This window comes from Cyclopterus lumpus, chromosome 19 (assembly GCF_009769545.1).
Source record: "Cyclopterus lumpus isolate fCycLum1 chromosome 19, fCycLum1.pri, whole genome shotgun sequence".
Lineage (NCBI taxonomy): Eukaryota > Metazoa > Chordata > Actinopteri > Perciformes > Cyclopteridae > Cyclopterus > Cyclopterus lumpus.
In genome coordinates, this window is record NC_046984.1 from 11,552,424 (window position 1) to 11,696,602 (window position 144,179).

The 144,179-nt window shown below is 43.5% G+C and overlaps 2 protein-coding genes and 1 long non-coding RNA gene across 5 annotated transcripts in view; 1 reads left to right on the forward strand and 2 right to left on the reverse strand.

Annotated features, from left to right (window-relative positions):
• Positions 1-19,426: 19,426 nt before the first annotated feature.
• On the reverse strand, positions 19,427-105,391 carry tcf7l2 (transcription factor 7 like 2). Its single transcript, XM_034558303.1, is given in 16 exon segments — positions 19,427-21,695; positions 24,949-25,021; positions 26,174-26,224; positions 26,967-27,015; positions 27,681-27,788; positions 27,985-28,147; positions 28,231-28,353; positions 32,478-32,564; positions 33,568-33,670; positions 36,133-36,265; positions 68,436-68,495; positions 75,690-75,791; positions 104,611-104,735; positions 104,971-104,989; positions 104,991-105,038; positions 105,203-105,391. Coding segments are annotated over 16 exon segments (1,890 nt in total). The 3' UTR covers positions 19,427-21,238.
• LOC117748492 lies at positions 104,553-108,202 on the forward strand. Its single transcript, XR_004611605.1, has 3 exons — positions 104,553-104,646; positions 107,354-107,508; positions 107,620-108,202. It is a non-coding gene; the product is annotated as an uncharacterized LOC117748492 (long non-coding RNA).
• Positions 108,203-131,326: 23,124 nt separating this feature from the next.
• vti1a (vesicle transport through interaction with t-SNAREs 1A) overlaps positions 131,327-144,179 on the reverse strand; it is a 109,567-nt gene continuing 96,714 nt past the window's right edge. Inside the window, exon 8 of one of the 3 annotated variants that reach the window (XM_034558254.1) lies at positions 131,327-135,438. In XM_034558254.1, coding sequence (XP_034414145.1) covers positions 135,345-135,438 — 94 coding nt within the window. In that variant the 3' untranslated portion in view covers positions 131,327-135,344. The remainder of the gene's footprint in view (positions 135,439-144,179) is intronic. The other 2 variants (XM_034558255.1, XM_034558256.1) reach the window with 2 other exon arrangements.

Consider the following 144,179-nt stretch of genomic DNA (forward strand, 5'->3'; position numbering starts at 1 on the left):
TTTTTTTTTTTTAATGTAGGACTAAATGTATTAGGGAGCTCGTTTTTGAATGTAACAGGATAACGTCTAGTGGTCAGTTAGAAGATCTTATATGAGATACAGTATATACAAGAGCCAAAGGCACATTCAGTTGACAGCTGGATGCTCTGAAGTTACTGAGAGCCGGGCAGCAGGAGAGAGAGCAGGCACCTTAAAGGCAATTTGGGGGGAAAAAAGATACAACCCAAAAGTCTTCTGTCTACTCTAGCAAGGTTTAAATTACATCATGAACGGACTAGTATATTTGACAATGGCACAACAATGTATTTAAACAAAAATGTGGACATTTGCAGTAAATGCAATAACTCATTTATCGTATCTATAGTGTTTAATTCAAATGAAACAGATTATAAATCTTAGTTATGGATAAAAGAGCGGTGACGCGGATTGCTGCCCTCTGTTGATGCCACTTAATGCCCTTCAGGTAAGGTCTGGAGATTGCCAATGCTCTCTGTCACTAGACGCCAGACATAAATGTGCTCACACACACACACACACACACACACACACATCCCACCCCCTTGTAAGAGCGCTCAAGTTTGATTGATGAGGAAATAGAGGGCAAATTGCAGTGTCCGTCCTGATGGATGACATCATTTGGCCCAATGTGCTGATCACGTATGCCAAACCAGCGCTGGTCGCCCTCCCTTCCTCCGCTCCCTTTTGCTTACAATTGATCAGTGGGAGTTTTGTACACCAGACTCCTTTGAATTTAATGCATGAGGAGGGAGAGCAGTTGACACGGCTCTTTACTGCCTGTCCCGGTCCCTCGGCCCCCTCCCTCCTTACCACTCCCCCATCCATCTTTATCTAGAGGGGTCCAAGCCATGACAGATCCAGTAGCACTCTGTTTGTTTACCCTCATACATAGACAATCACTCTGTGTTAAATGGCCCTTCTGCTTCTAGATGGATTATTGTTTACACAAGTTCAATTATAGGGCGTGTTAAATGGAGACTTATTGAAGGGGCAACTAAGAAAGATGGGCAGTGACTGTCAGTCCTTGATATTTTCTGTCAGTGTTTGCTCTCATCATCAATCTGGAGCAAACATTGTCGAGCCTTTCATTTCTAGCCACCTTGTTTGCCAGGGAATTTTGTAAAAGCCTGTTCAAACAATCAGTGTCAACATTAGACACAAATATCCCAATTGATTTGTATTTTCCACAAGATGATGAGACACACCTTATAATGTGGAGATAATGTAAAAAAAAAGACCTGTGACTGAGGTGAGAGGGGTTGTCACATCCATTGGCACAGGAGAGCTACGCATGTTCCTCAATCAAAATACCTACACGTGTAAAACATCTTTGCCAGGCCTTGTTCTCCCAGAGGCTTATTTTGTGGAAGCCATCCAAGCGCCACCTCATATTCAAATGGGCTGACAGGTGAAGAAGTGGGGGATGAGGAGGAGGAGGAGGAGGAGGAGGAGGAGGAGGAGGTGGGTTTCTGAGTGGAGATGTCTTGATTGATGGGCCGATGGCATCCGGTGGCGGCTGAGTTTATGAGCCAGAGCAAATCTGAATATTGAGAATTCGGCCATCGTGTCACACTCGCCATATTAAGAATTATTTGACAATGCATTATGTTGGAGTTCTGTCACGCAAAAAAGATGAGCATGCCCTCCCCTGTGGCTGAAATTACAACCTGCGGTGCAGTGAGGAGTGGCTCCCCGCCCCACTTTGGGAATTCTCTGTGGACAGCCTTGACACGGGGGCCCATTGACAGGGGCCCTCCTCACTTACTCAGAGTTAGCGACTGCCAAAACAAATGATAAAGCACATCAGTATGCATGGGTTCCACTGTCGTCACATTTGTACTGTATTGTTTGCATGCATTTCTTTCCTTCATAAAAATGACATTTAAAGGCAACAGAAATAAAATGTGCATCCTGAGATGCCTCAAATGAAACCCCATGTGACAGCAAAAAAAAAAACTGTTGTAATCTCAATCCAAGAAAATAAATATGACGTCTTGATGGCAAGTCAATTTAAGCTGATGCTTCCACAGCTCTCTCCTGTCCAGCGCTTTAATGTTCCATGGAAACTATTTGGCTTAAACATGCCACCCCATCCCCAGGTTAATTTACACTGCAAACAACATGGAGCTAACCAATGGCTTCCACCTGGGCTTACTGGATCAGAGTCGTCCTTCTTGGCTCTCCACTGCTGCTAATAGGAGCTCTCTGAGCAGCACACGACCATAAAGGATGCTTCATCTGGTAACAAGAGGCCTGGCTAAACCGCTGTAATGTGACTGAAGTACAAGTGATCTTTGACTTCTGTGTTTGTGTGTGCAAAGCATGTGTGAATATCTCATTACAAGGTGTCAACCTGTTTCATATTTGGACATTTTAATGAGAGAAATGAACCCCAAGGCTGTTTTCCTGTGTTCTTTGTTCACTAGATGCAAAGATGAAAAAGAAAAATGTTGAGCTTCATAACACTTCAGCTTGTTTTTTTTTCTTTTGTGTTTATCTTGTTGTGCTTGTGCACGGACTGAACATGACAATCAAGAGTGCGCCGTACTGACTTGAAGGCATTAATCTGACATTCATTTAGATGTGGGCCGTGGTCCTCCAAATGGTGGAGGAAACAAATCATTGGCCCTTTAATAATAATCAATGCCTGATCCCCACCCCCTCCTTTCCCCCCATGCATCATCTGGTGTGCTGTTTGTGTGTGTGCGTGTATATGGTATGGTGTGTGGTGTTTCTAGGTGTACTCTGTGAGCCATGTTTTTTCCTCTGGGGGTCTCTTTGGCTGACCCCCCGACCCCTCTTTCTCTAAGGACAGCCAGCTAAGAACCAAGCAACATATCAAAGAGTGTGGGGGTGGGGGGGGGGCAGAGCCAGGCCACTGGGTTTCTGGCAAAATCATCTCAATAAATAAATATCACAAGACACCGCTGGAGGGAAACGCTTTGATGTGGGGGGGTTGAGCCCCATTCTCTCTTTTCTCTCTCACTCTTTCTCAACTTTAATACAGGCGCTTCTACTCTAGTGTCTTCACTCAGAGCCAAACCCTCACCACTTGCTCTGACAAAATGGCTCATGTGTGCTCCTGTATACACATCTCAGCAGCTCCAAACGTTCAGGGGCTTGTACTTCTCCTCTCAGAGGAGGTGAGAGTTGGAGAAGCACAGTTTTGTTATCAATAGATCCAGGGCGCTGGATTGGTTACGAGTAGCTGGAGTTGGAGAAAAGCCTTTATTTTCTTGCACAATGTCGAGATGCTCCGGAGAAAAACAAGTCTTCACACTTTGTAAAGACACTTACCAATGGCTGTTGCAGTTCACTTTTATTTATTTTTTCCAACAAGGTTAAAAATGAGAAGGGATTAATGTGTAAAAGTTACCTGTCAACCATTCTTCTATTCGTTAAGAATACTACATGTCAGGGCTCAACCGTGGGTAAATGAGAAGTGATGGAAATTAACAGCCATGACTTGAAATCCACAAATCTTAACAGAATGGTCTTTTTCCTATCAAATTTTTTTCACCACGGTTTTATTAGCATCCAGTCTAATTGTGTCATCCTCCATATAAATGTACTGTAACAAGAAAATCATCTGGGAACGTTTTCAGTCCTGGAAAAGCTTATAGTTGAAGAAATGTCCTGATGTGAGCGTCCCAAATGTGTTCAAGGGAATTGCAACACTTCTGCCGGCTGTTGCCTCAGTCTGTAACTAGACAGATTCTTTTTTTATAGGGTGACCCTTAGGGATGAATCACAATTTCTACTTTATGATCGAATAAATACACACATTTGACAGTGTAAGCTATTATGTGTTTCCCTTGCAGAATTGCCTCATGCCCGTGTCTGCAAACACTGAACTTAAGAGCATTGAAAACAGCTGACTACCCTTAAACATGTTTGGTGCATTTTCCAACAAAAGATGTGAAACACTCTGTAACGTCAAATGTCAAACACAAAGCGGACAGCAGCATTGTCGGGTATTCAGTGTGATCCGAAATGAAAATACAACAGTAAAACGTGATGCTGTACCGGTCAGTACCCTTTTTTGAATTTCTGTAAGGAACATTTGTTCCCAGCTAAACATACCACATACTCTAAAAACAAACATTAAATGATGTAGATCACAGTGACAATTCAAAATGGTATGTTTTTTTGTCAGCTTTTCTATTGTATAATCAAAATAAATTACTTTAAATAAATGTTTAAATGATCTATCCATCCATCCATATATTAGTAGGCAGGGCAATAAGTCAATATAGTTATTTATCCAGTTTAAGTTAAATTGTATGAACGATAGTGTGATCATATTTTGTCAGCATTTTACAAAATCCCTGTCGAAATGAATGTTTTCAAAATTTAAACACACTAAATTAAGTATTGTTTGGCCGTGTAATGGGGATGTGTCTGATCTTATTGCTGCAGCACACAATTCATTGCATTTAAAATGATTATTTTTGTGATTTTGCATACATTTCTCATTATTAATATACAAATATTCTTCATATGATTATCATAATAACGATTTTAAACACATATTTTGTTGTTCATGTTTTGATCATACCAATAATGTACACTAACAAAATGTAGTCTTCAATCAAACCACATTTGGATTGAAGGACTAAAAGACACATCTTAAAAATAGTTTGTTTTGAGGTCTTCACGATGATAACTATCAAAGCACAACCCTCAAATCTGTGTCCTTCCACTGGAAAACCTTATTCTAACAGTGCAACATGAATAAAAGACAACATGATAACATGACAACCCGATGAGAGCAGATGGAGGAGGTGAGAGCGGATTGCCTGGAGGGTGAAATGCAGGTACATTAAGCTCAGAAATTGGTCAATAATGCTTTCCTCTCACTATTGAGAGGCATCTGAGTGGAATGTGGATCTGAGTGTGTGCTCTAATACGCTGAGCAGTGGGGGGTTAAACTGCGTGTCTCTGGGGAGCATGTTATTGACTGTTGACCAGCCCAAATTAATTTTCAACAAGCCTCTTCAGGGGAACAATGGAGATGGATTATTGTTGCAAAGGGAGGGCCTCATGTGCTTTGCTCTAAGGTACACTAAGTGGATGACCGGCCTCTTAATAAGCCTCCACCTCACCGCTTTTGTTATCAATTGTTGTCTGTTACACTTTTGTGTTGCCGTGCACATTCGCTTTACATTTGCGGAGGTGTGTTGACAGAAAATAGCTTTTTGTTATCTTCTTTCCTCTCAAATTCTTTTTTTTCCCGATGACGCTGAGTGCAGTCATTATTTCCAAAGTCCCGTCCTCATATGGATTTAAATGTGCCTGTGTAGTTGGATGTGCCTCAGCTGAGGAAGTCAAGCAGCCGAGTTAAACAAGAGGCCTCATTGTTAATTTGAGCATCCTGGCTTATTAGTTTGGTTTTGATCTATCGGAGGCGGCTGGGTGTCATCCCATCGCTTGTTTTCCCTCTCCCACTTTGAATGGTACAAGTGACAAAAGGCCTCCCACACACAGTAGCAGGCGCAGTGTGATCACTGCACGCTGAGACACAGGGAGGTGTCAGCACTAATCTCCTCTAAAATGGCTCTCTTGTCTTACATGCGATGCTCGCAGCATATCCTCAACACTGTAATTGTGTCTACTCGATGAGACTTGCCGTCCCACTTTTGCACCACTTTTTTGTTTCATACAGTGAGTGCGCGCCACTGAAGTTTTGATACATTGTACTTGACTGAGGAGTTGAAAATCTGTGAAATGTTTTTACCTGCTATTCTCAGCCACATCAGTGTGTCTTGTGCTTTCTAATCTCCCATCACTAAAAGAGGTATAAGAAGTAATATGCGCTATGAAAATACGATCTGCTCCCATGTCAGCCTTGGGATGAAACCCTCTTGTTCATATAGTCAGGCAAAGTGATAGTTTAATTTTACAAGGGTTTAGGAATATTAATTGTTTTTAAGGTTTTTCTTAGGCAGCTACTTTAAATTGATTACATGGAAGTTTTACATCCAGGTCTGCACCCATGTGCATTAACACTTAACTCTCCTTATGTCACTGTTAAATTGTCACATACTGATTTATCTTCTGCAATCTTTTTTTTTCTTCTCTCAAATGCAATAGCAAGGAAATCTCTGTAAGGCCACTCTGTTGAAGGACAAACTACAGTGCGTTTTGGATTTTTTGTGCTTATATATTAGAATCTAATTTGAGTTTAATGTACTGCACATTGTTAAACCACGGTGCAGCTTTCTTTGCCAATGTTCCGTCTCAATGGAGCTACTTGGTTCCATGTAAAAACATTTTAATAACAAGACCCCTTGCATGTCCCCTTGGCCTCTCAGCGTCAGCCGAGTAGACAAAGAAGAACAGATCTTCCACATGGACCGTGTCCTCTGTGCTATGACACATGTAGACCGGGGTCAGCCTCTCATGCAGAAAGATAACCGTTGGTTGGTGATTCTCTGCAGTATTCTGTAAATATGAGAGCTCACAGCTGAGGTAGTTTCCCCCAAGGTCACAGCCTGTGATGATGAGGAGCAGCGCTGACTTGATGCATCTGGACTTCATTATAGGAGGCTGGAACATGCACTGCTATCATTCCTGCTATCTGCTGAGGGATATGGAAGACAGCTGCAGAATCCAACTTAGCACGGGTTGTCTTCCATCTTCCCTCATGTTTCGGGGTTCGCCTTCCTCTCATTTTCCCTTTTGTTATTCGACTAACTTCCTCTTTATCTCTACGTCTGTCTCTGAAGTGCTGTGTGTTTATGCAAAATCCATGTTTGGCATACTTGTTGAGACTGAAGTGAAGATTGAAGTGCTCGTCAGTGCTTTAACTTCAAGTCTGCTTTACTTGGATGATCCCCACTCTCTCTCATACAGACACACACACACACACACACACGCAGGTTTCCCCCTTTCACTTTGCTGAGAAAGTTTTAGCTTCCTCTCCCGTGCCTCGTTGATGCCCCGGAAAAGTCAGAGCTAAGTCAGAGCTCTCCCCGTCTCGCCCCCAGGACAGAGAGCACCTAGCCACATGCCTTGTAGGCTCGCCAGGAGCTCATCGCCTCTGAACTGACTGATTGCCACTCAGAAAAGAAGAGGAAAAAACTCCCACACTGTTGCCATTCTGCCATTTGCTGCCTCGTGCGCAAACATGGAGCACATCAATAGAGCATATTCACTTTCCCCCTCTCTCCATACCTTCATCAAGCCCTACACCCCATTTCCCGAATGCCCCCCCATGCGCTGCTATCCCTCCTCCTCCTCCCTTTCTACCAAGCCTGCCTCTCTCTTTGCCCGTTGTAAATTTCGCAGATGAAATCAAACAGACTCATGTTCGTTGGCGTGTCAGAAGCGGTGCACTGGACTGTGTAACTAAGAGGAAAAATCAATGCAGTCCTAAGTGGGGGATCAAACTCAATATGTAGGTTTGGATTGAGCCACAGTGTCTTCATTCATATCTATCATTCATATCAAGAAACAACAGGGATCCATTATTGATATCTGGCAGCTAAAGTTGCATCACCTTGAGAGTTCCGAAGGTGAAAAACAACATAGCACAACTGGGTGTTTTTTTTATTTCTTTATTTCTTTCTGTTTCACTCTAGTGAGATGTCACTTCAAACACAACCCGACCAAGGAATGTTATTATGCTGAGAGAATGTCATCCAGTTACAATAGGCTGCTTAATGAGGTAGTGTGGCAAACTTTCAGGCATGCCATAATATGAATTATTTGTCATTGGCTCTCTCTGTATGTATGTGTGTGTGTGTGTGTGTGTGTGTGTGTGTGTGTGTGTGTGTGTGTGTGTGTGTGTGTGTGTGTGTGTGTCTTTGGAAAGGGCCCAGTGTAAAGCGGGATGAAGGCAGGCCTTGATGGAGAGATGTGGCACTAGCCTGGGGGCTCGCTCCACTGTGAGGGTAGTTAGCTCGCTGCACACCGCGATCATTAGGGACTAGGGCACTTGTGCTGGGAAGGTGACACACACGCCGACATCCAGACAGCAGCACACACACACTTAACACCTGTATATAAGCAGCACCTTTACTTACTCACTCTCTTAGTCTTGGCTTCTCAAGTTATTTTTGTTCTGTAATCGCTACCGAGTCCCCATATGAAGCACTTTTTAGTTAAGATGCAGATGAGGCTGTTCACATCTTGACAATCAATACATTTGAATATGATCAGACTGTAAGTAAACTTAACAGTATGTTTCTGTAGATCATTGATAGGGGGACCTAATGATCAGTGATCTAATTGTGACTTGGCTGGTTTCTGGCTTTCCAAATGCATTCCAGTCCCATTTTCTCTGCATGGCTGGTGTTTTGGCATTTTAATGAGATTCTCTTATGTCATAATGTACAATGACATTTCTTTATGATATTTGTTTGACTAACTTTACTTTGACATTTTCTGTGACACTTTTACAGAATACTATACTATTATATTTTCTATGGTAATTTTATGACACGTTATATCTTGACCTTTTCTATGACCTTTATGATATACTAAAGGCTGACATGTGTTATTACTTTTATGTGTCATACATGAAATACTATGAAAATGTTTTGTTTTTTATGACGTATGGAATTTCATGGCATACTATGACACTATTTTATTGCAATTTGTTATGAAATACTATTCAATCACATATTCTATAGATTTTTTATGACAATGGCAAACTATAAACTATGATATTCTGTATAGGATACTATCCCATGGCAAGTTTATGATATACTCTAATGTGATATTTTCACTTTTTTAACGAATCAGATATTTCTATGACATAATATACGTCTTTCTCATGACATAAAATACTATGAAAATAGTTATTTTAATATGTGTGGCATACTATTCTATGACAGACTCTGTGATACTTTTTTATGGCATTCTATACTCTAACATGTTAATGATCTCTGATGATAATACATATTTTGGCGATCGACTCATGGCTGTTGACTGGGAGGCAGGGCTTTGAACAAAACACAGTCTACTCTAATCTTTCTTAAGATGCCTGCCCCTCCACCCTGGTACCCCAATCACCCTGGCAACCAGAGACAGACATGCATGTACACAAGCATGCACGCACGCAGTGTGTGTACATCTATATGGGGTCATATAGGCCCTTTTCACAGATGGAATGCCATATGGATAAGATTCTTTTATGGCATATTGAATGGGATTTTTATATCATACCATAGAATTTTTATTGACATTGTCATCGTAAACTATTGTATGTATATATATATATATATATATATATATATATATATACATATATATATATATATATATATACAATTATATATTTAGGGCATACTACACTATGACATTTGTATAACCTTTTATACTTTGATTTATTTATGACATTTACTATGACAAACATATATTGACTCTAGATTATTATTCTTTGGATCACACTAACTCAGTTTCTCAGGCCAGCAATATTTCTTTAAACTGTTTTCTACATGAAGGCTTTAATGTTTCATAGATCCTGATTTGAATGAAATTATTTTCACTCTTCTATACCGTTTTGTTTTAATTTCTCATTTCCCATTATAATTTAGCTTTGTCTGTCTAATCATTTTCATTCAAGTTTGTTTTTGTTGCAAAACACTCTGATTTGGCAATAAGAAAACTTTCCCAAAGTCCACTTACTAGACATGTTCAGTAGCTTTTAGTCACACCTCATATATTAATTAATTATAATAATCAGACTTTGTGCACATTCTTTTCTGTTTGTGATCTGTTTTTTTCTAATCAAATCATTTTTCCAAAGGTCACTTGTTGTCTCTTGTGAAGTTATGTGAAAGTGCAACTTGTGCCTCACATGTGCTCTTATGCAGGAATATACTGTTACACTGTAATTACTATTATTATGCAATGCTAACATTAACATTGAGTCAACTGTGAAAATTGAAAATATTTGTATAGTGTGGCCATATGGGTTTTTTCAGAATCACAGTCTGGCCTTGATTAGTCACCGATCTGTTCATGGCACAATGGAATTTCCCTGGATTGCTCAACAAGTCCACATAAAAAGGAAGCTAGCAGCCTGGCAGCACACATCGGAGCTATCAATACTCCAGCAGGACGACTAACAAGGTGAGATATCTTTAAGTGTTTTCATATGTGCATGATTGCTCCCAGCTAAATATGTCATTTGATTTCTAACACTTTTCCATCTTGTTTTATTCATGCAGAGATCGGTGTACACTGTACAGACAGGTTCAAACATGAAGACTGTGATTCTTGCTCTTCTGGTATTGGTGGTTGTGAGCCAGGGTAAGTTCATGTACGAGAAACACAACAAACCTGCAATGTACTTCAAAACCAGCCACAATAATCTGCAGCTGATTACAGTAAATTAATATTATGTGTGTCTGGTTTTAAAGCTTTAGAATAATGGGGTTTGGCAAATGTAGCAGGAGTTTGTATACAATGGCTGAACATTATTTTTCTCTTCTATTTCCAGGTGAAGCCTTGAGGTGTAATTGTGGAGGCACCTCAAGGAGATGTTCAGGCCCTGTTGAGACCTGTTCTGGATTTAATCCAGTTTGTGCCAGAATCTCTCTTCATGCTGGATCTCGTAAGTTCAGGCTTCTGTTTAGCTAAAAAACTAAGAGGGGAACCAATCCGTTTAGAGCCATTCATTAACCCTCCTGTTATGTTCGTTTCTTAGGTACAAAAATGATGTTCCCGGGTCAATGTGACCCGGTGAATGTTGAATCATCCAAAAGTTGTCAGAAACCAAAAAATCCTAAGGAATATAGTTTGTACCTCATCAACAACACCTTTACTAACAATTCAATCAGTTTTTAGAGGAATGGAGTTATTCACCCCTCCTTAGATCAGAGTTCAATTAGGATAATTGATTCGTTTTAATGAAAAATACATGTTCAAACAATTGTTTAGATACTTTGGAAAGATCTAGATATAAATTGCATTAGTCTACCATAACATGTATTTTCTCCTAAATTTTATTTGCATTTTGAAACTTTTTTTATTTCATGGGGTGATGTAGATAAATAGAGATAAGACACCTGTGCTGTTCAGGTATCATATTGACCCACTCACTCAAAATCAAGCCAAATGAGTCATAAGGATTTGTATTGAAAGTAAACTTTAGTTATGTTTATTTATAGTGTTAAGATACATCAATTATATTATAAAAGATGACCAAAGGCCAGCGAGCAGTTGTTCTCTTAGTGCAGTCGTATGTATCGGCAGTGTGTACTGTTGGGAGGACTTCTCAGCAACCCTTTGGGATGTTTCACCCCTCCTCTGCTAAGTGTGGGCGGAGTTTTCCCGCGGGGAAAAATAAAGGTTCCCGTCAAAATAGTATCTGTATTTCTCGCAAAGGTGGGGTCGTTAGAAAGAGAGTGTGTGTGCGTCTGAGATTGGGATGAAGTAGGGTGTGTGTCACTCTGTCAGTCAGTCAGACAGTCTATTAGAAATCATATAGCACCATATTTATTAGGAGAGACATGAAAGAAACCCTTACATTAGTGTTCCATGTCCAATAAAGGTTTATTTAGGGGGAAAGTGACAAGATAAGAAACATTGTTTAGTCTGGAAAGTGTGGTTCACGTGGGCTGATGGGCACATAGCAGGATAGAGATGGGTTCCCATAACAACCACCTGATTTCTTTGTTTGAAGTTTGAAATGTGTACAACTTTATATATGGGGCTGTGAATTGGTGTGTGTGTGTGTGTGTGTGTGTGTGTGTGTGTGTGTGTGTGTGTGTGTGTGTGAGTGTGAGTGTGTGAGAGAGAGAAATGTGGTGAAACATGGTGGGAGGGAAATGGTCTAAACTTGACACTTCTGACCTCTTTTAGCCTCCACTTTCACTGCCGGGTCAAATTGACCCGAACACCATCACTGTAATATAAACCAGCAGGGGGGGTTGCAAATACATGATATTTTTTTATTTATTTTTTTTATGTTGATTACACTAAATAAGTTAAGCGGAAGAAGTTTTATACAGAAAAAGTACTTACAAATATTTTTCCTAGATCTTCAAACTTTGAAACGGGTCAATTTGACCCGCAACATAACAGGAGGGTTAAATACTTGCAGTAGTCTTCTCATAATACTCCCCGTCTTTTTTCCTGTTTTCACAGATTTCAGCTATTTCAAGAGTTGCATGAAGGAACTTGACTGCAGGATGCTGATTAATAGTAGTGTAGGATCTGGATCCTGCTGCAGCACTGATCTTTGCAACTGATGAATGTACATGCAAGAAATACAATGAATCAAGCAACATATCTTCCAGTAATAGTAATAATGTACTTTTATGTATTGTGTACTTTTACATTGCCATAATAAAGATCAATCAGTTGTAATTTTTAAAAACATTTTCTAATGGTCATTTTATGGTGGGCAAAATAATACGTAAATATAATCAGTGGTGGAAGAAGTACTCAGTTATTTAACATAAAAGTGACAATACCACAGACATACTCTGTTAAATCAAAATATAAGTTTCTCGGTGTTGGTAAGAACGCTGCCTTGTTGTTTGTTTCCTTTTAATATGTAGTTCTCGTTAGCCGAGGTTAGCACTTGTTTTTTGTTTTTACCTGGTTATTCGGTCAAAGTTTAGACCAGCAGGTGAATTGGTTTGTTTGATTATTGTCGTGTTTTGAATTAAATGAAATATATATTATCTAGAATTTGCTTATTAGAATAAAACAATGTTTTTATTTGATATGACAGTCAGTTGTTGACTACATACAGATGTTGAAAGAACTGCTAGGCTACTTCAAGACATCACTGTGATTTTCCAGACCTTTGCATGAGGACATTTCCTCAAACTGGACCTGTTGAACATTAGTTAAACACCCCTGCTGTAGATGAAGCATCGTGTTAGTTTTCTACAGGACTTCAAACGTCCCCAGCTGTAACAAGCTAACAGCCAGCTGATTGAATCATTGTTTCTAATTGGTCACACACCAATCACAGCCCACACTCACCTCAAGGCGGTCCATTCAAATATGACTCCCTCCTCACTGATCCCAGCCTCCACTTTTCATTCAGAAAGGGTAGAGGCGTGAGTTCATCTTCCCAGTGCTCCCTGTTTTGGCTTGGGAGCTGCTGGGTTAATCTAGGAGCATTTTAAGAGCGGAGACACCAACGCCAAGTATACCATGTGTTGCAAAGAATTGATAAATATCTATGACGACAGTGTTCCTGACTGAATTATATTTATAGTTAGCAGCGACTCCGGAAAGTGAATTACAGATTAATAAAGGACCAAATCCTGTTCTACATACTCTGGTATGTTAGTTGGCTGTATGGATCTAAAAGTTCACATTGCAATATGCCAATTGTGTTGTTAATTAATCATTTTACAATCAATCTTGTATGAAAGTGTTTTTCAAATTACAAATTTCTTTGACATTGGGATTCGCCATCTGCCTACAAAAACAACTATATTTTTTTTAAATAACAGATATGCTGGCATTAGTTGTAGCCAGCAGAAAAAAAGAAGAAAAAAGTCACTCACACACCACTTGTTTCCAGGGAGAAACCAGCGAGCCAAAGTGCCAAAAACTGCCATTCCTCAAGTGGCTACTTGAGGCTGGTTCAACCCAGCGAGTCAATCCCCATAGGCCACGATGTTAAAAAGCCTTTTAGAAATAACCATGTTTTCAGCATGGTCCAAAAAACAGTGTTGGTCTCCATAGCTAGAGTATCCTGTCAACTTTACGGGGGGATGAGGTTGACTTTTATATAACTCTATATAACGTGGCCGTTTTGAGTGAGAGGTGGTTGCCATCTCCCCTCTGCGGTGTCAGTGGGAGGGGGTGTCGCCACTGCCAGGATGGCGACGACCCCCTCTGAGCTTCATAACGGCTCTTCAGAAACCTATGGGTGACGTAACAGAGACTTATGGAGCCGATGAGTATTTCCAGATTTGCTCCTGCCAGATGCAGTGGTGGAACAATTCAATCAATCAGTCAATTCAATCTATAAATAATCAATACCCAGCCTATATACCCACAAATTATTAAATCCCTGAGTAAATATATCAATTTCCACCTCCTGACACAGATTATTACCTGAACAAACCAATATTTAAGCAGGATAATATAAATCGATGCAGTGAGCTCTATATACATTTGTTTTGTCTACAATATTACACTATTTGTTAGTGTTGTGTTTATTACCAGCTGTTGACCTCCTGCCCATCCGCCACAATGTTTTTCTTTCTTCGTGACGTTGCTCATCAGCCTGTGTCACTTTTACTTGAGTGTTCATCCACAGGTGGCATTGATTTCCCCTGACAATAACATTTGGAAAAGTATAACAAAGGGGATATAAAACACAATGTTCCTTCTCACAATAATCTTTCATTTTCTCATTGCATCATACAGGTGAATTAGACTAGCTAGGTAGCAACAGACACAGGAACCATGTGTTTGTGTTTCTTGTGTGGCGGTTCAACTCCGGTTCTTTCTGTTGTTTTCCTGCAGCCTCTCTCCTTTCACATAGTGTCCCCCATACGTCTTAATGAAGCTGCTCCATAAAGGACAGGTGGCGTGTCAAAAAGTGATTGTCTGCTAAAATTGATTCTTAAAGCTTATAGTCGACACCTACTTTTATCTGGAACAAACAGTCATGACGTGCAAATACACATAACTGTATGTCCGTGGCCATAAAAGCTAAAGAATGTCTCCGTTAAACTTTTATGTTTTTCTTGAAACCAAATAAAGCAACAAAAAAAATGTTTCAATAATATATCTTTGGTTTGTCAAATATTCTTGTTTATATTTGTAAACGACACTGACTTTATAATTAATAATGCATAATTATTTATAATATAATAAATGATCTCATTTACATTGAGACTGCATTATTTTACCTGCTCGGTGACCAGATAACAGTTACATTGTTCTCCAGTCAGTCATAGCTATAAACCGATCATACGTAGGATACTTTTATAGCAATTGGTTGTCCTGTCCGTTCATGCAGCATAATATAAGCAACACAATAGATTTTCAAAGATCTTTCGTCTTTCTGTGCTGTTGCCCAACTGTTGCCACTGCTTGACTTTTGGTTTCATACATTAGATATTGTGCATTTGATCTTAAAAAAGAACAGCACGATTATGAGAGAGACTGAAGCTGAAAAAGGAAAAAGGCTCTCCATGTTGTGGTCTGAATTGCAGAAATTCTCTCTGATGGAAGATCCCTTCACTCTCTGTTGCTTATTCCTCTCCTCTGTGTACTCAAACACTGCTTTCATTGTCCCTCTTTTCAGAATCTATTGTTGTGCAATACACACAATATGGCATTAATGGGTCCAAAATAGTTCTGATTAAAGATGGCCTTGTTACTGGCACGCCACAGGATAGTCCTTAAGGGAAAGTATTGTGCACAAAATTGTACCAACATTTCCCTTGTGTGGTAGCCCTTAGTTACTTCTTAGATAAAAGAGACTCTTTCATATTGGAGGAAAGGAAAAATCTCTCAAAATACCCACCTTTCATGTTCATCATTTTGTTCTTCAAGGTTAGAGGACAATTGTTACTGAATAAAGAGTGGGCTTATTCTTCAAAAAAATAGAAAAGAGTCACTCATTAGTATGTATTCAAATAGCCAAAAATGTATAGACAAGTATTTTTCAGCATCAAAACGAATGAAATATGAGAATAAGTAACCACTAACAATTCTAAAGGCTAAATGCTTTTCCTTTACAGGCTGCTGCCATCCAATATTTATTTTGTGTTCACTCGAGAGCTAATTAAGAGCAAGATTTGTATCTTTCCTTTTCAACCCTGCAAACAGATCATATAGAACCATATCGCAAACAGATAATCCTAAATGTAATTCTGTTTACAAAAGAACAAATTGGCCAGATTCTGCACTGCGTCAGCTGTTAGCTGAGTCTGCTAATGTAGACTGTACTCTATTTCCTAAATGTAGTTTTACAGAACTTAGTTCGGGAACAATGACCACGCCCCGAACGCAGCTCACTTCCGGTGCACTTAAGTACTTAAGTCCAGCACACCTGTTCATCCCACCTTGACTCTGTCTCCACATCCCTCCCCCCAACCCCTTTGTTTCTAACATATTGTTCTCTCCCTCTCACAGGAACAACGGGGGACTCCGATCTCCGAAGCTTCAGACAAGACTACCCCCATCCACGAGTCTCCATTCCCCCGTTCCCACCAGTCACGGGGACCCCGCCGACCTTCCCTCTCTTTCTTCCCTCTGCCCCCTCTTCTTCCCTTACCTCTTACCCCTCGACCTCCATCCCTTCCCCCTCGACCCCATCCCTACATCCCTTCATCCCTTCATCCCATCATCCCTCACCCCTCGATCCCTTTTCCGTTTCATAACTTTCGCAATAAACCATTCAAACTCATATTGCTACTAGCGTGATCATTGTTAGTGAAAAGAAGTTTCTAAAATAATCCCCAAGGCCTTTTACCTGCAGAGTGGCTGTCTAATTTAACTTCTTTTTTTTTTTTTTTACACACCACTGTTTGAGCAAACAGCACATCGTTGGAAACACTCAGACCTTTCTGTATGTTTTTTACCGTCACCCCTTTGTGGATCTCCTCTTTCTCACCCTCTTCTCCAAAGTGCAAACCCATAATAAGTATTCACATGACCTAAGAATCCTTTATCTCTGTTTTTTTCTCCTACAATCCTGCATAAAAATAGATTGACCCCATCATCCTTGGACACACAAGTTACATTTTGAGATCATGAGATAGGGTCAAGAGCAGATTAGTGTTCCAATTCCCAAACAATTTCTTAAGTGTGTTTTGAACCAATGAATGTTGTTGGCTGAGCAACGGTCCTCTTTAGGGAGCAGCGTATCAAAGTGCATGAGGAGTGACTAAGGATGTTCTCCTCTCTGATGAAGGTCACAGCAGAGTCTCAATGAATAAGGATGTTCTCCTTTCTGATGAAGGTCACAGCAGAGTCTCAATGCATTGGAGTTGTTTGTAATATGTTCTTTTGAGCTATCCATGCAATTCAGGCACTTTTTTTTTTTTTTGCTTCAAGAGCGCCTTCGAGAACTCCGTTCACCGAACATAAAGAGCGCCTTCGAGAACTCGCCTGCACAAAGAAACCGAACAGTAGCCCTCTTTCCTCTTTTCTTTTAACTTCATTATGAACTTATTTGGGGTGACGAGAGGAATGTCCTTTTAGAGGACAACGTACATCTGTGAACATGGTGTTGTTCTGAAAATATGTGGCATTTTCATCTTCAGCCAAGGAGATTGTAGATGTTGACGCTATACGCTGCGGCCATTCCTTCAACCTTTCAATTTGTTCTACTACAGTGATCAGGGTCAGGGGTATACATCTCTTTCTTTTTGTAACCTAGAGGACATATTTAATGTTTTGCAATGTTTTCTGATTTATATGCTTGCCTGCAGCCATGACCTTAAACATTGTTCCTCCATGCCACACTGACATCAAAAAATAAAATTTCTTTACTCAGGTGTACAATGCCTTTCCTGCTTCTTGAAATAAATTAGAACCGCCACGGACGCTCCCGTGTAATACGTTGCTTATCTGATGGTTTATTGTTCAAGGGTATAGCCCACACAAATGCATTAAATGTGCATATTGCACACTCTCAAAGGGAACACAAAAGAAGTCCCGCGTTTGCCTGATGACAACTGAACCCGTGCCCCTGGTTTCAGTCCTTCTTCGCTTTGCGTTCACGAGAGGACGGTCTATACATTATGGCCCTGTTCCAGTCAAACACGCGCGCTGTATTTCAGCTGCTCTTTATTGCTTTTCTTCGTCGTTTGCTTGGTTACTTCGTAGACTTAAGCCAAACTTAATAGTATGTTAATGAAAATAAATCCTTCGTGTACAATCAGAGACTGTTTTCTTGATCCATTGAGAACATCGTGGAAGAGGAGACCAACCCAAACAAACCTGCTTTGTCTGCAATGTTCCGCCTGTGTGCTGCAGCTAACACAGAACATGTGTCCACAACATTCCTGACATAGCTACTGACAGAACTCTCATAGCAAAATTAAATCATAACTGATAACACCTCCAACGGCTTATGTATCGGCAGCGGTTTCGAATGTGTTGATGTCAAAACACAAATGGACAAGGGACATCCATAATATACAAGCCCCTTTGTCAGCAGCCTGCTCCGAGCTAATATTCAACTGAAATGAGTTACAGTGTGAACATAAATCGATCCCAAACCACTTTAAAATATGTACTGTGCATTTAATTTGCCTGCGCTTCATACCCTCCATCCATACCTGACAAAGAGTATCACATATTGATCATGCTCCGTATGGATGGCCTTGTTCAGGTGTGTAGTCCTTCCTGTTATCAGTCGCTGGTGATTCCTCTGAGATGGAATCCAAACTGAGCTACTATTGAGATGCATTTAGAAGCACGTTGTGATCTGAAGTCTGTCTGTTTGTTTAAATTGAAATAAAAAAATTGGGACACTTACCTCACCGATACATATGTTAAACAGGGGGAAGAGTGTAAATTATCCCAGGAGCACTAACGAGAGAAAACTGATAAAACATGAGTTTGCTGTCATCTTGGAGGACGTTGTAATGTAATGTGGGGAGTAGAATTAGATTTTCTGATACAGAAAATATACACAGTATAGAAACTTAATTGCTTTTCTTGAGGCAATATTTACCCGATAAGACATATATTCCAGTTTGTTTTGTTTTCTAAATTCTTGATTTGCCAGCAGACTGTGAACATAGATAATTAGATTGAGGGGAATTCGCTTTTATTAGATGACAGGAGACAGTATTCTCTTTGAACTGATACAGTCAATGTTCACTTAAACAATTCCAGTGAGTCAACATTACCACCATTAAAAAGGTTTATATTTAAAATAACCAATAAAATGGAAATTGCTGAGGATCTGAGGTCTTCTCTTTCAGAACAAGTCAAGAAAACACTCGATCCAAACTCTTTATTCTAAAGGGAAATACTGATTGTTCAATTGGTCGAAAGCTGCACACAGAATAGCTCATATGAAGCGTGGTGTTCACTTTTCACGTGTGCAAACACAAAGTATTGAAAACAGTGGAGTTACTTGAGCTGAACTGTTCTAAAAGATCCTTTTTTAAAAACTTTTTGCAATACATTTTTGACAATTAGAAGTGCGACTACGACGACCTTCTCATTGATCATGTCTCGCTCTCCGTTGGTGTTTACATTAGTAACACTGGGTGCACTTTGAATATCATTGCATTACATTTCATGAAACCTGATAAAGTATTTATAATGTTTCATTATAATGGCATGAATCTCTATTAGACTATTAATGACTGTGGTATTATTGGATGACTGTTATGAACCGAGGACGGTTGAAGCTGAATAAGAGCTGCTTGCCGAGATGCTGTTGCATCAGCTTCTCAGGTCGGGGGGGAAACTTGCCGGTACATTTCCAAATAAAAGGAGGACACAAATGTGCACATACTAAGTTGCTTTTATTAATACAGAACTGCATGCTACAGAGACTGTACAGCATAAACATTTATTCATTACAAAAAAACATGGTTTTGGAACCATTTAAAATAACAGGAAAAACAAACAAACAAAAAGATAAGAGCATAAAATAGAACAGGAACATCACAGCCGTTAAGGAAACATTCAAACTATTTATCATTAGCATCTTAATAAACCAGAGAAGAAATCGACAGATTACAGTCGCGTCATGTCAACTACAATGGCACCGAGTGGATGATTCTCTTGTAGCTTTTTTTACAGCCTCTTGCAACATCAACATGCCTATTTTTTCTATCTACCTATATGTAGTAGTGTACTTAAAAGTGGCAGTTTGTGTATTTTTTTGTATTTAATAGTTTTTTTATGAACTTCCTAATATACATAATTTGGCCCTTGTGGGTTTATACAGTATGATGTCCGCCTTTTTATTAAGTTTAAATTTTTATATTTGACAATTTGCTACCAAACACATTTGTTATAGCAACATTTATACTACATACATAGCGATCTATGTAACGTCACAGCAAAGAATGGTATCGAAATAAAAAAAAATAAACGACAAAAAAAGAGGATCCCTACAGCATGGTAAGAGGGGCAGAGAAAATTATCACAAAATTTGGCACGGAAAATCTGTACACGAATCTACAGTCTGAGAGATGTGACTGTGCAATAAAAAAGAAGGGCTTTAGACACTTTTCCAACTACTGAAGACACGGCACCCACTGTCTTGTTTCAAGTTTTCTTTTCTTCTTTTTGTAAAATGGCTTATAGACGCATTTCTTGAAATGAAGTTGTGCATACTTCTGTTCATGAGATCTACACAATACACTGAGTGGAATCCAGGTTTTCAGCGAGGAAAGAAATCAATAACAAAAGATTTGCCTTTTAAAACCTCCTTGTAAAAATGGATCATTCATATATAAGTCGCTTACCTTAAGAAAAAATATTTGTACAATGTATTAAGAAAAAAAAAGTCAAAAAGAGACACGTACAAGATACAACAAGCAATCTCTAAAGCAATAAATACTACTGGTCCTAGCGTTGTGACATTTTGAATTTAATAACCCTCAACCCTCCCACCCCGACCTCCCCTCAAGCCCACCCAACTTGCCTGACTCCACCCCAAAGGTAAACAACAAAGAAAAAAGACAACGCAGTGGAAGAATGCATATTTAACACAGTAATCCCCCCCATCCCAATATTCTGTACATTTAAACAAGAACAAGTAACATCACAATTAAAGTTGTTCCTCGAAGAGGTGTCGCCGCCAGCCTCATGCCCTCCTAGAGTTTGAACAGATGTCAAATGATTGGTTCGCAAGCTCGTATTTAATACAAATAAAGAAGGAGAACCAACTCTTTCAAGAAAAGGGCTTGTTGAATAACCTAGCCTACCTTTTTATATCCGTCTTTTAAACATTTTGAAGTTGAACTAGATAATTTTTCTGTTTGCACTGTTTATCACTACAAAAAAAAAAAAGACAAAACAAAATTCATAACAATTTTGGCAGATTCACAAAGCTATACTACAGCTCATTGTATCATATCTTTATAATAATTCGATTTCTTTTTTTTTTTTATAATGATGGGTCAAATATTGACCAATGAACTTTAACAAAACAAAAAACTAAATTTCAAAGCCTCATGGCACAGAAACATAAAGAGAAATGAACTGACAGCAAGTGAAGAGAGGGCCTAGAAGTGTGTGTGTGTGTGTCTGTGTGTGTGTGTCTGTTTGTGTGCAGAGATAGAAAAGAGGAGAAGAATAGGGTAGACTATTCTATAGACTTGGTCACTAGCGACAGAGGCTGAGGGGCCGTGGAGGAGAGGAGCGAGTGGGAATGACACAGCGATGCTGAGGGCCGGGCCATTGAGGACGCCACAGAAGAGCCCGGCTGCCGCGAGGATGAGACGTCACCACGCTCCAGGGCTCTGTTGTGGGAGGAGGTGCCGGGCGTTTTCCTAGCTGCAGCAGAGTTTTCCAGCTGAACCAAAGATGGCGGTGGAGGCCCAGCCAGGAGGTGCGGGTGGTGGAGTGGCTGGTGGGCCGGTTTCATAGTCAGTGAGAGAGGTTGCATTTGTTCAGTCTGAGGTTGGGACTCTTTTGAGGAGGGGGAGGGAACCACTGAGGAGGGGGAGGAGGGGGGGGAGTCTAGTAAGCTTCCGTCCGTAGAGGGAGGACTGGCACAGCTGCCTTCACCTTGGATGTAGCGAATGCACTTTTTTTTTCTCCTGAGGGACAAGACGAGAGAAAGAGAGCGTCGTTTAGTATTGCATCTTCAAACCGCAATGCCTCTTAGAACCGTCGCCGGCTTAAATGCACCGTTGCCGTTTTTTGAAATTTAGAAAAAAAAATTTGAAACTGCTTTTACATAACAGCGAATATCTTTGCAGGTGCATTTAAGTAGCTCGTGCTAAGACCAAAAGTGGTAGAAATGACAGTCATTTCCCAAATACTAAACCATCAGACAGGACAGACATGAAGGAGAGATCACAGGTGAGGGAGATGAAAAGCACAGACAGAGCTGATGATGACGATGAGAAGAGAAGATTAGATGAAGCAGCGGTTGCTCTCTGGATGTAAACGCAGCCTTTCTTAGAGGCAGAGCTACAGCTGGGGATCAGCCGGTCCTCTCCAGCAACACAAGGTTACTGGACCTGTCTCACTCGTCTACCTCTATCTGGCCCTACTCTCTCTTCTCCTGAGGGGACGGAGTTTGGATACGAGGCAAAAAGTCAACAAGATCCACACTATTCCTTATCTGCCCCACAGACACAAGTGTGTGTGTGTGCGCGAGGGGTCAAGGCATCATGTTTGCAATCCTGCCTGAGGTCGGGACCCTCCCCCTGCCTGCAGAGTCCTCAGGCCAGACCCGTTGCGCTCAGTGGAACCCGATGAATGAGCATGGGAGGGGAGGGGCGGGAGGGGGAGATGGGAGGGAAGGGGATTGTTGCATTTGTCTGCGGTGACTCTGCTGCGAAGGCTGTGTTCAGATTTGGTTAAGGGGGAATCTCTGCCCACCTCATCTTTACCCTGACCCTGGCAGTGACCCCTCTCTCAGCTCTCCATTCTATCACAAGGATGCCTGAAGGCCATGAAGTATTAGTATTTAAGACTCACGGGGACAGGGAGTAGGTAAAAAGAAGACTACGGTGTTTTAAAAAAAGAAAGAAAGAGCCTTTGGAACATATGAGGCTGGTCTACTGTTTAATTAAGGTTGTCAAATCAAACCCTTTTCTCTAATTCTGAAGTCTACAAACAAAGAGAGCCGACTACTGAGAATGAGAAGGAAGAGGGACATCGACAAATCACATAAAAAAGGGCTCACGGAACCTTGATCTCATGCTAGAATGAAAGACAAGCATGCATTTCCGATTAACTCGACAGTACAGGCAAACAACACCGTATAGAAGACTACAAGAGTCTAGAAGAGTGGGGATACGGCTTTTAGTGCATCTACACTGATACTGTAGCGCTGGGTGCTGCGGAGTATCGACCGGCCGTAAAAAGGTATCATTTACCACTACATAGACATCGTGCTCTGGATAACTGTCTGTCAAACTGCAACAAATGAGCTAATATCCATTTTTTAACAGACATATCGATTCATAGTATGTGCCTGTGTATGTTATTGATTTGTTCCGTCTCGGGGGAAATTACACCAGATGCATCTTTTAGGAAATGGAGCCCAGAGAGAACTTTTAACCTCTCGGCTCCTAAAAGGAAGACTGAATTATTGCGCTTTCCAGCCTCCTGATCTCCTGATCTGCTATTATTGTTGCAGGAAATAATGTAGTATTTTTGATAATGTGTGTTTCAGCTGGGAGGGGAAGAAGAGAGCCGAGTGGAATCCCCAACAATGGCGGACTGTGTGGAGGTGATGCCCTTCTTATTTGAAAGAGCATTTTAATAGTCTAGGTGATGTGTTAAATTATTTTGGGACAGACCGGCACATTTGTAGTTGCGACACAAACTAAGAGCTGTCCTTTGAAATAGGCGTATGAACTGCTGAGAGCGACCTCTGGCAAAGTGCAGCAACATTTAAAAATATTCAGACTACATTTTTATCTAAAGCCGACCCATTAAAACAATTAAAAACAACAACAAATGAAACGTGTAGCAGCGGAAACAAAACAACGTGTTGCAATGGTGGGTGTTAAAGAGTGGAGTCAAGAAAGAGGTGGGGCAGGGTGTGGTGCAAGCCAGACACAGAGAAGGGTATTACTGAGCAGAAACAAATACCTACCATGAAAATATTCCCAATTCAAAGACTGCTTGTGTCAGAACAGAAAGACAACAGGTAGGGACTAAGTAAGGGTTATTGAAGAGGAGTTTGGAGGAAGAAGAGGTGGAGAAGGAGGAGGAAGAGGGCACAGAAAAGAGTGTCACTGAGCAGGGCCTCAGAGAAAGCAGGGCTAAATTTGTAAGCATTACATTGTTATTCAAAGGACGCCAATTAGGACATACATGACACGGAGAGAAAATGGATTTCAACGGGAACAAGTCGGATTTGAGAGACGTGTTATTCCAAATTACACTCGGAGACCATGATATCGCGGAGAGATTTTTTTTTTTTTGTTGAGATTAAGTATTCAGTAATCTTATTTAGAAATCCATTTTCTGCCACTGGGCTTGAACCGAGTTCAATGAGGAAGAATCGCTGTGAGGGAATTTATAGCAGGAAGCTCCTCGTTAAGGAAAAGGAGCAGAGGAGTTTGCCATCTGTTACCACAATGATGGAAACACGTTTGAGAGGGATATCTGAGCAAATAATCAAGGAGAAGAAGCCGCTCATTGTGGATGTCTTCCTCCCATTGGTACTACAGCAGTTATACCTGCATGGTTTGCACCATAAACTCAGCTGGTCAAGCCCGAACAAGGCACGACACTTCTTTGGGGTATTTGCATCTGTTAGCCAAAGAGGTAGACACAAACATACACACAAAGACAAATAACAAAAGAAAAAGAAAGAAAAAACAAAATGGACACGTCATTACACAGACACAAACATGTAGCCAGGGCTTAGGTTTAGGCTGGCAACACTGGGATGTCCTCCATATTGAACAAGCCATCAGGCTCCAGATCCTCCAAGCCCCGACCTGCCAGTTTAGGATTTCTGACCAATGTCAGTGAGGCTTATTACTGTACATCCTGCAATGAAACCCCTGTAACCCCCTTTTTTCCCCATCAAAACTCACACACAGACACCATTCATACAGACATTCTAGCATATGCTGTTAACACCCTTCAACCCTGTACGGTAGGGTAACAACAACAAAAAAAAATAGTGGGAACCTAGAGATAGACCGGCAGGGCGTGGCTGGAGGAAGCTGAGAGGTCACGATAGCCTGGCAGGACAGACAGAGGGAGGGGAGAGAAGAGGAAGAAAAGGCGGCAGCAGCAAAGAGCGGAGGAGGAAGTCCCAGTGTAAAGTTACGCAGCCTTCACCTGGCCCTGGCCAGTGCAAGCACACACCATACACACCTGCACGGGCCACACCAGTTATTCTGTTGATCGAGCCCAAAGCGCGCTCGACACTTCTTAGGAGCGCTCAGGTCTGATGCCGCAACAGTGAGGGGGAAGCCAGCAGAGAGGAGTAAAAGAACCAAAACCAAAAACAATAAGGAACAGAAATCAAAAGGAGGAGAGAAATAAGGAGAAAAAAAACAAGTAACAGTGAATCTATGAAGCTTGGCTCATTGTGCAAGAAATCCCGCCCCTCAAAAACACCCCTAAAGCCATTCTCAAATGTGCCTTTAAAGACAGGACTGAACACCATTAGTGTGTTTCAGACATTAGTAAAAATCAAAATGCATGCAAATTATGAAATCAAAACATTAATATAGAAACAATTGCTTTTAGTAACCTAAACTCTGGAGTTAAAGCTGAAGATAAAATGCTTAATTGGTTTGAGAGGGTATAATAAATGGAGCAAATGCAGGTTGGATTATTTACTGCTGGGTGTTATCAGTGCACTACGCTTTCAAAAAGACAAGGTTAAAGGTGCTACAACTAGGCAGCAGGAGCAGACTGATCCAAAAAAAAGTACAGTCATGAACCCGATAGCTAGGGGAAGGTTTAAAGAGGCTGGAACGTGAAGAGGGAATCTACTTCTTAGACCTGGCACCAAAAAGCATCAACGTTGTCTGTCTGTTGCAGAACAACTGCCACCAGAGCCAGCTCAGACCAGTGACTGTGAGATTATCAGAATTAGAGCCGAGTGACAGCAGAATATTGTGCTGGAGGGATTGAGACCAGGTCTTGGCTGAGTAGACACATCTAAAGGGGGAGTAAGCCAAGCTCATGCCGGCCTTCAGGAAGCTGCAGCTACTGAAGCGTACAGATTAAGGAGGTTCACCCTGACATCACATCATACTCCACAATGATAACTTAACTTCATATCGTCACTTCCTCAGGCCTACTGCATAGTGATTGTGCCAAAATACGGAAAATGCTCTAGACTAAAGAGCGACATGGGTAAATTGAAGAGAACTAAATTAAATATAATCTAGCTTGAAGTTAAATAAACAATAGCAACATTTTAAGAAAGGGAAATAGCAAACAAGCAGCAAGAGCATATTTAAATGTTTTTCTTTCTTTAAACCGGCCTAATATTGCACATCAATTTATAAAATAAATATACATTAAGAAAAAAAGAAAGAAAAAAATAAACAAGTTAGTAATTTAAGACTCAAAATGACATTAGCACCTGTAATCGGAGGGAGTGAAAGGCAAGGGTTTGGAAAATATTCTCTGTGTTCTGAAAAAAAAGAACAGATAGAGAGGCCTTCAAGAAGAAATCCGTCACCAAACGAGCGCAAAATACATAATAACAAGTCGCCATTGCTCCTCACAATATGATCAGAAGAGTATGAATCATAAGAATAAAAATGGATGAATCATAGAATAAGCAAACCTCCTTAATTTTAAGGTGTAAGTGATTTTTTTTAATGTTGATATAAAAGCATGCATAGAAGCAAGCAAAGGGCAGTCCAACAAGCACGCACACACACACACACATACACACACACACACACAGTACTGTAGTGCAGTCTATCTGCAGGGCACAGGCATTATCCAACAGGGCCACGCACACAACACTAGCAAAGTTAATGGCTCTCACAATGCTTCAACTTCACATTCTCAAAACATACATATCACAATACCAGAACGCTAAGGGGCAAAGTGTGTGGGGGGGTGTCAAGAGGGGAGGTGAGAAGGAGTGGGGGGGGGGGTCATGCATATTCAGTTGTTATTAGCTGGGGAAGGCGAGGGGAAAATGGGAAAAGGGAGGTATTACAGGCAACTCTACCATTTAAATATTGCATTGGGAAGCATAACTATACAAAAAAAAAAGAAAGAAAAAAGCCAGGCACAATAACACACATTCAAAAAAACATAACACAAAAAGAACTAGCTTGACTTTTATCTTGCAAGATGTCACATCTGCCTGACACGTGATGGGGCTCTTCTAATATGAGAGATAATTGCAGCTCACTTACCATTGCTCTCTGCTTGCTGCTTTTCCCTTTTTCTCTTCTTCCTTTTCCCCTGTTGGTTAGCCGCCAAAAAAATAGAAAGAAAAAATAGACACAGACAGGAACCTTAGTTATTATATTGCAGAATGCCCAAAACATGAAACAGAGAATAGGACTTTTTCTTTGTGTTTACTTATTTATTCATTCTTTCTCTGCCTTTTGTTTCTGTCTCTGCCCTCCGGTTTGTAACAGCCACTGCAGGCCAGTTCAGAATTATCCCCCCTCTTTCTGTTTTCTGCTCTTTTATTCTTTCTCTGTAATCTTTTGTCTTATTTTCCTCTGCCTCTGTGAACATCTAGACATCGTGACGAGCCTCTGTTTTGGAAGACAGATTTCTCAAAGGCTGCTTGTGGAAGACTCTTGTCAGCTTGATACCAAAACTGGACAAAAAACAATGGGAATGTGAGCACTAAAATGTCAGAACAAAGTGTCTAAGGCGCAACACCATGCATGGAGGATTCATATAAACAACATCATGGTCACGCTTTGTTCCAACTATTTTCCTTCATGTCATAAAAAGGTGGGCAGTCTCAGATAAAAGTATCAAAACAAAATGACGGGAAGAAAGCAATCCCCTCAGGCTAGATAAAAGCAAAAGAAAGAACTCATCCTGGCCGTGTCACCTAGTGAAAGGGGAAAAATAACGGCCCGTTACGACTTGTAAACTTAAAAACTTACATAGTTGTCTCGTGCTGACCAGCCTGGGTACAGCTGCATGTGGAGCTGTCGCTCTTTCCTGGCTAGCTCATAGTACTTGGCCTGCTCCTCCCGCGATAGGGCGTGCCACTGTGAAATGAGAAGACATATGAAGTCAATGAAATGAGCTTAACTCACCTTGAATTTGCAGGTGTAAATAAACCAATGTTTAGAATATAAGCAGCAGGAAAGATAAACCCTTCAGTTGGACCATTACAGTGTGTGTGTGTGTGTGTGTGTGTGTGTGTGTGTGTGTGTGTGTGTTGAGTGGTCTGTTAAGTCTTACCCTCCGCCCCAGGATCTGGTTGATGGCAGCACTTTCCTTCAGTGTACACTCAGCCACCACCTTGGCCCGCATCTCCTTCATATAGAGCATGAAGGCATTCAGAGGCTTCTTTATGTGGACCTGCTTCTTCTTCTCCTCTTCCTTTTTAGCATCTGACTGTTTCCTGTAGAGCAGCAGAGAGGTGAGCGGAATAAACTTAAGTTGTGTGGGGCCGAGCCGTGTTCAGGGCAGCAGAAGTCTACTCACGAGCTGTTGAGAGAGATGTCACTGTGGGAGGACTCCTGCTTGACGTTGGAAGAGACGATGGCCGGGTGTGGGATGCCCGTGGCGTGCAAACTGTGGTGGGGGGGCACCATGTGTGGGGGGAACCTAGAGGACAGAAGACTGTGTAAATGGTCAGAATGGAACAGGTGAAATGGAGGATGTGAAACATATACACAGGACTAAATAACGGGCCTATATTCCATTTCCCTCTTTCAATGACGTGTCAAAGCACAAAGGGATTTATTCAATTTATTTCATCGACATGGAATTGGCCTTTAGCTACAAGAAAAGACATGCATGCACATACAAACATCCACGGCTATACATCTGTTACATTCAGTTCTGATAGATTATTAAAAAATGGGTGTGAGATCTAATGTCACACAATGTATTACACTTTACACAAAAGAGCAAGTTATGACAAACCACGACCAAACCATCGGTACAAAAAAAGGAAGCATGAGCGCTATATTGTGTGGCAATAATTAAGTGCAATTGCACAAGGATAAATCTCTTGAATGCCAATTTTTAACAACCCCCCCTCCCCCCCACACCCCAAAAAAAACCATACAGGGAACACTTGAGGCAAGTGGCTTTCTTCACCTTTATTTAATCACAACCTCATTGAGATTGGAAAATTCTATCACGAGTATCCCAACCAATACAGGCAATAATTCATGTAATAGATTCAATGAAGCATGTTGGCTTAAGGGCTCTGAGCACCTTGAACTTCTCTATTCTTAGTTAAGCAGAGACTGTGACGGCTGAATCTATCAGTGCCACGCATAACTGTTATTGGAGCCGGAGGCGCAGAAGAGGTTTATATTTGCCTTAACAATTGGAACCTATAATTGCTGCAAAATGAGATTTTAATTGTATCCGTAGATGACGAATGCTAACTGCACAGCTTGAACCATCCTGTGTTATCAAGGAATATTGCAAACTAGATTAAAATGTTCTATCAAAGTCTAGTATCACTTCAGGAATTGGGGCTTTTATTTGCTTCTCCATGTTCTTTTCTGCCAGTTCAGCATTGTCAGCAGCACAGACGTTTTTTTTTTTTTTAAATCTTCATCCCTCGACGCTCCTATCATCATTTCATCGTCTCCAACCGCTCCGCACATCGAGGCCAGAAACCCTTATTTATGAAATTGTTGGCCAGAACAGCCATGAGACACTTTTGCGCTGTGCGTGCCAGTGTATGTATGACACTAATTATTTGTGTCAGATTATTTGAATGTGTGCGCGTCTTATCTGCATGTGTATGTTTACGGCGCGGTTCCACGTGACCACACGAGTAGAGAGGAGGATGAAGGAGGAGGGAAAGCAGCTCATTATCTGGCTGTGTCTGGCTGCATGGCTCCGAGCCAGAATATAATGATGAGGATAAACTCGCCAGGAACAACTACTTTCTGTTGGAGGCCATCTCAGGGGAGTGCCAGTGCGCTCCCCCCTCAAACTCTTTCCCTTTTTTTCTCCTTTCCCCTCTTCTCCCTTCATCACTGACACATTGGTGTTTGTGCCATGTCATCCGTTGATGGGGAGCTCGGCAGCAGTGGCTGCATATCGCCCATCATTAGGGCTGGTGCATTTTCCTCACTCACTCCGTTTCCTCTCTCCCTGTTCACCCTCACTCCTCTCTCTGTGCACTTGTTAAAATTTCCTCTGTTCCAAGTTCTATTTCTTCCTTCTCTTCTTCTCTCCTCCTCCCTGTCCCCTCACCACCTCCACGATCCTTTCGCTTGCTCTCTTCCCCTCCATCCCCTCCTCCTGCTGCTGCCACTGCATGGCCCAGGTTATGGTTTAAACATGACGGCCATCCCTTTGAAGCATGGGGGCAACATCATCATCATCATCATCATTCGGGCTCATCAGCAGCAAGCAGAAGCCTTGGACCAATTTAACCAACACAGAGAAGGAGACGCAGCAGAGACCCCCACCCACCCATCCACCCACCCCAACCCTGGGGCTTCTACGTCTCAATCTAAAAGGTAAGAATGGCTCGCGGGGCGGGGGTGAGGGGGGGTCACTGGCGCAGCAAGCCCAGTGTCAGCCAGTGCCATTTAATTGCCAATGCGAAGCAGTAGCCCCCGTGCCTGTTTAATGTATAATGATCCGGACGGTGCGCTTCTCCCGTTCCCAAGGAAAAGAACATATCAAAGGGCAAGCTTAAGCATAGGGGGCAAAGGGGCCTTCACTTCCTCCTACCTGTCACACACACATCCCCCCCCCCCCACACACACACACACACATATCCTGGGACCCGCACTGACTCCAACCCCATTATCCAAATAATGTCTTTCATTTGCTCCGCTGACTGTCTCTACTCTCCTTGGCTTTTTTCCCTCATGTCCTAAAAGAATGCATTTTTTAACAGGACCTAGGTGTAAGGTGCTCATTGCAGGACTACGAGGTACCAGATTCCTTCCCTGCATCCTAAAGCAGTTCGGGGTACGGCACAGGGGACTGATACTGAAGCAGCGCACTCCTGCAAAGAACTGGCTCCCGACAAGAGTACAAGGCCAGGATGTCTTTTCTCTCCCATTTCATCCCGTCAGCCTGCTCCTTACAAATCGTTTGAGCTATCACAACAGTCTAGTCCATTCTTTGAACAAAACCAACTGGCTGAAGGCTATGTATGAAAGGATTCTGCCATTTTGCTGACACAATTAGACAGATTTTTCACTAGATATTGTCAACAAATTGATTTATTTCCTCTCTCCTGTCCAAGACAGACTTTAGGTTTTTCAATGGAGATGTGTTAAACCCTCCCATTCTCCAGAGAGCTCCCAGAGCCCTCCCTCTATTCGGTTATACTAATTCAATTAGGGGCCTCATCACAGGGCATTAGCTCTTCCCCATGGCCAGTCCCCCCCCACACCCCAGCTAGTATATTCAATTAGCTCCACTGGAAATGAGATGATCACAATGTAGAGGCTGTCATTAAGGGACCGCATTAGCAGTCACTTAAAGCCCAGGTTGGCTGGGCACCGCTGCCAGATGCCAATGTCTGGACGAACCCATTGTCTGACCCTGTGCACCTGAGACTTTCTCTGGAAGGACTGGGAGGGGCGAATCAGACTCTAATCCTTCACCAATCCCCAGAATGAGTTTAAATTTAACATTTGATGCAATTAGGTATTTATATTTGAAGGACTAATGGGACAGTTTAACAGCAAAAAAAAAAAAAACAGCTGAAAAACTAAACTGTCTCGGTGAGCTTACCAGTTCAACTCAGGGATGGGCGTTCAAAAATGTCCCCCTTGCGTCTCCTCCTTCCCTGCATCTACATGATCCATCAATGTCACAGAGGTCTAAACACACCACCCTCAGGTGCTGTTTTTAATTAATTAAACTGAAGCTTGGCCTCATCCCTACACTCTACACCAGCCCGGCTCACAGTCCCCTGCTGCAAGGGTGTGTAGAGGAGAGGGGAGGGGAGGGGGGGGAGGAGGAGGAGGAGGAGGAGGAGGAGGAGGAGGAGGAGGAGGAGGAGGAGGAGGAGGAGGAGGAGGAGGAGGAGGAGGAGGAGGAGGGGGGAGGGGGGAGTGGAGTGGCAAGCTGTTTGTTTTTGTGTTGATGCTTTTTAGGGCTTTTAGTCATCTAAAATTAATTATTTTCACTTTCCACACAATATAGAGGACACGCATTCCCTCAAGGGAACAGTAAGTATTTTAACACCAACTGACAAACACACACACACACACACATGTATGTATACAAGATGGCAACAAATACACATACCCCCATGGGTGCACGAATGTCCACAGCAGCACTTGAGCTGGACCCTAATGGGCTGGACCAAAGCGCGAGGCCACGGCTTATATCATCTAGTCCCCATCAAAGTGTTGCTGTGTTTGTTTATCTGTCTGGCTGCTCAAACTCACAGCATGGACATGCCCCAGCTCATTTCAGATCTGCCTGACATGCAGTGGGGGTAAATGTTCTTCAGGGGCCTCATTAGAAAATGATAAGTATAATTAATATTTGAGCACGCTAGCTGGAGCTCCACACTAGAGAATTGGCCTTTTGAACACAGAGATGTGGAGTGTGAGCTCTCCTTGAGGGAAAAGTTGCTGCTCACCGTCTCTGCATGCGAGTGTGCATGTGTGTTGCTTGTGCATTGTCCTCACAGCCAACACAAACACACACAGACGCACAACTAAAGGTATGAGTAAGTGAGAAAGTGTGTGCGTGTGAGTGTGTGTAGCTCCTAGGTCTCAACTCACCTTGACATGGATGCGTTGACAGTGAGCGCAGTTGGGTAGGGGTGTCTGAAACCCCCTGTTGTGATTGGATAAACAGGTTGACCTTGCCTGGGAAGGGAAGGGGGAAGAAAAGAAGAAAGGCAAAAAGGTAAAGGAACAGGGTTGATGGAAGAGGAGAAGTTAAAGCCCTCGGTCTCTCTGCTCTCTCCACCGTGGGCCTCTTTATTCTCATTTGATCAGGACAAAAATCTAGGGGATTGCAGAGCGCAGATCAAAGGGAGGAAAACTCTGAACAATTTGAATGCCACAAATCTTGATAGCGATGGCTAATTAAATTTCATAACCCTTCGCTCTGTGTCGACAGAGAGGGGCCCCTGTTCCTCCCCAAGCTGGAACTAGGTGTTTTGTTGTGATAATTAAAGACGAAGCGCGGGTCTCTTTAATGGAGCCATCACGCTAATTGAGGTCTACACATCCAAAGACAAACAATAATGAATGTAAATTTATACCAAAATAAAGTGCAGCAAATCAAAGGGCGCCATGGCTGTGCTCGGGGCCTCTCTCGGTATTTAGATCGCGGTGAGAAAACATTAAATTAACAGAGCTTAATTTGTAGCCTTTTGTCATATTAACAAGTGTTGACAAGAGTTACCAGGGGAGAGCCCCCGTGTGGAATTGTGGGTAAAATACGGGCAATCACGGTTCATTACTCTAATTGGACCATACAGAGACATGCAAAATAGTATTTGCCTCAAAGTGGCAAGTTGAGGTTGGTGAGGGCCTGAGGAAGCTGCAATGGGCCGCTGTGGTCCAGGAGTGAGTGTGTCAGAAAGTTAAGCGATCAATTTAGAGTTTTAGAGGCCTTAAGCCGAGAGGAGACCCCCCCTCGGGGCCGAGAGGAGACAGAGACAGCGTCTATAATTTACTTTGTGTACATAAAGAGCAACATCCTGCTACTATTGTTTTGCTCTATTGCTATTTTCTCTCGTTAATGATCTGGCTTGATATACAGCTTATTAATCATGACAATAGGTGGGTGTTGCTTGCCTTTATTTACACAATTCATGAGAGAAAGCAGTAGAGAGAGGAATACAAAAAAGGATTTGCTTACTGTGGTACTAGCCATCCTAACGGATGGGGGATCTGGCCGACAGCGCCAGGTGACAGCGGGTAATAAGGAGATATATCTGGAGGATGTGGAGGCCTTGGGATGCCTGTGGAAGAAAGAGGATAACAGGAGTAGGTAGGAGGTGGACAGACAGGATGATGACAGACGGAGAACCAAATCTTTGTCAGCGCTGAATTCGTTCTTTGTTGAGAGTTTCACATCTGAACGGGGCACACATCACAGGGGTGCAGATGGGAGGATGAGGAGGAGGAAGAGGGCTTGTTGCTTGCATGTACACAGTGCTAAATCACACTTCCTGATCAAAGGCCTTTTGAGGCGCCGGCGCCACAATGTGTTGGAAGAGGCAGAGGCGAGAGAGGTGATGAGAGAATACCAACACGATTCTTCTTGTCACATTTGTCTACTGATTCAGAAGATTAATTATATAAAATGTCTGAGGTTTAGAAGTTAACAAAACAGAACAATATAATTAAAGCCTTGTCTGTAATCAGAGAGGGGCTAATCCAGGTTGAGTCGGGCTGGTTTACACTGACTCACTGGCTGGATGGATATGGGGTTTACCCGATATTATACATGAAAAAGCAAATATTAGAGGGATGCAACTGTTATAGATTATGAGCTGAAAATCAGCATCAATTTAACTACCGTTGCTTTTGACTCATTAATTGAGGATGTGAATGGATGCATTGGCTCGTTGGTCCCCATTCGTCCCAACTGATCCTCATATTTAACATAAAACTAGTACAGACGTGTGTTTGTTATCCCCCACAGACAAACGGTGACAAAGATGTCCGATTTAAGAACAGATCGCGCTGACGCTATCGCCGAGCCATCCCAGTGTTGCTTCGGCTTTCTGTGGCAGCTGACAGGCCAAGAAACGGCATCGACAAGCTGCCCTGAATGAAATGCCTTGAAAAGGTCTCGTACACAGGCGGTTGTAAAAATAACTTTCTCTCTCATCGCAATCTTAAAACAGGGAACACTAGACGTGTGTAAAAGCACAGCAGGGAGGTGTGTGCGCTCAGGAAGATGGGGACTTTCATTTTGGCTGGCTCGCCCGTGCAGCTGTTGTTGCAGATATTTGGACCGGTGCTGATCTGTGATGATCGATCCTCACAGATCAGAACTTGGCCCGTGTTGGTGGTTACACCCAAACTCTGCAGCTGACCCAGGTCATCCAGGAACTGACGTTTGAGGGGGATGGATTCTGTGTGCTGCGCAGCAGTTTGTGTCTCAGCTGTAAACTTTTTTCTTGGGAGTGCCGCTCTGACAAAAGCAAAATTCTATTAAAAAGGAAAAGCCTTTCAAACATTATCCCATCACCACCCAGTGCTGAAGACCTAATATAGCTCATTAATTAATTAAACACTGAGCCCAATTAAGCTGCCCTATTAAGCACTACATTAAACAGCAGCTGGCACATTATTTCCCCTTTGTAAGGACCATCATAATAAGGGAACATTATTACCTAAAACATTGACTGAATCCACCAGAGACCACTGAAAATAAATAAATTATGCCTCGCACTGAAAATGCATTAACCTGAAAGGACAAAAAGGAAGTGCTGCATAGAATTGCCTACAACTGTGTGCTGAATGGTTGTGGGAGAGATGTGTGGGCAGAATCTGACTTCTAAACGTGGACAGTTGATCATGAAAAAAACGGTATGAATCCCAGCGCTTGGGTCACGTCTTTCATGTCGAGGATTCTTTTGCACACTAAGTTGAAGACATTACTCCGAGCAGACGGTCGTGAGAACTCTGGTATTTATATGTGAGGACCTCCGACTACAGTGGCTGTCTTGTTTTGAGTCTTGGCAAATGGAGCGGCCATAAGAAGTCCTGGTGGTTCGGTTTCCATGTTTTTACGAGGTGGTTTATGAGCCACTGTTCAGGTTCTTGTTCTCCAATGTAAGACCACTTTCCACTGAAGCCGTTAATGAGCGTCATAGCCAAATCCCTCAGTCACAGATGAGAACAACAACAAGTTGTACTTTAGCGGACTGGGACTTTGCCTCACTTTAACAACCACAGTCTTGTTAACGGTCCTTATTATGTTTCTGGGGTCAATAAATAAGCACTCCATGGACACATTTAACATTTCTAATACTTCCTTTCATAATACTTCCTCACTAAACATATGGGTGGTATCAATATTGAATAGGATAGTCGTTTAAACTACTAAAGACAGCCTACGTCAAAGAATACCTTTATTGTAAATATGCCAATTGAATTATCTTTTAATCTTGAATTGTTTTTACAAGACAGACAGACGGACGCCATCAAGACAAACCCAGTCCTGTATATGAGCGTGGTGGCGGGGCATAATAAAACATGGACACACCCATCGGTGCAAACACTATTTCAGAGCGCCCTTTTATATGCGGAGAGCTGCTTCTGTGGTTTTCTCAACTTATCGGGGTGTTCAGAAGATTCATCCTGACACCTTTAAAACACACTTCTGTTTTCTAAAAGGTGAGGAGGAATCAAAAGGCATGTTGCTGACTTTAAATAAAAAAGCATACATTCATGCAGCGGAAAAAAATACCTGTTTTGGGATCCACGTCTGTCTGTAGGTGAGGTGGGGGGTTCCCCGGTGTGAAGTGCTCATTGCTGTAGGTGATCAGAGGTGTGAGAGGGTGCACATGGTGAGGGTGCTGTACCACTGGAACCTTATTAGACTGCGAGAAAGACAGAAAGGGGAAAGAAAAAGAGGCCGTGGTGTTAATATTTGGGTTCGAGGGTTAGAGATTGCAGGCGCCAGCCACAGAATTACAACTTGGTCGGAAAGGCTCCCGAAAGAAGAGCAATCAAACACACGGTACTCTCGAGGCGCCAAACCGCCGAGCCACAGTGAAAATAGTGTGGTTTGTAATCCAAAACACTTCTGTGGTGTCACCCTGGAATTCTGTAACATAATCTAAGAGGCTTGGGGGGGGGGTTTGCCAGTTCAGATTTGGGTCTTGTATGTGATGAGGCACTTTTAACCACGGTTGCAGTCGAGTAATCGATCATCTGTAAACTACAAAATCAAGGCAGCGCGTGTAAATCCACAGTCATTAGCAGCTCCAGTCAGCGCTCTGCTCGCCTCTCCTCCTCCCTGAGCCTCCTCTTGGTCTCCCCTCTTCCTCGCTCCCCTACCCTCATCTATTCCCCCAGGGCCCGGTTCACGGAGGGTATGGGGTGCATTGTAATAAAAGGGTTCGGAGAGAGGAGGTGGGGCTGAAAATCCATTTCTGCATTTTTGCCAAATTAGTTTTAGCTATGTAATCTTCTCTTTGTGCTCCTAAGTGGTGCAGGCCCCCTTTTTTCAATTACCCAAAGATTACAGTGGAGCTTTGGGGTGTGCTGCCGTGGGCCCCTGCGTTAACCGGAGCTCAGCCCCTCTCATCAGACCAGGCTGAGACGGACACTAATACACACACAGTCCCCCGACCACAAGATAACCAGATTAGAGCTCTGCTGTAGATTAGGCTGGTGGAGGAGGCTGCTCTCGCCTCCTTACCCACACATCCTTATCCTGCCCTCAGCAGTCAAAGAAGCAGCACTAATCAGGCTTATCATAACATGGATGATATGTTCAGGGGGAGCGGAGAGGAGACCAGGAGAGCTGCTTGTGTGTGTGTGCTCAATCTGCTCTGATAGGCCACACGCCCTCATTAGTGACTTTAACCCATGCAAGAAAAGAAAAAAAAAGAAGAAAAAAGAACGCTCCACTGTGGCACATTTCCAAAAGACTTTGAAAAACATTAATGGGACTAGATGTTGGCAGGGGGGCATACATACAAATGACGCTCCGTTGCCTGACGCTCATTGACAATACAAATGCAAAGCTGTGGACCCACGGCGAGACAAATGAGAGCAGAACTTAATGCTGCAAACGACTCATCTGCCCGGGCTGCAGGAGGCCAAAGTTAATATTGGGCCCGTTCAAGAGCTTAATACACAAACAGTACATGCTCGTACTAAATTTTCTCTGGGTAGTTAAAGCTGTCCATCTGTATGGTCCGTAAAAGCCTGGCCATCTAGACTTCTATTCTGTAGTGGCAGTGGTGGGGGAGTGGAGAATGGGAGGAGGAGGAGTATGAGGGGGGGTGGTGTGGGGCATTCCCTATTGCCATGGTCCCAATGAAAGATTAATGAACCCCAGCAGAACTCCAGGGAGGCAGAGAGACTCCTGGGACTCATTCACAGCCCTGAGCTGAAAAGGCTATGGAGAAGAGAAGCAGAGAGGGGGGGGGGGCATATGTGTTTGTGTGTCGGGGGCTGGAAGGGGCGGTGGGTGGAGTGGGATTCGTTAAAAAAGAAACACAACCTCGTTGCGTAGGGGCTCCTGATCTGATCTGCACATCTAGAATAGTGGGATGAAAAAGAATAAACTGGTAGGAAAACAATCAGGATGGTTATGACAGCTGCCAAATGCAGCTGATGAGTCTTCAGCTGAATGCTAGAAGATGGCCCCGGCCTCCGTCCCTCTTGCCCCCCCCTTCCTATATCTCACCTCCTAACCTCCTCCTTCACGACTCCCTGCTCCTCCCTCGGGTAATGATGTGAAAGAATGTTGTCAATTCTTCATCTCTTGGTGCTGAAAAGCTTTAGTGGCCATTTAAATGGGTTCTTTTGTCCAGGGGGCCCGGCCATTGAGGAGACGGTTCAAAATGCCCATCCACTGAGTCCACATTTAGACAGAGGGTGTAAGAGAGGGTGTGTATGGGACTGAGAGACACAGGGAGAGCTAGAAGCCAGCCGATTTACATCATAGTCACTCGTGGTATAAGAGTGTGCTCCCCCCCCCCCCCCCCCCCTTGAAAAGCCTAGACCAAGGCAAAGAACAACGGGCTGGAATGACCGCTGCCTCCAGTCGGCTCACTCCACTACAGACGGGGGCTGGATGTGAAGGTCGAGAAAGTGCTTTGGTGGCTTTCGCTGCTTTCCTTACTTTCCTTTAGGTGTCTTTCCTTCTGCCAACATGGGTGAAAACCGTCAGTGCCACCAGTCAAACTAAACCCACAGTGTTCATCGCCCAGCACACACACATGGCCAGTCAGCCGATGTGGACTTCACGCGGTCCAATGTCTTCCCTAAGCTCACCTGCTCACTCTACATATTATGCGATCATCGCACACGCGGTAAGCAACCACTTTGTCTGCCGCTGACGTCAAGGCAGCACCCGGTGGTCCCTTGCTGAAAGCTAGGCCCAGCACCTGCCCTGTGGCCACTGCGGGACAATGCAAGCGCAGGACTCGTCTGGCAGGCTGCTTGGTGCTTCAGCCGCACGGAGCCCAAAGAGGGCAGAGAAACAAAAGCAGGCAACGTGGGAGGCTTCACTCTCCCTGCGCAACAAAAGCCAGGGGAAAAGAAAGAACACTTCCTGCCCCTACACCCCCGCTGACTTGCATCCTTCCCACCACCTCCGTCATTACAATAAACAAATATAGCAGAAGACAAACAAACGCCCTGCTCGGCAGTCGTAAAGACCGGGTTCTCGAGCCTTAAAAAAGAGATTTGGCATTCAAAAGACCCCGCAGTAAAATTTAAAAGCACACTCGTGTGAGAACATCAATGAGCACATTGACTCTTTCCTCATCCAGGACACATACAGCGCCCGCTGCTGAGAAAGGCCAATGCTGTGAAGTGCAGGCAGCACACCAGTACAGCAGACACAAACAGAAGCAGTAGTTTGCTGCCTCTGGTTATGTTATTGATATTGCCATGGCTCTATTTATTCTATTCTTCTATTTCCAGCTGCAAGGCTCACATGCTCCAAATGCTTGTATGCCTGAATATGTTTTTGTTCAGTGTCGTTAATCTACTAATCATTAAAAGTGAAAAACACCACTATATTTTGGGGGTTGGGGGGAAGTTTAAAACTTTGAACAAAGTAACTCTGCAACTGTTAAACTCATTTCAAAAGCTGCAGCGCTGGTACGACCTCAACAATATCTTAAGTGGGGAATATTTCCTATGCTCGCTGGTGACTAATGCTGTTGCGCCATCGTGTGAAAAGAGCCCTTTTGGAAGTAGACAAATGAATGAGCTGCTTCAAGTCGGACCTCTGGGGAAAGTGAGGGGGGTACAGGAGAAGGCAGAGGGGGTGAGAAAGTGACAGCAGGACGGAGTGAGACAAAGGGAGGGAGACACCGAGGTGGAGGTCGGACAGGAAAAGCTGTTGGCCTTGCATTTCCTCTTGGTGGCACCTCGCAGGGGCAATTTGAGCCCTAAATGTGAAGGTGGTGACCTTGAGGGCCCAGAAGGGTGGCCGGGCGGGGGGGCTTGAGCCTCTGTCTCTCTGCTTCATGTCATGATATGATTAGTTGTCACAACAGCTTGCAGGGCGCTAATGAGCTGTAGTGAGGCCGGGGCAGGGATGGGAGGCCGGGGAGAGAGAGGAGATGTGGGGATGACAGTGCCGTGATGGATTGGGGTCCTCTCAGGCCTCCAAATTCCAAAGCAAGCAGAAAAAGCTGCCAAGAGCGCCTTAAGCCTTTCCCAGAGCGGTGCAAGTGGCCCACGTCCAAGGCACATGGAGTGACACCATGCAGAAACACACACACACACACACACACACACACACACATAGCAAAACTGGGGAGCTGGGGAATGTGTCAAAGAAGAGTAATTTCTATGTGTGTGCGAGTATGTGCACAAACTTGCTTTGAGTAAAAGTAAAAACTGTGCTGCCACCAATCTAATGAATCATCTGGTATGAGTCAATGCCCTCCTGTTTACACATATGACTGTTGTTTTCCTTTGGGAGGTATAGAGTGCACCCTCCAGGCTAAAGATCTTGATCCCCTAGCAAACCACATATCAAACTACCCCCCCCCCCCCCCCACACACACACACACACACACACACACACACACACACTGGTAGCACACAGTAGTCAAATCCCTCCTCAGACAATCTAAAAGGAATATTTGGAGATTAACGGCAATGGAATATGAAATGTTCCGACATAAAAAAAACAAAAAAAACTGCTACATTTCAGAAATAATATTTCTTGGTTGATCACTGGAGAAAAGAAAAGAACTCTCCACAATATTAAGAACCTGGGAATTGAAGAGGGGGAGCAAAAGGATTTAAAAAGCAGATATGGAGGTGTTGATCAGTTTTCTCTTGCAGAGAAGATGCGTCTCTGAGGGCAAGGGGCTCCCGAGACCACAGTATATTTAAAAGTTAATCTATTCACTTTGCTGCAGTGACATGCCGACTGCTTGATCAGAGCGCTGAACAAAAATATTATGTGGGCCAGAGCCTTTGCTCCCCTTCCTCCTGCTCGCTTCGCTAGCACTCAAGTCATTCGTCACCATTTATTTTTGCTTCCCATCTTTGATAGTCGGCACATCAAATAGAATCACAGAAAAGGACTTGTTCTGATATGTCGCAGACAAATAAAACTGCGCACAAATAGCTTAACTATGAAGTGGTATTTGGTAGAACTGTTGTATTCTGTGAAGACAAATCGCCTCTTAGACACACGTGTGTTAAAGCTTTTCCTTTTCTATGTAAACAGCCTCTTGAGCTCTCATACCTGAGTTAAAGGGGCTTCTCTGAGAGGTGATATTGTATCACAGTGTTAAGAGCCAGACTGAATTCTGCCTTTTGAAATGCAATCAGCCCCTCACAATTTCAGTTGAAAGCCAGGCAATTAGGAGTTTGAATTGGATGGCAACATTGACAAAGAATATGTTAATCTGTGAGGTTATTGAAATCTTATTTTACATTTCATGGTTAAGACATGAGCTTGATCAAATAATGTTTTGTCCAATAAATAATATTCCTCCTGCGAGAACCATGTTTCTGAAAATGTAGACACTGATTACAACATTCATTATTTAGGCCTCAATCTAAGGTTATTGATAACATTTGAGGTATTTTTTTCAATTACTAAAGTCTGTGGAGCATCAATCCATGGTTTGAGCTATTTGCATATTTTATATAATTATCACAAAGCAAAAGCAAAGTACAAAAGTTTGCTACATGGCAGCACATTTTAAACACCATTAAAAATCAGATGGCCACGACTCTCCACTCAAATACAACCCCTCCTTCCCCTCCATTCCCCTTTACCAACCTACTACGAACCTGCACCCCCACCACAACAACGACAACAACAACAACAACAACAACAACAACCTGTCAGAATGATGCTAAAAGCCTTGAGTGGTGAGAAAAAGCAGAGACGGTGAAGAAGCAGGGGAGCAGGACTGCGTTACTCACCCAGCTGCTCAGATTGAGGTGCCAGCAGCCCACCTGCTGGAGGAGAGAGAGCCCGGGGCCCAAGACTCCTGCCTTGGCTCCCGTCTCCTCCGGCCCGGCTGAAGCTCCATCCCGCGGGTGCATGACCCTCTCGGTCCCACCCCCGCCCCCGTCTCCTCCTCCTTCCACCTGGCCCCCCCAGCTCCTCCTTCCCTCTTTCTAGCCCTCTTGCTTCTCTTGGACGCTTCTCTCCTCCACTTCTCCTTCTTTGTCTGTTTCTGCTTCGGCTCCTTCTTGCACTGTGTGCGAGTGTTTTTCGCTAGGCGTGTGTGCATGTGTGTTTATCGTGCCCCCTCTCTTTGCACTTGGTGCCGTGGCCGACTGAACATTGTCCCTTCAGGTTCTGACATAAGAGAGTGTGTCTCTTGAGACGTCTAAAGCAGGTTCAGGGTCTGAGGCCTAGTTCCCCCATGAACACACAGTCACCACAATCCTCCCCACCCACCCACATCCATCCTTAAAAAAAAAGAGATCCCTCACTCTAACAACAGAAGCTTTGCAGTCTCCTCTTCTTCTCAGTGAAAAGTTTGATGCCGGTAACAAGAAGCACAAGAAGCCAGAATGTGGACAGAGAGAAGGTAAAATTACTGTGAGCAGATTCTAAGCACTGCAGCAGTCTTCCCACTAGCAATACTCCAGAAGAAAAAAAATACTCACAAACACACACACACACAAAAATCAGTTATTACCCAAATCCCTGCTGTACGTTGGGCCTGTGTATGTGTTTCTTAGAGTATGTGTGTGTATGCGTGTGGGCTCTGCTGTGCCTCCAGGATGCCCAGAGACGAACTGGCAGCTTGAAAAGCTTTGGCTACAAGGTAAAGTGAGCAAGGCGAGAGATGGAGACAAAGAGGAGAGAGCAGGAGAGGGAGAGCGATAGAAGGGGAAAAAAGGAACAAGACACAACAACATCCACAAAGGGAGGGCAGGCTCAGCAAAGTGTGGCCAACAGTCACTTTATCTGTGTGATGCTGACAGTCCCCTCTTCGTACTCACTTTCCAGGGGGGGTGGGGGAAGAGAGAGAGAGAGAGGGAGAAATTCTTCACTCTGACACGGACGTGGCACCTTTCTCCGCAATCCTTTTTACCCCCCTCACCCTTTCCCTAAACAATACCTTAGAGTGGAGAACAATCTTTAACTCAACTCCCCCTCGACTCTATTCAGGGTTCATGTGAACAAGGCCCTCCTCACTGCCCTCTTCTCCCTATTCTCTTCCTTCCTGCAACTATTTCACCTTCAGATCCATTATTCTTCTCGATACATAAGTCAAATGATAAGCTTCGCATGGTCAAGACTTTCTTTCAACAAGCGCAAAGATACTCAGATCTGTTTGACATCAGAGCACACACAGACATGGTGCACTAAAGGAGATTCCATCAAACACATGAGTTTTGATTTGAAAACTTAACATGTTCCTTAAATCTACCATGTTGTCTTTAAGAAATGTGGGTCAGTAAAAAATGGCTGAGAGAAACGATTTGTTACCACAATTCAATGGTAATATTAGGGAAATATTCTCTAGATGAGACATAAAGGAAGAGTTAAACCCCCTCGGATAAAGACATTTTACTTTTCACAGCAACTTAAAATTGTCACATTAAAATTCTGCCTACAGAATAAACCGTTTCTAAATGTAAGGGTCATTTTTATTTTTGCATTCTATGATTAACAAGATGTGTCAACCGTTTATTATCTTTTGTAACCTCTAACAACCCAAATCGGACTAATTACCATGACAAATTAAATATTTATAGAAAGAAATATTACCGTGTAAACACAGTAACATTTGATATATTTTTAATATAACCTGATGAAGGTTATTGAAGGAAAATACTAAAGAAAAAATTACTTAACTAAGGGAATTAAGACATTTTGGGGAAAAGAGTGAGGCAAATAAAACACAAATATTAATGTTTTCCAGCTGAATTAATGCATTTGCATTTGCAAAGTTGGCAATAGAAACAACACTTTTCTCTTAATACGCTGTTCCTTTCTTCTGCTCCTGCACTGGTTCAGCCTCTCTGTCACTGTTAGGACCCTGGTCTTCTCCTGGCCTGCAGCAGGCAGTCCCGAGGCCCTTAAAGCCAAAACAAAGCCCTGGGAATGTCCTTTACACAGCTTGGACAATAGCGTCGCGGCTCCAGCTTGACAAGTAAAAGAGCTCCGACAAGGCGGTGGCTAATTGCCTGCCCTCCCTCTATTCAGCCGGCCTGCCACACTCCTGCCATCTCCTTTTGTCCCACGTGTACTTTCTTAAGTAAACTGCCAGTTCACCAGCAAGTGATGGACAGCTCCCAATCACCCGGCGACAATGGCATCAACGCCAGAACACAAGCGAGCACAGGGGGGAGAAGAAAATACTCTATCCCACTCCACTGTCTGGGATGTTCGCACGAGACCAAAAAGTGTGCAATACAAAACAAAAAGAAGAAAGAACAAAAACTTTTACAAAACAAGGAAACGGAACGGCCTGTGACCTTAATAAATGAATTATTTTCACAGATAAATTTGAACAATGCAGAATAAAGCCGAAGTGAGAAAATACCTTTAACTAACTCGTCTACCTGGTGCTCTTCTTTTAGCACACACTTTAATAATTATGGTATAATTATGTTATTTACAAAAATCTGATTCGATACAAAATTACAGATACTAAAAGATTTTAGACATGAACTACAAAAAATTGTTAACCCTGATTTATTAATGTTAACTAAAGCACAGTGATAGCAGATACAATCAAAACCCCTTGAATTTAGATGTCAATACAACATATCATATTTGAAACTGCTTCAATATAATAATGGTATTTGTCAATTAGATTTAATATAATTGTGTTTTACCATACAATAAACAATAATACTATTTAGTTTGAAGTCTTAGAATAATACACCCCTGTCAGGCTGTCAAGACAAAGCAATCAAACACTGCCTTTCATTATCCAAATTGTCAATCTGTCACTTAGCAACATAAGTGTTATAAATTGCCAAACGAAGCCCAAAAAACTATCCATGAACACATCTAATCAAAACATTATATATAAAGCCAAATAAGCACCATAAAATAAAGCACCGCTGTAATTAAAATGTTGAAAAGTCTTACCATTTAAAAGAGCTGTATTTGGGATGCTGCTCGGTTCCTGGTTAAAACAAGCATGCTGGCACTCGTGGTAGTGCACAGACTCCAAGCAGACTCCCACCACCATGTCAGCCACTAATCCACTGGGGGGCAGCACCTCATCTACGGCAGCCCCTCGCTAACACCCGATGGGTTAAGCCGATAAGAGAGCGGCCGGAGGACCGGGCGAGGGCAGTGACTTAGGACGGCAGCCCTTCAGGTCCCAGAGCGAGGAGGACCACGGTGGCCAGAGCGGGCTGTTCACTCTCGGCCCCCTCATGCATTCAAACGCACACTTAGGCTGCGCTGCGCTGCTCTTCTCTTCTCCGAGTCTGACCAAGACCCCCTCTTTCCCCCTCGCCCATCTTCATATCCCCCCTAATAAGCTCTTTTGTGTCCATCTCTCTTTCTTTGATAAGTTGAAAGAACAACAAAAAGAGGGAGCGAAAGGGAGAGGCTTTCATTCAGCGGCTTGGCAGAAATAAAAGGTAGTGGAGTGCCGTCTATAGGAGTTGCCTTAACTTGGCTAAACTCAAGCAGCGGGGTGTCTCTCGTCATGTCATTAATCCCTAAAACTAGCCACGCTCCATTCACCGCAAGTCACACTAAATTAAATACAAAATCAAAAACACAAACGCCGGGCAGAAAAAGTGTCAGAAAAAGAAAATAGGCAAGAGAAAGCATTCCGATCCGGGGCAAAGGGTTTGTGGTGTCGCAGCCACGCTGCCCTCTCGGTCCTGCCACATTTTTGATGTAAGAAGTCACGGAAAAACCGCCACGGAAAAGAGAAAAAAAAAACAAGATATTTATCACCAAAAGAACCCGTCATTGTAGTGCAGCTTTTGCGCCTCCAACTTATCCTGCTTGAAACTCTCTTAAGACAACCGAGAGGCGAAAAAGGAGCCCCAACTCCAAAGTCAAAAACTGCCCCACAACAAGCCACGAAACCGCCGTTAAAAACAATACCAAAAATACCAATAAACGGTTACAAGCCCCGTATGGTTTTAGGGAGAGCTGGCAATAGAAAATTCAACCCGGCCAACTGGTGGCTTTAAGAGAGGAAGCCCACTCTTAAAGCCGTGATCCGACCATCCACTATACCACCGCTGTGAGCCTTTTAACCACAGCAGAAAAAAAAATGACTATTGATCTTCAAATAGCGATAATTGAAAAGATCACAAAGATTAAACAAAAAAATCAAGAATGTGCTGACTTACCATGTTGTGCTGCCCGTTTGTTGTAAGTTTTTGTTTAAATCAAAAAAATATTTGCTCAAAGATGCAGCATTGGAGGTGTCAAATTGTTGTAGCCGTCTCTTGATCGTATTACTTCCACAGTCCTGGTTTCCAATGCGTCTGAACTTTTTCCCTTTCTCTTTTATTTTGTTTGTGGTACCTAGCCTTTTTTTCCCCTGCTTAAGACTTTAAAGCCTTCAGCTCAGTAAAGCAGCACAAATTATCTTGCCACCTTGCTCAGCTCTGATGCTTTGGCCGCTAACTTTGGAAGGCCCTTTACTACTGCATCAAAATTAGCATTGTCAAAGCAGTTAATGAATATTAATATTGTATTTGTCATTGGAGCTGGCCCATTGCTGAACTCCAAGTCATCCATCAGGGACAAGATTAAGCACACAATTATTTCTGACTGACAGGGACCAAATCTGGAAGATTTTTTTTCCCTCCAACAATTTAAAGAAAAAGACACAACATCATCTTAAGGTACCTCCCATGAGACGAGACAAGATTAATACACTTTTAATGAAGCAAGATTTCATGGTGCATGGACAGCAGGAAGAAAGAAAGGAGAGGAATATAGAAATATTTTTGACTGATATTTGATATTTAAAAAAAAAAATTGAAGGATTGAAATCATAAATTACAAATAATTTTGATGACGGAAGACAAAATTAAAATTCAAAGGAGATCCTTTTTCTTTCTTTCTTTTGATACAATTACAACGGATTTATTCTCCTTGATTTTTTTTTTTTTTTTACCTTTGTTGGAACATTAATAGAAATAAGATGTGCCAGTGTGAACATCGCTGGCGCTAAATTTATCATGAAACATTCATTAAAGCCCCGGACCTCCAGCACACGGCGCACCGACCGCTGAGGACCACACAGGCAGCCTCCATCAGCACCACCCGCTACCCTGCGCTCTCCCTGCTCCGCCACCCGCTTCCCGCAAACAGCTTCACACCGGGAACCACGGCTGTCAAACACGGCACATTTTCAAACCTTCATCAAATATGTCACAATGCACAAATTTAAATACCTTCTACATAATGATGTCATTCCAATTTACCTTGTAAAAATTACGCCAGGAACGGTTTAATAAATATAAAGCTCTCGCATATCTGGAATATTTGAAGCAAAAGCATTCCTACCGGTAACTGTCTTGAAGAATTAAGCAGATGACGTGCCATCTTCTTCACTCCTCTCTACCCGAAGCGGCACTGTGTCTCGTGCATGATTTTAAAAAGCAAACCCTTTTCTCTTTTCTCACATTTTGCACCATCTGAGCAACACGGAGTCGAGCTTCGAATCAGGATCCGTCCTTTTTCTACAATTATCTGACTCGTTTTCTCCGTTCATTGATTTCCGTCGGAGGAGCGGCCACATGAAAAATCATATTTGGGTCAAATTAAAACGTATTTTCTACTTGCGCCTTTCTGAAGATTGCTACCAATAAATAAAGGGAAAAAGCACTGAGGGGGGTGGGTCGCACGAAAGAAAAAATGGCAGATGTGGGGCACTAATGCCAGCAGCCCAGTGAATTGGTGTGAGTGTGGGGGTCAAGCTGCGGGCTCACCTTGGAGCGCCGGGCCCCTGCCGACCACCGTGCCGGCTCCCTAATACCATTAGCAACCCTTAGATGAACATACTAAATTGGCCTTTTGTTCTCCAGGTGCCGATCCAGCCTCACCGAGTCACTAGTGTCACGGAACCAAATACAGATGGTGCTGCCTTTTTCTGAAATGAATAGCGCATAAGAAAGCGCTCCGTTTTTACGGATTCTTCCCATCTCCAAAAGCCGGCGGCATTGCCATATTTTTTTTTTTTTCCAGCGCTCCATTCACATAGAAAACTTTAGATATCACTTTGTTATATTTTGTCTCAATTTTATTAATGTTAAAATGTCCCTTAAATGTGTATTATTATATTCACACACTTTGCCATCACAATTTAGAAGGTATAATTTGCAAGATCTCGCAATGAGACGTCTCATGAATTGAAGAATGATACATGTAATACAATTAGGGAGCCAAACCAGAATTTAATCAGAAATAAATTCTAATTTTATAAACATTAATTTGAGTCTTAATAATTATTATTATTATTTTGAGCCTGACAAATTAATTAATTTGCTGTCCAAAATGTCCGAGAAATAAAAACATCTGCATTATCAACTCAAGACAGTATTAATCCACATTAATAAATAACACATTTATAATTTTAAAAAGCAGATCTCACATTTCAAATGGCAATTATTAAATTGTAATTATACAAATGATCGTTTAATTATTGTGACACGAGCACAGACACTGAGTAAGTGTTCACAGGAGGTTGTCTATGGAAACCGGCACCGAACACAGAATCCCACCGCGGCTTAATTCAAGTTGAGAGCCTAAAACAGGTCCAATCTAGGTGAGGAGGAGAGGAGGGAAGAGAGAGACAAGAGGGAGCAGGGCAGGCAGCTCTGTGGCCCAGCGTGATCACATCAGCGCTAGTATCAAATTAACTCTCTGACTTTGAAAGTTATTGATCTGCTATTAAGACACTAGTGAACTTGATGAAGTGAGTGCTGTAGGTGACTCTGAGACTTCAAAGTCTCACACCAGCCACATAAAACAAGCCACTTTGATCCCCTCCCCGCTCCTCGGATCTAGAGAGGGGGCTTCAGAGGAACCCCCCAATTCTACTCTCCTCTCTTCTCGCACTCACCCCGGGCCCGAGCTCCAGCTCTCTCCCTTTCCCTTTCCACGTCTGCTGATGCCCCGAGAGCCGGCGAAGCTCCGGCGCCACACAATGTTTTAATCGCGCGCGCATTTTACTGAACAGGCAGCGAGTTGAGAGCAGAGTAGTGAGCGGTGGCAGGGAGACAGATCTCCTTTCTGATTCACCAAGAAATAATAAAACCAACACAGAAAATGCAATATGATGTCAAAACAACTGCGAGAATAAGACGGCCCGTGTAAGCGCACTCGCATTCAAAATCAGTGTCGATAAGAAGAGGATTCTTCACGCCAAATACGGCATGTAATAAGGTCGGCGATGAGAGAGACAATGCAGAGTGGGAGATAGCAGCACCATTGTGTGGTGAATGCATCCCCCTCTTTGCTTAAGGCAAGTCTTCCCACTACATTAAATACTGTGTTCTGCCAATCACACCTGCCTTTTCTTTTTTCATTTTGTGCCACTGGGTGGAGGTAGTAGTTAATGTTTTCAACATGCAGCTATCACTTGAATATACTGAAGCAGACACAAATCACAACCGGCCCACAGAATTATTCCTCTCTACCAGCTTTAAACCACTATGGGACAAATTTAACAAAAAAAAAAAAAAAAAAAAAAAAAAGGAAACAAATGTTGCAGACTGTTGACGACTGAGAAACTACATCTCAGGTTTGACCTCCACTGAGCCGCTATCTTAGCAGTGAAATAAATATTAACGGCGAAATTAATCATCGGCAAGACAGTGTTTGCGCTCCGGCTCCAGTGCTCTCAGGCAGCGCGCTCGGGTGTGTGCGTCTGCACGCAAGTGTGTCTGCGCTTGGAGTGCCGGTACTAAGCTGCGTCTGTTTAATTAAGAGGGGTAAAACAGATGACAAATGCGAGACAGTTAAACATTTAATGTGTGCTTATCTCCCCCCCTCATTTATTTAGTTGGGAGAGATTCAGAGTGGGTGGCGTTTAAGAGTGATGCGCCGGCAAAACGCTGGTGGAATTAGAACGCAGCCCAGCGCACCGTGACAAGTCTGCAAGCAACACACAGCCATTCCCTGACAATTGTTTTGACATTTCCAACCTAATTCTGTTTGATGAGAAAGAAAGGGATTACGTGATAAATCAAATAAACACAACTACGGATTCTGCTGTACAGCTGCTCGTGAACAGCAACACAATGTAATAAATAAATTAGTTTCACTTAATTATGGATAGAGTATTAATAGCGTCCTCGCCTAAATTATCAAAATAAAACCCATGCAATTAAAAATATCAAAAGGTCTAGCTTCTCCTTCAGTTCACCTGAGAAAGATTAAAAAACATTTTCTGGATGATCCCTATTGTGTACGTGGTGCTGATGCACATTGCCTAGAGTCAATGTCAAATCCCAGCTCCAGTAGTCCCGCAAAAATTTACAGAACGAACAGTGCCCGCGGCACACACATCCCTTTACTCAACCCACTTGCAATATCTCATCCAAAGTTATCACTTCCAATGTGACAATGTTAAAATAAAAATAAAAAAATAGATATTTTATATTATTTATATACAGTATATAGATTTATATGGAAAGAGAGAAAGAGATAAACATGGAGCAGTGGGGTATGGCTTGGGAAAGAGAAGCAAAAAGAGGGAGAGGGAGAAAAAGAAGAAGAGGAGGAGGAGGTGGAGGAGGAGAAAGAAAAAAAAGAAGCCCTGTGCCACGAGCATATATAAGAGAAACCTTCACCAATTAGTGGGGAGAAACGGGAGAGGGAGCTGCCGCGGCGTCGGCACTCAAAGAGCCAGGCCTCGCGGCGAAGCTGTCATGTCGGCAGGATTGATCAACAGGCCTGCTATTTCTAATGGCATGTTGTCATGAAGCTGCAGCCATGGGGAGCCACCTGCCTCAGTCCTCGCACAGCACACTGTATGTGTGTGTGTGTGTGTGTACACTGTATATGTGCAAGTGTGTTTGTGTGCATGAAAGATGGGGTTGGGGGTACTGCAGCAGCCATACCTGTTCTGTGCCCGTATATCTTTTACTAACAATTTAAAAACAGCCTGGAATCCTCCTCCCACTCTCTGGCAGTCTACCTTGCCTTTCCCTGAAGGTGGAAGAAATGTGCCAACCTGGATTGTTCTTTATTCTCACAGAGTAGAGCCAAGCTATTGTAAAATCCAACACAATGGATACAAAATGTATACTGTGTTGTGTAGAGGGGACAATGTAAATGAAAGCAAACGGTTTGGGTTGTTTCAGAATGATAAAACGAATAATTCAGTGCAAATACAAATTTGAATTTTTTAATACATTTCACACCGTTCAACAAATTAATTCCTCAGTCGTATTGAAACGGTACATAACATGCATTAAACTATTGTGAGTTTATCATCTGAAAGGCACTGCTTTTGATTACAACCCGTTTCCTTTTTTTACGAAGAAAAAAAAAAAAAAAGCCGTCAAATAATCAACGGACAATAGGAACTCGTCTGCAAAAAGCCATCGCAGGAAAAGCACAATCAAATGCAAGGAAATTGCTTTATAAGAAAGAAACTGTCACGTTGTCCTCGTTTTTTTTCCAGTAATACGCCAACAAAACACTGCTTCCTTTTCAGCCTCGGCGGCCAAACAAGCCCGGCCTCGCAAACAATAAAAAGTCAAATAAAAGTTACAGAACTTGAGAGTTCAAGGTACAGCGGGCTACTTGGAGTGCGTGTCACGTACAGTTAACCTTTTTATCGGGCGCGCCTGTGGTCTCATCAGTCGATGAAATTCTTTGCCCGCGGCGGTGGCTTAGCCGAGGGACACGGACCAATAGAAAAATATTTCATTGTGTTAGCATTTCAAATGGCGAGTGGAGGGTGGAGAGGAGGGCATTTGGAGGGGCGGTGGGGGAAGAAGCTCTAACCGATCGTTGCCAGCGGAATTAATTGCCTATTCTGAGAATAATGTCCCTTATCCACGATCCTCGGAGGGCCGAACGCTAGCAGAGGCCTTTTTTTTATGTTTGGTGTCTTCAAAAAGAAGAGCGCTTAGGGGTACTGGCCGTATTAGGGCTTTAGCTCAGCCCCCTTTAGGCCAGAAAAAATAATCAGAAGCACTGAACCAAACTCCACTAATCCGTTCTCCAATTAAAAACGTAGAACTATTACACTTTACGTGAAATCGCCAAATAAATACTTTAAAATGAATGATACGTTTATTAAAAGAATTGCCAAATTCTGACTAATAATTACATTTCTGGATGAAATTCACTTCAAGAAAGAGAACACGAGAAGTAAAGCGGCGATGTTTGGCTTTCAGCCAGCTCCCGATAAATGGCTCAAGATGGAGCGACCCCGGTGGTGCTTCTATCCTTTTATTTAAGGGGATTTAAGTTCAGGCTCTGTTACACATTGGCCAAGCATATGCAATGACCCTAACTGATATTGGTGCATCTTATAGCCACATCTTAATCTAACCTTTGTTAAGCTCCGTGGCTTTTCAGACTCAAAACAGCATTAAGAACGAGTATTGTTTGGAGCGAGGAAGGAGGCGGCCCTGGGAGACGACTCCACCAGAAAGCTGGGCTCGGTTTAGGGCAGGAGCCCTCTGGAAAAACAGCTGCTTATGCACTCCAATCAGTGGGAAAACAAAATCAAAATCCGGATTTATTTAGTTTTTCCTTTTGTGAGGTGGAGGGGGCATCCCGAATACTCCATCCCTCCATATCGACCTCTACGGGCCCATTCGTGCTAGGTGTCGATTTCATCCCTCGGCAGATGGACGGGCAAATTCGCAGCAGTCCCCATTACACGCCTCTCTTTCGCTCATTGTGAATTCAGTCAACGAAGTCAATCTTATTAACTTCCGCGCCGGTTCACACATGACATTTTCTTCAATTTTCTCCCCGACATCAAAAACATCAATTAGCAGCTCGAAAATGGAAAGGAGCGAATGACAGAGTCCGATAACGGCGACTTATTTGAAGCTGAGGGTAAATCTATTCTCCAGTTTTGAATGTGTTCATTACAATTGCATGTTCAAAGAAGACCTCCAAATAGCAAAGAAATTTAATTTATCTCCTAGAAATGTCCAGAAATTGTTTTTTCCACTCTTTCTTTTTTTTCTTCTTTTTTTTAATCCCGTGTCTATCTCTCAGCCTCAGTGGGTGACACAAAGCATTGTGGTGCTGCATTTTCTTTTTCTCATTAGAACAGATCACAACTCCCACAGAAGTTGAAACCCTATACGACAACCTCTAGAGTAACCCCTAAGAAACGTTTTTAACAGAGTCCACCATTTCTTTAGGAATAAAGGAAGGCGACAAAGTAGCCGGCCAGTCACCTAGTTTTAACAAAAATATTACGATGATGATGATAAATGCCGTATATACTTACCCAATGAGGCGAGCTATTATCAGATCAAATGAAATAAAATGCAGTACAGGAAAGATGTTGGTCTTTATTTTGGTTGGTATTTATCAATCGTCAAAATGAATCTTCACATAGGTATTTATCATTAATTTATAGATGTACTGTATTTTTATTAAGTATTATATATATAAGTATTATTGCATTGCGTTTGCCTTGCATAAATGTCAGAAGGTTTTGTGCTAATTAAATGATATTCATCTTTGTAAATAATAATTTTGTAAATAATTATATTCAGTAAATTAAACAATTTAAAGACTTATTTAAAATGTTCTATATATATATATATATATGTGTGTATTAGTTATTAATAACTGATGTGTTCTCTTTATATCAACAACATTAAGAGTGTATCCTCTCAAGAAAATAAAATTATTATTATATATTTCTAATATAGTGTAATTTAAGATTTCTTTCCTACCTATTTTAAAATAGGTCTGTATGTAATTTGCTTGATCGATTAAATTTTCCCTGTTTTGTTAGAAAATGTAATAAATAAACACATGCTCAAATCCAACTTCCATCTTAACGACCATTTTATCTACGGCCTCATTGATCATTTCCTGCTACTCGACGTCACGGTTACATCAAAATGTGAAATAGAAACCTAGACATTAAAGACGCTCTCTCATGGCTCAACTCTTCTGCCTCCCATCACTGACGAACATGTAACTCAATAAACCTCGGCCGTAACCTTTAAGTAAAAGGCTATTTTTTGCCGATATTCAAACATGGTCAGACGGCTTCCTCGTGCTTGAGTTACATCTTCGAGAGGGTGAACAAAAGCAACTTTAGCGGCTGTGGAAAAACACTCGTAATGCGAGGGGGTCCGGGGGTGGGGGTCGTTCGCACAGCCGTGCGGATCAAGTTCCTCCGGCCCATTGATTTCTGATCTTTTGACATTGTTTAGTTGCTTTTTATTTTCTTGCCCGTCTTTTATTCCATGTCACAAAAGACAGAAATGTCCAAACAAGTGATGTTGGGAATATCTACTTTCTGTCAAAAGAGCAGGCCTTTCCCGGCATTAAAGCGACCGAACGCTCTGACGCAGTGCCGAGAATCGGCGGGATGAAAATATCACTCTTTATAATGGAGGCTAATCAGATTTCGGGTGCCGTTTGCCTTCTAGCTAAAGGGAGATGGAAACACGCGCAGCAATGGGTCTGTAACCGATACACTCCCGGTTCATCGCCACCCTGACCTCAAGACAAAAGGCATTCTTTTCCCCCCCACATCTAATCTAGATGGTATATAAAGCCCCAAAAAAAATTGGTTCACATCGTCACAATCTGAATTAATCCGAAATGTAATTTTAACCCTAAATTCTGTTGTTAATAGGCAAGGCTGAAGGGACAAAGCGGGCACGTTAAATGCAGAGAAAGGCGGCGAGATGCATCTGAAACGCGGCTATCGGCTGAATGTTGACCACACAGTGCCGATCAGTTCCATTAAAACGGGATTTGATCATCTCCCCCGTGCGCTTTCACAGCCCGGCTTCAGATTAGATCGCTGTGAAAATGGTCAAATGGTGTGTTTATCTCACTGTAATTATGTTTGATGCGGATGACAGAGATTGCTTGTTTGCATGTGGCTTGATGAGTGTGCACAATGCGAGCCCAGACATGCACTCACAAATGCACACGCAGACACACGCGCTGGGGTGGAGAGCGCTGAATGGTTTCCTCTCAATGCCATTAACCCATTAGATAGTTTCAATAAAGGCCTGAAAATAATGTTTTATGTGCCAAAAAAAAAAGAAAGAAAGGAGAAAAGTCAGAGCATGCAATTACTGCGCCGTAATCCTTAAGTTATGACTAATATTAATGTTCTTTGTGGGTGACACAAATGGACTTTCAATGAGATTGAAAGAGAAAACCCCATGCAACAATGGGGCGTTTTGAGCTAAGCTTACAAATGCAACCAAAGCAGGAAAACACCACCGCACACATTTTACGCATATACGTAGACACATACGTTGGTGGTAAATATATATATATATATATAAATATATATTTTTAGCTCTCCCTCTTTGTCAAATTCAAAGGGCAGAGTATGTGCTTCCAATGGAATTTATTTTACAGAAAAACAATAGCAATAAAGTTGGTATGTTGTAGTTGCTGCTTGGTGAAATAATTTGCAGAACAACTCCCCTGGCATTCATTGAGCCACTAAGTGAACTGACCTCTATCATGTGAGGGAGATGTTTCGGTCTCCCAGCTGCTGTTGCACTCAGGATGCCCCTCAACCATGTGGTGACCTTGAGTGAAATTGTCTTAATCCCGCAGGGCAACTTTAAGAACTCCTGCACACTTTTGCCCTTCCAAAGCTGATAATGTATTCAGAGTGATATGAGATCATCAGTGTGATGGATCCGTCCCCGTTCTCAATAATCACCTCTATTTTCACTTCACTCGAGTTAGGCTGTGTTACTAGATTACTGGCCCTTCGTATCTACCTTTCCAATTACTTTTAAGAGTTTTGGACGGACAAATTTGTGCTTTCATGTCCCGTGTTAGCGGATGAGTCGCTGCTTCTGACCATGAAAAGAGAGTTTTTAATGAGCTGAGGTGAGGTTAATTGGTTCGCTAAGATCCTCCGAGTCATGTGCCTCTATATGAAATTAAGTCCATTTCCTTGAGTTTCTCCGGACGTATTTAATAACAAACACTTCAGCCTAATTTTCATTTCCCACAGAGAGGGAGGGGGGATAGAGGGAAAGGGTGGTGGGGAGGGGGGGGGGGAGGAGAGAGATGGGTGTTGTGCTTGTCTGCGTGAAGCTGGACACAGTTATTGTGGTTGCACAACTTGCATTTGCAGCATAATTACATGCAAGCGTTCACAATTGATCGGAAACAATAAATGATTTACTTTGTAAAAGTTAAAAACACTTATACTTACACTTAATTTCAAACATTGTGTCAGTGTATTAGCTTCCCTGCATATCGACCGCTGAGCACTGCTGTTCACAAAAGTAGTAACATGGAATAACAAACTGCTTGTTTTTATATAAATGCTTATTTTCAAACATCATTGTGCTTATTTGTTAATGATATGCCAGCCTGAAACCTTTGCTGTTGTTTTAATGTGTCTAACAATAGAAGGTAGGTTTTCAGCACTCGGGTCAATCACTGCTGTTGAGTGAATGAAGGGAACCGCTGTGTCTACACTGCAAAACAGTAATCCTCCGCAAATCACTGGGCCTTTCACTTGCTATTAGGAACTACATGATCTGAATCGGCCCAGACTAAGAGACCTTGTAATCAACACTGGTGCAAATGTGTTAAGTTCAGCTTCTCGTTGAGGGGGTTCAATGGTCCTGACAGTGTAATTACAGGTTGCCGCCACAATACAGCGGCCAGCGCACTCAACACTAATTCAATCCATCTTCATTTCCAAGCGCAACGCCCCTACCGTTGATGGATAGTTATCATTAGAGACTGACAAAGCTCTGGAACAACTGAGGCGTGAGCAGCAAAGCGTGTGTGTGTGTGTGTGTGTGTGTGTGTGTGTGTGTGTGTGTGTGTGTGTGTGTGTGTGTCCGTGTCCGCTGGATGTAAAGTCAAGGAGCAGGAGGATGCGTCCTCTCAGATACACACTATTGCCCCAGACAGCAGGATTATATATTACTACAAGGATGAATACAGAGAAACCGAATGGGGAAGGAACTTTGGGTCAGAGAGCGGGGGTTTGCATCCTTCACACACACACACACACACACACACACAAAGAAATAGAATACCCACATAGAGTATGTGTACGTGTGCACAACAGTTTGGCTCGCTGTGACCCCGACACACTGAGAGGCTACGGCTCGACTCACCAGCCTTTTATAGCCTGCTGCTCAGACACAAACACACACACACGCACACACACACACACTGATACACACTCTCGCACCGTCTGCAGCCAAACACTAAACCACAGGCTGTGATTGAGGCCGACTGGTCTGCTCCTCTATATTTTCAGTCTATATATTCAGTCCACCCTGTGCTGTATATCTTAATTATGTGCTCTGCCTCTTTTCCTAAAGGAAGGGGCGACAGAGTCGGCTAGTCAGGCACTGAAGCAGCAGCAGGCCACTGAAATGAGGCCCTTGCACTATTTATGGGGCCTCCAGCTCAGCCACTGCATCATTACATGACTTTTAAGCTTTGGACAAAAACACAGTCGCTGCCTCGTTCCCCGCATCTTTCCTGGCGCAACGTGCTCGCACAGCGCACACAAACAAAATCCTGTTTGTGGCATTTTCCGTATCAAGCTGCATGGCTCCATAACAAGTCCAAAAACTTTTTCCGCGAGAAGACTACAGGCTGTGAAAGGCTGTAATGAGTAAATAGCTCAGAGGCTAGAAGAGGGAACAAATGGCCAGATGAATTTTAGCGCAGCGCTGCGATCAATGTGATTATCTCCTTTTTCCTTGCGGGTCGCAGCTTTAGGGGTCACCACCGCCTTATACTCTCCGTCTCTCTCTCTCTCTCTCTGACACTCACACACTCTCTCACACACACACACACACACACAGGTTAGGCTTTGCCATTTCAATGACTCAATCGCATCTGGAGCTCTCCATCGATTGTGCTCAGTGACCCAGCAAAGGCCCATGTGGCGAGCGCCTGCCCCACCTCTCTGAATTAGAGCACGTTCGAATGGAAGCCGGCATCATGGTTCGCACGTGTCCGTTAACCAGGAGGTGGTGCTACTGGGATGTGGAGCACCACTTCATCTTTTTGCTCATACTGCTGAAAAGCAGCCGGGGGGATTTGTTTGGTTGGAGTTTTTCATAATAGCGGGGATTTAAAAGGCTTTTTCCGACACCTAGAGATGTAGACACGTCCTCAAAGACACAGACGTTCTCTGTTTTACCATCGGTGTCGATTTAGCGGCAGAGAGCGCGTGGAAGTTCACAGTCAGGTGACGCTGCCTACTCGAATGCATAAGATTCTCAGACTTGTGAGCGCTTGTTCGTTTGGCTCGGTGTGAGGAATGAATGCTTTGCAACATCCCTCCAACGTCAGTGCACGTACACCCACGCAATTAAATGTGATGCTTAGTCATGCGCATTCCTAATGTGCTGCCATACACTTACACATATTGTACATTTGTTCAACAGCTTTGGCGATTGTACACATAAATGCAGGCTTGAGCTCAGCGGCCAATGTGCTGCCGTAGACGGGCTGGCCTGCTTGCAGACCCTGCAGTTTGTTTAGCAACACTCCTTTTGACGACGCCCGAAGGGTGCAATTAAGCCCAATTAGAGCCTGTCAGTTTTATTAAGAGGCACAGACTGGCCAGGCTCGGGGGCAGTGAGGGGTAGAAGAGGGAGGAGGAAGAGGAGAGGGAGGAGTAGAGTCTGCAGCACCAAGCTACTGGTACTCTCAAGACACTGAGCGAGCACCACGGAGAGGAAAGTGGTGTAAATACACCGAATGCCAACTAAGCAGACACTAAACCCAAATGACAGACGAAATGACTAACTGGTGTTAACGGTAGAATATTTGCCAAGGGCCTGATCAAGTCTTTATAACCATGTCAGGTTCTGCAGGTAACCTCGGGTGCTCTCAGTTCAAATACATAGAGATTACCTTTATGATGCCACATAAAAGCTACTTTAAAGTACAGTTTTGTGATCAGAGAACCCGAAGGGATCAATGGATGACAAAACCAACTCATCTATAAATACTCACTGGCTACAGTGAATGCAGACATGTGTGGATGCAGATGTCACAAAGCATTTTCGGAAGGGGGATAGGGGGGTGGTGGCTGTGTAGTTATGTGAGCCTGCCCTGATACATTAGTGTGGTAGTGAATAGAGCAATACAGCTGGCGTGGAACAAAAACTGCAGCATCTCTTTCATCAGCAAATCGAGCAAAAAAAAAAGAAAAAAAAAAGGCAAATGAATATATCATTCCCTCACAATTCCTTTTCCGTCGACCTCTCAACAGAGATGTTTACAGATAGCTATCATTCTCCCTCTTTTTCACATTTGCGCTTGGACATGTTTCAAAAGACCGGGCCTTTTCATCTCCCCTCTCGCTGTGAGGAAATTTGCTCCTTAATGGCTTTCAAAACAGGAAGCGCAGACAATAAAAGAAGGGAGAAGTGAGAAAATCGCTTCGCTCCCTAGGCCCCCGCCACCCCCCTTCAGTCGACGCATCCTTTGCGGAGCTGAGTGCTGCAGCACGCTGCTGCTGTGCCAAGGTGCCAACTGTGCCAGTCACACTGACCTCCATCTGCAGGCAACTTGATACTATCTCTCCAACCGCCGCGTACTCCCACTGAATGGGTTCACTCAGTCACAGTGAAGTCTGAATGCCATTCAAGGCTCAGGCTCGGAATTGTGTTTCGAGTTTGCGCACTATTGTATTCTTTGTTCACAGCTGCTGTGTAAAAAAATCCTTTATCACTAAACTGAATACTAAACTGGTTGTATTGGAGGAATGCACACAGGAATACATTACTGCCAATGTGCAAATAATTGCACTATCAGGCAAATTCTCGCTGATTTTTCACAAGTCTTTATCAATGACCCCTCAGAGAAGCTTGAGCTGCCATGGACCGGCTCAAATTACTACTCAAAAGGCTCTCTTGCAAAGTACCAGGCTTACTATTTTAATAGTATATGTAGGTGTCTGTTTACTCATGTTGTATTCATAATTCCGCCTCCTGCAGGGCATCCGTGTCCACTGAGTGCCCTTGAACATGCCATGAGTAGTCTTTCTGCGCCTCAACTAAAAAGAGACCTGAAAGACAGCTACACACGCTTCCGCACAGTTGGATAAAACAAACCGTAACCACACAACTCAACCTCACCAAAGAACTTGCTTTTTCTTTTTTCAAAAGATGTTTTTTTTCTCTCTCTCTCTCTCTCTCTCTTCTCATCTTTGCTTTTTCTCTCCCTGGGTAAAACAAATACATCATTTTTCAGTAAAAAAAAAAAAAAAGAAGAAATATATATATATAGTAATATTTATCTTTACTCCCTCCTCTCCCTCCCATTGTGCCATTTCCGCGTATAGGAAGCGTTCCCTTCCATTGATTTTCTCCCTGTCAGGGCCTTACCCAACGCGAGGCGCTTCCTCGCCGGTGTCATCTCCTTGTGCCGTTCTCCTTTTAACTGTGTTTTACTCTTGTGGTATAATGCTCAACTGCCAAACTGGCGTTGGGGGGGGTGCAATGGGAGGAAAATCTGATACATGCGCTCAAAAGTTTCAGCTATTGATCTCTTTTTGATGCAGATGGGGGGGGGGGGGGGGGGGGGGAAGAGAACTGTTCAAAGCTGCGGAGAGTCTTTTTGATCACCCTTCCAGTGCAGCCAGTTGGTGATGTTATTGGTAGTCAGGCACAAGGATTGTCCGTGTTATCAATACATTGCTTTGTTATGCATTGTGTTAGGGTTCAAGCCTCTGATTTGGTGTGGTTAGAGGGCTTATTAAATGCAATAACCAACAAGCACTTGGGCATGCTTGCATCAATAATGAGCACAATCGTCTGGAGAAAGTGTCAATCCCGATTGAGATTGTAGAAGGTAGCAGATCAGGCCTACAGCTCCATCTCAGAACTGAAAAAACTGCAGGCTCGTGAGAAAACCATAAACTCAGGGGAGTTGCCAGGTTTACGGAGCTAAGAAAGCAAAAATTGAAATGTGCAGCGCAATAAATGAGGGAATAGTTGAGAAAAAAAAAAGTGATATATGAGGGGAATATTTCTGAAATCAATATGCTCGAGACAGAATGCTGAAATCAAAGGTATCAGAGAGCCATGTGCAGAAATCTAAGAGATGGAGGCGAAAGCTAGCAGGAGTATTTTCCAGCCACTGCAGCTCCTCATCCACAGCTTCAGCTCCCTGCTCTGTCGGCCCTCTGTGATGTGTGCCTGTGTCCACTGGGGGCTACAATTAGCCCATCAAACTCATTCCAGCCGGGAATCCACACCGCCTCTCCAATCCCCTTTTCTGGCTCTCGATGCCTGGGCTCCTCCAAAGAGACAGGCAACTTGTAAGACCAGGGGAGGTAGCCTTTGATGTGCCAGGTTCTGCCGAGGCCTCCCTTTTTGCTCATATCAAGGCTGAGGAGATACAACAATTAAAATGGTGGGAGAGGCAGGCTGACACCGCAGCGTGCAGCTCGTGTGCCATGTGCTTGCCTGTGCACCTTGGACCTGGCCCTCACTGGTGGGGGTGGGGGAGGGTGCACCTCAGTAATAGAGCAGATGCCAGTGCCCCAGTGACTGGTGAAGCAACGAGAAGTAAAATACCAGTTGAGAGTTCTCTATGCCAATGAAAATGTCATGTGGCTTCTTGTGGCTTCTGATTGGCCGGCCCTGTTTCCGTCTGTTTCAGAGCTCTCTGCCCTGTGGCAGTGGTGCAGCGTTTCACAACATTCTCTGGCCTGTGTACCTGTATTTACTTTAGTTACTTCACAAACTAATTAATGAAACAACATTTACATTTTTTTTTCACATTTCAAATATAAAAATAGTCTATTTGACATTTTATACTTTGGACACAGGTCATTTGAGGACTTCTCCTTGAGCTATGGACACTTGTAATGCCTAATATTTCCAAATGTTATTCTGACCCATTATATGCAAATATAAGTGTGGTATATTTCTGTTTCAGGTTTTTTATTCCAGCAACATGAAGGTAGCTCCAAATGTATTATATGGCAGTGAGGATATATGTATTTTTTCTAACTGATATTTTGAAATATATATATTGTGTCTCTTTAAACCTTGAAATCTGTCCTGACCTTATCTCAAGAGATGCCATGTCGTGCCCAGACCCTAAGCTAAACAATCTGCTTTATGTAAGACACAGCTCCACGTCTGTCTCTGCTCTAGTGGGGTCGGTGGCAGACAGCCAGGTAATTACAGACTAAGGCCCACTGCCACACACACATACACAAAAATACTTATTTGTATGTAAGTATGCAGATCACACAACCCCACCTGCACACACACATGACATCTTTCTCCCATTTCCCTCATCTCTCTCTCTCTCACACACACACACACACACACACAGGCCCCAGCCAAACACAGGGACTACATTATGTCAAGGAGGATTACAATGACTCCAACCTGACCCGGCTCTCCGCAGCTGCTCTGCCTCTGGCGTGAGTGTGCCAACATGTACTGCTTGAGGTAAAAGACTGACCGCAGTTTAAACAGGTGTGTACTCATGCAGATACGTGGCTCGTGCATGTGGTTCGCGTTAAGTTTCTACAGTGGAGCCCGAGTGAAGCAGGAGTCAGGCCCAATATGTAATTTAGGCTCGGTGATCTATTCACTTTCAATTGCCTGAATTCAGGAAGTGGTTATTTCCTCTTTTTTTTTTTATCCCTAAAAGATACATGAATGGATAAACTACTCAGTGGCACCGTATGCATATGCAATCTCTACTAACATTTGGAATGCGAGAAAACTGCTTTAATCTCTTTTAATTATTGTTGATGACGGCTGGCACAGAAATACTAGGTGTAGCTTTTTGTCTCTTCACTCATTTGCTTTAGTCTTCATGCATACACAAATATCCTAGTATGACATCACTATGTCTTAAAGCCCTTGCAACAGCTTAAGGCATCCAAACACAATGGTGCATAACAGAGTCATGACATCGTCTGCAGTGTCACTCAAAAAAGGCGATATTATAAATTATCTTCAGGGCTGATTCTATCCGTTTTTGTTATTCCTCACTAATCCCAAAAGGCTTACCACTTGCTTTGAGGAAGTAGTACATTAAAATAAAAAAACATCCAGATCGAAATGATAATTCATTATGGTAACATCATTATTCCCATTGTCATGAGTGCATTACCATTTCAAAACCCTTCATATGAAGTGAATGGATCTATGGGTGAAATTCAACGACAACAAGGGTTATCTGCTTGATTCTGTCATTACAAAAGCACCAAAAGGTCAGTTGGCATAAACTAGTAAACTGCACCACCAAAACAAAAAGAAGTCATGCTTCAAGGAAGCAGGAGGTATTCTCTCTCCCTTGTTGGTTATTCCAGACTTTATCCCCCCCGCCCCCCAAAAAAATGCAATGGATTCCAGTGAGAATCAAGCGAGCTATTCATGCTGCCAGTTGATTTAGGCACGCCTCGCTACACACCAATCAGCCCGGCCCCGGCCTCACCAGCCACTCACTTGTCTGCCATTCCAACACAAGATGGAGACAGTGCCAAAAGTTCCAATTAAAATATCCATTTGTGATGTCTGTGCAGAAAAAAAAGAACACACAAAAAAAGAACACAAAAAAAAACTAGTACCAGGCTTTTTCGATAGCGTAGGAGAAAATACAACAAAAGCTGCCAAAATTCTGTGGACAAGCCACATACTTAAGAGTTTTCTGTCTACACAAACTAAATAAGTATGAAGAGTGTGTGTAGGCAGAATGTGTGCGCACGGGAGTGGGAGCGTCTTGTTATGGAGGAACAGAGCATGTTGCAGATAAGAGGGCGACGCTGTTCAAAGAGAAAGGCAGGCCGGTAAAGTGCGCGCCGATTCGACATCATCGCCTTACTGTCCCTTAATGAGCCTGGAGAGGAAGTCTGGTGTCCATAGAATCCGCTCCTGTCTCGCTCCAATCACGCTGCTCGGCTTTTTATTCAAATCTCACACACAACTGTCACACAGCCAGTCTGGCCGCGCTGTTTATCTTATTCCGGGAGGATGTTAACAAGACAAATGAATGAATAAATACACAAATAATGCGTTTAGGTAATGTTAATAATGTATGAAATGGAAGCTGCTTTTCTGACAGTAGTGCTGCACTAAGGATTCTTCCCAACTTTGGTGACAGGCTCGTTTATTCTTTTCCCAGCATGCAATTCTCTGCATCTTTCGCAGACAACGTCTGGCCAATGGTATAGCACATCTCGCTGATGAGGGAAAAGTGGTCTGACACATTATTTGAGGACTTCTCTCCCATGAAAAACAAAACATATACTGTCAGGATTGAGCCGTCTCTCCCTTCATCCAAAACGTCTAGTATGATGATCCTCCTTAATCTCATGGATTCTAGCTCTCCTTTTCCCCCCCATGACACTTCCCTCCTGCCTGATTTCACTGACGTTTTAACGGGCCATTCAATTACGAGTACATTTTTTGGAAAGGCTGCATGAGTAAATACAAAAGCATGTGCACACCTGCACAGGTATGCAAGAACAGTCAAATATCAGGGTCACATGCCATAGAGAAGTGTCCCAAACTTTCAGGACTATTAGAAAAGGGAAACAACACAGGAGCCGGGGGGATGCTCATAGAAACTGACCGGGTAGGAAAATAAGTCTCTCATCAAATGGTCTCGTTCAGGCTGGCCCGACAAACCGGAAAACATTGTTTAGAATATACGAGGAAGGTGACAGAGGACGATGCTAAATGACTCAGAAAGCAGATACCCAGTGTTTACCCTTGCAAACTCCAAAGCAAAGCCCCTCTCCTGTTATAACGCGGGTGGGAACACAAAACTGAATTCAAGGCGGCTTAAGTGCTCTCTGGATTCACTCAGCATTCCTCCGTCTTCAACACACACACACACACACACACACACACACACACACACACACACACACACACACACACACACACACACACACACACACACACACACACACACACACACACACACACACACACACACACACACACACACACACACACACACACACACACACACACACACACACACAGATAGTTGGAATTTGACTGTGACAGTGTATTCATCCATAACTGTGATTTGTTCTTTGGGGAATTTGGCGGGGCTTCATATCCCCCCCCCTCTTTCCCCACTCCACTCCCCATCCTCTCTCCCAGTCCAAAAGGCTGTCTCCATCACTCTCAATCCCAAACTGATTTTACATATGTACACAACAGACAGTCGCCATAGCAATTGTGGGATCGCTCAACGCTAAGTCATTAGGAGACCAGAGGGATTCACGAGGCGGCGTAGTGATCCGATTAGAATTGAAGCCGCAGCAATAAGTTCTTTGGTGCGTTCTTTGAAATACCTTTTGTAGTTTGATTAACAATTGTTTTTGTCTGATTATTGATTGCTTTTGGGTAATGTTTGAAATCTTGAATACTAATTTATCTTGGCCTGGGTTTCAGCACTGGTAAAGAGTATATACATCTTTAGGCTACACTTCCCGGTAATACTGAATTCAGGAAGTGTTTTAGACCATGTACACAGATTGAGTGAAGCTTTCTCACATCCATGCTGAATATTCTTAAAGGCCTTGTTGTGGTTTTACAATGCACAAAAGTTTTCCGAGAGAACGCTAAAACGTGACTTTGACTCGTGACTTTATTAGAGAAACTGCCACGAGCATTAATTATGTCCCTGCTAAATATCAGACAAACAGCCCCTCCCTCCCCAAACATCTCCTCTGCTATCACAGTTTTAGTCTGGTTGTTGTAGTGAACTGACAGCTACCTACAAACAGAGAAGGCCGGACTTTTCTTTGTTGTGATTGGTCGGCTCGAAAATACGCACACACGAAAAGAAGCATGCTCCTCTAAAGAATGAGACTTTTCTCAACTTCAGAAAGGCCGTTTGAACAAAGCAAAAGAGCAAATAGCAAACACAACCTCACTTTTCGCATCTACAGCACATGCATGCATACAATGCACGTGTATCAAGTGTCATATTACTCAAAAGCCAAAAACTACTCTAGATTCTGCAGGCCACCCCCTGGGATATTCACCAAATCACTTCACCCAGTTTTTCAAAAGTTCACTTCCAAACTTCCTGGAAGAAAAGGGGCAGACATTTCTGAGGAATAACAAAGAGGGTTAGTGGGAGTAATAACATTGTGTTTAATCCCACACAATTCTGCCTCGTACAAGAGTGAGAGCAGCAAGCCAAGGGGGACTTGCAGCGAAAACAAACCAACGCTCCTGCAGGCTGATGTGTGAGCAACGTGTACAACATAATCAAGTGTCAGGAGTTTATCTATAACCAATTACTAAAAATATATTCCGTTGAGTGCGTTCCCAAATTGAGAACGATTGCAGCTAAGATAAGGTGTATGTTGAGACAAAACTTTTCACGTATAAACAGTGTCCCCTTTTCCTCGGCTGCCCTCCTGCCCCCTTCTTCTTTTCCTACAAAGTTCCCCCTCCGCTTTGTGGCCCAGCTCAAACCACACTGCTGCTGAGAGGAAGAGGAAGAAAAAGCACACACAAAAAAAAACGAGGTCACCAATCGCCTTCCTCCAGCCTGCCTCCGTATGGTCACAAATCCCCTCCCCTCCCCTCCCTCCGCACCTTCCCCTCGCAGCACCTCTCACTCAAAACCTCATTCCATCACCGCGGCCAAATCCGCCTCATCCATTCTCCCTCCTCCTCCCCCGTTTCATTTCTTCCCTCCCCTCTTCTCCACTCCCACCCTTCCTGCGCCCTCAGCCCAGTGCTAATTGGTAAATCTGTTGAACCATGCCAGCCCCAACAATGAGACACCTGGAGTTCTGTCAAAACAAGTTCCCCTGTGAAACGGCCTCCAGTGTTAATACAGTAGCGTAGGGAGCTGCCGAGTCTGTTGTCGCTCACGAGGCCGCCCCGCAGAACGGAGCCGGAGATCGTACAATCCGGGGGAATCTGTTGAAGATGAGTGCACCGGCCCTTGTCGGTCTGTTAGGAGTGGTTCATCATAAATTAGATTATTTATCAACACTTCTGAACCTTGATTCTTTGTGCAAATGAACTATGACCAAATCAACCAATAGATTACTCCGTCTCTCTGAAAGCCTTCTGAGTTCCGTTGTTTTTGTGTTTTTTAATCTTCTTGCACAGTATCCGGCCTGCGAGTCTTATAATGGGTCGAATGAGTTCACGTTGTTGTACGCAAACACGTGAAAGCTATAACCTGACCTAGCTCTGACTACCTATCATCTAAAACTCAAGTCACACCTTAGAAGCAACGATACTACATATACGCTGGTGTAGACAAAGGTGTGTTTGTCAGACACACATGCAGAAAGACAGGCACACCCAACAGTGATCCTGCCAGACCTTGTCAAACAAGTTCTAGCAAAGGTGCTTGTATAAGAGAAGGAGAGGAGGCAGGCAGCAAGAGGATTGTTTTTGTGTTGTCACTTTTTTTTTTTCTTTAAATCCTCCTCGGCAACACCGTCATATTAACAGCTATTTGCACCATAAAGCATGTTTTACATCGTTTCTCTCTTTCTCTTTTTTTTGACTCATGCAAAAAATGCCCTGCAGAGTGTGCAAAATCCACAAGCAATTGATTAGTCAAACAATTCAAGCAGGCAATCCACAGAGCCATGGTCGCCACAGAGGAGATTAATGAATTGCCCTTTGGGTATCATAATGCCAACATCTATGCAGCTTCACACAGTAAACTGAACAAACCAAAACAAGGCTCGCTGAAGTCCTCAGCATGTCAGCTCGCAGAGAAATCAGTTACCTTTATGGTCCACTTTCTTTAAATTACAGTTTCTATTCAAGTGGTTTTCTAAAGGTTGCAGGACAATGACAGGAGAATCTGGACTATCTTGCATTAGATAACGTGAAGTGTTACTTCACTTTAAGGTTAGGTCCAAATCTTCAACACGGTGTCATCACATGACATTTCTCTGGCATACATTCAGGCCCAGATGCAGTTTATAAAGACAGCGCAGCCGCTTCTCAATGGAGTACAAACACAACTGAAAGACTGCCTTCTCCTGCTGGTGGATTGTAGGCCGATTCCACCTTACTGAGACCGGTTAGTCATAAGACAAATAAAGTCAAAGAGCCAAACAAAGATAAACAATAAAACACCTTGACTACCCCGGTGAGGCTCTCTTTTAGTGTTTCACATTTTAAGGAAGCACTTGAAATGTATGTAGGCATGTACCATCCAAAATACCCCCCCTCCCCCCTCCACACAAACATCCCATCACCTGATTGACATTTCAGACATTAAAAAGCACACCAGCAACAAAGCAGCAGCACTTAATTATAGCACAAAGCACAACACAGCAGGATTATTATTATCATCATCATCATCATCATCATTATTATTGAGGTTATTTTTGTTTAAAATCATCAATTATCAGTTGTTAATTTGCGTGTGGAATCAGCCAAAAAAATCCAACAAGATATTTTTGGAATTCAAAGGTCTCTCACCAAATGAAATTGGTGAAGGCTCAGATCTGACTGTCCGGGGAATTCCCAGCAGAAGGGCCCCTGAAAGGCAAAGATGGATGTTCCCAAGTCACACAATTATTTCAGCTCTCCATCTCTCAATCCCCCTCTCTCTCTCTCTCTCTCTCTCACACACACACACACACAAACACGCACACACGCACACACACACACACACACACACACACACACACACACACACACACACACACACACACACACACACACACACACACACACACACACACACACACACACACACACACACACACACACACACACACACACACACACACACACACACACACACACACACACACACACACACACACACACACACACATTTGCACACAATCCTAGCCGGCCAGGTTTTATGCAAAAGCAACATGTTCTCCCTGGAAATAATGCATCCCCTGGCTTTTTAGTAATTTAAACTACTACCTCGTCTCTGCTGGCTCAGCATTCTCCTGGGTGCATGTTCGGCCACATTATTATTAATCTTACACAGCTAGAATGGGAGAACACTGGCTCTGCACTGGTTAAATGGCTGTTGGTACTGGCTGGCTGGTTGTTAAAACATTTCTTTCACTTTGCTAGAACATTGTATCTCCTCCTCATTCACACCGTCAGAGATGTTCACGAGCCGTCAGCTGATCTGGGGATCCACCGTCACCACAAAGTTTTGGCACAGTTTTTGACTAGCTATAATGATCTGACACAGAGGAGTAAATAATACCATCTGAATGTCGGAGTCATGTGTGTCTTGATGTTAAATTATGAAGTAAATGGAAGGAAGTAAGTGTGCTGACTACGGGTCCCCAGAGCAGTCATGTCTGCTATTTTCATCGCTTCACTGTGAGCACTAAAATATAAGCTGTGAACTGCCTAGTCTTACTAGCTGCCTTGTCTTACTAGCTGCCTTGTCTTACTAGCTGCCTTGTCTTACTAGCTGCCTAGTCTTACTAGCTGCCTAGTCTTACTAGCTGCCTAGTCTTACTAGCTGCCTTGTCTTACTAGCTGCCTAGACTTACTAGCTGCCTAGACTTACTAGCTGCCTAGTCTTACTAGCTGCCTAGTCTTACTAGCTGCCTTGTCTTACTAGCTGCCTAGACTTACTAGCTGCCTAGTCTTTCTAGTCTTACCAGCTGCCTAGTCTTACCAGCTGCCTAGTCTTTCTAGCTGCCTAGTCTTTCTAGTCTTACCAGCTGCCTAGTCTTACTAGCTGTTTAAATCTAAGTTTCTAAGGAGGAGAGATTCAGAGATTTGTACCTACTGCTCGGAAGAGCAGAAATTCAGATCTCACATTGTTGTTAGAAATGTCAGGAGATGATAGAGGACAGGGAAGGAAGAAAGAGGAAGAAAATAAGGGAAGGGAGTTATTGATTTTCTAAGGAAGAAAGGACATGCTAGTGGAAGTCTCAGAACATGCTGAGAGACGCAACAGGGCATTTAGTTTTCTGAAGGGCTCCGGGACCTAAAAGCTACTGCGCAAGTGGCTGTCTCTGCAGCAAGATCACTGGGTTCTATTTGTACTTGTGCTTGACCCCGGGGCCAGCGAGATAACTTTTTATAACAGCTATGCAGTGAACACTGTGGTTATTGGTGAAACACATACACACACACACGCTTACAGATACAGATACGTATTATCCTTTTAAATGTGCATGTCCAACACAGAGTCACACATCCCTGGGGTAGTTTAAGTTCACAGAGGTTATTCAACGGTCAAATAACACAGCAAAGAAAAATAGACGACAATACCCCAGAGCTATTAACACACATAAAAACGAACACAGTCAATACAAAGAACCGCTGTTCACGTTTCCTACAGTAAAATGTTGTAATGGAGAGGCTCTATTACGCTGTTCTTCGCACATTCGATATATCAATTCATTTTAAAAACGTTATTTAACCCAAAGGGCAATTATCAGGTTGCTTTACTTTCAAATGTTTCGGTGTTCTGTTAAGTCCATGAAGTAGCGAGAAGACTCTTGAGTCATTCTGCGGTTTTGTGACTAAGCCAAACACTGAGTAGATTGTCTGTGGGAACAAGCGGCCGTCCAGGCTGCCGGACGCACACAATGACTGAGGTGCTCTCATCTTCATTGTCACTGTTCCCAGGCCTGACGCCACGTCTCGATGGCCTCAGATTTTGGCCCAAGCCGATGATGCAAGCGTGACCCCCTTGAACAGACGTCTTGTCTGGAGAAGACAGCGAGCTACAGCTGACAGGCACAATGGTCTCTGTCTGAGGTCTGGATCGCGTGCTCGAAAGAACTGCAATCTTCAAATCGGGATGGAATTTGTAAATTAAGTTTTCCAAATCAATAACGATGCGGTAAATTCGATTGAGAAATATCAATCCTATATGCCAAAAAGTGAGCACAGCAATGAATAAATACATTAGTGCTTATATGTGCTTCCTCTTGCAGCAAAGGTTAAGGGTGGATGGATGCATACGCAGAAAGAAGACAAAAGCGGGGGAGAGGTTATTTGGAAATAGCAGCGCAGTTTAAGGTCGGCATAAACCGGGTGAGAGAAAGCCTTCTAGGTAAAGCCTATGGACAGTGTGTGGGTGGTGCCTGCTGACCATGGGGTCGCTCATTAACAGCTGAGGAGGCCAGGCATCCCAGAGTTCTGGGCAATTGTTTGGCTAGCCCAGGTGCATGGCCCATTCAGACCACAGGAAGCCCCCTTTATCCCCATTACTCTGAAATGGACAGAGACGCGGTCAAGGAAGGTGAATGTGATCCTGGATCTGTCTTTTCTAACCCAAATGGAGAGTAGCGGACGCATTCCCATCCTGTCCTCTGGCCTATTGTCGTGTTCCACAGAGTTTCTTTTCTGAATGCCTAGCTAAGACGCGATTTTTTATTTTCTTTTTATAATATCAAAAAACGCATCAGCTCTTTCAACAAAAGCCTCTCTCCAGTACACATTCTTCACAGAAACAAGACTGAATGGGAATAAAATAAGTATGTTCAGGAGTTGTAAAGGCTAAGGTGGGAGGTCTTGCAGGCCATAAAAATGGCCAGATTCCATAACTTCCTCCACACTAATTACCATACACTTGGAGCAAGTGCCCTCCCTCTCTTCATCCCTGTGCCCATGCTTCACTACCTCTGACACACACGCACACACAATAACGCACAGTGAGGCGCAGTTGGGAAATGGTTAACACTCCAGCCGTCCCCTGCTGCCAGTGAAAGCCCACAAAACAATGGAGACATTGTTCAACCAGGACAAGGCTGTAGACTCTAAGGCTGTGTGAGCGTGCGTATGCACGTGAATGTCAGGAAAGTAGTTTGTGTGCGTGTGTGTGTGTATGTGTGTGTTTGTGTGTGTGTGTGTATATGCTCTTGACATTTGCATGTTTCTGCCCCAATTCCCAGAACGGTAAATTCGTGATTCAATAAGAATGACTTCCATTTTAAATACTCTAAATACTTTAACACATTTCATTCTGTAAAGTCGATGTGCTTTAGTTCCAAAAAAAAATATGAAGCTTGATCAAATGACTGTGAGATGAGATGGCTTAATACCTTTCAGTCAAGCGATGTCATGATGATATTAGCAACATGAGCCTGGACTCCTGCTGAGTCCCTTACTGCACTATTGTTGATGCTATCAACACACACACATGTTAAGTACTGGATTTACAAAACAATCTGGTATGGTATGTTGTATTACTGGGGCAGTAATCAGTCTGCATAATAGAAGTGGAAAAGAACAAACAACGTACACACTCGCACCACTTCCTAAATTTGGCCACCTGCTTGAAGCCGATTCTTGCTCGAATTAAAACATCACAATAAAAGGCAAGTTGACAAAAGCCAGGACTGTTTATGATCTTTCCCTCAGGAGCCGTGTGCGGCATACAATTTTTTTACTTGGACTCTCTGCCTCAAAAAATACACATCAATAGGTGGATAAATATTGAATAACTTTCAGCCAATGGCATAAAAGTTCAGCGGCGGCAGGTTTTGAGGCTGCCTGCGGGGTGGTCAGGCACTTCAAAGGGTCCTGCCTGGCCCCCTTTGAGGGCATGGTAAACAGGGGCATACAGCGCGCCCTCAGAAAGACCAGACTGCGTGAGGTCACTTCCCCTTTTCTCGGCTGATCCTCTCGCATTTCACCTCGCCTGAGCCTTCCAGCCAGAAATGAGACCGTCTGCCTGCATATCCGTCCCTGTCCGTCTCTCCTCCAACTCCCATCAACTTTCTAAGAAGCCTTATCCACAGCCATCTATGTCTTTCCCTCTATCTCTCACTGTCACTCTATTGTTGTTTCAACTGTCTCAGGGTCACTTTGGCTTCAGATTGCTGTTATCGAGCAGGCCGATCCACGGCTTCTTATCACTGCCGATGCAGCGCTGCAGACAGGGAGCGATCAAGGCGCCTGAGTGATTTGTAAACAAAGCGAAACTACCCTTTATGGCCGGATTTATTGATAAGGGGATCACGTACGGGAACATGCAGGCCTACAACTTCTGGTATATAAAAAAGATGGAGAAAAAAAGGCTTGACTGATTGAATGACACCAGCGGGAGTCCGTGTGAGGTTATCATTGGCATTCACGATGCTGTCCACAGTAATCTGTCTTTTCTATATGTACAACAGCCGGTATGATGCAAACCAGGGAAACATTCAATCACACTTCCCTCTCAGTCAGAGGTGGATGCCGGAGCAGGATGGCAGGAGCGGCAACGATACAAGCTGAATTTCACATTCAATTTGATCACTCGGAGCTAACAGCGAGATGTGTGCCTATGCAGCGATGCTGCAAGTCCTCTGATCTTACCAGCCTGTGTGTATTCTATCAAACAGATCACACCAGGGCCGGGCAATACGACCACAAATATTACAATATATTCTCTCATATTGATCAGTGTCAGTACTAATCACCATGTCAGTTTAATAGGGCTCCCTCTGCGTTTGCCTTCTGCTTAGAACTAAAGCTTGAAGAAAGAAAGAAACCAGAAGGTTCATTAAAATGTCAGACACTGAGTTATTTATCATCAAATCCAACTGTCTTTTTAAATCATTTAAAAAAAAATTTACCCTGAGTCTCTAGACTTTATTTTTGGTTGTGGCTAAAATTGCCATCCGAGGGCAGAAACCTGAGATCCCAATCATGACCAAGTCCAACACTTTAGCCCTTGACCCAAGTCCTATCTGTGCTGAAAACCTGTTTGTTTTTACATCATGCTAATCTATCAGTTATCACCCATTTTTGCATAATATTTTCATATATTCACACATTGTGTGGTTGTGAATGGATCTGCACTCCAGCAATGTGCCAGCTTATTGTTTCCATCTGACTGGTTGTCCATCTTTGTTGTTTCAAGTTTGTTTTTTCGCCCCACAGCCACTTTGTGTTTTGGTGTTGCCTCTTTGTTCCAAGCCTGTTAGTGTTGCATGCCTGACTGTTTGTATTAGGCTACAACTGTCTGTGTACGTGGTGAAAAATAGATGCTTGAATTCATTTTGCCAAAAATGAAAAACCCAACTCAAAATAGAGCAATGTCATTTAAAAATATACATTATAACAGAAATGTCTATAAAATGATGTCATTAGCGCGTTCTGAGAAGTTGGAGCTGCAACCATTACACTTTACTGTTATTCTCAAACTTCCTTTAAAAGGGAACCGTACAGCAGGAGTTTAGATGTGGTAAGTATTTACAGCCATATGACTCATAGCAGGATAAAACCGCAACTATTTACCTGCAGCTTTTGCTGCCCACGACCAGTTTAATGACTTCATAGGAGTTGGGACTCTTTTCTCAGCGTCTCCTAAAATAACAGAGTAAGAAGAGGCCCCTGAACTCTGGTATAAAAATAACACTAGCATCGCAGGGAAAGATAAGGAGGGCCTAAGCTGGGCTTGTTTTGTTTTTTTCAGAATGACGCTGTCATCGCTAGCTCTTTGTCTTAAATGCAACTTTTGACATGGTTTCTGTTTCAAATAAACAGCCTTGTCGACTCCTGCTATTTTAGGACGTGCTTAACTTAAATGGGCAAAATAGCAACGAGGCCTCCGCTTGCCAACTTTTGAGTCTCTGTTGGCGATGGTATTTATTACAGACCATAAAATTAACTGAACTGATCAAATGTCAAAAGTGACTCAGAGGGACACTCTGTCTTGTCAGTGTAATTTGTGCGATAAAAAACCCATTGCTTCCCTCTGTGTGAGCTCCATGACGACTGCTAACAGTGTTGTTGCACCGAGTGCATAAACAAAAAAGGGTCAGCCGGGTATTATTAGCCCCAGCGCTGAGCGGCTACCACATGAGTTATTATATTCATGAGCACACCAACTTGGAGGGCTTCTCTAAAATCGCGAAATCGTTCATTTCCATAACATTATGTAGATGATGTCGATGCCCGACTCCAAAACAAAAGTAACAACTGTGTCCAATAATTGCCCCGGGCCTTCATGATCACCTCACTAATTCTGCTCGATCCCCACACTCATTGATTTTCCTGGCTCGCTCACCCCGTGACCACATACCTCCCTATGTGACCACATACCTAACCTTTCCACTGACCTCCTGAAAACTTTATGCCTCTAGTTAACTACTAAGTTCACGTTAATTTGTTCACTCTACAGCTGCTTGCCTCTTAGATATTGACATGCCTGGGGTGGATGCTCTGTTGTGTGGTGTGTGTACTGCGTATGCCCCTATGGCTGACCAACTCCTCCAACTCCATGGATAGGGTACTCAATGTTGAAGGAACGCCCACACTTCCCTCAAAGACGAGATGTTAGCAGCCCAGCACTAACTCATTCTCGGGGAAAAGTTGTCAACATAAGGCCCGTTTTCCATAATCTTCCAGCTCAGTACAAGACTTTTCTCCGGGATCACTGTCCAAAGAACAACTGCTGCACCTGCCACCGTGGCGTTCGCCTCCTGATCACTCACTAACAGACAAAAAGCGCTACTCTCGGAGATCCACACAACTTTCATTGTCAGAATTTGCGAGTATAACAAGATTACCAGATTACATCAAACTGACTGGGCGTGTTAGTGACTGATTTAAGGGTAAATGCAAACAAATGTGCATTTTTTTCCAACCAAAACATCTATTAAATGGGAAAAATGGGAGGGCTTTAATGCTGAAGACGTTTTCAGGATGGACGAGAGAGGAAAAGCAGGGCGTGTTTGTCTTTCTGTCATGAATAAGGGAAGAAGAAGCTGGGGAAAGAAGAAAAGTACCGGGCGGAGTGTTACTTACAACGATGTGTGCCGGTGACGGGGACCTGGCATCTTTAAGTGCTTGTCTACTTTGAAGACCTCCTTGTTGAACATCTAGCAGGGGCCATTTCATCTGTAGGTACTGAATGGTAGAAAGGAAACAGAATGGAAAGAAACAAACAAAACATGTTAACAATGCAGAAAGCAAAAAACAAAAAAAAGAACAAATTAAAAATAAGACAAAAATGTTGTGTTGTATTGTGTGAAAACTCAAAAAACATGGAAAAGCAAATAAAGATGTTAAGGCGGATGGTAGATGGGCCGAGGATGCACGTATCTGAGCGTCCAGCAGGAGTGCACACAGTAGCTGTGTTAACCAAATTATGACACTTTTTAAGAAATGTACGGCACAAAACTCTTTTTGAGGATAGCCGGGCAGCTTCACAGTGAGCAGGAATTCTAAAATAATAAAAAGATATTTCCTTTTAAAAAGTAGCCGACGGATGACTTTGGATTACATAAAGTCACTCATTTGGAGTTGGGGGAGGGCAGAGGTTAAAGGTACTGTACACGGCTCATGGCCTTAAGATGACCTAATGCCATAAATGTGACTGTTGTCAGACTTTTATTGGAACCCATAAAGAGGTTAAAGCGTGGCGTCTCACCACGCTCCTCTGGGGCTAAACCTCCTGACTGCTCCCATAAATGATTCTCTCTCTCTCTCTCTCTCTCTCTCTCTCTCTCTCTCTCTCTCTCTCTCTCTCTCTCTCTCTCTCTCTCTCTCTCTCTCTCTCTCTCTCTCTCTCTCTCTCTCTCTCTCTCGCACACGCACACGCACACGCACACGCACACGCACACGCACACACACACACACACACACACACACACACACACACACACACACACACACACACACACACACACACACACACACACACACACACACACACACACACACACACACACACACACACACACACACACACACACACACACACACACACACAGAGAGAACGACAGATAAGCAGAAACAAGGGTCATGAGGAACATCTGTCTATGTTATAAACTGGGTGGAGTCCTTTTAATTTGATCACATGTGCCGTGTTAACTGTTCTACCTAAAATGGTTTACTACCTAAAAACAGCAAAAAAAGTACAAATCTGTCGTCTTCAGAAAAAAAACGTTGCACAGATCACGCACAGATTCATATGACAATGAATGGATGGCGCAAATTCTCTGTGGATTTGTCAGCCATTGACTGCCTGGTGTTGACCTTGCTCTAGTATGTGGCCCAGACTCTGCTTGTCAATGTCACTGCCACCTAGTTTGAGGGAAATAGGTCACAGCAGCTGTTTCGGCTCTGAGGCCTTTGGAATGGGTAAAGTACTAGAAGGTGAAGAGCCTGAAAGCACACGAAGAGGTGAAGCTACCGAGTTACATTACATTAAAATCTTGCCCTCCGTGACCACCTAGGTGATGTCCTTGGTGTGACCTTGGTGCCACAGATACTTCAATTGGTACCACAAAGGCAGTCATGTAAAATGAGCCTTCATATGAGCTGCTCTGTTACACACCAGATATTCCCTTAAAAAAAAAAAGTCTGACAGGTGAACTTGAACTTGTGCCTATGATGACACATGGACATTCACCTTCAACATGATCAAGAAATCTGAATTCTCATTTCCACATGTTCAGAGTGTGTGGCTCCACTTCAATATGCTTTCTGAACCCTATTCAGTCATATTTCATGAGTGATTGACACCGTCTCGTTCTTTGCAATAATACCCTTAAAAAAAGTTTAGGCATTGCGGTTTTATGAATTATAACTTAATTGCAATCATCATCCAATCCTCTAAAACCATCGCACAGAGAACTCGGTCTGACTCAGATACATGATCCAATGTATTTTGTGTTTCCAGTAAGGGTGGTGGCTGGTTTGTACGCATATCTGAGGCTGTGTGTGTGTGTGTGTGTGTGTGTGTGTGTGTGTGTGTGTGTGTGTGTGTGTGTGTGTGTGTGTGTGTGTGTGTGTGTGTGTGTGTGTGTGTGTGTGTGTGTGTGTGTGTGTGTGTGTGTGTGTGTGTGTGTGTGTGTGTCAGAGATGGTCAGAGAGTGAGTGTGTCGCGACCCTTCCTGAGACTGTGTCTAAATCAGTGGTAATTAGCGAAGAGTTCACTGCGGGGTGCCTGCCAGTGGTAGACGCTGGAGGGAGTTATTGACTCCATGTCCTCGGTTACAGAAAAAAGACACACTTTGCTTCCTGGTCTTTTTCCACCACTACCACGCATTTATGACCCCAAGACGTTTTTATTGCTAAAAAAACTGGATTTGTTTACGCTTGTTTGTAGGTCCTGAGAGTGGAAAAAGAAAAGGTTGTAAAAAAAACCAGAGATGAGGTCTTGTGGGTTTTTTATGGACCCCCCACACTGGGTATTAATTGCCATGAAGGGGGGAGAGACGAGAAGAAGCAGAGGGGGGGGGGGGGGTTGTAGCCGTTAAAGAGGAGGAAGAGAGTGATGGGGCTGCTGTCATGTATGAGGTAATTCAAGACAGCGTCCATTGGTGCCAGGGGGGCTAGAAGACGAGGCAATGCACGGTAGAAGGGGTGGGGGTGGGGGGGATTGTGAATCCAGTCATGGGAAAGTCCTGCCATTGCGTGTGCACACATGCTCACACATGCAAATATTCAAACACAGCTGCTGCCGGGGAAGGGGTCGCGCGAGAGGACATTGTGAGTAGGTGGGTACGGAGCGTGAAGGTGACACCCCTGAGTGTGGTGGAGAGACATTGAAAGACTACAGAGAGAGGGAGGGTGGCGCAGCGCATGCCCTTACAAGTGGCTCCACTTCAGACCTGCTATTGCAAATGTTCTCACAGACTAATCTCTCCTGCAGGTTTTACAAGCATGCCAAGGAAAACGGAGCCCTGGCAAGCCCTACGCTTTCCGACCACCCCCTCATTGGCCTCCTTCCTCTTCCTCCACGCACCCCGCCTGCCCTTCTAACCGACGCACTGCCTGGGCTTGAGTAGGCCATGACCCCTGACCCCTCTCTGCTGCTCCAAGCCCCTCCCCTGTTCCCCACTCTGCGACCTGAAAACTCTCCCGCTATGAGGGGGCCCCCCGGGTAACTCAAGAGCCATTCCAATGTGACAAATTGCTCCGGAGTTCCAGGATAACTCTCTCCTCTCCTCTGTCTCTCTTCCTGCCCCACACAAACACACACACACACACACACACAAACACGCCCCCCTTGACAGACCCCCAACCTGTAAGAGCCACCAAGCGACTGCTCCAGCAGACGGCTTCTCCTTCTCCCCTGTCCCCTCTCCCTTTCAGCCTCCCCTTTTTCTCTACCGCTACCCTGCGCCCCTCCTCGCCGGGCCAGCCCCACAATGGGAGCTGAATGACTCAATTGTCTCTGATGAAGTGAAAGACAAGGGAGTCCTCTAAATCTTTACAGAGGGATGAACTCCCTCTCACTGTTCCGTTTTCCCTGTCCTCCACTGCTTTCCCAAGCACAAGAAGGGAGTTGTTGGCGGAGGTGGTGGTTTACAAGGGCTATGACTAATGATTATTTTCATTATTGATAATTTTGTCTGTTCTTTTGTTCATCAATTAACCATTTTGTCTTTAACATCCGTCAGAAAGCCTCTTCCTCGAGCCCAAATTGCTTTACTTGTCTGACCAACAGTCCGAAAGCAAAATTCGGTATGGCATTTTTCCCGAACCGTATTGACAAAACACTCTGTTGATCAATTAATCCGCTACTTGTTTCAGCACTTTTATTTCTACTATATGTTCGAGCAGGTGCTTGCTATTTGCATGCTGGACCACTCACCCATGTGAGGTACCGCTGCTGCACCGAGGTCTGGCACGTCCTGAGTTACAAAGTGTTAACCCAGATCCACACTGACTTTCATCGCACTGAAAACAAGCTGAGGCCCTGGTCCCTGTGTCACAGCTCGTGGCCGTGGAGAAGCTCTTATGTGCAGCTGCAGGTAACACTGGACCCAAACGCCGTCAACGTGGGAAAAGCAACTTTATTGCTCAACAGGATACAAAAACAGGATACAAAACAGTCTCACACACAAGATCTTCCACGATCTAGACAAGACGAACCAACTAAGGGGAATGACATGAACAGGACTTAAATACAGAGGTCTGGTGCAGGTGATTGGACACAGGAGGAAACAATCAGGGACAGGGCAGACAATCACAGGGACAGGAAGTGCAGAGAAACAGAGGACACAAGAGACAAGGACTTCAAAATAAAACAGGAAACACGACACAACACTACAGATCCTGACAGAAGCAGGCTGGAGACTGGAGATTAGCGCTCACACATCATCCTCACACGTCTGCACACTGTTGTTAGGAATTCAACAAGCTGGCACAAAAGCAATTTGGCCTAAAACCTGGCACCTGGGCTAGACTCTGATCCGCCCAAATATAAACCATTTTTTCCACATCCTATCAAACATTAACCAAACGTCAATACGAGCTATTGACAAAGAACGGGGGTGGGAGGTCTACTCATACATTTTTGAGTGAGAATGACGGACACGTAGAGTACAGGATTGTTCTGGCAGCATCTGGTCAGCAACCAGCTCCTTTTCCATCTGATGTGTTTATCACATGCGGCCTGGCGGCTGGAGCCGCAGCCACCGCACGGCTTGTTCGTTTTGTTTTGGATTAAGAGCAGAAGGCTTCAGACCAATCAAACAAACAGAGCTCCTCGTGTGCCAATGGCTCCAAAACACTGGTCCACTTTCCAGCAGGGGACCGTGGGACAGATGATGAGGGCCACTGGGGATCCATCAAGCATCCCAGCCGTGTGAGCAATGCGAGAAAGGAGGGGAGACAGGCCGAGGCAGGCACAGACAGACCGACAGACAGATCGACAGACAGATCGACAGACAGACAGAGAGCAGCTTGGGTTTATAATTCAGCATATGGATACTGGATCTTCGACCCATCTGTGGCTGCCTCGTATAACAGACATGACATAGCTCTCCAAAGTCGTCATTGACGGCATAAACATGTACATTCTCAGCGACCCCCCCCCACAGCATACTGTACATGCTTACTCAACCATTCACACCTGAACAACAACAACGCTCGCCCACATTTGAGCGCACTCTGGTCGACAGACCCGGCAGCTCCTCTGGGAGAGCACTCAGAGATGGGATTGACAGCTTGCAGATTACACCAATCAGACCGCTATACTAAAGAGCTTTATTTAAGTCTGAAATGATCAAGGCTAGTAAGAGGAGCCCATTCAAAGCCCTGCAAGTAAACTGCACCAAGCTTAAGAGATTAGTCATCCAGTTTGACTACAATTTTATCCCTTTAAAAACGAGAGCTGAGCATATTGTCTTGATCTGTTGCGGATAGTGCCGGCACTCACAGGTGCAAAAAAAAAGGAGCAAACACAAAACACATCATTTGTTATGTCATTTGTCATTTTTCTGTATATGCGGCAGGGAGATGCTTAATACAACGCAGACCCTTTGAAATGCCCCTGGTTGAAAGAGAGACCACCAGCCCGGAGGAACGACTTCACTGTTGAGCGAATGCAGTATCGCAAGAACATATTGACCAAAATTGGGAGAAAGTTAGCAGACACAAGGGCGCCCATCACGACTGCTTTGGTTCTACTAATGCACATTTTATGAGTTAATATTAAAGAAGAAAAAGAAAAAAACACACCCCACCTGCTCTAATAGCCGGAGGCATTTTGCAACCAGGAAAATAAAGGTGGAATGTGGGAAGGCCTGGGGTTTGTGTGCCCTGGGGCGGGAAGGGGTCCGCTGGGCCCATATTTACTCCAAAGCCAGAACCGCTTGGGGGTTCCACTGGCCCCCGACAGCACTGGGGCCGCCGACCTGATCCAAAGCCTCTCCTCCTCACCTCCTCTACCCCTACTCCCTTTGCCAACTCTCTCCACCTCAATCGCCCCCGTCATTTTTCTTGCAAAAAAATAAAAAAAGACACTTTCGCATACGCTTTTGTTGCAGAATGTGCACATGACCTCTCCCTCCTCTCCACCCAACTCAGACTTTACTCAGCCCTTAATATGAGGCTATATGAACGGGCTTGTGAGGTTACTATTCTTTATTATATCTTGGACAAAAAAGTTTGTTTTTAACTGATCTGTTTGGCGACCTTTCTTAACACTTAATTCCATGAACACTTGACTTTTATCAAGCCTGTTCTGGAAGTTAGTTTCGCTCCCTTAACCACTGGTTCATTAGATAAGTATGGCTTTGCTCTGACACTGTTTACTTAGCAAGTGTGGACAAATGTGCTGTTCAAACACCAGCTGATTGACCGGAAAGTTTCAAAGGATTGCGCAAACACGTAGCTGACAAAATGTGTCTGGACCAATCCCAAGGAGAAGACCGTTTACACTTTAGCAAAAATCTACCTTTAATAAAATAATTAAAATGATGACAGACTATGGGAGAAGACTACACGCACACCTCGATGCCCATGTGTTCTCAAAGGAAGTGTGAGGGTGACATGATTGCAGTCCAAAACACACCAACTTCTCAACAAGCCTCAGAAAGTAAACAGCGTTCCATTTCTGACTTGTGCAACCCCTCTCTCCTTCCCCACTGTCCCTCTCCCCGGGGCATTAACAGTGTCTCTTGGCTGCTCTATAAATATTGTGGCATGGAGGGTGAAGGCCAGCAGGAGCTGGCTGGTCTTCCGTCAGCCCCGCTAATGAACAGGCGCTCTGGCACCTTTAGCATCAGGCTTTCAGGTGCTTCTCCTGCTTCACAGAGCTGCTTTTCTATGTGAGTGACCATCCCCCTTTCAGTCTTTTCCTTTACACAGGCAGCAACCTCGCTCTGACTATGACCACTACGGTGACAAACTGAGTGTGTTATATGTTATGAAACATATATTATATGTTCTTATAATTGCAGTCTCATAAATTATGATCATAGTTCATTTGTTGAATTAAGTGGGATTACTCGTCAATACGCCCTACTCGGATTAGTAAAGGCTCAAATAAAAAGTGCTCAGTTAGAAAGTAGCATCGAAGAAGCTAATTTTGATAAACATAATTTATGTTACTGTTTAAAAACGACTTTTTGTATTAAGGTGCTCTATCAAATGTTCAACATAACAAAGTTCTACTTTGCTTCCCATGAAGATCGTCATTCATCCATGTAACACGATATCTAAATGTACTTATTCATGAGGAAACTGGATTTACTGGTTCAGCCCTCAGGACATGTTGTCATTTATCAATTATGAGAAGTAATAAACATTGTGAAAGAGTGTTGAAACGTCTGCGCAATTAAAATTGAAAATCCAGTTGCTTTTGACGTGGTGTTTTAGATTTAGTTGGGTTTTTTTACTGTATTTTTATTCTCTTTCCTTTTTAAATCGTAGGCTACATTTTGTATAATTACATGACGATGGTTAATAATGGGAGTCAGTAGAGGACCCACAGCTCAGTGAAAGTAGGCTGATGGATTGGCAGGCCGAAGTTCAGGTCCTGGACCTTTCTGGTTGGAGTCTCGTACACAATGACCTACTTACAGGCTACATGGCGGTAAACAGGCACGTCTGCAGGAATGGGTGTGTCTGAGCCCCTTACGCAAGGCCAGGCCAGGGGGTAGGAGGAGAAGGAGGTTGGGCAACTCATGCACACACTGCATGCTTACCTTTGTTTGCAGGAAGCCGGGTTTGGGGCGTGGAGGGGAGAGTTAAAAAGGTGAACAGCAGCTGAGCTCTGCTGAGGGAGGAAAAAGTAAGCTGATTGCAGCGCCCACGTTCTGCTGGAGAGCGCTGTATTTGGTATTGTGCTGGAGGAGAGCTGAACGCTGCCCTTGATGTTGGGTGTCTGGTTTTGTTCTGCGAGAGTTCACTATGAATTAGTTAAACGGTAGACTGGATATAAGGAAGCTATGAAACATGCCTCAGAGGGAGAGAATGTGTACACTCTCAGGCTTCACAAAGACTTCCGATATTGTGAAAACACTATACGCTATCACACAATTCCACCTACGCATAGTTATCAATCAGAAAGCATTACGTTGAAGGCGTCACACACACACACACACATACCAACCGGCAATTAATCTTCACAAAAGCAACATACAAAACCAACAAACAGTCTGTTCTGTGTCTCTTTCACACTTGCACATACACCTTGAAGCAGTTCAGCCTCCATATTCATGAGGCCTACTCCCTCAGCATACCTAAAGCCCAGGATTTTAAGGGTTTCAGCTCAAATATGAGTTCAGCTTATGGATTCAATAACCCAACCATCCAGGCTAATTCATCAGCTTTAGGCCATCCATCGTAGGTTCAATTAGTTTTAAATTAAAGCATCATTGTGGTTACGCAACATGATATTTACTATGATACCGTGCATTAAAGAAGGAAAAGAAAAATCCCACACAAGCAATTACATGCACACTCACACAGTGGGGTACTGCCGCTTTGCCACGGTAGCTTAATGAATAAATAAGTAATAAGGGCTTGGTTATTGGTGCTCATTAAAATGGGAGATGCTTCCGTGACAATAAGACCCGAGGAGGGTCAGGCGAAGCGGCTGTGTCGCTCCCCCACCCCTCCATAACCTGACCACATGGCCTCAGCGTTCACCTCCAAATCAACTCTGGCAGCGATGCAGCCCCCATCTTACGCGATGCAGCCCCACTTTTTTTACACACACCAGCATCTTAATACACACACACACACACACACACATACACACGCACGGGCTCATAAGGACACACGCACACCTCTCTCATGGTTAATTACCACTTAGCTCAATCACGTGGTGATCCGTCCATAAGAGCCCCCACCCCCACCCCCCACCCTCCTCCCCCACAACACAAACAGCAGCACACATGCCAATTATTGATGAATCTTTAATATGGCGTTTTACAAAGTCTCCATCTCATTTCCTACCACTGAGCAGAGGATTACTCTTCCAATAGGCCAAGTAATATAAATAGAAAACGGCTTTAGCGTATAACATATTAGATGCGTAAGATTGAGTGAAAATAAATTAATTTAATGTAATATCACTGCAGGGTTGAAACAAAGACAGCTAACTTTCTTTTTTTTCTTCTTCTTTCCTTGCATCTCTAGCAAGCCCTGCATAAAACCCCCGCACAAAAATCCCACGCCGCGATAACATGTCAATAATGAGCTGAGGCCATCTATTGATCAGCTTAATTTTGCATCTATTAGCTAGGGAACGGCTTGCTCCGGGGGCGAGGGAAGCCAGGCGCTAACACGCACCGACAGGCTGGATGGAGATCATTACAACTGATGTTCACACACACGCTGTGATTGACATGGAGATAAGGCAGGGGAGAGCCCGAGCTCGCATGCCTCCCCGCACACTAAGCTAATGATACACCAAACGTGTGCTTGGTGTGTGTACAGCGGTGTGTGTGTGTGTGAGTGTGTGCGTGCGTGTGTGTGCGGTAGAATGATAGAGAGCATCTATCTAGAAAGAGAGTTGGAGCAGGAAAAAGAGGAGAAGAAAAGCAGGCCACACGCCTTTGCTAATTGGCACAGTCAGACAGGGAAGCTCATGAAATACGAAAAAGCATTTAGTGGAGCACCTCAGCTTTCTGGAACGCCTTATCAAGTCTGTGTCATTTAAATACAGTTGACGACGCCACAGAAAAGCCCGGCATTGGCCGAGAAGCCATCGCTTCATCTGATAATGCCGTATTTTGGAGAGTTTGCATATGAAACTCGAGGCGTTCATCATTATTGTTTTCCTGTGAACGAATGATTGCAAGCTTTCTGTGCCCCATGTCAACACAGCAAGCTGCTCCGGTTGCTTTCTCCTCGCAGCATTTTCTGACCCGTTGTTTTTCTCACATTCAGAAGAAGTGACGTAGACAGTGAGGACGGATCCATACACAGAGGGGGGGGTGGGGGGGGCGTGCAGAAAACAATATGGCGTGATGCCCTTTTTCTCCAGCTAACCTATCCACCACCGCTACTACAGTGGGCCTGGCTTGGCATTGATGCAACCAGCTGCAATGTACAATGCTACATGTTATCCACACAGAGAGGGGAAGAAAAAGAGAGACAGGGAAGGGCCGGGCGCTGGAACTGCACCTTTTCCTCATCAGCATTAAAAAAAAACGGCTGATTCTTTGTGTACCCCATCTGTATATCTGAGTTTTTACGGGGAGGAGGTCTTGTTTTGTGCCAGATAGGTTCTATGGAGGTGAGGTCAGAGGCACACACAAAAAAAAAAAAAAAAAGAAAACCTTGGCTACAACTGTGTGTTTTTGTCAGCTGAGGGATGCAGCGGAGGGATCGAGGGAGCGGCGGGAGGAGGGAGGGAGGTGAGGGAGGGGGGAGAGGAGGAGAGAGGGAAAAAAGCCCTCAGCCAAGCCATCAAGTTGAACATTGAACTTCACAGTAGTAGCTGCCTTTCTATGCCTCTCCTTTTGATGTTACCTCCAAAGCAAAGGATCAAAGGCTTGGAGTGTGGCGTGGGGAAGTCCCAAGCTCTTAGCCTGCCAGCCTGTGATATATGCAAAAGTCTACGCCAAAAGAGAGAGAGAGTGGGGCAGAGAGAGAGAGGGGTGGGGGGGGGGGGCTTGGGAGCAGGGAAAAAAAGAGAGGAAGCTTGCATGGAATGTGGCTAAATAGTATGTTTTGTGTCTAATGAATGACAAGGGGATGACGCAATCAGCCAGCTAGTTACAGTGTGACGTAGAGCCGAATAAAGTGCACACACACGAGTTTTAGAGAGGAGGCGTTTTGATGCTCGCAGAGGGCTGGGCATGAAGGCAGGGGATGGGATGGAGCGGAGCGGGGGGGGGGCTGGCAGTGTTTGTTGCCCTCACAACTACCCCCCTCCAAACCCCCTTCCTCCCCCACCCTCAACAAGCAACGCGGGACAGCCTCTCCCCCACTCCCACCTCGCACCAACCCCCAGCGCCTCTCCAACATCAAGGGGGTGAGAGGCTGTGTCGTCTCGACATAAATATACAGTGTGCCGTTAAAAGCGAGGACTACAGTAAACACAGTGCACATGAAATCCTGGTTGTCTCTCACTGGAGCACAACAACCTCACACAACACAACACACACACACTGTGGGCTCAGCTGGGTCAAAGAGGGGAGCAGAAGTGTGCTAAACTTGACAAATCTCTGCGAGACAAACAGACAAACACACACACACACACACATACACACACAAACACACACACACACCCTTTCCCCAAGGCTGTAGGATTAAGAGGTCCAGCTGGCTGACAGCAAGCCCTTCCTTCCCACGTATCCCGTGGATCCCCCACCCCTCACACAAAACCAACCTCCACTCCTCAACAGCCACTCCCACACCTCCAACCCCAAGCCTGGCAGCCATCCTGCTCACCGAGCATGCCAGGAGGACACACCTGAATTTGACATTGATCGACCCGGAGACCTTTTCACCTCCCTCCGCGCCGTGCACACAATCACAACATAGGAAAAAGAGACTTCAGAGTATTCAGTGACAAAGTATAAACGCGAGAGAAACGTGGCGATGGGTGGTTATGGAGGAGAACCTGAGGAAAAAACATCTACAGGGCATGTAGCCTAAACTTCATCAGCATGTCATCACTGCCTTTTATCCATGCATCGAGCCCTTTGGTCTGTCCTGCTGGTTGAATTCGACAAGTTACAGATTCCTTGATTGCCATGGCCTTGAGAAATGGAGGAAAGAGGGAAATAAGGAGTGGAGGGGGGTGATGAAGAGCCCATAATGAGCCCTGTTGATGGGGGAGTATGAGAAAGTGAGACGGAATGAGAGGAGAAAGGGAAAGCTGGAGAAGGAGGAAGAGTATAGTGGGATCTTAAACCCCCACCCGCGCGCGCTTCGCTCCCCACTTCTCAACAGCTGCCAGGTCATTTTACAAATGTCTAGAGGAAAATATGCAGCAGGGTGTCGTTTGAGTGTTATATCATTTTGTCGACAGGGAAGCACGTGCATTTGAATGTGAAAGTAAGCAGTCCACCATTTGAGATGACGGAAAGTAAGGATTATGTTTTTAGAATCGGTTTAGCACTTGTTTTTACGTGGGCATTGTGAGAAAGAAGTGGTCAACGCACCAACTCATACTGAATTTTTGAGGCTGTTATCAAAAACATTTCAGAGTTCAACACGTCTTATACAACTCACTCTCCCAAAAGTCCAAGGTTATGACAACAAAACATATGAATTCTTTATCTTCCTTGTTACCTCGAGCCAGAGCTGAGTGACGGGGCATTATTTAGGTGAAGTTTGGGTGAAGGCGAAACAAGAGCGGCAGCAGCTGTGTCTCATTTTGGTTGTGATCACAACCAGAGGAGGCTAAAACCGTGCTTAGGGCTGCCTTGCCCCAATGGATACCTAATGAGAGCAGAGAAAAATCTATCCGACGACTCACCATGATACCATTGACAAAGGCAGATCGCTAGCGCGGATTGGGTTGGGTGGGGTGGAGAAGGATGAAGGAAAATAAATAAAATAAAAACAGACAAGGCAGTGGTGTAAGAGAAGAATACGAATTAGGTAGTGAGAATGGAGAAAGGAGAGAGCCAGAGATAGACAGGAGGGGAAGAAATTCACAATGATGACACGTAAGTGCAAAGAGCGATTAAGGATTTACTTTCAAAAGGACTCCCATTGATCTTTTTTGATAGACCTGCAATAAATCAAACCGGATTGACTCGCATGAGAACCAAGCCTAATCCTTTAGTCAGATCCAGGAGAACTCCAACCAAACCAGCTGTTAATTTAGGCTTTACAAGATAAAGCGAGAGAAATCCAACCTGATGTACCCTAGGGCAGAGGCTTACATCATCTCTGTAAAGCAATCAACTTATTGCCAGTTTGGAGAGGTAATCAGAGCACATACTGAGCGGGGAGAGACGGGAGCGATCGCTGGGTGGAGCGAAAGAGGTGGAAAAAAAGAAAAGGGAGACAAGAGATGGGTGAAGAGGTTAGAGAGAGAGAGAGAAAAGAAGTGTAAGAATGTCAGAAACCATGGAAAATTCAAATGTAGTCCTCTCGACAATGAGAATGTAATTTGAAAATGAAAAACTACAATTGGATGGATACGCAGATGCTCCGACTGAAACAATGAAATTTAACTTTGGAACAAAAAATCACGATGACACAGAGTACATTATCCTGAGAGGGCGAAGATGAAACAGAGTAGCTGGCTAGCTGCAAACAGTAGCTCTCTGGGCTGGGAGTGGAGGCAGACTTCACCCCTCCCTCCCTCCCTCCCTCCCTCCCTCCTCCTCCTCCTCCTCCTCCTCAAAACCCTGTAATTTCCCTGGAGGCCGGCCCAGACCTTGTCCCCATCCCCAGTGTCCGGTGCCACCTCAGCCGGGCGCTGCCAGCCGCACTGTGGCTGCACCATAGCACAACCATAGTAATTCAAATGGTTATTTTTGTTTGGGGGAACAAGCAGGATTTTTTTTTCCATGCTCTGGACGGAAGTTTTGCAAGACACCATCCAGCCCACACTGAAAAAATCATTCCGTTGTCTTTTTCAGTTTTGCCTGTGTTCGGGTATGAACTGTATGTCACCAGCGTACTACAGGGGTTTTAGTTCCTCTTCTTGATTGGGTGTGGACAACGTTGTGGACCACAATGGAGGACGCAGAGGATGAAGGCTGAAAACCACACAAACAGCCCCCACCATACACACACTGACTGAAAGACTCATTAGAGCACCATATCCCCTGTCTTTAATGTCCTGTTTACAACGCAAAACAACCAGATCAGGACTGAAATCCAATCACAAAGCTTTGCAGGGCCCTTCACGTCGGCCTTGCAGGAGAGCTGAGGAGAAGCAGGCCTTGTAATCTCTGGACACTGTCCAAGGGAAACCAAACCTCAGGAGTCAAAACAAAACCACACATAAAATCCGAGTTAAAACAGCAGCCTCTATTCAGCCTGTCGTGACCCCACCAGCACACACACACACGCACACACACACACACACACACTCTTTGGGCCCATCGTCTGTACCCTCTCCTGGTTACACTGTGTGCACACAGGGATCACGGCGACTTCAGCAGGGCGCCTCTCGCATCGCTAAATTGACCGAGGCTTGGTGACTTTGGTTTTGAAAACGGGCTCGATGGCGTGTGTGTGTGTGTGTTGGTGAATACATGCGCAGGACACATCCATGTAAAGGAGACTGCTACTTAATCTCTACTCACATCAGTCTGTGCTATCTTTAGCAGCTGGGCTAAACTGTTAAAACCTCCCCCCCAACCTCCCCCTCTCCAAAACCTATCCAGCCTCCTCCAACTTCAAATAATACGGCCTGGCTCTTTGGCAGTAGCTGCTTACTGGCACCTCCCTTCACGGCCGCAAGGTCACACGTTTAATTACACAGAAAGTAGTAATCTCACCAGACAGATGGCAAGCAGGCCGGCTCTCAATTACTTTAAACCCAATTGAATCATTACTGATGTTATTTGCTAAATCATGGTGGACCACAACACTGGATTTGTGCGACAAGTGGAAGGGGGGGGGGGGGGTGTTACAGGGTCGTGGCAGTGTTAGTGACAGAGAGGCAGATGTGCCTCTTGCCAAGCAACTGTGACAGAGATCAAAAAGGCGTGAAGAAGACAAACGCATGGCTGTGTTAGCTTTTGTGAGAAAAAAAATTGGAAGTGTAATACCACAGTGATCAGTGCCAGAAAAAGCAGACCCTTATTTTTCTCGATACCAAAACGGGTAGAGAACATTGGACGATGCGGAAACAGTTGGCTCCCGGCAGCCCAGTTGAGGAAACCGCACGACAAGCCCAATTTAAAAACGTGAAGAAAGTGTCTGTCTCTTAAAAGTGAGCCAAGGAAAAAAGAGTTGGGCTTTCTGTGTCATTGGGGAGCATCCCATTGGGCCTCGAAAACCCTGAACAGCAAAGTGTGAGCAGTCTCATCTCAGCATCTCAGCATCCCCCCCCCCACACCCCTGATGATGCATCATTTCTCAGCTCCTCCAGCCAATGGCTTCTGTGAACAGCCAATGGCTTCTGTGAACAATTAGAGGTTGGCTTTCCCAGCGTCTCAGACCACAGCATCTCAATCTTTGGCCATGGAGCTCCGACAGTCGAGCTGTGAGGCCAAAAAGCTAGATTCTCCTTAAGTTCAGGCCCGGCCATTTATTTGTCACAAACTGCTAGTGAGGCCTCTCTCAGCCTGTTTATATATTTTTTTCTGGATCATATTGACTTCTAAATTGACCAAACATTAGAAGAAGAACATTAGCTGTTTGGTTCAACAGCTTGAATAACTTTACGACGATACAGGGAAAAACATTTGTCCCACTGGTGACCGTAATAAGACTGGCAGCCCGCCACTGACTGGGAACAGTTGTGTTGAGAGGCACGTCTACTGTTGTAAAATGATCTGCGGGAGCATATAGAAAACTTCCATGCATTTTTCTTTTCTTTTTCTAAGTCAGTGTGAGGAATTGACCTGGCCTATAGATGACAGCCAGCAGTTGTTCTCCCATGAGGGTGGGCAAGCATCTGGGAAGAAGCGAGGAGGTGGATGAGGAGAAGATGATGACTAGATCTGCATATTTAGAGCACAGGATTTTCAGATTGCAGGACTCAAAGTGATCCCAAAAGGCGAGTGTAGAAAATGAGAAGAAAATGTCCACGGAACTTCCCCTCGAAGGCTCGGAGGGCTTACAGTAATGGCTCCCAGGCACATCTACAACCCCACTATGCTGAGAGGACGGGGGATGTTTCGTGTTCCACTTTCCCGTTGAGACACTGCTCTGAATGGGAGAGAAGCTGCACTGCTGTTTAACACCACAATGTTCACAATGTTGAGTTATCAAAAATATTTGTTGAATTTAAATGAAAACATGCATGCATTGAATGTGATGATCACAAATCAAGGGCAAAAACTCAGCATCAAACCACAACATTTTAATTTGATTTTATTGATTTTCTTATTAAGAATTAGGCAACAGATGTTACACGGTGGAATATTTCTAACACTGATGGTTGTGGTTGTTGGAGCTTATTATCACATGACAGGTCTCAAGTCTGCAATGATGTAATCATAGCATGTGTGCAGATCTGTTGCCCATCTCTACGAATGCGGGACATTGTGGATTTACTAACTTTCCATAGCACAGCTTTTTGGCATTTGATTTGCGTTCTCCAGCTCCTTCAAAATGCAGCTGCATAGCAAAACAACAGATCAGCTGGACTTTAAATATTTGCACAAAGTGTCATTCTTACCTGTACAATCGCTGAACACTTGAAGCATGAGAACAGAATCTGCTCAGCTGTTAAATTATATTTAAGATTAAAACAGCTTGCTCAATTCCATAGCACTTAAAACAGAAGCAACAACGTGCTGAAAGAAGAAGAATGATTTCCACACGTCAACGTTTATTTTAGAGCGCAACAAATGTTGCACTACAGAACTGCAAGAGTATGCATGGTATACAGAGCGCTGCTGAAGGTGCATGCACAGGCGCATTTGGTATGTTTCAGGCTTAAGCCACAGGACTGCAGCGAGGCCTGTCCATTTGATCTCCCACCGGCAGGGAATTCTAGCTGATGCTGTCTCCCGATGGCCCACGCTTGACTGTGGGCCTCGCAGGCTTCCCCCCCCAGCTGCTGAGCGGCAGGCTCGGGGCGGCAGCACTGGCACCTGTCTTTGACAAGACTCGGCATTCACACCGATTCTGGTTTCCTGAAGCCGCCTGGCAGTCAGGTGACAAATGCTAACACACACTTCCTCCGACACAGACGGCAAACATTGTACGCACACCGGCAAACCAAATCAACAGAACCAAGAGGCACTTAAGTGTGATCTCAACCACTTTAAAAAGCATCGGCATAGTGAGAGAGGTCTTAGCCGCTCATGTTTCTCTGTCCGATAGCGAACCCCCGGGCCTGATTCAGGCTGTGGCTTGGAGCTGTAAACCAAAGCTTCCCTCAACGCCTCTCACCCGCCCGGCTATGATCTAACCGCAGTTTTTGCATACCGCTCGGCTTGTGTAACCGTTGAGTGGTTTCGCTCCAGCGAGACAATGACTGTGTAACAGACTAAGACAAGCATCGGGATCCACATTGTAATTATGGCTCAATTTGAAACTCAAGAGTTCAGAGAGAGTATGAAAGTAAATCTGGGTGAGAGTAAATTGTAACACTAATAACATTGGGACAAATGTTTCTTTTCCTACCTTTCTAAGTATTTTCTTTCACTCACTTCTAATTGATTCTTCGCTATGTCCTGCCCCACCAACGCAGACCGGACAATTATAGCGTAGCAACGGCCGGCTCTGATCAGGTTACGACGACTATGCGGCTCTTCCCACAGACTCTCGTGCAATCCTTTCGCAAGGTTTTGTGGATTTTGAGCTAGTCGTGGTTAAACGTTGCGCTTTGGTGATAATCGTTACACTGTGATCTGTAGGCTTTAGCTTCCTTATCTTTTTAACCTTTTGTTATTTGCTGCAGAATCCGTTTGACATCCTGTATATGTTCAAAAGCGTATCGTAAACCCTTCTGTCCGCTTCTCTCTGAAATCTCTTGTTCTTGTTTTTCCAGAACTTTAAATACTTACTGCAGTTAGTGACAGTGTGCGCTCCATGGTACCTCTGACAGCTTGAAGGAGTAGCTGCGTGGGGGCGGGGCTTAGCGAAGGGTAAAACACGTAGAAGTCTAAATATTTGTTGAGCAGTTACTTCATTGATTGACACTAGAAGCAGAAATTAGGTTACAGGTCTGCTCTTCTGGGACATGTAATTACTCTGAATGGTCACAGCGCTGCATATAGAGAAAGCAGTCATTAAACTCGCAGGATGTGGGGGGACGACGGGACCTGACTGGGCTCTCGTTATTGCAAAGCATTGCGGTACTCACTCTGCCGCCCAGCCGACCACAGACACGTTCCCCCACCTCATTTGCAAAACAATCCCTCTTCCCTCTCACTCAGTGCATCTTTTTGTCATTTCCATGTCCAGGCTCCATTTGTTTTGTCCGCTGAGACGAAAAGGGGGTGAGGAGTGGAAGGAAGTAGGGAAATAGGTTTCAAGGAGACTGCTCTGCAACCAAAGAGCATCTTCACTCGTAGCCGACAAAAAAAATAAAAAATACACGCCCACCTCCACCCAACACACACTCACCTCTCCCCCGCCTGACTAATGTGCCCTGACACTCGTACATCACCCGTAAATTGGCCAAATGAATTAACCACGGCCCCTGCTTAGCTTTACGGGCTTTAAATGGATTTTCTCCTCTCCAGGTCTGCCCAATAATTGCATTTATCCATCTTGTTGAAGCCAGGTTTACACACTCGCGATGATCATGCCAATCCCCGGATGCATTTTCCGCTCTGGTGGCAAGCGCGTGAGAGATTTGTCATCGGATCATAACAGGTAATTTAAACAACAATTAGCTTGACGACTCCGCCATATGTCAATGTCTGGCTCCATGTTGGACAGGACCTCGGGTAGAGCCATGAGGTGCCTTCTATCTCTTCATCTGTCTGTATATCTCTTCCCTTATGTCTCAGTGTGATAAATTGAGCCCGGTAATACGTTTGTATCCATCGCCCGAGCCTCCAGGTTAAAGCAACAAACACTCACAGTAGGGAAGAAAGTAGTGGCCATGAGTCTTCATTCTTCACAAACACGCATGCGGACAGCGAGCAGAGGCAGGGTGAAGGCATAGCTGTGAACACCAGCATCAGTGGGGGTCATCTCCACACTTGTGAATGTTTGAACAGAAGTGCATTAGACACTGGGGGGGCCCAAAGGACAATTCAGCTATGTAAACATGCAGCAACTTCCTTCCCTCCGCTCCTCCAGGCCTGCACTGAGACGAGCCACTGTTTAAACAGCACACACAGCATTCCTGTGCCTGGGCCCCGGCCAGCTGCTGCATCCTCACTGCAGGCCTGCCCGCCTGCCTGAGCAGAGACAGATACAGGCCTCACAACAGCAAGGGTCATCCCCAACAGACAAAGGGCTTTTATAGACATGCAAAACTGGACCCATCTACTAGAAATGCTCCAGAGCCCTGCGCTGGCTACTTAAACACTGATTGACGGAGCCCACACTGCCCCCCCCCCACCCACGGAAGAGAGATTAGCTATTAAAATAACTGGAATCATCACGTCGCTAAAGGATCTTGAAATCGTAACCACTTGAAGCCACCTGTAATGACGAAGCTGGAATTTTATCTTTATTTCAATATGCAAAGTGCGGCTGCCAATAAAGATAGAGAGGGCAGTAAAGTGTAGATAAAGAGCCTCCTGGTTCTAAAGGGCACTGTGATGTGCATCACATGACACCAAGGCCACCCACGCTTGGTGATGCTTGTCTCAAATCTGAACTTTCATTATGACTGAACAGGTTTCAGATTCATGCCTTTGGCTTACATCAGAGGAGATGGTAAAGTAAAATAATACATAACGCTCAAAATGTTTCACATACAAATCGCCTCAACAATTTCCCTCCTGCTAAAAAATAATAGGATATTAAAAAGGTGTTCAGCACAAGTTAGGGAGAACATAAGGATTAAAGACTGTTTACATATAACCAAGACAAGTTACAGGTCCAACCAGCAAAGACAAACTTTGGAATTGTGTGGTGTTAATGTAGGACTTTCACAGGAATTGTTCCACTCAAACCAAATATGAAATCCGATCTCTCACTCCAACAGTTTTGAAAAGAGACTGCCACAGGGAAACATGCTGGAATAAAATTTGTGTCCGATTTTGGGTCAAGACCCGTCATTAAAGAAACCAGGATGAAGAATAATTATCCGCGGAGCACACCCGAGCCAAAGTACGTAAACTCAAGTACTGCAACATGTGCAGCTCTAATCTACATTTAATACTTAACACAGAGGTCTACTAAATCAGCTGTCATTCAGGCTTGATTTTATTATAGGAAGACTACACTCATTACTTCCTCCGCGTGCCAAGGCCTCAGCAGTGGACGCCATCGGAGCTGCCAACCACGATGCATTGCAGGTCATTATTACAATCAAGCAGTTAATTCAGGGCTGGGCAATATATCAATATAATATCGACATTGCTTAGATATCGTCTTAGATTTTGTATGTCGTTATATGGCTTAAGAGTTGTCTTTCCCTGGTTTTCATAACAAGGAACTGATGGCAATGTTGTTCTATTATTTCTCTTTACCCACTTAGTCATTATAGCCACATTACTGATGATTATTGTGTAAATATTTTTTGTAAAAGTACCAATTGGTCAATTATACAATATCGTCAAAAGTAATGTGATATTTTACTTTCTCCACATCGTCTGTCTGTCTGTCTGTCTGTCTGTCTGCCTGTCTGTCTGTGAGGTGAAGGCCACTCATCTCACCTCGGGACAGTTGTCCAAACAAGACACTCCATTTACTCTGACCCCCGGAGGGAGGAAGCCAATTGACAATTCACTCAGTGCTGAGTCAATTTGTTCACTTTTGGAATTGACCCCGAACCCCGGGCCGACACAACGGCCTCTCACTGGAAGGGCAATGAATATAAAAAAGGGGGGGGGCTTCTTTTTTTTTAAAGCTAAAAACATGCTAAAACAAGTCTATACATATGTTTGTGCATATCACAAGTAATGAGTGAGGATCCAATTTGGGGTAACAAAATAGGAAAAACGTCAATAGTCAATATAAAATATACTTCATTTAAAATATAAAGCACTGTTTACAGACTGTGTACAATAACATTGTTATTTATTGAAATTTGCTGGATGAAACACATAACATGATAACGGTTGGCATTTGGATGCTCACGTGCTCAGCGTGGGCGACGTGAGGATGTGACAGACTGTCCACATGAAATGTTCGCTAGTGCTGCACACAAGCTGACAGCTGTCTCTTTACAAGAGGCGCATTAGTATTGTGGGTAAATAGGTTTTCTAACAGCTGGTTTAAGGGAATTTACCCTTAATCCGTTTTTCCACTGGAATTAGTTCATCAACTAGAAGATTTTTTTTTTAAAAAGAGAAGAATTTAACGCTGTTCCACACGGCACGCCAGTGTAAAGGGGTTACATTTTATTAGCCTTGTGCATTTTAAAGTAATCTCGCCAACATCCTCCCCCCCCCCCATCCCCACAAAATCCTACCATAAACCGCAGATTAGCAGATTAATTTATTTCTGCTTGCACTCTGAAACCTCCCTCACCTTTTGCAGGCAGTTATGAATCCACCACCGTGCACGACAAACAAGCAGACGATCACCTCATTAGCGGACTCACTCCGCTTCCCAAACACAAGACGTAATCGCACACACTCCTCGGAGCTTATCCTGCCACAATTAAAAGTGTAATTAGTAGATCAAAAATACATTGACTGGAGTTTTATCACCTTAAACTCCTCTATTATGTGTTGAGCACACACAAAGTGCCTCCTACCATTCTGAGCCATTTTGAGCAGATTATCGGCACACAGAAATTCCCTTGACTACATTAAGACTGGAGATATGAAACATTGGGTACAAAAACAAGACCGCTGAATAACAACATCTGCATATTAAACTGGATGTAGATAAACTTCTGATAATGCACATAGTTTGATATGAATGTTTAATATGTTGTAATTACAGAATTACAGAAAATAGGAGCTTAAACTACCACAGGATAAATAAGATGAGGTAACATAATTGTTTCCATTTTATGTTGAAAATTATGATTATTTGTGTACAAGATTTACAGTTTTTTTTATTTTTTTTTAAAGACATTAGCGTGAATGAGATTCTTCTTCTGTGGTGCGTTCCAGAGCATTCTACCACATCCATAAAAGGCTGGTGTACCACAGGTGTTCACTGCACACTGGCATGGCTAGTCATTATCTAGCCCGACATGATCATTAAGAGCTGTGATGGCAGTGTGGCACCTCCTCCCTACATGCACGCGCACACACACACCCACACACACTCACCCACACACACACACACACACACACACACACACAAGCTCTGGAGGGAAAAAAGCCTCAAGCACTCCCTATCAGTTGTTGTTATAAAAAAATAAAAAAATAATAATAAAAAAGGGGTGAGAGGGGAAGCTCCTTTCCCAACGAAAATCATGTCACCGCCGGTGCACTTTGACCCTTCCCAAACACATCCAAACAGAAGGCCGGCACCACCAGAATCCCGCCAGCTTCACAGCCAGAGCTTTTAAAGGCAAATTTGTCGATGACAATGAGTGTGGGAAGCGTGGAGGGCAACGTGGAGGAGAGGGGGGGGGATTCAGAGGCAGAAACCACACACATGAACACATGCCTGCTCGTCAAGCGTGGCTGAAAACTGTAACTTGCCTGCTTCAGTGTTTGTCTCCGCTTAGTCCCTGCTGTGTTTTTTTTTCCCCTCTTTTTTTTTAAACGGGAAGATAAATGTGAAGCCTAGGGGCACTATTGTTTGGACATCTAACCAGGAACTGTCGCTGCTCTCATTGCCCTGGCATTAACAGCAATTATGCGCTCTATTCAGACGGCTTTTGTGCGTCCGACCCTCGCACCCCCCACCCCCCCCTCCCCGCCCCTCCGACCCCTTCCACTCCCACACAGAGCCCAAACACACATTTCCCGCTTTTCTCTGCCCCCTCCCAGTCCCCCCGCCCCCCTCCCTCCCGCTTCGTGCTCTCCCTCCCACTCCGCTACTGGTGAACTCATTTGGCTACTGGAGTACTCTGGTCCCATTATGAATGAACTTAGAGAAATATGCACATTCAAGGCAGGGAAAAGACGAAGAAAGAAGGAAAAAATGCACATACCAGAAGTATGTTTGGAGTGATACCTGAGCTTAAACAATTCTTCACATAACACTCAACCAAAAATGCACTATGGTAAAAATATGTTTAAATGTACAGCTCCACAGGACAAACACTAGAAGAATTATTCTCAAATTCTCTAAATGCTTTTCTTGAAAAATTTAATTTATAATGGTTTGGTAATGATGACACTTTGTGAAAAATACAAATTCTACAGGTAATCATCTAATGGAGACTAACTAATCCTAACCGTAACCTTTATATCTAGTAGATGCAATCAATAGCTATTTAAACCTTATCTTTTCAGTTGGATGTAGAGCAGCCACGCTGATAATAAAATCTCACCATCTATAATCTATATCACCAATTTCAATAACTCTTTATTCGAAGCAGCTCCATGTAAGTTCACTCTATTGTGTAGAAATCAGAAGAAGCTCCATATTCTACCAACCAATACTGTCAACACGTGTACTGACCTTCAAGAATTTAAAATTCAAAAAGAGAAATGTGTTTGGAAAGAACAGACAGGAAGTTTGGTTTAGATTCATATTTAAAGTATAAAAATGTCGACTTTTCTTTTAAAAAGAAGAGAAAATGCTCAAAAAACAAATGCATATCTGGTTATGTGCATATCTCTTGCCAACAATTAAAGGGAGTGCAAAATGTGCTTCCTACCAAGGAAAAACTGTAAATAAAAATAAACCAACATGCTCCGTATATGGATACATATTTAACTGGTGGCTACATATACGCACACAAACACAATAATTGAATTTCCATGTTTCAGGCAGCCCCAAATCCTGTGGGCCAGGAGCAGAGCGAGCCTATATTTAACAGATGACAAAAGTTGCATTCCAGATGTACAGTACTATCTTTGTGTTGAGCTCTATAGAAATGTATGGGGGAAGAGGGAGCGGCTTGAAGAGAGGAGGGGGGTTACAGTAGGGGGCTTGGGGGGAGGGGGGGGGCACCAGTGCACAGCTGCTAAACTAATGCCTTTTTTTCCTTTGCTCAGGCACAGAAAAGCAGAGTGTGGTGGCTTACAGACAGAAACACGGACGGCTACAGGAGGTGGTAATAGATTTATCCATTCTGAGAATAATTTGTTTTACCAAAAGAAAACGAGAAAAAAAACGTTATCCAGGCTGTGCTATGACTTAATGAGTAACAGGCATAATCTGTTACATTGAAGTCAAAATTAGGCATCAGATTAGCTGTTATTACATTAAAAACAATGAAGTCAATGATTTAATTAGAAAAAGGTTCAGCCCCAAACCAGACTTGACTGCAGCTGAACGTTGGCTACACCCAAGCTCGGCTCACACTGCCACCAGGGAACCACCTCATCCCTTTGCACTAGTTAAAAATCTGATTAGAAACACACTCACAAAGTGAGTGTTTTTTTTTTTTTTTGTTGGGGGGGGGGGGGGGGGGGTTCAAGCAGAGTGACAGATCGACGGGCGCGTAAGCTCTCACACGGCCTGCCAACATCATCAGCATTAGACAATTAAGCCCCGCTAGCTGAGAGAAAAAAATAATTATATATATATATATATATATATATCCTCAGTAAATATTTACTGCACAAATCTTTTCCATTCATTGACCAGGCACTAACAAAACCGTACTGTACTCCCTCTCCCTCTCTTTCTGAGTCCCCCCCCCCCCCCCCCCCCCCCCCACCTCCTCCTCCCAAACCTCTACATCTGCGATTCATTGACTTTACAATTTACCACATGTCGAGATGGGAGAGGTCGAGCCTCCAACTGAATCACGGCACAAATATGCAAGTGATTTATTGTTTTAAAAACCCTGGGCCGATTTAGTGCAACTCCACTTTTCCTGAGCATTACTCCTATTGGCAGACCATGAACAATTACAGTTCGGACTAATTAAGCTCCGAGAATGTGCTGTGCACCGCTAATGTCTAGCAGGCCCCAATTTTTATTTAATGGTGCCAAACTTTGCTTCCCAGCACCCCCCCCCCCCTCCCACACACACACACACACACACACACACCCTCCCTTCTCTAACTTAACTCCTCAAATCCAAAGCAGATTGTGCTTTTTATGACTGTTTATTGAGTCGGAGAAAAATAAGGACCTTTTCTTCTGCCTCTCCTTACATAGGATGAGACAAACAGCAGATGTGATAGAGAGAGGAAGAGATGGAGCACAATAAGAAGTAGTGTGTGGGGGGGGGGGGGGGGGGGGGGGGGGTTGGAGAGAGACGCTTCCGCCATACTTTGTAAACAAAAGTGATTTGCAAGACAAAAGGAGCGCAACCTTCCAACTAAACTCAGAGTGCATTTTGCGGCTAGAGGCACAAAATGCAGCCGCGTTGTGCCACAAACCCCCCGCGGACACCAATTAGGTCCTATTAACATGTAAAGCCAATTTGATAAGGTGTGGGCCCTGTCCTTTAAATCCGCATTAAACCATCTTTCCTCTTGTCACAGCCAAAAATCCATTTACAGCAGCCGAACACACATAATCCATATGATATACCATTGTTATGCTTATGCTGCTGCCACGTTCAGGAAAGATACTGTCTGTCTGTGTCAATTATAACAGATAAGGCCACAGCAATGTGTGCACGTGAGCACAAAGGAGGTGGCGGTTCATTCACTTCGGCATGTTCATTACAATAATCTGACCAGAAAATCCTCCATTATGTCTTCCTAAAATAAGAATGATAAAGGAAGAAGTCAGCCCGTATGAAAGTGGATGTATTTTTCAAGAAGGTGATTCCGCGGCAACACGAGCGATCCTGGCACGAGCACAAAAAATGGAACAAAGAAGGAAAAGGGGAGAAAAGCTATTGTTTCAATCAAACAAAGCCTTCCCACCGTCTCGTAGTAGAATCGCCACGGGTTCTGGGAGCGTCTTTTTTCACTCTAAACACAGCGGTGGATGCTTGGTGTTGCGTTTTCATCCCCCCTTTGCGGCCCCGCCCCCCCCCCCCCCCTTCTCTACTTTCTTGTTCTTTTTTAAACTACTCGTAATTATACGTCGAAACTCAAAACCTCCGCCAAAAGTCTCCAGGCTTGGAGAATTATGGGGCCAGGGGTGGCGTCAAATATCTTAACATTCATAAGTCCGAGAGGCAGTAAATAAAGCTAGTGGATTTACGGCCCTGCAGCCCGATGCAGGAGAGCTGGCCGCCCAGATCCTGCTCTCCCTCCCTGAGCCTCTGCGTCTCCAGACCTGTTGAGGTGTGATGTTAGCCCACAGCACCGCAGTTAACCCGCCGCCTTTTTTCACAAGCCCTGAGTTAGCATCGGCAGGAAACAAAAGGTAGACGGGGAGAGGAAGAGAGACAGAGAGAGCAAAGGGAACAGGGGGAAAGTGAAAGGAGATAGAAAACCGGGGTGAACTGGGCAGGCCACTTCTCCAATTCAACCTGCACCCAGTGATCCATCAGGCCTTTGTGTGAGGGTTGGGGAGGAGGGAGAGGAGAGGAGAGGAGGAGATGAGGATAGGAGGAGAGGAGGAGAGGAGGAGAGGAGGACACAAGGGCTTTTAAAGCCCGGGCACAAAGTCATGTCAAACTGCTAAATGATACTAAAATGTGAGCCTCCTTGTACTTAGGTGGCAGTAAAAACTAATTCTGACTGACTATGGCTCCCAGAGGTCAGACCTATTATGGTAACCGCCACATGCAGGAATTTTTTTTTTTTAAACCAGAATCGCAGAAACCAGGTAAAATGTCCAGATAGAGCAGTAGTGCTAGCAGAGAGAGAGAAAAAAAATCTAAATTCATATGATTTTTATTCTCTAAGAAATACAGAAATACATTATCTCAATTTAAACCATATATATTAAATACAAAAAACACAGAAAAAAAAAAAAGGCCTAGATGTTGAAATCCACATCCTAAAAATAAAATATCACAGCATCGCCCGAGCCAAGAGAAGCAGAAGAAGATAAATGAAGGGAATAGCAGCGAGAATCAAACCCTTTCATGACAGGACATAGAAAGTCTCATTCCAATAATACACACAGTCATATTCAGTGCCTCACATGACATGTTAGGGAGCAAGACAGCTAATCAATGTCCAGGTGAATTATTTATGCCAGCTTTAAGTCTAATACATTTATATTACAGCGGGCGCTGACTTCAAAGCTCTAATGGCCGGACACACAGGGCGCTGCAGACAGTGGGGGCCGGGCTGTACAGTGGGAAGATCACCGCAAGCCGAAAACCATGCTCATCATCTACAGTCACTGTTCAGGTACATCTCTGAATTCAGCTGTAATAAACGCTGTCTGCTAATATGTGAATAAAACATGTCAATAGTCAGCAGTGGCTTTTAGATTTTGTTCTGACTCCATCTTGTATACAAGCAAGTGACGCAGAGAGGAAACTAAACAACAGGTAACAGCATGGAGCACATATTTCAATTTTTAAAAAAGATCCTTCTTTTTCAAAAAAATAGTAGTTATGGGGTGGAATTAACAGTCAAAACTGTCTGGCCGCATCCTCCAGCCGTGTTACACAAAGTACTGCTTTTCTAACTGCTGCATAGGCACAATGAAATGAGCGCTCCTCGACTGGTGCTGGGCACAGTGCTGTGATAGGCACAAAGAAAACTACAAACCTCTGCCACTGAGACAAGGAAGCGCCTCAGTTCAAATCATGTGTGTTGTGAATGTGTGTGTTTGTGTCAGTACTGATGAAAATAATGAGTGACTAATTCCACATACCAGCCAGTAGCGTTAACAAGGCTGGCTGACTGAGAGGGAAAGAATGGCAAAATGTTCTCATAAATGCATTTGCCGGGAATGATAAAATAGTTGTTGTTTTTTTTTACTATATAAAGCACCCAGGCGTAGAGAGAATTGTGTAAGCAGCAAAAATGATTTTACGTGAGACCCTAAGCGATCACGTTGAACTCAAAAGCAGAAATTGTGTCAAACACAAAAGAAAGCATTATGTATCAGATGTGCATTTATTTTCAAGGTGTGCACGCCGCATGAAAAAAATGTAACAAATATCAGTTTCGTTAGCCAAAGCTGAGGTGGTGGAGGGGTCATATTTCCTAATGCCTGGTCTTTGCCTTAACCTTGTAAAATGAGATGACAGGTCCTAAAGCGCAGACTTGTAATTGCAACCGTTTAAAATAGGGGGGCTAAAAGACACCCATGGTTGAGAAAATTATGCCGCTTAAGGATTGCCATTGCCCAGTGGGACTAGCGAAGGTGCTGAGCAAATGAGTAAGTGTGCATAATTATAGCATGGCTGATTGTGTCTAAATAACATGAATTTATTTATAAATATGGGTTTACATGGCACATGCTTTTTTTCTCCTTCTTTTTTAAAAAAAAGACAGTGGATTCCTCATTAGAAACAAAGGTGGTGCACATGCAGAGCAGAGTTGCATAACCATTTCCATTACATTTCCAAATAAATATACAGAATAAATAATTATTGTTTAATGTTTTAGTACAAAAAAAATAAATAATAACTATAAAATGTTAATGCATGCCCCTTTCACATAATGTCTGTGTAGGTTTTGACACATGCAAATCACTTTGAAAGGCTCATTTGCATATTGATTTTATTTGTGTGGTTTTACATTGCTTCAAACTACTTGCAGCGTGTCAGAAAGCCAGCGTAAAGGTCTGAATGCTCATGCAGCTTGTGAGAGAAAAAAGGGCATGTTTGATGAGGCTGTGCAAACACAAGCCAATTGCATTATTCAGTGGGTTAAAAAAAAAAGCATGCAATTGTAGCCTGGAATACGAGGCCCTATACAATAATAATAACATTATTATTATTAGTGTATAAAATATATATATATATATATATATATATATATATATAATAGTTTTACCATTCCTCGTACATTTAATTACAATTTCAGGGAGAATATATGTAGAAATGTCAAGTGCACATGACCTGCCATAAACCCATAATATCCATTTTCCTTGCCCCGCGTCCTAGCGCTTAGCACTGTTAGCATGCTAGCTGCCGTCCACCACCCGCACACCGGCTGCGGACGAACATGCGTGACAACACTTTACTGAACACTTTACACTGCGGGAGTTTCCAAACTTGGCTCTCCGCTTCTATCGGCGACGACACTTCGTGTCCACCCGGGGTCCGGGGGAGAGAGTGCGCGCGCGCGAGAGAGAGAGAGAGAGAGAGAGTGTGTGTGTGTGTGTGTGTGCACATACAGTTGTAAATAAATGAACTTACTGTGCGTGCTGTTGGAGAAAGTGATCCATTGGGAAGGTAGGGGCTTGTGAGATCGGGGATCATTATAAATGGATAGCCCGGGTACGGTGGGCTCTTGAACAGCCCTCCATCTTGCCTTTTCGCAGCTAACATGGCGGGGGGGAGGAGTGGGGGGGGCAGAAAAAAAGAAGAAAACTTTTTTTTTAATAAAGTGGCTTTGATAACTTTTTTTTCTCCCTCCAACAAAAAAAAAAAAAAAAAAAAAAAAATGCACGATAGCAATAAAGCGGAGGAGAGATACCCCTCCGCCCGGCAACATACAATGTCATGGGTGCAAATAGGAACAAAAAAACAGAGCGGAACAATAAAGCAGAAACTCACCCTCCTCTAAACTTTCTCGTTGTTTTGTCTCTGAAAGTTTCAGATCTAGGCGGAGGCCGTCTTTCCGCCTTGAAATGAAATGAAACACAGGGGTTGCGTTAAAGTGCACACAGCGGGCGACGCTGGTAAACTTTCCTGTAAAGTCTCTATCAGCGTGACAATGTCAGAAACGTAGGCCCCTAACTTAACGGAGCCGGGCGCGAGCGAGCCCCGTGTTTAATGTGCAACTTACCTCTGAATCCGACGAGCTGTTTTGATTCGTTTCCGACTCGTTTACAAGAGAAGATTTGACATCGGCTAAATCCCTTTCTGCCGAGGAGTTCTCCGAAATTTTCTCTTCCTGCTCCCCTTCGTCTTTGAAGGAAATCATTTCATCGTTTGCACCCAGATCGTCCCCTCCACCGCCGTTGAGCTGCGGCATTTTTCCCGTAGCAAAAAATTTTTTTGGGGGGGGGGTGTGGGCAAAAACACGAAGTTTTAAACCCCTTAGATCTCGGTGGATCTAGAAAAGTCCCGAGTTTAAGTTTGGGGTTCTGTATTGGCGTTTTCCAAAGCTCTGGCGGGCCGGTACAAAACTAAAAAAGAAGGGAATCTTGGCAGAAAAAGGAAGCCGGAGAAGGAGCCGAGCCGCTCGGATTGAGTGAGTTGAAGTTGGTCGGAGTGGTTTTCAGTTCAAAGGCGGCGCTGATTGACAGATAGAGAGGGATGGAAATAGAGAGAGTCTGGATTCAGGATTATTGACAGGGAGAAACACACAAGAAACTAATGAGATTCAAACAGGGAGGGACTTGAAGTGACGTTTTCATAAATAGGAGGAAGAAAAAAGAAAAAAAGGAGAGCGGAGGGAGGGTGGGGGGTGGGGGTGGGAGGTGGTTCGAGAGAGAGCGAGTGTGTGCGTGTGTGTGTGTGAGAGAGAGAGAGAGAGAGAGAGAGGGAGGGAGGCTGGAGGAAGCCGGCGGACGACTGCAGTGAAACGCATGTGAGGAGGAAAAAGGCAGTTTGGGAGCAGGACAGTGATGGTGAAATAGGAGGAATATAGGAGTTGCTTGTAAATGTGGATTAAACGCACATATGGGCGGTCTCCCGGTGGAAGGGAACAAAAAAAAAAAAAAAATGAAAAGAGGGCACTTCCTCAGGCTGTTTGCAACCAGTTTGACTCCACCACTCCCGACCAGTCTGTCGCACTGGGGGTCAAATGAAGTTACAGCTTAAATTAAAAAAAATTTAAATTTATTTTAAAATCAGTTTTTCACATTGAGTCTCTACTTTTGAATCGGTTCTTTTTATTTGTTTTGTTTATTAAAAATTGAGGCCTATCAAAAGCAGAATAAAAGCGTATTACTCCACAAGCTTGTTTTCCTATTGCATCTGCTTTGTCAGTGCCTTAGATCTATTTTTCATTATATTAGATAATGTTTCATCAGATCTATTTTTTGGGATGGAGGGTGTTATTGCATCCTGCTTTCTTGACAGGTGTGATGTCCTCTGGGACTAACCTGAATCCCTCACTGGCAGCACAGACTGGGCTGTTTATTTTTATTTTTTATTTTCTCCCTCAGCAGCCAGACTGGACACAAATAACTGATGCTCCAATTCTGTGTGTTATTCTTACACAAATACAGCCTAAAAAAAGACACATCTAAGACCGTGCCTACTGAAGATGATTGCAGTTAATTAAAAATGCAAGAAGATATAATTTGACAACATGAAATGATAAGGTAGTATATGTCTCCAAAACCATATTACAATTTTGTGACCAGCTTTTGTTCATTTCACAAGTTATTATATGAAGACATTTTTTATTTTTATTTAATGTGTTTCTAATAAGAAAGAAATATGAAAAAAAAAATGTAACAACAAAGAAAAAACTGCTAAAATGCAAATTATCTAACAATTTCTTCTGGGTAAAAACAGATAAACAGAAAATAACATTTTTTTTTTTTTAAACCTTGCCGTTGCATATAATAATAAAAGCAATAGGACAGGGGGGGGGGAAACTAATGCCTTCTCCTGCTGAACAAGGGGATTGTGCATGTGTGTGTGTGTTTCTGTGTGTATGTCGGTGATGAGCTCAGCACCGGTGATTCACTAACCTTATCTCATCAGCTCAGGAAATGCAGTTTCTATTATAGCCGATATTTGATGGAGCAATCACAAAATCAACAATGAATTTCAAATGTAACTGCAAGAAGTGGAGCTGATACATACATCCAGGTGACACTTACACCATATTGCAACACGGCTTCCCAGCGAAAAATAAATCACTATAAGATCAAAACAAGACGTAGAATTGCTGATTAAAAAAATATTGTTTCATGTCATCGTGCTGTTAGACGCGTGAAAACAAATGTTATGACAGTAATTCCTCTGTATCCGCTCTCAGCAGTGTTGTCAGACAGCAGTGAGGAGGAATCCTGTGCACAGTGTAGCACTAAAGTGTTGTGTGTCTGCCTACCGACGCACCTCGACCAGGCAGCATCATGAAAGCAAAGCAGACTCCTCCGCTCAGCGATCGCCGATGCTCTTTATCTGGGAGAGGTGAGAGCAGTGGCAGTTGGGTGCAGCCCAGCCAGCGGTGTTAGGGAGCAGGGAGCAAAGGGAAAGGATAGCCGTCTCTGGTTCTCATCCAGTGTGTCTGTGTTTAAGCAGCCGGTGGAAGAAGAGGCACCCCGTCGCTCAGGGCCCTCCAAACCTGAGCCCACACAGACCAGACCAAAGCCGAGGAGCTCCGGGCTGGCCTCTCCCCGGATTGCCTCAGCAGGCACCTGAGAGTTTACTGGGGGGCTGGCAGCGTGTTATCATGCCTGCCGTGGGGACACCTGCCTCTGATGCCGCCCCGGTGATTCTAATCTACAGGACCCTTTAATAAGATGATGATAGGCTGCGTTGCCACTGCTGCTCTGAACGATGGAGCATGGAGCACGCACAGCTTTTGTGTTGGCGTTATTCATTTTGTTATGGGCTTCGCGTGCTCACCTCTGCTCCACGTGCATGCTGTGGTTCTGGTACAACTGGGGATTGTCTCATCCATGCACTTCCCCGTCTCGGAGTGTGGAGGAAGTCAGAGGCATCTCCACCGTCTGATCACAAGGCTTCAGCTCTCTTTTGTGTAGTCTTCACCTGCAGCCCTGATGATGAATCCATACACTGATTCTGACCTCAGCGTGTTTGAATTGTTCACCATTGGATTTGAAGTCAGCAATAATCAGGGGTGGATTTAATTATCATTCTGTGTCTGTGGCAAATGCAAATTTAAGCTGTAATAATTAATGCTAAACACACGCTCTTATACATGTTGCTTTCATTATTTTACATCTCATTTTGTTACCTTACTGACAGCTCTGTTGGAATTATTGTACTCTCTATGTTTCTGGGAGCTTGGGAAATAAATACTGTAAGTGTTTAACACATTTGCCTCTTATATCCATATCTATGATGTTTGCCTTATTCTAACTTTTCCATGCTACTTCTATTATATAGGGCATAAACAAAACATTGAAATGATGACAAATATATTCCAAAATGCATTTGGTTTTGACTTGAAGTATAACAATATATACAATGCACATACAAGATGTACCAATAATTTAGCTTGAATGTTGCATGTGTTTATATTTTTAGGATTGCACTCCTACAGGTAGCCAGAAAGGGTTTTACATAATACACATTTCTGCTTTAATCATTTGGGGATTTTTAAAGGATTCTTGGGACATGATTTCTTTTAATGTTGAATAATTAAATAGTCAATCCATAGTCAGTAAGTAGTGTTTAACACCGTGGATCTCTTAAATCCTCTAAATCCCACTGCACATATGTTTATGTTTGTTGATCCTCTGGATTAAAAGGGAATAAAGAAATAAAAGAAATAGAAGCTGTTGAATTAAAGGAATATATACTGTAAGTGCTACCTCATTTACACAGTCTGCATGGAAAAGCATATATATATATATAAATATATATATATATATATATAATATTTTACCGATCAATTTATTGATTCTTTGTCATGAAAGTATGCATTTGGAAAGTACAACTTCAACTGAATGTTTTGTAATTTTAATTTAACAGCGTTTACGGCTAAATCAATGTCTGAGGGGAAAAAGAAGAAAGAAATGCCTGGTCAACTAAATTCAACATAAGTAATCACAGAAAACACCAAACTACTTTGAGAAATCACATACTTTTCTGTGAACACCCTCATTGTTTCATCTCGAGCGGGGAAGGTAGCAGCGTGCATCCTCTGTGTTTGCAAACAGTTAATTACCCATCATGCTTCCAATGTTGCCAACCACACCAGCTAAAAGGTCTCTCAACGCTGATTAACATATTACTGCTGGACATTTACGCTTTTTTTCCCTCACAGAAATATGCTTGTTTTATGGTGACTGTGGTTTGATTTATTCCAGTAATGAAGTTTGTTCACTTGATAACAAGTGAAACTTAACATTTAACTTCAGTTGCATTTGTCAAGCGCAAATTTCTTCTATTGTGCGGAGAGATGCTGTTAAGTATTTTGGCATTTTATTGTCAGCCCAGCTCATATATATTCTATCAGCAGGATAACACTGTCGTTAGCCATAATTACATGTGTACTAATGGTCCTCATCATTTTCTGGAACGGCCAGGAAGGAGAAATAGATGTCTGATTTACCTGGTTATGAAAAGACTGGTTCATACTGTATATTATTCATACATTAATATAATATTCATTAGAGTAAAAGCAAATCAGACAACAAATATCTAGATTGTGCTGGCGTTTATGCGTAAATGGTTAGTTGTGTTTTTTTGAACAGTGTACTTATTACTGTGCCTGTTAAATTCAGCATGTCACTGTTCCTCATGCAGAATATTTCTTTGTGTACTTATTTGTATTACTCTGAGAAATATTTGTATGGCATTTGTATTTCTTACCTCAAAAAGATGTGAAAAGAGTTGCTTGCTTGGGAAATGAATCATTATGTATGTACTGCATGGTAGCTCATATGTGTCTCTCTCTTTCTTTCGCTCTCTTATTGTACTTGTAGAAAAGGAGCTTCTGTGCTCCCTTGCCCCTCAGCGCGCCAATCATTTGACACAATAGGACAATACATTTGATGAATACAAATAAAAGCTTTATATGTAGGAATCATGCTCTTAAGTCCTTGAATCTAAAAAGCAAAATGGTCAGAGTGTTGTGTTGACCAAAACCTAGGTTGGGGCTGAGGGTAATACCCTTTTCACAGACATAAACTGTTGCAATTGTTATCAGTTACGTCTATTGCACATGTACAGAAACACAGTGCGCGCTTTATGAGATTCAACGACGTCTGAGGCCGTTTTGGAAAAAAAGAAGCACATTTGCGTTGAAACACTTTTTCTATTTCTTTTATAAATGAATTTCCCGTCGGTTTACAATCCACAACACGACTCACAATGAAGACAGCGGAGGGAGAGAATAATAGTATAATGAAGAGTGAGTCACATTGGCCTGTGACTCTGCGCTCATCTAAAATCAATATCACCCTCCAGAGACGTCTCAACTAATATAACAAACAGCTCCACATGCATTTCATTAGGTTAAAAGTTTATGAATCAATAACCAAAATCTCAAGATGCAGAGCCTCATTTTTTTTTTTTGCCCCCCATTGTAAAAATCCCAGGAGTGGGATCAGGAGTGTTTTTTTATGAACAGCGTGGACACTCATGATTTATGCAGGCACACTGCTTTTCCTATCACTGTAGGTATTGGACTCCGGCAGGGAGCCGAGTGTCTCCGAGACTCATCCCCACAGCATCGTGGGAACCGTATTAAACCATCTGAGCTGTCTCTCCCCGTCGCCTCCAAAACAAACAGCCCAGCGCTTTTCAGAAATGGACGCGATAGTCATTAATCAAGGTTCGAGGCAGGTCCTGAACTCTCTACAACGTGGAATCCACCGGAGAGACGTGGTAACCCCCGCAGTAAGAGCGGCACAGACACCGTTCACCTGTCCGTCACGGCTGCATCTCGCAGGGAGAGGATAGACGAGCCGCTGCTGGCTGGTAAATGTTACTTAAAGGTCAAATGGTATACTCGCCAGTGGGTTAATGGTTTGAGTCACATTTTCACACTGGCTTTACAGGCAGGTAGCCAAAGGGGTTCTTTACGCTGATTTGTGTCTTGATTGGGAGAGAAAGTGGTTTGTGTTTGCCACTGGACCCTTCTGTGGATTCACACAGCTATCCGCTGTTGATTGTTTTTTTCACACAGAAATTCCTTGACAGACTGTATAATGAAACCAGAAAAGGAATCATGGATGGATAAACACCCCACGGGTGTTCTTCGTAAGAATGCGTCCCCCTTGTGAAGAGTTGGACACAAGCTCTTCACTCAGTGTTTCCGGTCTCGATGGCTGGATCCTGATCAATTTGACTTGTTTCGTTAGTCAGCTTGTGAGCCACTAAAGAAAAAGTCAGACACCAAATTTAATCTCTTGACCTCTGTGTTTTTAAACCTTTGACTGCCAAAACAAAAAGCCAAAAAGCAGATGCACGGGACAAATGCAGAGAAAGTGGCTTCCTGTTGACCCCTGCTTTGTGATTGAGGAGCAAATTGGAACGCTCCCTTTCTCTGTGGGTCTTGTATGCAGGACCCTCCACATCTCGGGGCTTTTAATGGGGAGAAGCCCGTTGTGATGGTTAAGAGACGGGGAGCATCGCACAGAAGGCACTTTCTCGAACAAGAAGCAGCAGGCCTTTTTGTGAGAGAAGTAAAAGAAGGAACAGTGTCATCTTCATGTTCCTGGCTAATTAAAATCACAGTGAGGGCAAGTTGACCTTTTGGAGCCTGAATGAAGGGTCAATGTGTACAAGATGGAGGCAGGTCGTCTTTGTGAGAATGTGTGGGAGTTTTGAGCAAAGTCTGTTGGCTATCTTTTGTCTAAATTGGCCTGTGCATTCATTTCAAGGTTTACTGAGGCTTTAAGATATATGCATTGACGTTAAAAAAATGTTGTACAATCAACAAAATCTTATGATACTGATATAAAAGACATTATATTGTGCAGCACCTGAATTACAGTTATTCAAGGAACTTTAATTGAATGAAGGACAAGGGTTCCGCACACATTATTGCATCATCTTTATAGTAAATCAAATCAAACCGTGGAGAGGAATTTAAGAAATAAACATAAAGTAACCCTTTTTTTCCCATTTGACTGCTGCTCATTTGCGGAGTTATAAAGCAGCGGCTGTCTTTTCTTACAATTCTTTCATGAATTATTGGAAAAGCTTTAGTGCAGGGAAACAATTGCATCTCTAACGCTCTATATGCACAGTTATTAACGAGCAACACGATGGAGACGTGACCTTGAGGCAAATGAGTCGCCTCTCAGTACAAACCAGAGCACCGTCGTGTTCATTTGGCCATGTTTTCATTAGCAGAATGGAAGATGAGGTCATTAATGAGACAAAAGTGTACGCTCTTTGTTCAATAAGAGTCAAAAGAAATCTAAACACCATCCAAGGTTAAGTTATGAGCAGGTTATAGTTGATGCAAAGGCTCATATCTCTTTAGTCACAGATTTCTGCCACTATCTCCCAGCAAAGAGAAAACTGCACGTAGAACTGAACAAAAACAAGTTCATCCGACTGTAAACTAAAATCTGTATATATTCAGCATAAGCTTTACATCAGCATGTTGGATTTTCTTATTAATCAACATGTGCATTACATACTTTCATAGCTCTACACAGCCCACACTTTACATGTTTATGCACACTACAGGATCATATATATATATATATATATATATATATATATATATATATATATATATATATATATATGCCTTAAACCTAAACGTTGTTGGGTACATCTGGGTCTGTCTAAGGATTAAAGTGTTAAACTCATCGTAGCTTTAGTGAATGATCAAAGCCTGACAATGGTGGAGTATTCAGATAAAAGTAATCTATTCAAAATCTCACTTAAACTATAAGGAATGTACGTTTCTTCTTTACATCTCAACAGCAATCAATGGAGCAAATGGTCTGGCAAAAAATAAATAATGCAGTATGTGGCTGTTGCTGAACTGTAATAAGCACCCAAATGCATTGAAAAAAGTAAATTAGACATACTTTAAATGTTACAATACTTGAATAACCGTTCTCACTCCCAGAATGCACCTTGTTCCTTTCCACCACTGTCTATAGTTATTTACATACAATTGTGATATGTAAGAGGGAAAAAGCAGGAAACTTATGGTTCAAAGCTTTTAATATACAACTCTCTGTTGAACCTCAAAAAACCCCAAAAAACAACAATAGCAAGCAACATAAATCCATTTTGAACAACTCGCATTCTACGGCACAATGAAAAATATGTTGTTAACTAGCCTTGACCCTGCAAACAACTGGATACAAAAAACAGCCTATTGTACAGTTAATGGACTTGGATTAAGACATAATCATTCAACAGTTTTTAGGTAAAAAAGTAATAAAGCAGACCTGAAAAGCAACAACAACAACTACAGTGGTGTAATTCCTCTCCTTTTGTTGTCAATATGACACACACTGTATGCTCAAAGCTGCTCTGAGAGGTCTGTTGTTTGAATGTTTGACTCTGATGGAGGGATGTGAGCGTATGAAGTTTAAGGGCACAGTTGGTTCAGATATTGATTACCTCTCAGGTAGTCCTTCTTTAAAAAAAAAAAAATTGATCCCAAAATCGTTCATTATCATACAGTTCTGTGTTAGGCAGATCAGATACAGCGTGAACACACACACACACACACACGCACGCACACACACACGCACACACACACACAAACGCACACACACATACACGCACGCACACACACACAAACGCGCACACACACACACACACACACACACACACGCACACTCACACACCAAACGCACACACACACACACACACGCACACTCACACACAAACGCACACACATACACGCACGCACTCACACACAAACGCGCACACACACAAGCACACACACACACACACGCACACGCACACACACACACACACACACGCTCACACACAAACGCACGCACACACACGCACACCATTAAGGCCCCAAAGCCTCGTGCTTCCTCCTCGACAACAGTTTTTGGGCTGCAGCCCTTTTGGTCTTCTTCAAGGATCCTAATTGAGAAATTAATGCAGAAAAATCAATTGGCCTCAAGTTTTGTGTCCAATAGACTCCTGAAGGCTTGAAGTGAGCAGCAATCAATGCTTTCCACATGGGTGGCTCCAAAGCTCCCTCACTCTTTTGTTTATGTGCTCATAGCTGGAGGATTTTGATATGTGAATTTCATTGAAATAAACACTAATGAATTTTTCACCTTTCCATATCCCCTGTGATGCACTATGTATGTACCCGGGCATGAAATGATCTCTTTGGTCAACACTTAACTATCGCTTAACACAAACAAGCTTCCTAAGAATTGGGATATATTGTGCAGAAACTGTACCCTCGCCGGCAATTATTTTTGAGCTAGCCTTATTTACACTTCAAAATGAGGATCTTTTAACATTCTGTGATCATCCGCGGCATTGTTGAAGCGGCGTGTTTTGTGCATCCCTCTTGCCTAGAGGACATCAGCTCATTTAGGGCCATTTTAAAGCACTGCACATCATCATCAGGTCAATGAAAAAGCAACCTTGAATTCCCTTTGACACAACTGTCTTTTTCCAACACTCAAACAGCATTGAGTGTGCATCACTTTGTTGTACAACTCAAGGCAAAAGGTGAAGAGATGAGAGGTAAAAATCTTTAATTATTGTAACAGTTTCACCTCAAACACAACGGGCTTGTTCCTGCTCTTTCTCTCTTTTATGGTCAAAATCTCAACAAGAAGAAAACGGACATTTGCGCGTGGTTGTTGCACAGGGGGAAAACGAGTGCCATGTTCTTCTTTGTGCTCGTTAACCACCTTCCAAATTCATCATAAGCCCAGAGATCAGATCACAGTAATATTTGATCAATATTAATAAGGATAGGCAAACTCCTCCAGTAATTACCACAGTCTCTGGGCTTTGATTTCGACCATTACTAACGCCTCTGCATCTTTAGATTAAAAAAAGCGACCCCCTTTTATTTCATAACATTAAATCCCGACATGCATCTTCTAAAAGCTCTAATAAGACAAAGATAAGATTTGCATCCCCATACAAGTGTCTTTTTTCAATTGATTACGAAGCCGCCATTGATGTGCGAGAAATTGATGTTTTCCTCTGTTCTTAAGGGCGGCTAATAGAAGGGGCGGGCTTCGAGGAGGAGACTTTGCTACTTTGATCTTCAATCAGTGAAAAATCCCACTTCTTCTTTGTCAGTCTATATTTGGTAAATAACAGTGACAATCTGCAGGGCCTCGAGATGGAGAGAAGGAGAGAGGGAGAGGAAGAGAGATGGGTTGAACAGATAAGAGGGGTTGGTAAGTGGGAGAAAGAGGGAGGACAGTGTGAGAAAAGGGCATAAAGGGGGAAAAACGCTTGTTAAATTTAGGGTGTTAAACAGTGAGATAAGACTTCGTCAAGACAACATCGCTCTCCTCAAAAAATACCCACAAAGTATCGTGCGATAGAGTCCGAAGACGCCAAAGTAGATGAAGCCGTCCGGTGCTCTCACACCTCACAGTCGAGGACGGGAACTATTTCTTGCCCAGTTTATTTTGGGCAAAACTGCCCCCAACCACCCTCCCACCACCACCACCACCACCTCCACCCCCCGTTTCTGTGAGTGACGTTACATTATAACACACACAGTAGGCTTCTAATTAGTCCCTATGAAAAACAACAGGTGGATGTGAGAAAAGTAATAAATCATTCAGCCAATATGGCTGCCAACAGGACAGTTTGTTGTGTGTGTCTGCAGAGAGGAATCGTTGCTGGACACACACAAGATGTTTGTGTGTTTTAAACACACGGTCACCTTTATGAATTGAAACAAAACTAAATGGCAACACAACTACTAGGTTCATGGCTTGACTTAAAATAAGTGTGTAATATGCTTGTTATGTAGGCTGATGTTAAATGTTACATTAAAATAAGTCAAGGTTGAATTTTAGCTTCATGTGGTACACAAATAGCGGCCTCCTGGGGGAAGGTCCCGTGTTTGTTTGACCCATCCATCAACCCTGACCTTTGTGATCGGCCTGTGTTCAAAAACTAACTGGGAGGAAATATGTTTCCAGCAAAACAAAGTTGACAATGCAGTTTTGTTGTATGGGTATGTCATTTTGGGTATGTCATTTTTTATTAGGCCTCCAAAACTCACTTATCAATACATTATGTGAAAGGGACAATTTGTGGTTTTTTGGGGGGTTAAATGTACTTGGCCAGGCTCAGTTACCTTTGTACTGTTAAACAAAAGAGAGATACAGTGTTGATGAGTGAGTCTTTGAGTTCCTGGTAGGGGGGTTTGTTTTGAACCTTTCTACAAAGTCAGGCTACTTGTTTGTTTCCATTGGCTTCCAGTCTTTTATGCTAAATTGAGCTAACCGCCTGCTGGCTGAACCGTGCAAACGTGAGAGCGGTATTGATCATCTCATCTACCTCTCGGCAAGAAGGCTTCATCATTCCTCGAAGCTTTATCATATTAATCATCGTTCGGAAAAAAAAGAAATAGCCAAACTCATATCATCCACTCCAGAGTGTCCAGTTTATGGGTGTACTTTGTGATTTCTCAAAAACAGCACCTAAATGAAACAGTGAATTTAAAATATTCCATGTATCCAATAAACATAAGAGCTGTTATGTATACCAAGAACAAAATTAAGCTTTCAACATGTTTGTTATACCATAGATTAATATATTTTGAAAGAGACAGGCCGAGTGTTTGCAGACAGAAGAAAACTTGTCGTGAAGGGAACTCGATCTATCAACAGGTAAAGTTGACAATATATGTGTATGTATATATATCTATATAAGTTACATATAAATTAGAAATGAGAGGAGGCTGAATAACAAAGGCTTGAATAGAACACTGATATTTAATAAAGCCCAGAGTGTAGTTGAAAAGGACACGAGACAGGAGGCGGGAGCTGCGATGGTGAGCTGGATAGACGGAGCTGGAGATGAAGCCCGAGCCAGAGGGAGCTCAGTGGGAGGTGGTGGAGAAGCTGGGGGCAGGCTCCGGGCTCCGGGCACAGGAGAGGGCAGGGAAGGATTCATGATCCAGGATCAACAACAGCACACTCAATAAACCCCCCACGGACGCCAGGGAGAAAACCTAATATGCCTTCAACACATGCAAGCACTCATTTACAAATGTTTACAACCTTTAAGGAACAAAAAGAAGGTGATTTGATGCCGTTCGATAACAACCCAGCAACGGGCAAACAGCAAACTGGGGATAAACCTGAGACAGAGGGCAAATACAGCAGACAGTTGTTGTTTAATAATATATATATATATATATATATATTTTCCTCACCTGAACAATTGTCAAACAGTGGAGCGAATGAGAACAATCAACACTGTATGACGAAGTGCAGAAGAGTCTGAATTACACTAATATCCAGACCAGTAAGACTTGACGGAATAGACCAGAGAATTGAAGGATGGCAGGTTAAAGAATCACTTATTTTCTTTCTGTCATTATACTAATATTCTATCCTAATTTAACATAGTCATAAAGCAGCTCTTGATAAAGTGAATTAGACTTCAAACGACTTTCATATGGACAAGTGTGTGTTTAAAAGGATTCTGAGATGTAATGAATATTCCTGTTTGTAATGACTTTGTATTCATTAGAATAATTGAACAATGGTTTATATATTTAGTGTATAGTTGCATGTGTGATTTCCAGATAATGAGAGTGCATGACCTCACTACAATGTAATTGTAAAATGATATTGATTTTCAAATGTCTAAGTGATTCATGAATATGGATTGAAAGAAAAGTCCCAAAAAAAATAAAAAAATTAATCGACAAGACACACACAGTACTGATAAGTCTGACTTCACTCCCTCCTCAAAGTGAGAGGATGTGAGTGTGGTGAGTGTGGTGAAAGGCTCCGGTGAGGACTGAGGGCTCCGTGTAGCAGTTACCGGCTCACTGAAGCCTCTGACCCAGCGACCACCAGCCTCTCAAAAGTAACTCAAGCCAAAAGTGAACATAAGAGGCTCTTTCTTCCAGCCCTGTTAGAGCTCGCATCCATAAAAAGCTCTGCTGGTTAACTCAGTCTAAAGATGGCCGAGTCCTCCAAACATCTCTGAACAAAAACTATTAGAAGTCTTCAAAAACCACACAAGCAGTCCCCTCCGTCCCAGAGAATGTGTTAAGTAGAGTAACGAGGGCTTGATAAAAGTGCGCTGTCGCTTACACAGCGGAAATAATGAGGTTTTAATAAGTTTCTTATTGCTTTTTAAAACAAAAGCTGGAAAGTGCTCATTTCAGTTCCGTCTTTCGCGAGTGGCTTCAATTCAAATAGCAGCAGGCGGACAAAGAAGACGTAGAAAACGTTGACGTCTTTTTCAGGGAAGGAACATTTCAGAAGGGCTGTTGCTCTCCGATCCCTGCAGGTCCATTAGTGGCCCCCGTAGCCCACCACGACGGGAGGGAAAAACCTGTGTCAAAAAGTCTGTTTTCCAACGGAGCCTCATCTGCATATTTGAATAATACATAGTGCTTATAAGCATATTAAATGGCATGTGGCCATGCGTCATTTGAAGGCAGAGATTAGACCTTCCCAGTTAATTATAAAGATGTCAAATGTCAGCGGGTGAACCCACGCCCCGGGGTCACCCCCTTTAGTTTGGTGATTATATGCACAAACTATAGATAAAGTGTCATCATACAGGCTATTAAGGTGCTGAGGCTTAAAGAGAGGCTTCCCCTCGCCTTTATTACTATGCAGAATTTGTACGCACTCTTAACGGTCTCTCAAACAACTACTCAGCCTTATACTTCCCGCGCACACTTTGAAACAAAGATTAATAGAGAGGCTCAACTGATGTTAACTTGCTAAATTAGCTGGCTTAGACCTTTATGTTTCTGAAATCTTTTGAGATAATGCACCCTTGCCTGAGACAATAGTGAGTCCGCCTGTGTGCATATATGTGTGTGCATATATGTGTGTGTGTGTGTGTGTGTGTGTGGGCTTGTTTTGGTCATTACTGTACCATTAAGGCCCAATCAGCTCAGCAGGGGCAGCCTTGTGGAAAGCAGCGCTGGGCCTGAGAGAGCACCTTGGGTTCACCTTGACAGGACCGCCAGTCAGACGGGGCAGCCCTCTCTGTGTTCCTGTCAATCTGACTCCCCCTCTGAAGTTCATTTAAAGGGAGGAGCAGCGGCTCACTAGCTCCTAACAGGTAAGAAGGGCTCATATTATCAGCCCTTAGAGAGAGCAGGGCAGAAGTCTGATGTGCTCTTTCAACTGTACTAAACTGTCTGTACTGTAGCTCGCTGACTGACTAGACGCACGCACACACACAGACAGACAGACAGAGACACACACACACACACACACACACACACACACACACATATTCAGCAGCTCTGTCGACTGATTGGAAAACAGAGAGAAAGAGCAGAAAGTGAAGGAGAATAGGCAGAAAGATGAGAAGAACTGATTTGCATGTGGAAATGGAGATGTAAAGAAACGAAAAGATTAAGGGTACGGGAATAAGGATGAGATTAAATCTCGGAGAGCCCGGCTGGTGTTTGTGTGTGTGTGTGTGTGTGTGTGTGTGTAAAACAGAGAGGAGGGGGAAGAGGGTGAGAAAACAAGACAGAGAATGGTATATTTCCAATGGAAGGTATATTGCAATCCACTTTTCTGATTTTAGGAGTGCACTGGGGGGCTAAGGAGTTTGTTTTGGTTTGGGGGAGCTGACACAACATCCACTGCTTCCTCCGTCAGGCAATCCCCCCCCCCCCCTTCCAGCTTCCTCAATATTTCATGGGATGGTCCCATGCTCACTAACTCAAGGCCATGAAGCAGGGCTCCCTAACCGACCAAAGCGCTCGTAGTCTTCAGAGGTTCCCGGTTGCCAATATCCACGATCATGGAAACAATAACATTTAGCTGCAGTTCCCAGGAATCAAATAAATGAGACAAAGAAGAACATCGTTAATCCGATGAAATGTAAATGATGTTGTGTTTTTTCCCCTTTTTAAAGCAGCTCCAAGAAGCCAAGGTACAGGGTGTTAACTGGCATCACAACGCATCTTCTGTCAATAAAAAGCCGAAGAATGTTGCACATTTTGGAAGGAAGGCTAAACCCAAACACAATTACACGTAGGCGCATCTTTAAAAGCATCCTGTGGGTCTCAAACAGGCGAAAGTTCTTGAGCTAAAACTTGTTTTATAGATGATTGCACAAAGTTACCTCATGCAATGTTCTTTTACTTTTTGGGCTGGAGCTTGTTGTCTCCATTTTGGCCTGCTGGTGCTACTTTACAAATCCCAGTTTACTATCAAGAAATGCATGAAATAAAAAGCTCTAACTGGTCACATGCTCCATTTAATTAGTGAACACACTCAAACAAAGGGTGCTCTTACATTTATTTGATTCTGTGTGATTGGCTGGGTGGAAGACAGCGTCAGCAGCGGACATGATGTGTAGTTTAATCCCAACTGGAGGTCAACAAATTCCATAAAAAGACCAGCACTAATAACGTGTTGTCCATCCTCAATACTTCTGGCTTCTTCAGCTCGTCTGTTGGTTCCTATTGAAGACTTAATGGTTGAAAAATATATACTTTCATAAAAATTAAATAAAAGGCTACATAATTTCCCTAAACAGCTGACGAATGTTAGTATTTATTTTATTTTTTTTGTGATAAAGGAAGTGCGGCTGAATGGTGAATTTGTATTTGTTTTCGGGGGCTCTATGGCAACATGAGGCTTTTACTGCACAGAGAGTACTTGTTAACAGGGTGAAGTCATTGTTGGTTTTAGGTTTTTCCATGAGACTTGTTGACAATGAAAACAATATAGAATTGTAGGCTTAATGTTTAAAAGTAATTTGGAGAAAGTGTAACATTAAGTGTTGGGGGGAGGATATAGATATTGAGAGATGGCCACTGAGCCCCAGGGGGTCTCCTTCCAGCTGGTGAGGAAGGTGACATACAGCGGCAGTTTATCCCCTCAATGAAACAGTGGAAGACACAAGGATAAAGATCATTGTGTTGTTTGTAGATTTTAATGACGAACCTGAAACAGTACACAGTTTTGGCCTGATCTTTGTTTTCGAGTCTATTTAGAGTGAATATCGAACCATCAAACACTTCAATTTTCACCACTCTGCCTTGTTTTGTCTAGATTTTCTTCAAGCCGAGTGTCATTGGAGAGTAAACTATGTGTATGCTTTCAGTCCTTTGTATTTTTTCCCCTCCGCCTCTCTTTTTCTCTCTCGCCGGATGCGTGCGAGAGAGCCGATGCGCGCTTGTGTGTGTGTTTGCAAACGAACGTGTGCAGGCTTTGTTTTTCTTTTGAACATCCCTTTGATGTTGCTGTTTATTTATTTATTTCTCTTCCTACGAAGGCCCTTTCTCTGCGGTTAGGGCTACAGCGGATTGGGCGCGCGTTGCTCTGAGTGCCATCCATCAGCGAGGAGCCTCTCTGACGGATGAACCAGTGACCTCAGCTGCCGATAGCACATCAGCTTGAAGATGGAGCCGCGCTGGGGGATTTTTGTTTTTAAGGAGAGGAAGTGTAACCAGGAGGGCCTCTGCTTCATCACCAACCTGTCTGGCTGAGTATCAGTGTGTGTCACATGTAAAACAACTATTTCATCTCTAGCCAGGAGGTATTCCTTTACTTTGGTTTCCCAATGATAAAGGAGCTCTTGTAGTTGTGGGTGTACTTTTTTTGTGGCTGACTTGATACCTGTGTCTTTTCTGCTCAATGGGTTTTAATTTGGTGGTGGTATTGAGGCAGAGGCCAGTCCAATGAACATTTGTAATCATTCTCAAAACCAGACGGAAAACACTAGGACCAACCTCGATACCTCATCATAAAAGGACATCTTAGACATGAGGAAAGGGTCTTCTTTTCTTCTCTATGAATGCTGCTGAATCTGTCCATGGTGCATGCCGCTGTATGTCCCAGAATGCAATGGATGGATAGACAGTTGACTGGGACATTATACAATACTCTGTACAGAGTTACTTGAATATTTTGGTGTTATTCTTTTATCTATTAAGATGAATCATGGCGTGATTGAGTAAGCTCAATGCATTTCATGTTTAGTGGGCACAATGAAGCAGGAAGTCAAAAGCTAAATAAAGTACAGAAATTAAAGGCTTACCAATTGCAAAAGGTAGTTGGATGGCCTGACATACAATTCCCTTGTACGCGTAGTGCTACTACACTTTGAGGCAACACATTCTCATTCCCAACTCCAAATAACGTAATATACTCAGTGGCCCTACGCTTCAGACTATAATGCTCTCGGTGTCCAACTAGCGTAACTTTTGGACGTGTCAGTTTTTCGCATAACATAAGTATGTTTGTTGTGTAAGATAAGTATGCTTGTTACGTTACTGGGATTAGATAATGAACTTCAAAGCCGGATATGTCCCATACAATGAGACCGGGTGATTTAAGGACTTATGTAATGTACATACAAATAAAAAAAGAGAAAGAATTGTCCATCTCAGACTTAACTTGACCACCTCTCTCCTCCAAGTTCACATCCTTCCATCCCTCTATGTTGATTTCTTGTCCTTCGAAGCAAATCTCTCAGACCATGGCTTCCAGGTTCATGTTCAGCTTGTCTTTGACCACGTGTCTGGCATTGCTTGGGTGGTGTCTTCTCTGGTGGATAGCCATCATCCATCAGTCCGTATGTCTTAACCTGTGGAGTTACGGCTCTGACGGACGCCCGCAGAGACATTCTGACAGCTGAAGTAAACCTGGGCCCTTGTGTACTTTTGTCTCTGCTTACTCCCAGTTGTCCATGTCGACTGACATGCATTACTCATTATTTAAGAACACTCTATGCATAGACTTCCATTGGCTTTACATTTATTTGTTAGCCTATTCATTATCCTGCTACCTTAAGAAGAGTATTTTCAAATATTTTAAAACAAACTATTGAATCAGTACAATGCGAGCTGGAAAAGGCCTGTGAACCTTTCACAGGCACAGCTCCATCGACTCTGCCCTGGAATTAAAAGCCAGCCAGTGCGATACTCGACAGGTACGCTACATATAGATGGCAAACTACTTATCATTAGATTCCTGAAACCTGAACTCACATTCCTGTGTAGTCGTGACCATTTTGATGCTTTCTACGCTTTCCCCTTCTTTAAATTCCAGTGGCGCCCTCATACCTGGCAGACAGACCTGCAGTATGATGCTGTGTGTTTCCTTCAGGTGCTGTTAGAATACAACCTCACGTTCACAGAGGTTTTGGTAAAACGGGTGATACCCGAGTCAGTTACTTCGCTAAATTCTGAAGGAACATAGACAGTAACGGTATTGTTTAACGGCTCGGTTGCAGCAGGCATTGATGACAGTTGATTAGATGTTAAAGACCCAATGAAGTGAAGACTTGTCTTGAATTCGTGGATGCAACAAAAACACATCGACTGAAAAAGTAACTTAACACCACACATTCACTGTCTTTTGGTTGAGAGTTTCAAACTTGTGTGAAGACCCTCTCTCGCCACTGGCTCGTGTCCCTGCAGGTGGGCGTGGCCAAGGGTCGTCAATGAGAGTGGAAACACCTGAGGTAATCAGCAGCACTGGCAACACCTGGGCCTTGTGTGCCAGTGCTGCATTTAAAAGGCCCTCTGGTCTCTCGTCGGCCTGAGACCCCGTTTGGCTCTCTGTAGGAGAGTATGGGTTGAACCGACACTGTACACCACTGTTTATTCTACCTAAATTATGTTCATGCTACCTAAGTTACATAAAACCCTTTCTGTTAACTACTTGCTTGTGTGTATCCCCCCGTTGTTGTCATGCCGTGCGGCCCGGTTCGTGACTGAAGTTTTCCCTGCATGCGCAGTGACGCGGTCAATGAGTCGCACTGAGTCAAAGGGGGTAGATGGGTACGTGAAGGAAGATGTGCTGTGTTTACCTGATTTCCCTTTGTCCGTGTCTCACAGGGGTCTGCAGAGTGAACAGAGAGCGGATCCGTCCTTGGAAGAGATGTTTGGGTCAGATGGTGAGGTTGAACATGTTTCCAGGGGCTACTTTCTTCACAATGGTATTTTGGTGGAGTAAGTGGGTGCCCAATGGTGAGGATTTTGTTGGGGATCCCATTTTCCACGTTGTCACTCCATCCAAACTTCGTTGTCATGTGATCAAACTTGATGGGTCGGGGCATTTGGGTGTCTATAAAACCCATGACGGGATTTTGAGCCATTTCTTCTAGCCACGAATGAAGAAGGATGCTTCTATGTTGACTGGTAAGCCAAAAAGGGTCATTAAGCCATTTGAGTACCTAATCATTGATTGTGTGAGGCCGCTGCCCCGTGCGAGGTCTGGTAGCCAGTATTTGCTACCTTGGAAACAATTGGTTCTTGCTCAAGGACCTTTAGTCATACGAACGCCCAGTCGCCAAGTTACGTTACCAAGTAGCAAAAGTTCTGTTTTGATAATGTTATCTCAAGTTGGTGAATGGGTCATACAAACACAGGACTACCACCCAGGAATCCTCTGTTCATGCCCCTTGTGAAATCCACAGTAAACGTTGACTTTAAACTTGTTCTATAAAGATCTTAACATTATTATTTATTCACGCTATTACGTTTGTTAAGTTACATTACCATTTTAACACAAAACATGATCTTTTTCCTAACCTTTCGTTACCTAAACCTAACCAATTGTTTCACAACGTTAATGACTTGGCATTGTATGTTTTAGCAAGTGTGATATGAGGCTGATATAAAACATATTAATGAACTTGTATCGTATCCCACAATTTACAGAAACCTACAATGCCCCAAAAAATAATTCTGGCAACATGGGTTGTGTGAACAGGATGAGCTGGGAATGAAACCACTGACATTGCCATTAGAGGACATCTCCTGAGCAACAGTCGCCCTTGAACCTCTCTGCTAGGAGGCAGGTTTGAAACAAAAACGAAAAAGTTACATAAGTTGTACAAAGATGCCAAAAAGGAACAGTGAACATCTTGAAACGAGTATTTTTCAACCACGCGCAGCGTGAAGAAAAATGTTTCACCATTGGTGAGATTTGGGGCCACGTATTGCAAAACAATGAGAAATGGCGATCAAACAGGTTTTAAACAAACTCCCAGTTCAGCCAAACTTGGAATGGAAGAGAAAACAGAATCATAACCAACACTGTGTAAAGATCCATCACGCTTTACAGACCGTCCTTCAAGGTCAATGTTGAGCTTTTTGTACTGTGCACACAGTTCTGTCTAATGAGGGATTCCAAAGTTGTCCCTCCAAATAAAATGGTTTAGATAATTTGACTAAACTGCTGCTTGTTCACAACCTTTCTGATCGCCTGACTATTTCTTTACCCATCCGACTTTCTTTGGTGATGTTGCCGTGTTCCCAGATCTCAGCAAACACTTGCTAATACAATGGAAATATGAATAATGGCCAAAGTCCCAAAAGCAAGACCCAAGTAATTAACTGGATCTACCTTTTTAAAATGTGAAGATACCATTTTATGGGGCACAAATAATCAACATTTTCAGGTTGCAAAAGTAGACCCATGTTCTTAGATTTTCTACACTGTAATACAGGTACAAATGGTTGCATCCAATAAAAACAGATTTCTTTCAACTGTAACCTTGGTGAGATCCAAGCCAGGCATCACAATGATGTCAGAATCCACTTTAATTAAGTCTTCAATGGCAAAGCAACTTTAGTACACAACTGATGTGAAAATAAAAGTAACCTTCGCGACAAAAACCTCAACATGGCTATATGACGACAGCCAGCATTGGTAGATGTTTTAGTTTGTTAATCTCCGCTGACAACAAAGGGCAATGTTAACCCGAAAAAGTATAGAGAGCATACGGAGCGAGGATGCTACCTGACAGTAGGTCCAACATAAACACAATGGTGCACTCTGCACCAATGGGATCCCAAGGTCACAGCACAATCACACAGCACTACACACCGTGCAGCTACTGACCTCACTGCATTCTTTATGCGATGGCAGGTATCAACAGTAAAGTTCTTAGTTACACCATATTCCACTTTCACTTAATCTGCCGTTGTCCTGTATCGTAGAAAGACCACTGGCATTAATGAGCACTACGTGTCTCCATTGAAAGGCTCTAGTTGTGTGCAACAGTAAGATCACTCCCTGTCCTTCAACCATTGTCATCAGCTCAGCATGCAAGATTACATTTCATTTCAATGGACGCAAACAGTGGCTTGGTTGAGCTTGTCTTGTTAAACTCATGAAATAGTTTTTTTTTTTTTTGTCCATTGACATCATTTCTATGAATTATATGTTTCAAAACCACGAGAATGCGTTTGCATTGACTGCGATAACGCTGCGGCTATTGCTCCCTCATAGGGGCGAATACCAGATAGATCCAAGGTTGAAGATATATAAACATTACATTACATTTCATTTAGCTGACGCTTTTATCCAAAGCGACTTACAATATGTGCATTCAACCATGAGTACAAACTCAGAACCACAAGAATCAAGAAAGTAACGTTTCTTCCAGAAAGCCAAACTACAAAAGTACCATAAGTAAGTGCCATTCAAGTGTCACTGATAACACATGAACGGCATGCAAACAAGATGTAAATGGAAAACGGCACATTTACCTACAGCCTAACCAAATTAGAACAGATCAACAGTCAGCTATTTAGCTTTTCTTCAGCGACAAAGGGGAGTGTTTGACTGGGTTTGAATCGCTTTTGTTCTTGCGGTGGTCCGGTCTGATTTCACAATACCATTCCACAAACAAAGAATCAAAAAGGTAAATCCTAAATAAATCGATGCGGTTTCAAAGTCTGGCCAACTATTTGATCGAGCTTTCAGTCGTTCTTAAAAGGCAGGTCTGACAAACGGAACTTCTACCACTGATAGTCATCACTCAAACTGTACGAAAACAATGAGTTATTTAATATAAATGTCTTTTAAGAGTTGAATGGACTATTAATCTAATGTTGTAGTTATATTTGAGGCAGGTCACCTGTCTGAACTGAATCACTTACCTCTTACATACTTTTGACCTAATATTTTCTAATTTCTATAAAAGTGAAAGTAGTGATGCATTTTAGAGAATTATGTCCAGTTGGAAAATGTAAATTAAAGATCTGCATCAAACACACACACTTTTTAGCTGTTAAATGCTGTCACTATAAACAACAGTTGGTGGTTTAACATAATGCATTTAAAAAATCTTTTTTTGAAGTGAGATATATTCAAATCAGTCTGGGAAGGCGTAACTGAAGAAAGCTGATTGCTGTCAATCTCCTGTACCTCCAAATGCACAGAAGATGAGGGGGTTTGATCCGTTTCGTTGTGTTTATGAGACGACCACACAGGAGGAAGTGTTCACCTTCTACCTTTATCTCTATAAAGACACCTAACTGAGGTCTGAGTAGGATAAATGCTCATCAACATTTGTTTCAGCTACAATGACCAAGACTTCCCTGCGTTGCTGTTGTTGTTGTACCAACTCAGATACGACAGAACCAAGGTGATGGCACTATATGGTTGGCAAAAAAAAAGCACAAAGTCCTGAGAACCTAACTGCTTTTCTCTCTCTCTCTCGCTCTCTCTCTGGGACTGTGTGAATTCAGCATTTTGATCGCAGGGTGTAATCGAGCGTCTCCTCGTCTGGAGTACCGCTGAGGGATTGAAGCGCGATCAATCACCCCTCTCTGGACTGTCCGGCCGTTTTACATGTGGCTGAGTCCAGGCTGCTCGCTGGTGGGAACGATGAAGAAAAGAAGGCGTGAAAAGTTTTCAGACCACTTGTGACATGTTTGTGTATACGAGCCAAGTTGATGGTTTTCTGATCACATCAATGTAGCATGACGTATTCTAAGTGTGTACCTTCAATAAAAGAAAACAACACAAGTCTTGCATGGGTTTTTAGGTTGTTTTGAATTTGTACGAGCAGTTCATGCAAGATATATTTGTTCTTCACCCTATGGAAAAAAAAATACATAAATCTGGGTAAACCGAAGCAGAATTGTCCCATGAGTGGTCCTGAGTTGGGTCAACCTTTGTAGTTCACTTTAACAAGCCAACAGAATAATTCATATGTTTGGACCCCCTCCTACGTTGGTCAAAGAAAGGCCTAAAGGCCAAATGTGTTATTGGCCTGTTTAGCATAAAATGAGCTCATTAACACCTCAAGACTCAATTATTTTGCAAACAGTTTGGTTGGCACTACAGGTTACGAGAAACTGACGACTTTAAAGACCTCGAGACAGACAATGCTACACAGTAAGACTGTACTTAATTATGTTTCTTTCAAAACACCTTTCTGATATAAAACACAATTCTAATTCATGGATCATATTTTTTATTTGATAAAAAAATAATAAAAGAAAACTGAAGAAATTCAAGCTGCCATCAGCTGTCACTGGATTGTTTGTTGCATTGACCTGATTTAATTCAAATTTGTAGGTAAAAGGTACATTACAGTCAATCCTACTTCATGGTACAGCGCAATGATTGCTAGGTTTGGGTTCAATCCCACTTCTATGTCAGCTCTTCACTCTTGGCCAGTAGATCCAGACGATTCTCTTTACCCATAATCCTCCTGCTGACTCCTTCCCCTTTCTCTCACCTGATTAGAATTTCTGCCGTAGCCTTTGGGATTGGACGATTTCAACATATTTTATTTAACTGCTTTTGCAAGCCCTAATATTCAGCAGCTGTGATCTATGGCTGAATTACAATTTTCAGGGTCAAGGAGGGACTTGGCTGTGGAAAAGGGGTGGATACAACTGCTGTGCTGGTGGGGGAGTGTGTGTATATGTGTGTGTGTGCGTGTGTTGGGGGGGGGGGGGGAAGAAACAGAGAGAAAATGGGGAGGAAGAATCTCACGAGTTGTCTTTAAAAATGAATGAGAAAATGGGTAATCCCAGAGTCGCAGCATGAAAAGAGGGAAAATCAATATGGCCTCTCAGTTCACTGGGGCCCTCACAAGTCCTTGAGATGAACAAAAAGTTGTGCATTTTGTTGCCACATCCATACGTCTCAATAGAGAGGTGTGTGTTTTGTGTGTGTACGCCTGAGTGTGTGTGTGTGTACAGTCAGTCTGCTTAAGGAGATGTGGCATTGTGTGTGTAAGGCTGTGTGTGCAGTGAAGAAGCTGCGTGTGTGCGTGCAAGGTATTTCAGGGAAAGTTTGGTTCATAATTTAGGGCTTGAGTGAATATTGTGAGTAAATGGGACTTGTGTAAACTGTACCGATTGTTCCAACTTCTCCGCTGGATCCAACCTTATAAAATAAGAAACCAAGCAGGATTCTTTCATGTGCTGTGTATTTTCAGAGAGGCGGAGGGACATGTGTGGACATCATACTGGTTCCTTAACCTTAAGACTCCCGATTCAATTGACCCCCACGGAACAGGCCCCCCTCATAAGAATCCAATTCAACTTCCTGGCCTATGAGGAGAAAACGGGCCGGCGAGCTCTGGGATTGGATGCCCTCTCATGAATATTTAATTGCCACCAACCATCTGAGTCGGAGGTTTTATAGAGGGGGGAGTAGGTAACAGGCTGCTGGGGTTTTCTTTCTTTTTTTTTTTTTTTACAGACAATGCTAACACATATTCCTGTTTCCCTCTCATTCAGACACCCTTCCATCCACCTGCATGTCTCGAAGTGAACAAGTATGTGCACACCTTTTCCATCCATCCCCCACTCCACCAACCTTCTCCTCGGTGCTGTCATGCTAAGCGATGCCCCCACCTTCCTCCCCTCCCCAGTTGATTAGCGAGCTCTTCAGTAGCCTGTCATGGCGGATGTGCTCCATCAAAGCTGATCGACTCCCCGTTTTCCAGAAAGATGTCGCGGGTTATCAGCGCACGCTCAGATCTCTGGCTACGGGAGGAGCGTGACTGGCAGGCCATCTTTTGAAGACAGTGATTCCTCCACTGATGCCTCCCAGTTGGAAATTTAGAATCGTGTCTGGTAAGACACCATATGCAAAGTAAATTAATGTACAGGGGCGAACCAGACTAAACCCTCCTCTCTCTGAACGTCCAGGCCACTGAGTGCCTCCCAGGCAAACCCACCTCCTTTACGCTTATCACCACTTTTCTTCTCATTTGTCTCTTACTATCATTCGTCCGCTCTTAAAATGGACAGCAACACTGTAGAAACTATGCTGAGCATAACCAGTTATGAATTTGCTGGCTACTTTTGCTTAAGTATAGGGGGAATCTATTCAACACACGTGGCTATCTTTACCATCTACTTTGGCACACTGTACACATTCACATACGGTAAGAATGTATTTGAAAGGGCAAATGAGAGAGAAATACCGACAAATAAATGTAAGTAAAAGCTTCTGCCACTATAAAACAGCTCCATTTTATCCAACTCACCATTGTCATGCAAATGACATTGCTGGTTACAACTGTATGTCTTTGTAGTGGTAAAGTGTTAATTTCAGTTCAAAGGCTGAGGCAGTATTCTACGGGGAGAGCTGGATGAAGATGGAGGGGAGAGGGGGGAGTGCCGAGTGGTTTAGCCTGGCTCAGCCTAGCTCTGACCTGGCTCTTTGTGTTTCTATTGTCTCCATGGCAAAACAGAATTAGAGTCTTCTGTACAAGGCTAGGTGTGCCCTTAAAATCAAAAAGAAGGCACACATGTATGTAAGGCTGCACACAGGTTTGAAAATGTCAGCTCCGCAGCTTTACCTCCTCCCTTGTTTTTTTGTCTGTTCAATGACAGCACTCGGCGGGCTGGAGGAGGGAAATGCAACTCATGACACGGCGCCTTGGTTACGGAGATTCAGAACTGCTTTAATGACAGATGTTAGGCACAAGACACTGACAGACATCACAAAAATCCATCTTTATAGTTTCACGAGCAGAGTCTGGAGGAAACGAGACGAAACGGTCGACAGGATGAATTAGTAATGCGAGGCCTCACAGATGGACACAAACAGATATATCGTGCACATACACAGTCCAACGTAGGCTTTTTACTGCACCGAGCCCTCCAGCTCCATCTGAACCACAGGGGGACACATCCTGCACGCACATATCCATGTATGTAAGGCTGCTCAAATAATGGGGGGCATTGTCATTTCTTCTCGAGCACAAACACCATTAAAATGGTCGACAGCGCTGATGGGGGCGAAATAAAAGACAGATAAAGGGCCGAGAAAAGAAAGAAAGCCATTCTGCTAGGACTGGTGCCGTGTACAAACAGAGAACATGGCTCCTCTTTTAACAGCCGCACACTAGAGCATGTGTGTGTGTGTGTCTTTTTATCGGGGGGGGGGGGGGGGGGGGGGGGGGGGGGGGGTCCACCATACGTGCAGCAGAGCATGTGTGCTTTTCTGTGTGTGCTGAATCAAACAGTGGAAGATTCATTGTAGTTCTCAAACAGCGCCATTGTGGGGTTTTCTTGGGTAGCTGTTGTTGCAGGGCCTCCTTTAATACACGTGTGTTTGTGTGTTGTGGGGGGGGGCGGCGGCATCATGGACACTCCTGGAGACGAAGAGCCCCACCCTCCCGCCGTGATCCCACCACTGGAGCCGTTTATCCCGTTCAAGGCCCGCCCCCCACGCCAGGGGACGCAATCCCTCGTCGTCTTGAATGGCTGACAAACATCAGGCTTTTTGTAATGGCAGTGCATCACAGAGGCTCCTTGTTGAGGGGAAAAAATGATGTTAACCTAGAGAGGACGGGAATGACTGTTACGCTGGGCACCGGGGGATGTTAGCGAGACAGACTGACGCAAGATGGAGTAGTAAAAGATAATAATTTCCTGCTGATGAAATAAGAGAGCAAAAACATTGCTATATGATCACTCGTGTTATCAATAGCGTATTAAGTGAGGCACAGTGGAGCGAGGTTGTGATTGTGATTCGAGTGGTAATGTTTCAGCTCTCGCAGGACGGCCATGCTGGAGACGTGGTTGGTGTAGAAGATGAACGGGGGACACCCAACAACTCCAACCTCTCTCTGGCAAACAGGAGAAGGCAGGGAGAGCTTCAAAATCACTTTTCAGACATCAAATAATTAATTGCTCGGCCCCCCCACCACGTCTCTCTCCTGGTGTCTGTATGGAAGACACAGCTCGAGTCACTTAAGGAGGGTTAACACCCGTCTAAATTAAATATTAAAAGGTGTCTGTACCTGCTGCTATTGTTGCCCCATGGAATAAGATATAACCTATTTTTGACAAGTTTTCATCGTCAGCCCTCTGCGGTGAGACGCTTGTCGAAAACCAAATCAGCGGATGGGGGGAGTGGCAGTGTGGGGGGCATTGATGAATAATCTAGTTCATATTCCAACGACACTCGCCGCTCAGAGGGAGAGAAAGAAAGGGATGAAGAGAGGGAGAGGGATGTGCAGGTGGAGAAAGAGAGATGGACGGAAGAAGGGAAGATGAAAGCGTGGGGAAAGCGAGGGATGAGTAAAAGAGGAAAAAAGGGGAAAAAGGAGAGAAAAAAAAAGGGAGGAGGTGGCATATGATAGCCAACGTCTGCCAAGGTATCACATGACAGTGCTCCCGTTTAAATAATAAAACAGGACGGGGGCTCTAAACAAATCGTTATCTTCCCACCTCCATGCATCCCGCCTTCACTCTAACCCTCCCTCCATTTCCCCGCTTTTAAAAACTTGTTTTAATGCCATTTCTTAATGAACATAATAGCTCGGCACTAATAATAAAAAGAAAATAAAAACATCTAAAAACGCGGAGGGGCCCCCGAGTTGTCGCAGGCGCTCAATTATTTCCTTGTCAAGTGGGTCTGTTTTTAATGAGGCCCTGTGGGACTGACGTCTGTCAGTCAGCCCTGACTTTTTGACACCATTACAACTTCAAATAGAAGCCGCCGCCACGCTGCCTTCCACCGCTCACTCGCTCGCTACTGCTCCGCTCATCTGACAGGCTGGGGGGGGGGAGAAAAGGTGGCAGGAGAGGGAGAGAAAAGGGGGGAGCAGGAGGTGTGGGGAGGGAGCGAAAGAGAGAGGAGAAGAGAGCACATCGGCTCGTAGGTCGGTTCCACGTGCAGACACACACACACACACACACACACACACACACACACACACACACACACACACACACACACACACACACACACACAGGGTGAAAAAACAATCACAGAGGGTCGTTACCAGATGAGGTTTGTGAAACTGCCAGGGATTTCACCCCCCACGACCCGCCTCGCCCCCCGACCGCCATGCTTCCTCCTACACTTCCTTCCTTCTCCCTCCTCTTTGCTTCCTTCCCTTGTTCATTATTCCTCTACTTTAATGACAAGTCTTGGTGGGTCGGACCCGCATGTGACGGTCAAAGGCACACTATTTTGTTGGCCATTAATTTGAGGCTTTGAAACAGACGGCGGCGCTGCGGCTAGTAAGGGCCTGTGGAATGGTGGTTTGGAGGGGGGGGGGGGGCTCACCACTCTGACACCCCCGCATCTTCGAAAATGAAGACCGTGGCGCTGAAACAGAATAGCAAATGTCCTCGCTGGGAACCACCACAACGACCACAGGAGACACATGCACACTCCTATACTTCACTCCTGTGTGTGTGTGTGTGTGTGTGCGTGTGTGTGTGTGTGTGTGTGTGTGTGTATGCAAGTGTGTTTGTGGCGTGCACAGCGTTACTTTCATGCATCTCAAACTTCTGAAAATTCTCCAAATATGCTCTTAAATTTAGATTTGCCGAGACCCCCTGAAGAATGGCTTTCCCCTGAAGAATTAAACAGCAGTAAACTAACGCACACGTTTCTTTTTCAAACACCTGCAAATGTATCACATCATCAGTCAGCGTGCAGGTAAACACAGACACAAGGACTGCATCACAATCTTGACAAGAAATATATAGAACAGAAAGTGCCAGTTCTAAAACAGGTTTGATCCATTTATAAGAACAGAAGAACACACAAAACATTGCAGTTGGTCCTGGTGTGCAGTTTGCAATGTATAGTCTAATCACTGAACACCCAAAAATCATGAAGAAAACATGTGGTTAGAGTAAATACCTTTCAACTTAATAAAATGTACAGTTCTAACACGGAAACGTTAATTGCATTTATAAATAAATAGTCACAGAATCACTTGTATTGAGAGCAAAACACTATTCTATGATGTAGATTTTAAGGTTACAGTATGATGCCGATAACTTTCCACAATGATAGATACATTAAAAGTCTTCAGGAAGTCTGTGTTTGAGTGATGCAGGGGAATTGTACCAAATGTAGATATAAAGCTGTTATTATGTGTGAGGAAAACTTTCTCTGTATTTAGGTACTGTGTGTGTCAAGGTTGGGGTCAGTTCCCTTTTGTATTAAAAACAAATTAAAAGGAGTAGATTTTATTTCATTTTCTGAATCACAAAACTTTCTTGAAATGTTCATATATCCTTTCTTAAATGCGCTAATTCTTTCCCCTTAATTGACTGAACTGAAGCTGAACTGACCTCAACCTTTTTATGCGCAATCTCTCTTTTCAAGGTTGCGCCGCTCGTCTATTTTGGGCTCGCCTGAGCTTTTTAAAGAAGCGGTGTGTACAGCATATCTTATCTGAAGGCACTCACCTCTGCTTTGTCGGAGCTACGTGAAGAAGAGCTGAATCATTTAGTTACACAAGCTCATACATATTACAGCATGTTGGTGTTAATAACAAACACGGCGCGGGCCCCCCCCCAATCCATGACTGTCAGTCATGCACATGCGAACATACATAAGTGTGCAGTGTCTTTCTCCCCGTCTCCCATGCATGCACACACACACATTCGGAGTAACACTTGACCCATCACAAGAAAAAAAGAAGAAAAAAAAATCTACATATCTGTTCCGCTTTGAGTTAGAAATAAACAAAAAAAACAAGGCCTTGTTCACCTAGGGACAGGATGGGGCACAGAAGCACGCTGAGGACGACGCCATGAAAAATATTATAACTATCATAAAAACATCTCTCCCTATTGTCCCTGGAGATGTGTGAGAGAGCCTGACAGAGAGAGAGAGAACAAAACAGAGGCGAAAAGAAAGAAGAAGAAGAAAGAAAGAGAAAGCAAAGTGGAAAATGAAGGCTGAGAGGGACAGAAAGAGAGAAAGAAACAGCAAACAGGAAAGGAGAAAGAGATGGAAGAAAAAAAAAAGCTCCCTGTCAGACATTGGAAACAGTGATTCATGGGGACCATTTGTCCTAATTACAGCAGAACAACGCTTTTGTCGCTATTAATCACGCATGTGTGTGTTTGTATTTGTGTCAGGGGAGAAGCATGCGCGCGTGTCCGTGTGTGTGTGTGTGTGTGCACGCGAGTATATGTGTGTAGAGGGGGGAGATCAGTGGCCTCGCAGATTGAAATAGATGGCCAGGATGATGGTGAGAAGGATGATGGCTCCGAGGATGAAGACCAGGGCCCGATTCTGGATGATCCTGCAGAGAGACAGAGAAAGGGCGAGAGAGATCAGGCAGGGTTCACAGAGGTCCTCGTGTTATGGCAGAGAACACGTAAAACAGTCACATGTTTATGTGCAAACTAAATGACCAGCCATCAGCTAGAGGCTTATCGTGTTTAATAGCTACCATGAGGTCTGCAGACATTCTATTTACTGGTACACAATCTCAGGCATGGGAGTGTAAAACACAAACACACACACACACACACACACACACACACACACACACACAATATTTCCAAAACTGCAGCACTTTGTAAACACACTCGTAGCCTCTGTAAAAATGTCATACTGATGTGTGTACACATATATGAACATACAAAACACTTATAAACAAGCATGACACACAAACACACGCACTCAAACTTTATTTGCCCAATAAAGTAGAACAAAAAAGTGTCTCGGGAGTCTCCAGGAGGTAATAAAAAATCACTGAATTGCTGATGGAATATGCCATAAAACGACTCACTCTTTTGCACATTTAAATGTTCCCACTGTGACCTAAGTAAACTTGACAAGATGGGGGCTTTGAACCAAAAACACACAAAGCTGGGAAAGGAGGGCTGGAGAAAGGGAGTGTGTGCTGGTGTGCGGAGGAGTTACAGGCCTCTCAACTCATCACACGTGCGTGTTCACCAAAACTCTCCAGAGTTTGCATCACCGCACACGCGCAGACAAACACACACACACACACACAAACACACACACACAAACTCTGAACCCTCCGCTGCTCCTGACAAATGAGAGAATTATCACATTTGCTGACATGTGGAGGAGAGGCCGAGGAGGGGGGCACTGTCCACTTCTCTAAGCAGGAGATGAATAGCCCATGCTGTGGCCATTTATCACTGGGGAGGGGGGGCTGGCTGGTTGCTCAGTCACCCTGCTACCCTCTAAAGCACCAGTCTGAGCCTGACACAGCCTCCTCCAGTCCACCGGCTCGGACTGGCAGTAGCCTCCACACTTAGTCTAAAACCCACGGCCAAAGGCGTGACAAAAATGTATCGCAGTAGCGTTTTATGCTTACGTGGTTGCATTTCCTTTGTGCAGAGAAATGTCTACGTTGCACTTTGGACTCTCCAGCCAACCTTTTTAAACTATAACCAATCACTTGTAACACACCATTACCACGTTTCCCTGTATAACACCATTAAAAAGTGGATGTGGTCACCGTGACGACAGCCATTGGTTTTGTTGACTGCCGTTTTGAAACCTCGACTTTGGAATTTTAGCCGCCGTCGTCATCTCGGTTTTCTTTGCAACCAGAAGTGACACAGAGGGTGGAGCAGAACAACCGAACGCTCAATAAGTCATTTTTAGGAGAACAAAAATTGTTACCGTGTCTAAAATTATTTTTGCAACCAGAAGAGTTGCCCCCTTCTGGCAATTGGAAAGAATACAAGTTTAAAGCACTTCTGCGTTGCCTTCACCAGAGAGCTCATTACAACTACTGTTTGTAAGAAGCTCTGCTTTATAAGTAGACAGTTTACCCTTGAATAAATGCATATCTTATCAGGATAATGCAGTATAAAAAACACAAGTAACAGCTATGGTATATTTTTATATCCCGTTCCTGTCTTAAACCATACTGTGTAACCATACAACCCCCAACCCAAAAGCAACAAATACCAGCAACACGCCTATGTTGTGGTGGGAGCTGAAGTCGTATTAGTGATGCTATGATGAGGCGGAGATGATTGGCTAAAGCCAGCTGGGGAGATCCCACTGAAACACTAATCAGAGCATGCTTAGCAAGGCCACGTCTCCCCCGATTAATTGACATTCATTATTTACAATGATTATTTATCCCAGCCAAATACCCAGAGGAGGTGCTTGTGTGCGCGTGTGTGTGCGTGTGTGTTGGGAGAATCCGGATCGCTTTATGCTGTTTGTTACTTTTTCAGCTGGGGAAAAGAGGGAAGCATGACACGAGGCCTCAGGGTGGAAAAATGAACAGGAAGTTAGTTTTAGCCTCATGGATGAGGAGCCCGGGTGCTTAGAGCAATAGGGAGAGAGAGGGAGGGGGAGGGGGCTGTTCGGTAAAAATTGCATTCATTAAAAAGGAGTCTGATTTGGTGGCAGACAACGCGGAATAACTTCAAACACGAAAATGTTCAAAGCAGTAAGGAATATGACAGTGCTGAGATTCAAGAACTTTTTCTCAGGGGACAGATATTCTAAAAAATACTTACTTTGACCTAAACTGGTTCTCTGTACACCAATCTAACAAAACATGTCTTGCAGTCTAATGTAAAGTAGCTGATCTTATTTGCCGCGGCTCAAACCCTTAAACAGAAGCTGGATGCCAATGTAGCACTGGCCAACCAAAAACCTTCGAAGGTTAAATTCAATCTCGCCACAACTCAAAACCTAAGTATGCCTTTCACTTTTCTAGCTGTGTGTTTTAATCCACCGTGAGCAACAAAACAGCCAAACCAGTAATCATATCCTTCTCTAATGCTCGCAATAATTCAAGTGCTTTTGCAAGATTTTGTGAAGGTTACAACGCGGACCCGCACACACACACAGTCATAATTCACTTGTGCAATGATAAAACTAAGAAATAGTGTCTGTGACACCGTAAAGAGCTACAGCGTTTTCCTTGAGGTGCGAGGATATTGATGACATCACTTTGCTTTAAATCACCCCACAGGTGATGAGGCTGGAAAGTTACTACTTGTGTAATATTATGACCTGGGAAAATTGTTTTTTATGTCTTCAATCTCACAAAGTGATATAAATCAATACTTTAAAAGAGAAATAATAAAGTTGATTTTTTCTCATCGTTTCTATTTGGTCACTAATAACAACTTGTTTCTTTAAAAAGAAAAAGAAAATCCCAGGGGACAGACCATTTTCATAACATCATATCTGTCACTACAGATTTATTTTTTGCATCCAGCAAAGCACTTTACGATGAGCTCACAAGTCAAATGAGCTTCTACAATCATTTCAGTTTAAATGTCATGTAAAATGTTCAGGTAACAAAAGCAGCGAGCATAAAACTTGACCCCTGGCAAACCCCCCAAAAATAATTTTGCTTTTCTTTTTTTTTTTATCCCAAAAATTGGGAGGTAGGAGAGTAAAGAACATGGTTTTCCTCTGCCGTATGGTTGATCCCACTCTGACACGTGGCCAGACAGAACAGAACTTATCAAACCGGATCCATCCTCCAGCTTTGACACTTGACATGGGGGAGGTGGGGTGTGTGTGTGTGTGTGTGTGTGTGTGTGTGTGTGTGTGTGTGTGTGTGTGTGTGTGTGGAGGGGAAATTTGGGGATGTGTGAGTGATTCAAACAGCGCACGTACAAGGGTGCAGATGTACATGCTGACACACATATACACACTCCTGCACACCAAGTTTGAGAATCCTACCCCCTACTATGATCCCCAAGTATTTTGTCTCTCCCCCACCCCCCCCCCACTCATATGTAGACAAACCAACAGTAACTGTTACCAAGACACTAGCCAATAACAGCACTCGATACTGGTCGTTCTATTGGCTCCTGATGTTCCTTCATCGCAGTCAACCAGTCAGCTGACACCTTACTAGATGGAAAAGCTCAGGTATACAGCACCAATGTGAGCGAGTGAGTCCAGATGATGAATGCAAAGGAGAGCAAAAAATAAAGCAAGCAGGAAGGACGGAAATGGACAAGAAAACAGCTGAGAGTGAAAAACAAGTGAGAAAAAAAACGAGTGGAGAGACAGAAATAGAGAGGTGGAGTGAGGAAAGAAAGACAGAGAGAGAGAGAGAAGTCCGTTTATTCGGGGAAGCAGAGCTGGAGGAGAGGCTCCTCGGAGACAGATGAAAATAATGAGGACTTTTCTGTCAGGAAAGATTTACAAAATCGTACCAGTGTTATTAAAATTTAAAATCTACCTTTTTTTGTTCTTCTTTTTCTCCCTTCCCACCCTCTTCCTCCCTCTCTTCCTTACCCAGTTTTTTTCCCACCTCTTCCAGCAGAACAGCCTTATTACCAGCTCTAATGAGCACCGGGATACACCTCAGCTCTGTGTGTGTGTATAGGGGTATGTGTGTTGTGGGGTCCAGGTCCCTAGCGCCAACTCCATCAGCTCCCGAGATTCCCCAGTCCCTTCAATGACACACACACACAGACACAGACACAGACACAGACACAGACACAGACACAGACACAGACACAGACACAGACACAGACACACACACACACACACACACACACACACACACACACACACACACACACACACACACACACACACACACACACACACAAACACACACACACACACACACACACACACACGCTCCACTAAGAGGAAACTTAGCTGCAGAGTTGCATCTCTCTGGCCCTCCCCTATCCCTCCTCTTTCCACTAGTAGACCAATAAAATAAAAATCAATGGCTGTCTGAGCCATTCTGGCTCTCCTCCCTCCAAACCCTGGGAATATACAGCATGGGAAAGGCGAGGGGGAGGAGGGGGGATGAGGGAGGGAAGGATCAATGTGTTCACAAATGGTTTGAGTGATGGACATGGAGGTAGAACGCTGGTGGGGGTAAGTCCTAACTAATGCATTGTGTTATTATAACAAACTAATACAGATAAATGTTTCATCATGCGTGTGTAAGTGCACACACACGCACGCACACACACACACACACACACACACACACACACACACACACACACACACACACGCACACACACACAGGGGCTGTCAGATGACAAAATAAAGGTAGAGATGGACCTGCTATCAATCCAGTTTGAGTGAAGAAAGGTGAGAAACGTGCGACGCTTTAATCAAGTGAATGAGACGAGGAAGAATGTGCGAGAACAATCCACAACAATCAGATCGGGTTCATGTTGCTCTGCAGAGATAATGACTTGACCCGTTTGTTGGAGAGATCTAATCCCGCCACATATGTTTTGCCAATTGTCCCTAAGGGGGTGTTCAGGACAAATGATGATTTTCAACGCACGCACGCACGCACGCACGCACGCACGCACGCACGCACGCACGCACGCACGCACGCACGCACGCACGCACGCACCTGAAGTAGGTCTTTAATTAAAGCTGTTTAGTGTAATTATTTAGAGCCTCCAACATCAAGTCCTTAATCACAAACAATATTTAAGAACACACCTCCACACTCAGACGTCACGATAGTAACATGATGTAATACTGAACAGATAAATGTCTATTAACATGAATACAGTTTCCCTTCATATTTTATATACAAATACAGTCTGTGATCTAAATGTAAAGAAGAGACGGTAACCTTCTATCACTCCAGCAATTGATCAGATAAAACCCACCGTAATACTTGGGTTATTGATATCTTTTGATTATGACTGGGTTTGTTGTATTCAGTTTAAAATGAAATTAAACAAAGAAATATGGCGAATTCTCACATTGTACATTTTTTGCAGGAAAATTGTCGGCTGGACTTATCATTGCAGCTCTAGAGCACACAATACATGTTTATTAAAACCAAGTATTTATGTAAATACACCTCAACGCTATTAGGTGATTGTGGCTTTAAATCTGTTAATTTACCATAAAATCTACATATTGTATGGATGTAGTGTACTGAAGATATAAAAGACAATTATCCTGCGACCGGCATGCGGGTTCCAATCCCGGTCATTGGGAATGACTGTTCGAAGAATATTGGACATTGTTCTCACAACGCATTTATTTTTAACAAAATATAAAACTGCTTTCCAAATTGAACTAGTTTCTCAATTTTTTTTTTCTGTTGAGATTATCGATCCCTAAAAAAAAAAAAAGACGGCAACCTCTTCTTGACCTGTATTGACAAAAAATATCTTTTTTTCGCAACTGAGAAAACTGACAAAAGATGGACAGGTTTTTATGTGGAGGACGTGGTCTGAGCGAGGTATTTCATGTCAGCCTGATTTTCTCTCTCTCTCTCTTTGGATCCCACTTTACTCCCCCTCTTTTCCACCAACTTGATGCAGGAGAACCGCACCGGGGCTCTACAACTTCATGCATTTTTTATTTGGTGGCTAACAACCCCGGCTATAGCAGCAGCCTAGACCGGGACCCATTTTTCTCCCAAAAAAAGTGTTGCAAGGAGGAAAGAGAGGGAGTATAGAAGAAGTCTGAGAAAGAGGAGGGCTGGAGAGAGGGAGGTAAAAAGAAGGAGGACATTCGGCGTGGGAAGAGAGCGTGTATATGCAAGAATATGTGAGACGTGAAAAAAAACGGTGAGAGAGAAAAGGAGATGGAGAGGGAAATGAAAAAAAAAAAAGAGTAGGTGAAGGAGATGGAGAGAATACATTACAACTGCGTCTGGAATTGTTAAGAACCTTCTTTTTTTTTTGCCGGTAGCAATTTTGTGTTGCTGCTGCAGTTTCTCCTCATCGCGGTATGATGTACAGGTGGCTTTCGGTGCTCAATACATACACAGATCATTCCCCTGCCTGGTTACCTGGCTGAACCCTCGGCCTCCTCCGTCTTCCCTATCTCCTGGATCTCCATCCTCATCCATGTCCCCTTTCCGTTCTCTCTATTGGACATTCAGTGCATTCATTCAGTAGATAGAATTTTCCTCTCGCCTTTTCTCAACTCCTGTTTCTACTTCCATTATTCTTGCTGGAGGGGTGTGTTGATAGGAAGCACTTTTTAAATTATGTTTACCCTATGTGCTTGTCACGTCACCAGGTTTATAGTCTACAAGAGCATGTCAACAGCCCATATTTACAGCACAACTGTCGATGTAGGCGATGAAAGTAAAAGTACTCACGCCTTCTAATGTTATGGGTTTTAATGCTTAGGAGCTGACAATGAAAAAAGACAGTTAAAGAATTTAGATTGTTTTATTAGTTGACTCAAAAGGAATAATAGCCCTTATAATCAGCTGGTTGTCACGGCAGTATGGTAACACACTTGGAGTAGAAAGAAAGGGATTTAAATAGTGTGTTAAACATTGCAAAGTGGCTCAAATAATTAAGTGGGACAGGTATTCTGTGTTGGAAACATATTGTAGTAGCGATATTGGAGGTAAATATTTAACTCATCAGGGAGGGAAAAACACACCAGGAGTAAGTTTCTGTTATGCGAGCAAACTAGAGTGAGATGAAGTTCCCTTTGCTACTCTGTCATAGTCACTGGGATGGAAAGGAAATCCAGATCCGTAACTTGTGCTCAGTGCAAGCTCTGCTCACAGTATTTCTGTATTCTAATTATGAAGAAATACACATATATAAATGACCCATTCTTCATTCCACTACAACTTGACTTGGGCTTTATAGAATAGAGTAGATTCAATATTCCTACACGGCTTTCCTCACATTTGATCCTTTCTGCCAAGAATTCCCAAAACCCCAAATCCCTCTAGTCCACATTCTGCGAGGGTCAGCTGGAGATCCGATTACTGGCCACGGGGGAAAAAATAGAGCCTAACATTAGCCATCAGAGCTGTAGGCTTCCAGAACTATGATGTCCATACATTTGTATTGTTTGTTCAGCACTGAAATCTCATTAAAGCACATAAATCATCACTGAGCACACTACTGCTCAACTGCAATAAAGAAGAAGAAAAAAGGAAATGAGACAGGAGAAGTAGAGCTGGGACGCTTCGGGAGCGTAGGACACCCGAGGCAGTGGTTAATGGCATCTGCATGCCTTGTTACTGGTACAACACAGTGACACAGATTGGGAGGAAAGAGACTGCTTATGCATCACAGAGTTGTTTTTTTTATCCAATTAATGCACAGCCTTTTATGTGTTTTTGTTGTCGTTACTTTTACGGAGAGATATCCTAAGATGTTTTTCTGTTTCGCGTTGGTATCAGTGGGGAAGCACATAACACGTAACACATCCACAGTCTGACACCTAACACCAACTCTATTGTTATGAAATATGACCGGACTTTGTCTGGCTGACTCATGAAATGTTTGGACTCACAATGGGAACATTTTCACGACACAAAAGACTTCCATTTGTATTTCGGAGTGTAGAGGACATCATTTAAAGATGTGGTAGTGAGGAAAAGACTGGACATCTATTTCCTTATCGTGCCTTGTCCCCCGTAGCTGTTTTTAGACAGTTTTTTACAAGTTGGAATCAAAACACTTCTCTTCACAAGGACTTGTCACGACAGTGAGGTGCCTAAAACTGGTTTCTGCTCAAAACAAAACCATTCATTAGACACATGCTTTAAACTCTTTGGGACGTATGTTTAGGATTCCACGACAAAGCAGCGCTGAGGATATTAGTGTTTATGTCTGAGTCTTTTTATTAACTGGTAAGGAAGCTCATTCGCGTGGTGTTTGTTTGCCATTTTAAAGCAACTCTCCAAATATTTGCTTCAAGTCCTGTGTGGTTTTAGTTCTGCATCCTGAGTGTCTCCAGATACGGACGATGTTGCAATATTGCCCACCAGCATGCACAAACACATCTACACACACAGAACATACAAGTACACACACACACACACACCCACACACAAGCTGACCCTCTTCTTATACAAATATACAAAGAATTTGCACTGGCCAAGTCAAAAAAAACAAAACATGTTTTGCCTGCAAACATCCCCTCACATGTCAGTTAAAAAAATAAAACATTGTCTATGACAAACTTTGTTCACATAGTCTTTCTTGACCGTGCGCATCTCTGCCTGCGTCAATGCATGGAGCATACCAGCAAAAGAAACACTGGTTTACAGATCCAATACACATGAGCAGACTGCTTATTAATATACATTAA